Genomic DNA, 144,179 nt, shown 5'->3' on the forward strand with positions numbered 1-144,179 from the left:
ACAGTATTATTCCCCTCAAGAAGGGAATGCCTTGTTGCCGGTGAAAGATTCTTGATTCAAGGAAATTGAGCTACTCTTCTCATCTCTGGCTCAGATCTCATTTATGTACCTCCCAGTTATGAGACTGTATGACTTTTATAGGTTTAAAGCTTCCTGATGAACATAATAATCTTAATACAATAGTATTAACTATAGTAATCATATCAGAAATTTAGTTCTCTTCTCTCAGCCAGTAAGCCTGAACATTTTATTTTTTTTTTTTTTATTATCACACCGGCCGATTCCCACCAAGGCAGGGTGGCCCGAAAAAGAAAAACTTTCACCATCATTCACTCCATCACTGTCTTGCCAGAAGGGTGCTTTACACTACAGTTTTTAAACTGCAACATTAACACCCCTCCTTCAGAGTGCAGGCACTGTACTTCCCATCTCCAGGACTCAAGTCCGGCCTGCCGGTTTCCCTGAATCCCTTCATAAATGTTACTTTGCTCACACTCCAACAGCACGTCAAGTATTAAAAACCATTTGTCTCCATTTACTCCTATCAAACACGCTCAAGCATGCCTGCTGGAAGTCCAAGCCCCTCGCACACAAAACCTCCTTTACCCCCTCCCTCCAACCCTTCCTAGGCCGACCCCTACCCCGCCTTCCTTCCACTACAGACTGATACACTCTTGAAGTCATTCTGTTTCGCTCCATTCTCTCTACATGTCCGAACATTTTATAAAATTTAATTTTTTTTTTTTTTAACAAGTCGGCCATCTCCCACCGAGGCAGGGTGACCCAAAAAGAAAGAAAATCCCCAAAAAGAAAATACTTTCATCATCATTCAACACTTTCACCTCACTCACACATAATCACTGTTTTTGCAGAGGTGCTCAGAACACAACAGTTTAGAAGCATATACGTATAAATATACACAACATATCCCTCCAAACTGTCAATATCCTGAACCCCTCCTTTAGAGTGCAGGCATTGTACTTCCCATTTCCAGGACTCAAGTCCGGTTATATAAAAATAACCGGTTTCCCTGAATCCCTTCACTAAATATTACCCTGCTCACACTCCAACAGATCGTCAGGTCCCAAATACCATTCGTCTCCATTCACTCCTATTGAACACGCTCACGCATGCCTGCTGGAAGTCCAAGCCCCTTGCCCACAAAACCTCCCTTACCCCTTCCTTCCAACCTTTTTTAGGACGACCCCTACTCCGCCTTCCTTCCCCTACAGATTTAAATGCTCCTCATGTCATTCTACTTTGATCCATTCTCTCTAAATGACAATACGTATAAATATAAAAATATAATATAATATAATACACAATATAAAAATAGTTTTTATTTTCTTTACAGGAAGTATTCATCGATGTGACTCTAGCATGTGGTGGCAAACAATACCCAGCTCACAAATTTGTGCTATCAACATGTAGTGACTACTTTAAAGAAATGTTCACAAAAAACCCTTGCAAGCATCCCATAGTGTTTATGAAAGATGTTTCTGCCAGAGACCTTGAGGCATTATTAGATTTTATGTACAGAGGAGAAGTTAATGTGCCCCATCACAATCTAGCGTCACTAATTAAGACTGCAGAGGGTCTGCAAGTCAAGGGTTTAGCCGTCCCAGATGATCCCATCCAGCTTAGGAAAGCCGACCGATCATCTAGAGAGGTCCCAACTCCTAGACCACCCCCAGAGCCATCAGCCAGCCCTCCACCAAAGAGAAAACGAGCACGAGACTCTGAATATGGGGCTTCTGGGATTGGCCTTATGTATAGTAATTCATCACCTCAAGAACCCAACAGTCCTTACGACCTGTCACAAAAATCCTCATCATCATCCGTGTCACAATCAGATAATGCACAGAATGAGTGTGCTCTTCACTCTGCTTCTCCGGATCAACCTCACTACGGGAACAAGGAAAATTCACCAGAAGATAGTAAGCACCTAATAAGTACACCTCAGCCCCCACATACACCACAACCCCCACGTTCTCCAGTGCCTATGGCCCCTTTAGAAGTTAATTGCCAAGACAGGAACCGTGATGACTCTGATCCTGTGCCGGGACCGTCATGGAGACCACCAAGTTCCGCAAAACCTGATGATGAAGTGGTGAGTCTTGTCAATATATTTCATTTCCATGTCCTTCTTATATTCAATATAAAGTTGTATGACCCTTATGGGTTTAGTGCTAAATTTGAGTATGATGATAACAAAAGTGTAGTGTTAATTTTGCATAGAAATACATTAAAAAAAGTCCCCTTGTCTTTATACAAATACCATACATGAAAATGGTCATGATATATTGCACAAGAAATGTCATATGGTGTGAGAAAATTGCAACACAGTTTAATAATCAAGATTTGTGTATTAATTAAAGGTGTGCACACAGGTTGTGAAAGAAGATATCTCCATAGAAGAGGAGGAGGAGGACTGGGGGTTAGAGAGTGGTCCAGGGAGTGACATGGGGGATGCCAGTAGTGGTGGAGAACACCCACACATGGATATTCTTCCCCCACACTCTTGTTCTAACTCTAGTCTTGCCTCCTCCTTGGACCCAGCACTGGTGAGTAATATCATTCCCATTTAAGGGTTTCAAAGACCCTACTTATTTTTTACAGTCTTGTAGCCATTCTGAAAATCAAATCTGTCTTTACAAGTTAATTATTGCATCATAACATAGTATATGTACTGGTAAATGAGCTTAACTGCAAATAATTTTTGTTTTTACTTGGATTATATTCAACATGCCAGGTTTATTTTTATAAATACATGTTTTGATTACCACAGTTTGGCTGCATTACATGTTCTCTTCATTACATGAATATGAGGGTATGCATGGGATACATTGGGTTTCTGGGTTTCTTCACAAAATATTCTTTAGAAGTGAGGGACTTTTTGTTATTTTACAATTTTTTTTTCTATTTTAACATCCTATAGGCATTTATGATTTCAGAGGAAATTGATTTTGGTTCTTGTTTTGAAGATGTTATTTGATAATTCTACTGATAATACTGTAATTAACTGATTTTTTTAGTAATTAATTAGACACCAAATTGGATAATTCAAGTAAAAGTGCACTGTTACAATTTCATTTATTGCATTGTATGCAACTGTGTGTGCTCCTCTTGTACTGTGTTATGTGTATAACAAGAACATAAGCAGATTGACATTCATTTACATGACTTGAAACTGGACTGTATTACTCAGCAGGTAATATGAGGCATTGCAAAACACAGCGTGACCAGCATGGAACTTTTTTAAAATAGAATGTTTCAAAGAGTGAAAAACTATTTTTCATGTAAAGTTTTACAAACTATAGTTGGAAAATACACTGCTCAGAGTTACCATTCTATTACAAAAGTCTGAGAATGTCCCTACCACTTGAGCAGAGTATGCCTCCTTTCCATTTTCTCTATTCAGTTTGTTTTCTAATTCTGTGCTTTGGGTGCATTTAACCAGCAGACACCGTTCATAACAACCTCAGGCAGAACAACTAGCATAGGAGGTGGGGGGAAGTATCAGTGGTTCATCAGACCCTACACAAAAAGTAGATTTTTTAAATACAGTTTGTCCTGTATTTCAAAACTTCATATTCTATGTTGGGGAATCTGATACATGACTACCAGCCCTACCACCAATACTCGTGATCATGGTGGAGGCAGCTGTCATCAGAAGGCAAGCACTTATACTGCGTTCTGTAGTAGTTTCTATGCATAGACCTGTATCTTCATTGGGATAGTGGTCTCTTGAATAACTAACTACCTCGCCTACTGAGGTAGTCAGTTACCTGTAGTGTGATATTTTACACTGCTACAAAATTGGTCAAATGCCACTAGTCAATAATTCCTCTTAATCCCTGGAAAACTGGGAGAGACATAAGAACATAAAAATGGAGGAACACTGCAGAAGGTCTACTGGCCCATACAAGGCAGGTCCTTATCAAAACCACCCCTACCCAAAACTACCCAAGAATTATTTCCCATACCCATGACACCAATAAAACCCAGCCCCTCCCACTCATATATCTGTCCAATCTCTTTTTAAAGCTACCCAAGGTCCTAGCCTCAATCACCCTTCTCGGAAGACCATTCCATGCATCCACCACTCTGTTCGAAAATCAGTACTTACCCATGTCATTTCTAAATCTAAATTTATCCAACCTAAATCCATTATTTCTGGTTCTTTCCTGGTTTGACACCCTCAGTACTTTATTAATATCACCTTTGTTTATGCCCATCATCCACTTATACACCTCGATGATATCTCCCCTCATCCTGTGTTTCTCCAGAGAGTGGAGATTCAAGGCTCTAAGTCTATCTTCATACAGGAGATTCCTTATACAGTAAATCATTTTAGTCATTCTTCTTTGTATGATCTCTAATGAGTCTATATCCATCCTGTAGAAAGGAGACCAAAACTGAGTGGCATAATCCAAATGAGGCCTCACTAGTGATGTATAGAGCTGTAAAATAACTGTATAGAGCTGTAAAATAACAATAGGAGATTAGGAAATGCTCAGGATATATACAGAAGCTATACTAGTAAATGTTTATCACTCAACTTGCTGCCTGTCATTAACCTCTTGACTGTCGCAACCCCAAATCCTGAGGTGTCTCCTGGTGTCGCATAATCCCCCCCCCCCCCAAAATTCTTGCGAAATGATAGAGAATCTTTTTCCGATTGTAAACACACCAAAAGAACGAAATTTGATGGAAAACTGATGAAATTACGCTCTCGCGAAGTTAGCAACCTCGGCGATATTTACGAATCGGCGATTTCGCTCACTTTGATTCCTATTTTCGGCTAATTCCATTGTTCCAGTCGACCAAACTCATAGATTTTTCATTAGAACTCCATTTTTTCTATCGATCGAATACAGGAAACTGCCCATTTACCGATTTCAACTACCCAATAACATGGTCAGAAATTTGCAATTTGGCCAATTTCACGAAAATAAAAAAATATGACAATTTCAAAATAGGGTCCAGAATGAACAAAGCAGACATTCCTGGCTCTAAAATAACATTTTTCTTTGTTCATCAGTCACATCTCTGGGCCCCTCTGATATTACTCTTGCTTTCTATTTAGAATTTTTATTCAAACAAAAAATAGAAGATTTACTGTTATGCAGACTACTGCAATATTGTAATAATTGTATAAATAATGTCAACCCATTCATGACTGCATATTAGAATGGCTACTTGGACATTTATTGGAAAATGGCATCATTTGTTTACTTTTGAACATCGGCAAAAATCAAACATTTCCCCTATGTTGAGCTCCATTTCAAGGTTCTTTTCATAGTAAAACCAATCAAAACCACCTTTATTTCTATAATATGTTTTCCTTTCTATCAAATGAGACCAAGAAAACGAGAATACAATCATAAATACTAAACAAAAATAGACCACAAAGTCTGCATTTTAACCTTTTCAGGGTTTCGGCCGTACTAGTATGGCTTACGCCCTAGGGTTTTTGATGTACTAGTACGCCTAAATTCTAGCGCCCTCAAATCTATTGAGAGAAAGCTGGTAGGCCTACATATGAAAGAATGGGTCTGTGTGGTCAGTGTGCGCAGTATAAAAAGAAATCCTGCAGCACACAGTGCGTAATGTGAAAAAAAAAAACTTTGTGTTTTTGGATTAAAACAGCGACTTTTTGTATTCTAGTTTTCCTGGTCTCATTTTATAGAATGGAAGACATATTACAGAAATTGAGATGATTTTGACTGGTTTTACAATGAAAAGTACCTTGAAATTGAGCTCAAATAGCAGAAATGTTCGATTTTTACCAAAGTTCAAAAGTAAACAAATCATGCCAAGCGTCCAATACACGTCAACTGGTGAGTCTAATATTCTTTCACAAGTGCGCTGATATTATTCATACCATTTCTACACTAATGCAGTAGTCTGCATAACAGTAAATCTTCTATTTTTTGTGAGAATAAAAATTCAAAGTGGAAAGCCAAAGAAATATAAGAGGGGCCTGGGGATGTGACTAACGAACAGAGAACTTGTTATTTTAGTGCCAGGAATGTCTTTCTTGTTTATTCTAGACTCTATTCGGAAATTGACATCTTTTGAAATTTGTGTGAAATTGGCAAAATTGCTAAATTCTGACCACTTTATTGGATAGTTGAAATCGGTAAATGGGTGGTTTCTTGTACTCATTCGATAGAAAAAATGGAGTTCTAGCGAAATAGTTATGATTTTTGTTGACTAGTACATCGGAATTGGCCGAAAATAGGGCTCAAAGTGGGCTCAAAGACTGCTAACTTCGCAAGAGCATAATTCTGTATGTTTTCCATAAAATTTCATACTTTTGGTGTCATTATGATCGGGAAAAGATTCTCTATTTTTTTCATAAAAAAATATTTTTTTTTTTTTAAATTTGGGGGACCCTGAGAACAAGTCTCCGAGAGGGCCTGTGGACCCTGAAAGGGTTAATTAAAAAAAAAACAGTCAGAATTTTTTTTTTTCTCATTATGCACTGCGTGCTGCAGGATTTTTTTTATATGGCGCACACTGACCACAAAGACCCATTTTCTCACATGTGGACCTACCAGCTTTCTCCTGCTTGATTTGAAGCTGCTAGAATTTATGAGTATATGTATACGCAAAAACGGTGGCTCGTAACACGTATATACATGACCAAAACAGTCAAAGGATTAATTTTAAACAAGTCTAGATACCAAACATGTAGCATGTGCCCAAGGTGCCTAATGAGAAATTTAGGCCTAGCTGAAGTGAATTATTTTTTTTTTTTTTTCAACAAACAGGTCATATCCCACCAAGGCAGGGTGGCCCAAAAAGAAAAACGAAAGTTTTTCTTTTTAAATTTAGTAATTTGTACAGGAGAAGGGGTTACTAGCCCCTTGCTCCTGGCATTTTAGTCGCCTCTTACAACATGCATGGCTTACAGAGGAAGAATTCTGTTCCACTTCCCCATGGAGGTAAGAGGAAATAAACAAGAACAAGAACTAGAAAGAAAACAGAAGAAAACCCAGAGGAGTGTGTATATATATGCTTGTACATGTATGTGTAGTGTGACCTAAGTGTAAGTAGAAGTAGCAAGACGTACCTGAAATATTGCATGTTTATCATACAGAAAAAAGACACCAGCAATCCTACCATCATGTAAAACAATTTCAGGCTTTTGTTTTACACTCACTTGGCAGGATGGTAGTACCTCCCTGGGTGGTTGCTGTCTACCAACCTAGTACCTAGGTCATTCAACAGCTTCTTCTTCTTTCAATAAACCGGCTGTATCCCACCAAGGAAGGGTGGCCCAAAAAGAAAACCAAAAGTTTCTCTTTTTAAATTTAGTAATTTATACAGGAGAAGGGGCTACTAGCCCTTTGCTCTCAGCATTTTAGTTGCCTCTTACGACATGCATGGCTTACTGAGGAAGAATTCTGTTCCACCTGAAGTGAATTATATGCTAGAATATTACAGTTCAGGCTTAGTGTTGTCACAGTAAGCCCTATCCTTCTGGACATGAATGACTATAGGTGGGAAGGACTATCTAGCACACATAGGAGAGGTCAGAAGTAGTTAAGTAGTTAATAACTGAAATTTACCTTCCTCTAAGCTGGGCTTAATACGATAACATTCCTACTGTCTTCCTCGATTAGGAACTTTCACTAAGCAAAGATGAAATATTACAGTTGTTAATTAAGTAACCTTAGACATGAGTGACCATGACTCAGTAAGGACTGTACATGTTTATAATGTTAATTGCCTTCTATAGTCTCTAGGCATTTGTAGATCTATTTACCCACCTGAAAATGATAAAGCGGCCAATAACTTATTTAAAAAATTCTCTTAACAGTTTTAAGTTTATCTTTATGAGCAAGTGGAAGAAAAAGATGTCTTTAATAATAATAATAATTATAATAGTAATCTTTATTTCTGCAAGTACATGTACAAGGTATACAGGCATAGCTGACGTCAATGACATACTACTACAGTATATAGAAAGCCCCTTGTTATGCAGAGCATTTTGGGCAAATTAGGTGAGTTTTGTCTCCAGGATGCGACCCACACAGGTCGGCTAACACCCATATAGGTACCTGTCTACTGCTGGGTGAAAAGGGGCAGCAGGTGTCTTAAGGAAACACGTCCTAATGTTTCCACCTGTACTGGGGATCGAATCATGGACCTCAGTGTGTGAAACTGAGTGTGCTAACAATCAAGCTCATGTGTTGATGAATGACATCTGCCAGCTGTATACACCTGAAACTGTATGTCTGTAAAAATGTAAGAACTCAGTAGAGAAAATGGAAGGTGAGAGGAGGAATATGAGCTAAAAGTAATAGAGAAGCCTTCAGCCTGGTGTAGTGGAGAGATATAATTCCGAGAAGCATTCTTCCTCATAGATCATCAAACCCCAAATGCAAAAAAAAAAAAAAAAAAAGTTTTATAAAACTATATGTCCTGTATACATTTTTTCCATAAATAGTGTCAGTGAGGTTTCTACAGAATTTCTACTCATGACATCACTTGTGTTTTGTAAAGCATCATATGTACCCAGTGGTTTTGTGATAATGTAAAAATATAATGAAGGTACTGTACTATGTAAATTTTACAAATACATGTATAAACAGTTATGTATATGTTCCCAGCACACTACTTTCCTTTATTCATTTGTAGATGTTCTAAACAAAATTTCATGTAGTCTTCACCACAATTAGTTGCTTAAAGATGTGTATCCTAATTTGACCTTTGGTGCACTCATTCCCAAACTGTTCTCTTGTCCTCATGTTATTTTCCAGCTGACTCTAGTCGAATCATTATTGTTACCCATGGCTATACTGTACTGTACACCCTAGAGACTTTTCTTTTAATTTGTCAGTGCAGTTTCTAATTGTTAATTCTTGCCAACTTCATCAAGCATCACCTCTTAGTGTACCAGTAATTCACCTTCTTCTTATACTCCTTTATGAATTTTTTTCCTCATAACATTTATACACTGGTTTAAAGTTGTGTAGTATTGTAGGTTGGGGAGGTAGTACTGTCATGTCATGTGAGTGAGAAACAGAAGCCTCTTCAATGTTTTGCACTCTAGTAAGATTGATGTTTCTTCTTGATTGCTTGAACATGTAGGATAGTAGACAAATATTTCAAACTGCTTCTTACATTAGGTACACATTTATCATCACTTTCATGTGTTTCTTAATACATACAGTGGCTGTTTTTCTTTTCTAATTCAGGAACCTTGGTTTGAAATCAGGCCATATGGATGGGGTCTCTGTTGACAGAGCCATAGGAGTTGTTATTTTTGGATGTATTGAGACAGAAAATTAAAATGGACAAGAGCAGAGAAAATTAAGTCAAAATGGTAATAAAATGTATGATAGCTAAAGAATGAAAAACAGAAAAAAAAGGCACATTTGAATGATAAATATACTACTTAAAGTAACATTCACATCAGGAAAATGGGAATAAAAATTTGAAAGAGGTAAAGACAAGAAAATATGATGGCTTGTTAAAGCTATGACCATACACAGGACATATCAAAGAAGATGGACTCAAAATATTGTAAATCTTAAAAACCAAAACACTAAATGAAGAAAGAAATGAGAGAGAAAGAAAAAAAACAGATTACTACAATTTTACAAAAAATAGATCCAAAAAGGGGATAGATATTGACCAAAATCAGATGAAAATAACTAGAAAACCAAGAGACCAACTGATAAACACTTTATTCGTATACTGTACGAACAAATATAATCTCAGGAGTAGAGCTAAATATATTATACAGTAGGGCTCCACTTATATGGCATGTTAGGTTCCAGGCTACCACTGGAAAACAGAACGCCATTTTTCACTTATAAATGCATATAAATGCCAGATAACAAGTTTACACTAACATATATTAAGTTAGGCATATACGTATTAACATATATTAAGTTAGACATTAAAAACAATAAAAAGTAAAATACACATGGAGTACACTCATTACTTACCTTAAAATATTTGTAGTCTTAATGTAGGGTGAGAGGTGAGTAGTATTTATTGTAAGAAATCAGGTGTGGGAGGTATGGTAGCCAGCCAGGCCACCCCACCCACACATAATATACTACGACACTTAAAGTGCCCCAGAGTGATAAAATGCATATACAGTACATTCATTACTTACTTTAAAATATTTGTAGTCTTATGTAGGGTAAGAGGTGAGTAGTATTTATTTGTAGGAAATCAGGTGTGGTAGGTATGGTAGCCAGCCAGGCCACCTCACCCACTCGTACAGTACGTGAAAGACAACTCAATGTTGTAAGTCTAACTGAAATTAAATTGGAGGTACATAGAGTACTTATATTTACATAAATGAAATTGGAAAGGGCATGTGACGGTGGATAGGAGAGTAATGTGGCAGGTGTTGCAAATGTATGGAATAGGAGGTAGGTTACTGAAAGTAGTGAAGAGCTTTTACGAGGATAGTGAGGTTCAGGTTAGAGTATGTAGGAGAGAGGAAGATTATTTCCCAGTAAAAGTAGGCCTTAGACAAGGATGTGTGATGTCACCATGGTTGTTCAATATATTTATAGATGGGGGTGTAAGAGGGGTGGGGTTAAAAGATAAAGAATCAAACACAAAGTGGGAGTTGTCACAGTTGCTCTTTGCTGATGACACTGTGCTTTTGGGAGATTCTGAAGAGAAGTTGCAGAGGTTGGTTGATGAGTTTGGTAGGGTATGTAAAAGAAGAAAATTAAAAGTGAATATAGGAAAGAGTAAGGTGATGAAGATAACAAAAAAATTAGGTGACAAAAGATTGGATATCAGATTGGAGGGAGAGAGTATGGAGGAGGTGAATGCATTCAGATATTTAGGAATGGACGTGCCAGCAGATGGGTCTATGAAAGATGAGGTGAATCATAGAATTGATGAGGGGAAAAAGGTGAGTGGTGCACTTAGGAGTCTGTGGAGACAAAAAAAATTGTCCATGGAAGCATAGAGGGGAATGTATGAGAGTATAGTTATACCGATGCTCTTATATGGGTGAGAAACATGGGTTGTGAATGTTGCAACAAGGAGAAGGCTGGAGGCAGTGGAGATGTCACGTCTGAGAGCAGTGTGTGGTGTGAATATAATGCAGAGAATTTGTAGTTTGGAAATTATGAGGAGGTGCGGGATTACCAAAACTATTATCCAGAGCGCTGAGGAAGAGTTTTCGAGGTGGTTTGGAGATGTTGAGAGATGGAAGGAAATAGAATGACTTTAAGAGTGTAGAAATCTGTAGTGGAGGGAAGGTGGGATAGGGGTTGGTCTAGGAATGGTTGGAGGGAGGGGGTAAAGGAGGTTTTGTGTGCAAGGGGCTTGGACTTTTAGCAAGCATGCTTGAGCATGTTAGATAGGTGTGAATGGAGACAAATGGTTTTTAGGGCTTGAAGTGCTGTTGGAATGTGAGCAAAGTAACATCTATGTAGGGATTCAGGGAAACCTGCAGGCTGGACTTAAGTACTGGAGATGGGAGGGGTGTTAATGTTGCAGTTTTATAACTGTAGTGTAAGTGCACCTCTGGCAAGACAGTGATGGAGTGAATGATTAAAGTTTTTCTTTTTCAGGCCATCCTGCCTTAGTGGGAGACGGCTGATGTGTTAATAATAAAAAAAAATGAAATATCACAAAGAAAACTACTCCACTTGGAGAAGGGATATTATTAACAACATTGTATTTATAAAAATTACAAACTACAAAAATTAAAATCCAAAACTCAAGTATTGTCAAAATGTTGGTGATAGAAATCTATATATATCCATGAAATATACTACTGATTGATTTTGGGACTTTTACTGCTGCTTTAGCCTGGCCTGTGACTAGGTTTCTCTGTTGACCTAATGATCAGTTAGGCTATTGCTTCTGCAGCTACCGGGTTCACATAGCAATATGACCCTAATTTCGTGGTGCTGAGACATCCCAATAAATGCCACAAACTGTATATTGTCTTAAGTCGTATACTGTACGTCCATCTTTGTTCTGACAATATTTGAAATAACTGCTCAGGAATAAAAGGTTGAGGAGTCATAGGCCTTGAATGTTGACAGTATTTTTTAATTGTGCTTATGACATAACTGCTTACAATGGGTTTATTCTACAGTTTCTCTTGAATTTCTCTTTTTTTTATATTGTTATCTTGGTGTATAGATAAAGTTCCTAGCCTTTGAGCATTTCCATGTACAGTACTGTACATTCCACTTGCTTTGGAGCAGTTTCAACAATTTAAGTATTTTACTGAATATGCTAATAGTGAATAAGTCTTGTTTATTGCCTACCTTGGATATTTCATCTGTTTAGCTAAATTTACTTTATTATACTGGTACTCCTTACTTAATGACTGAGTTCTGTTCCTAAGAGTAGGTCAGTAAGCAAATTGGTTTTAAGTGAGTAGCTGCTGCTTACTGATATTTCAAGCATACTGTACTGGTAGTGGGTTTGTGTCATCCATCTTTAGATAGTGTTTTAATGTCACCTTTGCACCATTTATAACATTTTTAGTATACACATACAGTACACTGGTTGGAGAGCTGGTCGTAAGTCCGAGTGGTCATTAAACAGGTAGGTTGTTAAGTGAGGAGTACCTGTATTGGCTAAAAGTTACGTTCTCTGACATTAATATTCACGGAACTGTTACTTGTTACGTCTGTTTATTGACAAAAATTAAGTACATTTTTTTTTATGTACTACTTGTTTCAAATTCTTTGTTTTTACCGTAATCAAGGAGTTGGAGTTTGTCACTATCAAACATCACATTCTTTTTATTGCCCAGTGTAAATTGTAAATGCATACAGCCCTTTGGGAAAGAGAATAATTTCACATGATCAATGAGGTATACCTGGATGGTGTTCTGGGGGGGGAGTCAGTGCCCCTGGTGATTGGTCCATGACCAGGCCTTGCAGTGGATCAGGGCCTGATCAACTAGGCTGTGACTGCCAGCCTTATGCAATCCTACATATATCATATTAAAATATATTACCAAAAACTGAGCTTGTGAAAACAAAACACTTGTAATAGGAGTTTTATCTGTAAAGAGGTAGACTGAAATTCTTTTAAAGACAAAATGGAAAATAAGTGGTCAACAAAATTCCTCACTAGGATGATGGATTTTTTGTGCATTAATCATAATCCAACTTGTAATCCTTACAACAATTAAACTCAATAAATGTTATATAGACTGTATTAACACACTAATTAGTTCTCTTGTGTTTCTTGTAATTCCTAAATTTGTTATGACCACTTAGAGACTGTATGAATAAGCAGTCAGCTATTGCCTTATTAGGCTTAAGTTTACCCAAAGTGTTCTGCATACTAAGGAGCTTTCTGCATTGTATTGTACATCATTATGGAAACAAAGCAACAATAAGTAAATACTGTAAGAGAATGTTGTGCAGCAACTAATTTCCATCATAAAATAAAAATAAAAAGGATTAACCTGGCACATGTCAGCCATTTATTGTATACATGGCAAGATGGTAGATGTAAAATATGTAGTGTTTAATTTATGTACTAACATAGAAAACTCAGATCTTACCACAATTTTAATCTTTTTAATACATGAGTAATCATCACTCAGCCTTCTTTTCTCGTTCTTAAAGAAACAAACATTGTTATAATTTCTGAAAGAAGCTTATAATTAAAATTTTACCATGATCTATAATCACAGACATTGATGATACTGGGTAATATGTTCCATTTATATAGCATTATTTATTAAGAAGAACGTCAATAAATTAATTATCACTGCTGAAATAGAGGAATGAATATCATCTAGACAAGAACAACCAAATATTTTGAAATGGTGTTAAATAGTAGAATAAAAAATAAGTGTATGTAATTAAACACCAAAATTCGTGGAGGCTTCATGAATCTTGAGACTGTGAATAATAACAAATTTCACATGTCCAAAATATTTTTTTCTTCTTATTTGTTAAATGTGCATTAATAATTTTTAGAAAAATCCCACGTTTCTTGGTAATATCTCTATAAATATTGCTTTAATTTCTCTAATACAGTTGACTATCAGTTAACACGGTGTCTGCGTTCCTGAAAATGGCGAGTGTTTTTTATTCATTTCAGTATTGTCATCATTTGATTATATAGAAGTGTGTGGAAGAGGGTTGGTGTGACCCTGTACCATATCCTGTACATAATAAATAATAATAAATAATAAAATAATAAAAATTTATTTCTTTGCTAAGGTTACAATGTGTGTTTACACATCATAATTTGATTGGAACAAAGGAAGCCTCTATCATGCCGAGGCATTTTGGGCAGACTTAACCTAATACTTATAGACTACTTAAGTCCAGACAGGTGAAGAGTGGTAGAATACCAGTAGTTAATATTTCACTCTATTATTAATATGAGGTAGTACAATTTATGATACAATCAGGAAAATACAAGTATGAGAGAGTCATAGAAAAAATGAATATTAAACTTCGTCGAACATCTAATTGGGAAAAGAAATAGAGAATTACGACTAATCCTAACAAGGTCCTTGTTAGCACGATAGGATGTTTTGCATCAACAATTGAAGATAAAGGGGGTATCTCCATCAGAGGTACACCTGTAGCCATTAGAAACCCTAACAAGATTTTGGGATATGAAATAGACAGGCTGCTCCACGCAACATCTCGTGTAACTAAAAAGATCAACATAGCCAAAGCCGGTCTTAGCAGTCTCTTTCGATTCAATCAAGCCCCTCAACATGTCAAAAAACATCTGTATAAAATGTTAATACGACCTATACTCGAATACCCTTGTGTCCCAATGTCATTAACAACAAAGACCAATATGCTACGGTTACAAAGGGTCCAGAATAGAGCTCTTCGCTTCATTACCGATACCAGGAGGAGAGACAGAGTTAAAATGGCAGATTTACACATACAACAAGATATTACTGCCATAAATGTACGCCTTGACACCCTAAAAAAGAAACAACTCTATACAATGCAAGAACTATACATGCCAGATAGAGAACATCCTATACAAGTGGTAAATACCACGGATTATATCATCAATACTCCTCCTCACAGGACTCAAAGAATGGCTCTCCCACAGAGGGTCCGTCATTTTATACATAAAGATGATTACCATCGACCCATGATATTGAGCAACCTCCCTGATGAAGAAGATTGCGTAACACCAGAACCCCTCTATGTATACTGAGAACATCATCACCCCCAATTAGGGAGAAATCTTATATAACAATCTAATGTAAAAATTATGCTATTTACTAGGAGAAACTTTTAGAGAGGGTGTGGTAGGTAAGTTTGGGGTGCCAGGTGTAAATGATAATGGGAGCCCTTTGATTGAACTTTGTATAGAAAGGGGTTTAGTTATAGGTAATACATATTTTAAGAAAAAGAGGATAAATAAGTATACAAGATATGATGTAGGGCGAAATGACAGTAGTTTGTTGGATTATGTATTGGTAGATAAAAGACTGTTGAGTAGACTTCAGGATGTACATGTTTATAGAGGGGCCACAGATATATCAGATCACTTTCTAGTTGTAGCTACACTGAGAGTAAAAGGTAGATGGGATACAAGGAGAATAGAAGCATCAGGGAAGAGAGAGGTGAAGGTTTATAAACTAAAAGAGGAGGCAGTTATGGTAAGATATAAACAGCTATTGGAGGATAGATGGGCTAATGAGAGCATAGGCAATGGGGTCGAAGAGGTATGGGGTAGGTTTAAAAATGTAGTGTTAGAGTGTTCAGCAGAAGTTTGTGGTTACAGGAAAGTGGGTGCGGGAGGGAAGAGGAGCGATTGGTGGAATGATGAAGTGAAGAGAGTAGTAAGGGAGAAAACGTTAGCATATGAGAAGTTTTTACAAAGTAGAAGTGATGCAAGGAGGGAAGAGTATATGGAGAAAAAGAGAGAGGTTAAGAGAGTGGTGAAGCAATGTAAAAAGAGCAAATGAGAGAGTGGGTGAGATGTTATCAACAAATTTTGTTGAAAATAAGAAAAAGTTTTGGAGTGAGATTAACAAGTTAAGAAAGCCTAGAGAACAAATGGATTTCTCAGTTAAAAATAGGAGAGGAGAGTTATTAAATGGAGAGTTAGAGGTATTGGGAAGATGGAGGGAATATTTTGAGGAATTGTTAAATGTTGATGAAGATAGGGAAGCTGTAATTTCGTATATAGGGCAAGGAGGAACAACATCTTGTAGGAGTGAGGAAGAGCCAGTTGTGAGTGTGGGGGAAGTTCGTGAGGCAGTAGGTAAAATGAAAGGGGGTAAGGCAGCCGGGATTGATGGGATAAAGATAGAAATGTTAAAAGCAGGTGGGGATATAGTTTTGGAGTGGTTGGTGCAATTATTTAATAAATGTATGGAAGAGGGTAAGATACCTAGGGATTGGCAGAGAGCATGCATAGTTCCTTTGTATAAAGGCAAAGGGGATAAAAGAGAGTGCAAAAATTATAGGGGGATAAGTCTGTTGAGTATACCTGGCAAAGTGTATGGTAGAGTTATTATTGAAAGAATTAAGAGTAAGACGGAGAATAGGATAGCAGATGAACAAGGAGGCTTTAGGAAAGGTAGGGGGTGTGTGGACCAGGTGTTTACAGTGAAACATATAAGTGAACAGTATTTAGATAAGGCTAAAGAGGTCTTTGTGGCATTTATGGATTTGGAAAAGGCGTATGACAGGGTGGATAGGGGGGCAATGTGGCAGATGTTGCAGGTGTATGGTGTAGGAGGTAGGTTACTGAAAGCAGTGAAGAGTTTTTACGAGGATAGTGAGGCTCAAGTTAGAGTATGTAGGAAAGAGGGAAATTATTTCCCAGTAAAAGTAGGCCTTAGACAAGGATGTGTGATGTCACCGTGGTTGTTTAATATATTTATAGATGGGGTTGTAAGAGAAGTAAATGCGAGGGTCTTGGCATGAGGCGTGGAGTTAAAAGATAAAGAATCACACATAAAGTGGGAGTTGTCACAGTTGCTCTTTGCTGATGACACTGTGCTCTTGGGAGATTCTGAAGAGAAGTTGCAGAGATTGGTGGATGAATTTGGTAGGGTGTGCAAAAGAAGAAAATTGAAAGTGAATACAGGAAAGAGTAAGGTTATGAGGATAACAAAAAGATTAGGTGATGAAAGATTGGATATCAGATTGGAGGGAGAGAGTATGGAGGAGGTGAATGTATTCAGATATTTGGGAGTGGACATGTCAGCGGATGGGTCTATGAAAGATGAGGTGAATCATAGAATTGATGAGGGGAAAAGGGTGAGTGGTGCACTTAGGAGTCTGTGGAGACAAAGAACTTTGTCCTTGGAGGCAAAGAGGGGAATGTATGAGAGTATAGTTTTACCAACGCTCTTATATGGGTGTGAAGCATGGGTGATGAATGTTGCAGCGAGGAGAAGGCTGGAGGCAGTGGAGATGTCATGTCTGAGAGCAATGTGTGGTGTGAATATAATGCAGAGAATTCGTAGTTTGGAAGTTAGGAGGAGGTGCGGGATTACCAAAACTGTTGTCCAGAGGGCTGAGGAAGGGTTGTTGAGGTGGTTCGGACATGTGGAGAGAATGGAGCGAAACAGAATAACTTCAAGAGTGTATCAGTCTGTAGTGGAAGGAAGGCGGGGTAGGGGTCGGCCTAGGAAAGGTTGGAGGGAGGGGGTAAAGGAGGTTTTGTGTGCGAGGGGCTTGGACTTCCAGCTGGTATGCGTGAGCGTGTTTGATAGGAGTGAATGGAGACAAATGATTTTTAATACTTGACGTGCTGTTGGAGTGTGAGCAAAGTAACATTTATGAAGGGATTCAGGGAAACCGGCAGGCCGGACTTGAGTCCTGGAGATGGGAAGTACAGTGCCTGCACTCTGAAGGAGGGGTGTTAATGTTGCAGTTTAAAAACTGTAGTGTAAAGCACCCTTCTGGCAAGACAGTGATGGAGTGAATGATGGTGAAAGTTTTTCTTTTTCGGGCCACCCTGCCTTGGTGGGAATCGGCCAGTGTGATAATAAAAAATAAATTTACTGTGGCTGGACACCACCTGTAAGAAGCCATTGTCACGTAATTCTATAAACTGGCCAGAAAATTATTGCCTTCATTGTCGCATAAATATCCGTTGTGCAATCGCAAAAAAAAAAAAAGCAATTGCAACTTGTATAATTACTACCAATTCAGAGTCATGTACTTATATATCTGTTATATCTATGTGACACTGATGGGTTAGTCTTATACCCCTTAAAGAATATCTTATCATTTCACGTACACTTTTTAAATTACACCAAAGTGGTTGGGCCACTTACCTTTTATATCCTACCTCTCTCCCCCCTCCCACCCTTTTCCAAAATTTCTATCCTTACCCATCCTTCTTCCTTACCCATCTCACCAAAGCTCTGGTCTGGACAAGAACAAGAACTCTATTATTAATACGAGGTAGTACAGTTAGTGATACAAACATACATTTATAAGTGTGTAATAATGGCTTAATAGTTAAGGGATAATAAAATATTTGTGGGAGTTGCTTTGAATTTGGTTGGGATTAAGCATGGTGTGGGTATGTTTGTTATTGAGTGATGAGATGATTTTTGAGTATGGTCCTAAACTGATTTGTGGACAGGGGATCTCTTGCTGTTTCAGGCAAAGAGTTCCAGATCTTCGGGCCCTTTATGTGCATTGCATTTTTTGCAAAGTGTGAGACGGACACGAGGGATGTCAAAAAGTGTTTTGAGCCTCGTGTTATGCCTGTGTGTTCTGTTGAAGCTGTCTAGGAGAAGTTTGAGCGGAGGGTTGATATTGGAGTTTAATGTTCTGTATATGTAGTAAGCACAGTAATAAGTAAATGGAGACGAATGGTTTTTGGGACCTGATGAGCTGTTGGAGTGTGAGCAGGGTAATATTTTGTGAAGGGATTCAGGGAAACCAGTTATTTTTATACAGCCAGACTTGAATACTGAAAATGGGAAGTACAGTGCCTACACTTTAAAGGAAGGGTTTGGGATATTGGCAGTTTGGAGGGGTATGTTATATATCTTTATATATACTTCGGTGCCTCTGCAAAGACAGTGATTATGTGTGAGAGGTGAAAGTGTTGAATGATGATGAAAGTATTTTCTTTTTGGGTATTTTCTTTTTGAGTCACCCTGCCTCGGTGGGAGACAGCCGACTTGTTGAAAAAAAAAAAAGAAACTTATGTATAATAAGTAAGTTCATGTTTTTGAAGAGAGGTGGGGTGTGTTGTCTGGCACAGGAGTTTGTGATCATCCACACTGCCGCTTTTTGTTGGGTTATTAAAAGTTTGAGGTGATTGGCCGTGGTAGATTCCCAAGCACAAATACCTTAAGAGAGGTAAGGGTATATTAGAGAATGATGTATGGTAAGGAGGGTCTTTTGGGGTACATAATATCATATCTTGGAAAGGATACCTATTGTTTTGGAAAGTTTCTTAGTTATATGCTGGATTTTTTTTTTTTTCAACAAGTCGGCCGTCTCCCACCGAGGCAGGGTGACCCAAAAAGAAAGAAAATCCCCAAAAAGAAAATACTTTCAACATCATTCAACACTTTCACCTCACTAACACATAATCACTGTTTTTGCAGAGGTGCCCAGAATACAACAGTTTAGAAGTATATACGTATAAAAAATACACAGTATATCCCTCCAAACTGCCAATATCCCAAACCCCTCATGGATGTGGGTTTGAAATTTAAGATTACAGTCTAGGACTAGGTGGAGACTTAGAAATTTGCTCTCAGTGTCTTGTAATGGGTGAACCATTTATCAATATTTGATGCTCTGTTTCCAAAAAGCATGAAGTAGGTCTTGTTTATATTGAGAGTAAGTTTGTTCTTCATCATCCAGTTTGATACAGTGGACCCCCGGTTTGCGATACTCATCCGTTCCTGAGAGCTCATCGTAAACCAAAAATATCAGAAAGCGAATCAATTTTCCCCATAAGAAATAATGGAAATCAAATTAATCCGTGCAAAACACCCAAAAGTATGAAAAAAAAAACTTTTACCACATGAAATATTAAGTTTAATGCAATAGAATAGTAATTACAGTAACAACAATAACACTAAATAACGAAAGAATAATTGACACTTAGCTTTAATGAAGATCTGGTGATGATTGATAAACCCCAATCAACCATCGCTACTATTGTGGGCAAGAAAACGGCAATCAAGGAAGCTGTTCTTGCCAAAGGTGCAACTATGTTTTCGAAACTGAGATCGCAAGTGATAGAAGATGTTGAGAGACTGTTATTGGTGTGGATAAACGAGAAACAGATAGCAGGAGACAGCATCTCTCAAGCGATCATATGTGAAAAGGCTAGGAAGTTGCATGACGATTTAATTACAAAAATGCCAGCAACTAGTGATGTGAGTGAATTTAAGGCCAGCAAAGGTTGGTTTGAGAGATTTAAGAAGCGTAGTGGCATTCATAGTGTGATAAGGCATGGTGACGCTGCCAGTTCGGACCACAAATCGGCTGAAAAATATGTGCAGGACTTCAAGGAGTACATAGACAGTGAAGGACTGAAACCTGAACAAGTGTGTAATTGTGGCGAAACAGGCCTGTTTTGGAAGAAAATGCCAAGCAGGACGTTCATTACTCAGGAGGAAAAGGCACTCCCAGGACATAAGCCTATGAAAGACAAGCTTACTCTGTTGATGTGTGCCAATGCTAGTGGTGATTGCAAAGTGAAGCCTTTATTGATGTATCACTCTGAAACTCCCAGAGTGTTCAGGAAAAACAATGTCCTCAAGGCTAATTTGTGTGTGCTGTGGAGGGCAAACAGTAAGGCATGGGTCACTAGGGACTTTTTGTATGATGGGTTACACCATGCATTTGCCCCCAATGTGAAAAATTACCTAATTGAAAAGAAATTAGACCTTAAGTGCCTCCTGGTATTAGACAGTGCTCCTGGTCATCCTTCAGACTTGGCAGAGCGACTTTCTAGGGACATGAGCTTCATTAAGGTGAAGTTTTTGCCTCCTAATACCACTCCTCTCCTGCAGCCCATGGACCAGCAGGTTATTTCCAACTTCAAGAAACTGTACACAAAAGCTATGTTTGAAAGGTGCTTTGTAGTGACCTCAGAAACTCAACTGACTCTAAGAGAGTTTTGGAAAGATCATTTTGCCATCCTCAGTTGTGTAAACATTATAGGTAAGGCTTGGGAGGAAGTGACTAAGAGGACATTGAACTCTGCTTGGAAAAAACTGTGGCCAGAATGTGTAGACAAAAGGGATTTTGAAGGGTTTGAGGCTAACCCTGAGAATCCTATGCCAGTTGAGGAATCCAGTGTGGCATTGGGGAAGACGTTGGGGTTGGAGGTTAGTGGGGAGGATGTGGAAGAGTTGGTGGTGGAGGACAGTGAAGAACTAACCACTGATGAGCTGCTAGATCATCTTGAACAGCAAGAGGGCAGACCTGAGGAAACTGCTTCGGAGGAGGGGAGAGAGAAATTGAAGAAGTTGCCTACTTCTAAGATAAAGGAAATGTGTGCAAAGTGGCTTGAAGTGCAAACCTTTTTTGATGAAAATCACCCTGACACAGCTACTGCAAGCTGTGTTGGCAACCTGTACACTGACAATGTTGTGAACCACTTTAGGAAAGTCATAAAGGAACAAGAGGTACAGATATCGAGACAGAAGTCCAGTGACTCTGAAGCTGGTCCTAGTGGCATTAAAAAAACAAGGGAAGTAACCCCAGAAAAAGACTTGCTGCCTCAAGTGCTAATGGAAGGGGATTCCCCTTCTAAACACTAAGAAGATCAACGCTCTCCCCTCCTCCCATTCCATCAATCATCACCAGATCTTCAATAAAGGTAAGTGTCATGTAACTGTGCATGTAATCTTCAGTTTGTGTGTATTAAAATTAATATTTCATGTGGTAAAAAATTTTTTTTTTCAATACTTTTGGGTGTCTTGCACGGATTAATTTGATTTCCATTATTTCTTATGGGGAAAATTAACTTGACTAACGATAATTTTGACAAACGATGAGCTCTCAGGAACGGATTAATATTGCTGGTTGAGGGTCCACTGTATTGGCATCATGAGTAGAGAGAGACTCAGCGATTTTAATGTGTACCTGCACACCAGCACAGTGTGTAAGTATATTTAGGTACAGGTACACAAGTATAATTATCAGAGTACATATAAAATACACAGTAACTTTAAAACACTTGAAATTTTGGAAAGTTTCTCGACATAATAGATGTGGTCACGGAGAATGTAAACAAACTGGGTGGGGCGTGCCGTATTTGAAAGACCGCTTGCTGTATAGCAAATTTTGGTCAAAATTTGACATCGCCGTATTAACGGAACGCCATAAGGCGAAACGCCATAAATCGGGGCCCTACTGTAGTTAGTTTTCAGTTTAGAGATTTTGTGCCAAGCTAAAAGGAAGAACTTGAGAACAGTCAAGGCTACTCGCAAAATGGCTTTTAGTAAAAACATATAATCAGATCATGAATATCATGAAGCATGCGAATTAGAGGGTGCATCTACAGCTGAACTTAACTAAACATTAGAAGTTAAATAGTATTGATGACTCTTGTGTAGAAAAAGGAAGAATGCAAACAGCTTCAGGCCCACAGTCTGCAGCATTTCAGCATTCATAAATCAAAAGCAGCATATGCACAAGAACCAAGATAGTGGAAGATCACATAGATGAAATAGTGTGAAACTCCTGTATGATACTGACCAAATTTAACTTTCCTTTAAATATGTGGATAGGCAAGTGGTGCAGAAGTTCTTCATTACATACATTCGACTCAAATTGAAATTTGCAGCAGCGGTATGGTGTCTGCACTTTAAAAACTGTGAACAAAATAAAAAAGTTCAAAGACATGGTATAATGTGGCTACTGTAACTACAAGATAAGAGTTAACCCTTTCAGGGTTTCGGCCGTACTAGTACGGCTTACGCCCTAGGGTTTTTGACGTACTAGTATGCCTAAATTCTAGCGCCCTCAAATCTAGTGAGAGAAAGCTGGTAGGCCTACATATGAAAGAACGGGTCTATGTGGTCAGTGTGCGCAGTATAAAAAAAATCCTGCAGCACACAGTGCATAATGAGAAAAAACCTTTGACCGTGTTTTTGGATTAAAACATCGACTTTGCACTGTATTTTCGTATGGTATTTATTGTTATATTCTAGTTTTCCTGGTCTCATTTTATAGAATGGAAGACATATTACAGAAATTGAGATGATTTTGACTGGTTTTACAATGAAAAGTACCTTGAAATTGAACTCAGAGTAGCAGAAATGTTTGATTTTTACCAAAGTTCAAAAGTAAGCAAATCATGCCAAGCGTCCAATACAGGTCAACTGGTGAGTCTAATATTCTTTCACAAGTGCACTGATATTATTTATACCATTTCTACACTAATGCAGTAGTCTGCATAACAGTAAATCTTCTATTTTTTTGAAAGACTAAAAATTCAAAGTGGAAAGCCAAAGAAATATAAGAGGGGCCTGGGGATGTGACTAACGAACAGAGAACTTGTTATTTTAGTGCCAGGAATGTCTTGTTTATTCTGGACCCTATTTGGAAATTGGCATCTTTTGAAATTTGTGTGAAATTGGCAAAATTGCTAAATTCTGACCACTTTATTGGATAGTTGAAATAGGTAAATGGGTGGTTTCTTGTACTCTTTCGATAGAAAAAATGGAGTTCTAGCGAAATATTTATGATTTTGTCGACTAGTACACTGGAATTGGCCAAAAATAGGGCTCAAAGTGGGCAAAATCGCCGATACGTAAACATTGTCGAGACCGCTAACTTCGCGAGAGCATAATTTCGTAAGTTTTTCATAAAATTTCATACTTTTGGTGTCATTATGATCGGGAAAAGATTCTCTATCTTTTCATAAGAAAAAATAATTTTTTAAATTTGGGGACCTTGAGAACAAGTCTTGGAGAGGGCCTTGGGACCCTGAAAGGGTCTGAGCTTTGCTCAGACCTCTGCAACACAATTGTCCTCAAAGATCTGTTAAGTTATACCATGAATTAAGGAAAGATCCTAGACTTCACCTTAGGAAACAGACAAAGCAAATACAATAGTAATTATGGACAAGGTAGATTATAGCGGAAAAATGAACATGTTATTAGAAAAAATGGTGCCTACACCTAGATGATCACAAATAAACTCACCCTTAATATAGAAAAACCTTCTGTTTAACTTTTGAGAATAAACTACAGTGGTACTTGACTTACGAGTTTAATTTGTTCCGTGACCCAGCTCGTAACTCAATTTGCTCCTATATCAAATAAATTTTCCTCATTGAAATTACAGTGGATCCTTGGTTTTTGTCGTTAATCCATTCCAGAGAGATCGGCGAAGACTGAAATCGGCAAAAACTGAAATCATTTTTCCCATAAGAAATAATGTAAACCCAATTAATCCGTTCCAGACACCCAAAAGTATTAACCAAAAAAATTTTTTTTTAGGTTAAGTATAGATTTACATGCAGAAAAGAATGAACATTCAACATGACACTTACCTTTATTGAAGATTCTTGGTGTATGGAAGACAGGGAGGAGGGGAGAGGGAAGAAAGGTTATTCTTTGGAAGGGGAATCTCCCTCCATAAGGACTCTAGGTACCGTGGAAATATAAACACATATGCAGTACAGTGGACCCTCGACCAGCGATGGCATCGATTAACGATAAATCTGACTATCGATACATTTTATCGCAAAAATTTTGCCTCGATTAGCGCTAAAAAACTCGACCAACACTATTCGTTCCGTCTGAGACGCGTCCACTTCTGGCCAGTGTTTACAAGCCAGCCAGCCACAGCGGTCGCTTCCAAGCATACAATCGGAACATTTCATATTATCACAGCCTTTTTAGTGATTGCACCTGCAAAATAAGTCACCATGGGCCCCAAGAAAGCTTCTAGTGCCAACCCTACAGCAAAAAGGGTGAGAATTGCTATGGATATGAAGAAAGAGATCATTGCTAAGTATGAAAGTGGAGTGCGTGTCTCCAAGCTGGCCAGGCTGTACACAAAACCGCAATCAACCATCGCTACTATTGTGGCCAAGAAAATGGCAATCAAGGAAGCTGTTCTTGCCAAAGGTGCAACTATGTTTTCGAAACTGAGATCGCAAGTGATAGAAGATGTTGAGAGACTGTTATTGGTATGGATAAACGAAAAACAGATAGCAGGAGATAGCATCTCTCAAGCGATCATATGTGAAAAGGCTAGGAAGTTGCATGACGATTTAATTAGAAAAATGCCAGCAACTAGTGGTGATGTGAGTGAATTTAAGGCCAGCAAAGGTTGGTTTGAGAGATTTAAGAATCGTAGTGGCATACATAGTGTGATAAGGCATGGTGAGGCTGCCAGTTTGGACCAAAAAGCAGCTGAAAAATATGTGCAGGAATTCAAGGAGTACATAGACAGTGAAGGACTGAAACCTGAACAAGTGTTTAATGGTGACACTGACAATGTTGTGAAACACTTTAGGAATGTCATAAAGGAACGGGAGGTACAGGCCTCTATGGGCAGATATGTTGTGCGACAGAGGTCCAGTGACTCTCAAGCTGGTCCTAGTGGCATTGAAAGAAGAAGGGAAGTAACCCCGAAAAAGGACTTGCCACCTCAAGTCCTAATGGAAGGGGATTCCCCTTCTAAACACTAAGACCATCAACACACTCCCCTCTTCCCATCCCATCAGTCATCACCAGATCTTCAATAAAGGTAAGTGTAATGTAACTGTGCATGTCTTCTTCAGTTTGTGTGTATTAAAGTTAATATTTCATGTGTTAATTTTTTTTTTCAATACTTTTGGGTGTCTTGCATGGATTAATTTGATTTCCATTATTTCTTATGGGGAAAATTAACTTGACTAACGATTATTTTGACTAACGATGAGCGCTCAGGAACGGATTAATAGCGTTAGTCGAGGGTCCACTGTATAATGTGATCCTTTATTGACTACGTTTCGCCGACACAGTGGGCTTTTTCAAGTCACAAACCGATCTACCTGGGGTGGAAGGGACGCGAGTATTTATAGTCATGTTCAGAATGCTGAGGTCAGGTGAAGAATGCTGCATCTGATGATGTACCGAGTGGGGTTATAGAGTCTAGGTACCATGTCCTTATCCTGGGTCGCTTCCCTTCTTTGTTTTTTAGTGCCACTAGGACCAGCTTGAGAGTCACTGCACACCTGTGGCACTAAATATCTGTCCAGAGAGCTCTGATTCTGGCATCTCTTTAAAATTTCCTTAAAATGGGACAAGACATTGTCATTGTACATGTTGCCGACACGACTTGCAACAGCTTTGTTAGGGTGATGTTCCTCCACAGATCTTTCCATCCTACTCCACATTGCACAAATCTCCATTACTATGACCCTCTACCACCATCACTACCACCCTCTACCACCATCATAACCACTACCACCCTTTACCACCATCAAAACCACTACCACCCTCTATCACTATCACAACCACTACCACCATCACTACCACCCTCTTCCACCATCACAACCACTACCACCTTCTACCACCACCACTTTCGTATTTTTCTTCAAACATTTTTTTTTTTTTTTTTTGAGTTCTATTGTGTTTTTCACATTCTTTGTCAAAGGGCTGGCACTAGAAGCTTTCTTTGGGCTCATGGTGGCTTATTTAGCAGCCACACACAAGTACCAATAAACAAGTACCATAAACAAGTACCAAAAACAAGTACCAAAAACAATGGATTATTTCAAAATGTTTTGTATGACCTCGCAGGATATGTTCACTCACCGAGAAACAACATGACACTGCCTGAGAATGTGTGTGTGGGAGGCGGCTTTGTGTGCGCGCTGGTCACTGGACAGGTTCCGTACCATTGACAAAAACGGAGGAAATCGACGAAAATGGAGGCAATATTTTGGCGAAAACTGAAATCGGCAATAACAGAGATTGACGAAAAGGGAGGGTCCACTGTAATTGAAATGCCATTAATCCGTTCCAGCGGAATTCCTGGCTCTCGGGAGGCAGGAGAAAATACTTCAATATAACGCTAATATCAAATCTACGGCTTACTTATCTATCACAATTGATCTAATATGACATAATAAACAATATAAATAACATAGAAGCATGATATGTACTTTGGAATGAATAAAATACGTATGTCATGTGACGAGTGGTAATGGCCTCTCCCGAGGTAACAATAATTATTGCTCTAACCATATCTTCCCATTCTTGCCTTCTGAGGTCTTATTATAAGAGAAAACTGAGTGTTTGTGAGGCTAACTGCACTAGATTGCTAGTTTCATAAGGAAAACACTGAAACAAAAGTGATTTTCTTGGAATTTTTCTTTCCTTGAGTCAGGAGACTGGTCTACATTTTGGGTCAATATCTTGGAAGTAAATCAGCATAAATGCCTTGTGCCTTCTCACAGAGAAGGCACAAAGTATGTGCTACCCTTGTACTGCCTCGCCAAGTCAACTACAGCACACTTCACTCATGTTTTTCTATGATTTCATGCTTTAATTCAGTGGACATCATCTTCTTCTTCTCAGCACTGTCCTTTGCACTTACTCTCTTAGGACCCATGGTTAGAAAAAGAAATTTGGTAAAATAACTGCACAAAATGCAAGCACACAACACAAGAGAGATGCTTCCACGGTGAGGTAACCATGTGCACTGTTGTGGCATTTGCTGCGCCAACTAGTGGCAGGGTATCTGAAGCTTGCTCATAACTAGAATTTTGGCTCTCAATTCAAAGCAAAAAAATCAGAAAACTTGTAAGTTGGGGCACTCGTAAGTCAAAGTACCACTGTATAACTATAGATATTAAAATTAATCAATGTAAAGTATAGAGAAAGGAGAAGGATAGGTTCTTAACCCTTTTACTATCGAGACCCCTGATCACAAACTTGCTCTCAGTTTTGAAAAAATATTCGAAAAAAAAAAAATTCTTACCAAAATCTTAAGAATATTTTTCTGATTGTTTTAAAAGAACAAATTTTTTTGCGATCAGTACTTACCGAGTTATAGAGGCGTGAAGTTGGCAGAAAGTGAACCGCTTACGTCAACATCGGTGACTGCCACTCGGTAATATTATTTATTTTATTTTTTCTTTTCTTTTCTAATATTTTATTTTTTCAAGTAACTTTTATGGCCTGTGAGACCACTATAATGCATATTGTATATATATCCACGCATTGTATGCAACACAATAATCGCACAAATGTTATCATTATATTGTTCACAAAACTTGTTTACACAAACCAACAATTAAAAAAGTTGTTTATTACTATTGTTTTGTAAAATATGTACACATATAGAGCCACTGGACACATTCCTAGAACTGCTGCAGCTTGTGGGACTCTTTGAAACCTGGTGTTATGCTCAGTGCTGTTTTACACTGCTGTTTTACACTCCTCATACATAAAACGAGTGTCTCTGTATTTTTGTGGGTGGGTTGTTGTGGTTGTGGTTATGCTGGTTGTTGTGTGTTGGTGGGTGAAGGTGGCTTTGTTGTGGATGTGCTGAGTCAGTGGCATGGCTACCAACTCGGGGTGCTGCTGGTGCTGCATGACGCATTACACCACCACCTGCTGCCACATGTATATTATCCCTCCCAATTGTAACATTACCCATTACCCATACTGTCTTCCCCACCAACCATGCCATCTTCCCCACAACCCAGATGGAAATAAGTCACTTTGTCTGACTTTTGGGTTATGCTAGGTTCACACATAAGCTGCTAAGTATGATAATCTATGTAACTGTATATGTGTTTACCTGAGTAAACTTACTTACTTATTCTTTGAGACATGGGAAAATATGAGTTTGCTCTTTCGCTGTGGTACAGCTGAACATGAATGAGACTGCCCAGCACCAGAGGTGGAAGGTTGATAGTTGTCTGGGTTTTCAGCACTATTTCTGATATCCTGGGCATTGCTTTCAGTCACAAACTCCTCAATACCATGAAATTCATCTTCACAGACACTTCCATCTGTGTTAGAACTATCACTTGGGAAGGGAAGAGTCCCATTTTGCCGGGGTGTGAGGTATTCCTTACTGCTAGGCATGGTGAACAAGGCGTACTGAATTGGCACTCCCACAATGAACTGCTGCCTCCCTGATTTTTTTATACTGTGCACACTGACCACACAGACCCATTCTCTCACATGTAGGTCTACCAGCTTTCTCCTGCTAGATTTGAAGCCGATAGAATTTTGGCGTAGTACTATGGCACCAACACTGGCTTGCAAGCTGTAATATTATGGCACCGACAGTGAAAGGGTTAAGTCTGTTTATAGTTAATAAATTAAAGTTAATCTCATATCTAGTTCATATGAAAGTATATAAAAAACTGCAGGAATATTCTCCAAGGTTAATTATGTTCCCTAATCTATTCTACCATTACTCTAATTCTTTCTCATTTATCCATATATCATCTATGAAATTTGTGCTTGGGGTTCTGTTTAACTATCCACCTCAAATTAATTATCACTTGACAGAAGGCAGCAGTCAGAATTATCACAATCTCAGATATTATGCTACACACTACAGTATGCCCTTATTCCAGTCCCTGTACCTACTAAATGTATATATTAATGCCATGTAGACATAGTAAACTTGATATAACAGATTAATGGGGAGATTAAAATTAAAATTAAAAAGCACTTAATCCATTCCAGGAGGCTGTTCAAATAGTGAGTTGTACGAATATTGAATAAATTTTTCCCATAAGAAATACAGCCTCTCCTCACTTTGATATTGTTTTAATGTCACTTTTGCACCATTTATAACATTTTTAGTATACAATGGACCCTCAGTTATCGGCTGTAATCCGTTCCAGAAGGTCATCCTAAATCCAAAAAGGCTGAAAACTGAAATAATATTTCCCATGAGAATTCATGTAAATCCAATTAATCTGTTTCAGACACCCAAAAATATTAACAAAAATACATTTTTTTAAAGATTAACTGTAGTTTTACATACAGAAAACAATGAGAAATAAATTTAAAGCACAAATTTTAATGATAAATGAACATTATATACCTTTATTGAAGACTCTTGTTGGCATATTGAAGAAGGCAGAAGGGAAGAGGGAGTTGGGAATCTCCAACTCCCTCTTCCCTCTGTGTAGTGTAGCCCCCCTTAACTGTGTTAAAGAAGCAGTTAGAGAGTACACCTAAGATAACTGCTAGAGAATTGAAAGAAAAGAACCCACATCTTCTCTCAGAGGTATCTGTAAGAACTGTTAACAGGCGTGTGTCAGAACTGGGCTACAGTAGTCACAGCCAGGTTAAGAAACCGATGCTCTCCAAGCCACAGAAGAAACGTAGGCTGGATTATGCAAAGAAATATCTTCACTGGAATCCTCAACAGTGGTCTGAAGTACTTTGGAGTGATGAAGCAACCTTCACTGTCACCTGTAACTGTGGGGGACATGTGTACCGGCCCAGAGGTAGTGACCCTCTAGACCCACGTTACACCTGTGAGCCCACCAAACACCCAGACTCACTCATGGTTTGGGGGTGTTTCAGTTCTCAGAGTGTTGGTGAACTCATTGTGCTTCCCAGAAACCAGTATATGAACCGTTATAATTACCTGGAGTTATTGTGTGACAGTTTACCTGGGTGTTTGCCAAGTGTGGGGCTACGGTTTTTATGCAGGACGGTGCACCATGTCAAATCTGTAGTTCAGTGGCTTAAGGACTGTGAAGTGAGATTCTTTAATGACTGGCCAGGCAATTCCCCAGACCTAAACCCTATTGAGAATCTCTGGTCAATAGTGAAACAAAGTTTACTAGGCAAGGATATCAGTTCCATCCTGCAACTGGAGGCTGCTCTACAGGAGACGTGGAATAATATACCTCCCCAAACCCTCAAGAATTTGTGTGAGAGTCTTCCTACACAGCTGAGGGATGTGATTAAGAGTAAAGGACTCAACACCAGGTATGAAAACCTCAGCAAGTGTGCAAATATATATATATTATAATCTTTCATGGTATGTGTTTGTGTTTTGGTAAATGTGTGGGGGAGGAGTGGCATAATGCCATGACTAGCACTGTAAGTCATTCCAATTTCTTTTTCTCTATTTATTATTATAACTTGCTCACTTTTTGCCCTAGCCATGGTTAAAATGAATAAAAGAAATGCTTTGTGTTGTGTAAAGCACATACACTGTACGTTATCCATAAAAGATAAGGTGACTTTGAAGCCACTGTCGGTAGCCATGAGCTCAGCTCACTCAGATAAGCTGTGACCGGTAAATTTGGGCCTACATATGAGAGAATAGGTCTGTGTGGTAAGTGTGCACTACATAAAAAAAATCCTGCAGCACGCAGGGCATAATGAGAAAAACAGCAACTGTGCTTTTGGTGTAAAACAGCAACTTTGTGGTATATTTTTGTATGGTTGTATTCTCATTATTTTAGTCTCAATTGATAGAATGGAAGATATATTACAGAAATATATACAATTTTGATTGGTTTAATGCCAGAAAGTATCTTAAAATTGAGCTCAAAGGAGTGGAAATGTTAAATTTTTGCTGATGTTCAAGAGTAAACGAATGACGTCACCGTCCAATACATATCCAAATGGCCAGTCTAATATGCAGTTATGAATGGGTTCACATTATTTATACAATTATTATAATAATGCATTAGTCTGCATAACAGTAAATCTTCTATTTTTTGTGTGAAAAAAAATTCAAAATGGAAAGCAAGTGTATTATAAGAGGGGCCTGGAGATGTGACTAATGAATAGAGAAAATGTTATTTTAGTGCTAGGAATGTCTGCATTGTTTATTCTGGACTTTATTTTGAAATTGTCATGTCTTGAAATTTGTGTGAAATTGGTCAAATTACCGATTTCTGACCACTTTATTGGGTAGTTGAAATAGGTAAATAGGTGGTTTCTTGTACTCAGTTGACAGACTAGAAGGAATACTAGTGAAATAGCTATGAGTTTGGTAGCCTGGAACAATGGAATGGGCCAAAAACAAGGTATAAAGTGGGTGGAATTGCTATTGCATGAATATCGCCGTTGGGTTAAGTGTATTCTAACCTAACCACTCTGTAATCCAACAAAATCATTAATCTGGCACCCTACAGGTCCCGATAATGCCGTATTAGTGATGGTCAGCCTGTATTAGTCCTAGCTTATGAGTGCCTGAAATGCTATACATAACATGGGCTTTTACTGGTAAAAAATATATACAGTGTTCTTACTGTAACTTCGACGCATCTTACAAAATAAAGTACTTATTATCAGCGCTAGGGATGGGATAATACATTTTTTTTGCCAATACCAATATTCAGTTTTAGGCTGATTCCATTACCATCAAAATTAGCTGATACCCACTGATACTGGTACTGACACCAATACCACCAGAATTGTCTTATACAAACACCGATTCTCAGTTTTAGGCTGATACTGATACAGTGGACCCCCGGTTAACGATATTTTTTCACTCCAGAAGTATGTTCAGGTGCCAGTACTGACCGAATTTGTTCCCATAAGAAATATTGTGAAGTAGATTAGTCCATTTCAGACCCCCAAACATACACGTACAAACGCACTTACATAAATACACTTACATAATTGGTCGCATTCGGAGGTAATCGTTATGCGGGGGTCCACTGTACTATCAAAATTGGCTGATACCCACCAATTCCTTAGAACACCCTCAATTAGCCTAAATAAAAAGGAAGAGGTGCCAAAAGACTATTAGAAAATTCTTCACAAGAGAAGGTAGTAAATGATACAGCCATTAAAATTTTTAACCCTTTTATTGACCAGATTTTCGAAATTAATATTGCTCCTAGTATTCCTTAATTATTTTTTCATCTGAAATGGTAGAGAATCTTTTTCTAACAGTAATGGCACCAAAAGTAACTTATGGAATTATGTGGGTGAAAAGTTAGCAATCTTGAGCAATTTCAGCCATTTCATTGCTCCTTTCGACCAAATTCTTTGCTATTTTGCTAGTATGCCTTCCATTCTATTGAGCATAAGAAACCACAGAAATCAGTAATTTGGTCAATTTTATACATAATTAAAAAATTACCAATTTTAAAATAGAGTACAAAATAAACAGTGTAGACATTCTGGCACTAAAACAACATATCCTGTGTTCATTAATCACATTTCCAGGTTTCTCCTTTATTGCACTTGCCTTCCATTTTGAATTCATAATCACACAAAAATAGAAGATTTACTCTCTATTTCCTAGGTAATAAAATATAACTAGGAATGATTGATTACAGTTTATGGTATCCCAATACATGTAATTGAATCAGACCTATTAAAAACCCATGAAACAGACTAGGGGTGTGGGGGAGTGTCTTACTCATCCTCAAGATTATTAAAAAAAAAATAAAACATTTCCACTACTTTGAGCCCAATTTCAAGATATTTCCTGTCCTGAAACCAACCAAAATCATCTCTATTTCAGTAGTATAAAATAATTATTTTTTTGGTTTTAAACTGTAATACTATCAGCACTCTTAACCCTTTCAGGGTCCACAGGCCCTCTCAGAGACTTGTTCTCAGGGTCCCCCCAATTTCAAAAAAAAAAATATTTTTTCTTTCAAAAAGAAAGAGAATCTTTTCCCGATCATAATGACACCAAAAGTATGAAATTTGATGGAAAACTTAGGAAATTATGCTCTCGCGAAGTAAGCGGTCTCGATGATGTTTACGCATCGGCGATTTTGCCCACTTTGAACCCTATTTTCAGCCAATTCCAATGTACTACTCGACAGAAATCATAACTATTTCGCTAGAACTCCATTTTTTCTATCGAATGAGTACAAGAAACCACCCATTACCAATTTCAACTATCCAATACAGTGGTCAGAATTTAGCAATTTTGCCAATTTCACATAAATTTCAAAAGATGCCAATTTCCAAATAGTGTCCAGAATAAACAAGAAAGACATTCCTGGCACTAAAATAACATTTCCTCTGTTCATTAGTCACGTCCCCACGCCCCTCTTACATTCTTTTGCTTTCCACTTTGAATTTTTATTCTCACAAAAAATAGAAGATTTACTGTTATGCAGACTACTGCGTTAGTGTAGAAATGGTATAAATAATATTGGCGCACTTGTGAAAGAATATTAGACTCGCCAGTTGACGTGTATTGGATGCTTAGCATGATTTGTTTACTTTTGAACTTTGGTAAAAATCGAACATTTCTGCTACTTTGAGCTCAATTTCAAGGTACTTTTCATTGTAAAACCAGTCAAAACCATCTCAATTTCTGTAATATGTCTTCCATTCTATAAAATGAGACCAGGAAAACTAGAATACAACAGTAAATACCATACGAAAATACAGTGCAAAGTCGCTGTTTTAATCCAAAAGCACGGTCAAAGTTGTTTTTTTTTCTCATTACGCACTGTGTGCTGCAGGATTTTTTTTATACTGCGCACACTGACCACATACTCATTCTTTCATATGTAGGCCTACCAACTTTCTCTCACTAGATTTGAGGGCGCTAGAATTTAAGCGTACTAGTACGTCAGAAACCCTGGTGCGTAAGCCATACTAGTACATCCGAAACCCTGAAAGGGTTAATTATAGGGGTTGCAACAGTGAGAGGGTTAATCCTTTCAGGGTCCGTGCCATAGTTCTGCGGCTTTGATTTGAGGGGCCCAAACTGTAGATCTATGCCATGAGCTCAGCTCACTCTGATAAGCTGTGAGCAGTAAATTTGGGCCTAGATATGAGAGAATACATCTATGTGGTATGTGTTTGCACCACGTAAAACAAATCCTGCAGCACACAGTGCATAATGAGAGAAAAAAACTGAGACTGTAATTTTCGATTAAAACAGCGATTTTGCAGTGTTTTTTCGTATTTGCGATTTCTTGGTCTCATTTGATAGAATGGAAGATATGTTACAGAAATAGAGATGATTGTGATTGGTTTTATTACTGGAAATGGCTTGAAACTGAGCTCAATGTAGCAGAAATGTTAAATTTTTGCCAATGTTCAAGAGTAAACAAATGACCTCACACGTCTAATACACGCCAGCTGGTGGGTCTAATATATGTTCACAAATGTGGTGATATTATTACAATATTGCATAACAGTAAATCTTCTATTTTTTGGTTTGAATAAAAATTCATTATGTGAATAAAAAATAAAAATGGAATTCATTTGTAAAGCCTGAAAACTTATCTGATGAACAGAGGAAATGTTAGTTTAGTGCCAGGAATGCCTGCATTGTTTATTCTGGACCCTATTTTGAAATTGGAATACACCTACCATCCGACTTACGACCAAGTTCGGTTCCGAGAAACCGGTCGTAAGTCGAAATGGTCGTAAGTCGAACTTTACTACTGAATATCAACAAAACATTTTTGTAATGACTTTATTTTATTGTTTTATTTTGGTATTTCATGTTTTACTTTACTTTTTATGTTGTTAGTACTGTATTTTATACTGTAAGGTTTAGGATAAACACTGTGTACAACACAAATAGTTGTTTATTTCCCAGAAATTTGGCATAAAAAACACGGTCGTAAGTCGAGTGGTCGTAAGTCGAGCAGGTCGTAAGTCAGATGGTAGGTGTATTTTGAACTTTTCGTTAAACTGGCCAGATTACCAATTTCCGATCACTTTATTTTGTAGCTGAAACAGTTGACTTGGCAATTTCTTGTGCTCAATCAATAGAAGTAATACTAGTGAAATAGCTAAGAATTTGGTCGACTGGAATAATGTAATTGGCCTAAAATGGGAGTCAAAGTCAGCAATATTGCCGATGCGTAAATATCGCTGACACATCAAAATTCGCGAGAGCGTAATTTCATCAATTTTCCATAAAATTTTGTACTTTTTGTTTTATTACCTTCAGAAAAAGATTCTCTACTATTTCATAAGAAAAAATAACAAGATTGGACCCTGGTGCACACTTTGAAATTTGGCCTCTGGACCCTGAATGGGTTAAGCAAACTTCTTAATATACACTATACATGGCTGTATGCAGGTTAGGTTAGTTCTAATTATGTTTGATTGTTGTCTAAAAGCAACCATTAACAAATCAAAGAGTACCATAATGCATAAAAGTGTGATAATACATAAATGCAATATAATACAGAACATGGAGGCCCACTGAGTGCACATTACAGTAGACAGCCACATTCCAGTGTTACAGTGACACATCCAGCTGTCTTTGCCACAGTGAAATATTGACTTTGATTTGGAGGATGGGCTGATGATCCAGTCATTTTCAGTCAACATCCAGTTTGCTGCCACCTGTATAGCTGGATCTTTATGCATTAGGAAGTGGGTATGTTATGTATATTGTGCTTGAGTGGCTGTTGACTCCCAAGCACAGCCCATGGAGAGAAGATCCCCAGTAATTTCTTTGGTTTACATAGCAAGGATAATCTCTCAGGATATAGTGTCTAGTAGAATTTCTATAACACTGTATAAATTCAACCTACAGTGCCTGCATAGGAAATCATTAATGCTATAGACATCATTAATGTTTTACCATTTTACATACAAAATATTAATAAACGAGGAATGCAAGAAAGAGCTGAACACTTGCTTTATTCTTCTAACCTAATGTTGGTTCATTCCATCTTTATTTTTAATTACTTGTTAAATTTTTGAAGGCAAACTATCAAATATTCTTGAAATCACTGTTCAGTGTGATCTATTGTCTTTCTCTTGTCAGTGTCAAAACAGAAGCTTTCTATTCCATATTAAGCTTACAGGGCCCCATTATGAACACTGGTAACCAAAATATGTCGAAATAATCCAACAGGAAAGTCCAAAATGGGTGATGAGAGCACTCGAAAATGCATCCTTATACAGTAATGTGAGCTGCCTGACATACAATCAGTCTCGGTACTATTGCTCACCAGCTGTCTAGTGCACTAGAAAACAATGAAACATTGAAATTCGTAGATGACTTTTTCGGTGTCAGCTTGACTATTTCTTTTGCAGGCCTTATGGTCGTTCTTGTGCTATAGTTTCTTATTGTCTGGGTAAAATTTTATTGTGCTGTTAGCGTCTTGTCCAGTAGTCTTGTCCTCTCTCCACTTTTTTTTTTTATGTTTACTCTAACAAAGTCTGTCTGATATGGAAACATATCTCCAGATAAATAAACTGTTCCTTCCATTTTTAATGTGGCAAGAATAAACATCTTCACTGAGTTTTAGAATGGCAACATGAAAAAACAGTAGCATATCCTGGCATCAGTTAGCTTGACTTTGCACAAGGAAAATAAATATTTATGATAGCTCAGTCCCAGCACCAATTCAGTGCTGTAGATTTTTTAAGCATGGTCAGTTTCATGGTTGGCTCAGTGCAAAACATCTGGGTTAGTTTTAAAAATTGTGGATTGATAGTGAGAGTATGATGTGGTGCTACAGGTGCCCAGAACTCTTAAGTTGTGTGCTGTAAAAAAAAAAAAAAAAAAGCCACATAAAAATTTGTAGATAGACTGGGAATGAGAAACTATACTAATGACTTAGGCTTTCTGGAGCTAAACCTAGCACCATAAATGAGAACATTGCTTTTTCATATTTTAATCTCTTACCTATGACATATGCATAATGATGAACTACATCTCCTTGTCATACATGATTTCATTAATATAATTTCATTTCATGCCAACCTCTGTTTAAATTTTAGCTTTTTTACATTTAGTTACACAAAAGAAATAATTATTTATATGACATAGTTTGATGGAATAGATATTAAGGGAAATACATACTGCTTGGTAGAGCCATAGCGTTCTAAAATTCCAGGACCCGGGTGCCTGGGTGGAACTGTTCCTACTACAATGTGCGCAGAGCTCATCACTCTACCTCCTAAATCAGGTCCCGGACTAGCAAACATTTCTTCTCTCCTAGATGATACTGAAATACTCGACATTGGAGAGAAGCACGTAATTTAAGAAGAGCAGTTACTGCTAAACCTACTGCTTAATAAATGTCCTATGATGTGTGGTATGCTGGCTTTGATTCCTCTTTGTTGCCATGATGTGCTTAGCTAAATATAGATACTGAGGCATTAAGATAGTAGTGTCAGTGTAAATCATTCTTTGAAAATGAGCAAAGACTAATTTATATGAGGATGTAATATATATTATTTGTTGTACAGTAAACTTTCATGATAACTTTCTACCATGATTTATAAGCTATCACTCTTGTACTGCATCTTAGGGGGCTGCATAGTTGTGAAGGCACATCTTAGGAGAAAAAAAAGGGAAATAAAGTAGCATGAAAATCTTGTATACAGTATTCCTTAGGCAACACACAAATTTATAGGAAAACAAAAGATCCAAAGTTTTTTTAAGTATAATCATAACACATAGTGGCCATTTGGCAGTTAGTAGTGGCATTGCATGAGATTTTGTAATAAAGTGCAATGTATGCTATGTATACTGTATGCTGCAGTTTCATTGTGCTGTATTTCCATATTTAAATTAGTTCTCTACTACTATGTGATGTTGACTCAGAAAAGTCAGTAAGTGCATTCTACCTTTAGTGGTGTCTTGGGTCTGGCAAGAGACTCAGTTTTGCTGCCTATCTCTCAGGTGCCACAGAATTTTGCTGCCATTACATTTATGCCTTCAGTATTTAAACTTTTTGCCTTTAGCATATGTTGAATACAAAAATATACTGTACTTTACACTACAATTGAGCAATACAGTAAAAATAAGAGATTGATTTATAAAAAATAAGACCTCCAATCTCTCCCCGCTTGCGTGACTATGTTCTATAATGTCTTCACACTTTGAGGAACATCCATATACAGTGAATCCTCGATTTAACAGGTTAAAAAGGGGGGGGGAGGTCTATAAAAGCAGCTTGCCTGTTAAATTAAAAGTATAAAATTGTTATTTCATGATTGTGACAATAATGGACAATTCTGATTTAACAAGACTGTCTGTTAAATTAAAAAAGAATTACCCAGTGGACCACAACAATACTGGACAACTTTAGCTTTAATGGACTTTGTCCAGGGAACTGTAACAGTAATAAACAGTTCTGGATTTAATGGACTTTGTTGTTTTTGTGTTAGATGTGTAGGATTATGGATTATAGAACACTCACTGTGAGCTCTGTAGGCATTTATTGAGGGTGAAATGATGAATGCTGCTAGCTTAGTCTAGTTGTGGCCGAGTCTGTATTGCAACTGAGCCTATAAGCCAGTGTGACTTCAGGGGCTGGCAGGAGTCAGCTTGCACATGCTCAGAATATACTTGAATACATAGGGCTGTGTGAGCAGTTAGCAACGGATGATACGAACAGTTCTAGCCATTGCTGATATTTAAATGTTGTCTGGCCACAGATTTTTGTTCAATAAATCTGATATCCATTAAATCAGGACCCTTTAAATCGAGGTTTTATTGTATACAGTATTTATATAATTCCTAAAAATTATTACAATATTCGGTAAACCCCTTGATATAACGGACTAATGGGGAGTACTTATTCTGTCCATTAAATCAGAATAATGTTATAGAGTTGCAGAAGAGTCACTAAAATATGCTACTGCTTACTTAACCCTTTGACTGTTTTGGTCGTATATATACGTCTTATGAGCCAATGTGTTTTACGTATATTACTCAAAAATTTTAGAGGCTTCAAATCACGGGGAAGAAAGCTGGTAGGCCCACATGTGAGAGACTGAGTCTGTGTGGTCAGTGTGCATAGTGTAAAAAAAAATCCTGCAGCAAGCAGTGCATAACAAGAAAAAAAAATCTCGCCCTGTTTTTGGAATAAAACGCCGACTTTGAAGTGTATTTTCGTATAGTTTTTATGGTTATATTCTCGTTGTCATAGTCACATTTGATAGAATGGAAAACATATTGTAGAAACAGAGGTGATTTTGATTGGTTTTACCATGAAAGGGACCTTGAAATGGAGCTCAGAGTAGGGAAAATGTTTTGATTTTTGCCGATGTTCAAGAGTAAACAAATGATGTCATTGTCCAATAAATGTCCAACTAGCCATTCTAATATGCAGTCATGAATGGGTTGACATTATTTATACAATTATTACAATATTGCAGTAGTCTGCATAACAGTAAATCTCCTATTTTTTGTTTGAATAAAAATTCAAAATAGAAAGCAAGAGTAATATCAGAGGCCTGGAGATGTGACTGATAACCAAAGAAAATGTTATTTTAGAGCCAGGAATGTCTGCATTGTTCATTCTGGACCCTATTTTGAAATTGGCATATGTTTTAATTTGCTTGAAATTGGCCAAATTGCCAATTTCTGACCATTTTATTGGGTAGTTGAAATCAGTAAATGGGCAGTTTCTTGTACTCAATTGATAGAACAAATGGAGTTCTAAAGAAATAGCTACGAGTTTTTTCAACTGGAACAGTGGAATTAGACAAAAACAGAGCTCAAAATGGGTGAAATCACCGATTCATAAATATCGCCACGGTCGCTAACTTTGCGAGAGCGTAATTCCATAAGTTTTCCATCAAATTTCGTACTTTTGGTGTCATTACCATTAGGAAAAGATTCTCTATCATTTCATAAGAATTTTTTTTTTTTTCTTTTTTTTTTTTCCAAACAATTTGCGACACCAGGAGACACCTCAGGATTTGGGGTTGCAACAGTCAAAAGTTTAACCTTTTCAGGGTCCAGAGGCCAAATTTCAAAGTGTGCACCAGGGTCCAAGAATCTTTCAAAAAATAATCTTGTTATTTTCTCTTATGAAATGGTAGAGAATCTTTTTCTGAAGGTAATAAAACAAAAAGTATGAAATTTGATGGAAAATTGACAAAATTATGGTCTCGCAAATTTTGATGTGTTAGCGATATTTACTCATCGGCGATTTTGCCGACTTTGACTCCCTTTTAGGCCAATTACATTATTCCAGTCGACCAAATTCTTAGCTATTTCACTAGTATTACTTCTTTTCTATCAATTGAGCACAAGAAATCGCCAAGTCAACTGTTTCATCTACAAAATAAAGTGATCGGAAATTGGTAATTTGGCCAATTTAATGCAAAGTTCAAAATATTCCAATTTCAAAATAGGGTCCAGAATAAACAATGCAGGCATTTCTGGCACTAAACTAACATTTCCTCTGTTCATTAGATATGTTTTCAGGCTTTACAAATTAATTCCATTTTGATTTTTTATTCACATAATGAATTTTTATTCAAACCAAAAAAATAGAATATTTACTGTTATGCAATATTGTAATAATTGTATAAATAATGTCACCACATTTATGAACATATATTAGACCCACCAGCTGGTGTGTATTAGATGTGTGAGGTCATTTGTTTACCCTTGAACATCGACAAAAATTTAACATCTCTGCTACTTTGAGCTCAGTTTCAAGCCATTTTCAGTACTAAAGCCAATCAAAATTGTCTCTGTTTCTGTAATATATTTTCCATTCTATCAAATGAGACCAAGAAATCGCAAATACAACCATAAAAAAACATACGAACAAACACTGCAAATTCGCTGTTTTAATAAAAAATTACACTTTCTGTTTTTTTTTCTCATTGTGCACTGTGTGCTGCAGGATTTGTTTTATGTGGTGCACACATACCACATAGATGTATTCTCTCATATCTAGGCCCAAATTTACCACTCATAGCTTATGAGAGTGAGCTGAATTCGTGGTGTAGATCTACGGTTTGGACCCTCAATGTAAAGCCATAGATCTATGGCACAGACCCTGAAAGGGTTAATATAGTACTGCACAAATAATTTAGAGATATATGTACTGCAATAAACATTGCAAATAAATGAGTGTAAAGTACAGTTTACCCTCTGACTTTTGTCTACTATTTCAGAAGGTCATTGTATTGAGGTTTGTTATATCTAGGGTTTACTGTATGCAGTTGTTTTAGTCTTATATTATATTAATCAGCACCATCAATGTGTATTTATTATCTTTAAACAAACAGAGATAAAAAGAGAATTACATTGGTAGATACTGACGTGTGCCTAAAAGATGCCGACATGGGTACACCTTCACAAAACTGTGTAGCTTGGAACACAGAAAGTTTACTTTTGAATTGTTTGTTTATTTATCATACACTTTGCATGCATTTACATACAAATTGTATTACATATCACCCTCTTCATTAAGAGTAATATTGATAAGCAAGTCATTCTTGCTTGATTGAGCTTTTATATAGGTTCATAAAAAGCTTGCATACAAATTTTGTCTTGAAACTCATTATATTAGTTGTTAACTATCTCTCAAACAAGAGATTACAATCCATTGCAGGCATTATTTAATTAGAAATTAAAAAAGTTGTCATATGTGAAAAATATACATAATTTTTTTTTTTTTTTTTTTTTTTTGATGATTTTGCTACAACTTTTGTGGAAGTGTATAACACCAAGACTGTATTTTAATATTTTCTTCAGACAAATCAGTAATGTAATTTCTAAGCTGCCTCCACAGCTTTGCAGCCTTCAGGACTAACATGTATATCATTATTGTACATCTATAAGGTTTTCATTAAATATGCTTAGAAATATTAAGTTTTTAATATCATCTGATGGTTGTGGTATAACATCAGAAATCAGGGAATAGAGTAGTATAAAGTTAACTCTGTGGAATATAAGGTAAATTGTTTACTATTTAATTTGTGAAATACTTGTTGGAAATGTGTCAGTCAAAGAATTGTGAAGCATTAGGAAAAATACTGTATGTATTATGGATACCATATTGTTAACCATCAAATATATTAAAAACTGAAGTTTTCAATATCTAAACCAAATTAGGATAATGAATGTCCAAGACATTATGTTGTCTCTTTTTCAGGGTTGTAGTTTTAAATCTGAAGATCCTGGGGTTCCCATTACATTCTCAGTAAATTTCTCTTTGACAAATATATATGATCTTTAATGTGAAGGATTCAGATATTTTCTTTGTTAATGCCCAATTATGTATTTACATTATTCTTTGTGTTATATTATAATGGGTTGGAGAGGGAAAACTTTGACATTAAAATAATTAATTCTTGTACAGAACCATTATAGTTAGTCCTAGTAGCCATCACAGTCTCCATTAGTACTGTTATGTGTCATTGTTTAGTGTGCTTGTGCTTGCATGTTGTTGAATGGTCAGGATTTTAGGTAGAATTTTTTTTTTTTTCAAATTTGAGTTCAGGAGGTGGGAAGTACAGTGTCTGCACTTTGAAGGAGGGATGGGAATTTTGCAGTTCGAAAGGTCGTTTGAATTATGATGTCAGTGCGTTTCTGGCAAGACGGGTATTGAATGAATGATGGTGAATGTTTTTCCCACCTTGGTGGGAGATGGCCGGTATGTTTTAAAAATGTTTAACATTTTTTTAATAAGTCATACAAATCTAAGGAGAATTTTTAATAAACTTAGGTTCATGTTAATTATTTTTAACATAGTTTTATGCAGATATAAAATGAAGTATTTTTAACTATTTTTGAAATTCAAGGACCAAACATCAATTACCTCTGCTTGTGTCTAAACCTGTTTAGTTAATCTCTGGAGATATTTATTGCATTCCATCTTACTAATAATGGTTTCAGGTACCGACTAATATTAATTACAGTGGACCCCCGGTTAACGATATTTTTTCACTCCATAAGTATGTTCAGGTGCCAGTACTGACCGAATTTATTCCCATAAGGAATATTGTGAAGTAGATTAGTCCATTTCAGACCCCCAAACATACACGTACAAACGCACTTACATAAATACACTTACATAATTGGTCGCATTCGGAGGTAATCGTTATGCGGGGATCCACTGTATAAGTAAACATTAATAATAATTATTTTAACAGTATTTTTATGGAATTGATTCTCTATTTATATGTATAACTAACACTGAATAACCCAGTCTTATTTTGCAGAAGAATACACATGATCTTGCAACACAAAACAAATTGTTAAAGTTTGACTATAGTCAAAATTTGATTGAGTTAAAGACATAGTGTGACTTTAGGTTTTTGACATGACACTGACTACTGACAAGTGCTGAACTTGAGCTTATGATACATCATGTTTCTTAATAAACATTATTATGTGTGATGGAAAAGCCCAATATAATATTGAAGTGAATGAGATACTGAGCAAGGGATAATCGGTGTCCAGCTGTTTTCAGAATATGTTTAGAAACATTGTTAATGGGTTAACATGCAATTTTCTGCTATTAAATTATATTATCTGATGTATGTATTTTTTAAATTCGTGACACACCATATGTGCTAGGCTTTTTTGTACCTTAAGTGTTTTATTAATAATATGCCTTAATTTTGAAACTTGCTTTGTCCAGGCTGGCAGCATCTCAGGTGGCTAATTCTGCCTCAGCTTGCTGCTCTAAAACTTTATAGTTAAATGTCCATGGATATGAAACTCAAGATTAAACAGACATGAACAGGAGGGCCCCACTTATACAGCACCTTGTTTTCAGTGTTCCATGGTTTTGTTGACTTCAAATTGATCCATTGTTCATTATGTTCCACCTGCCAGCGATTGTCACCAGCGGGTAGGACAATGGCCCAGTTGACAGCCAATGAAAATGTGAAACACAGAAAATAGGTGCTGTATTTGCAGAGCCCTCATATTTATTGTAATGAAATGTTGTCAAGTAATAAATAGGAACATGTGCAAATGCAAATTACTTATAAATGTTTTATAAATATTGTCTTGAACAAGTTTACCAATTTTACACCACATGATCCATCTTGTTTTGTCAAAAATACCAGTAATGCTTCAAGAATGTCTAAAATATTTGCCATAATTATTTACTTATATTTTTTTATTATGATAAATCAGTTATCAGTCATGGCTATCTTTTCAAAAAAAAAAAAAGATAAAAGTTTATTTCTTTGTAAAGGTTACAATGTGTAATTACAGTTTTGGTTTGCTAAGTACAAAGAAAGCCACTATCATGCCTGGGCATTTCAAGTAACATAGTAACTACTTAAAACTAGACAAATAATAGTAAATAGTAACTACTTAAAACTAGACAAGATAGTAGTGGTTAACTGTGTTACAATTTTATTTAATATTAATACGAGGTAGTCAAGGTGAAGGTTTTTAAGAATAATAATCCAGAAGTTGCACATAATAAAAACAATATTACAAATAATGGTTTAGGCAGTAATATTTCATGGACTGGCAGAAGTTTAAAAGTCTAGAGGTCACATAATATAACTAATTAGCATTTGTTTTGGTTGAATTGGTTAGTATTGAGAGATAAGATGATTTTTTAGCAAAGTCCTAAATTTATAAGTAGACAGAGGATCTTTTACTGGTTCCGGCAGTGAGTTCCAGATCTTTATGTGCATAGCATTTTTGCATAGTGTGAGACTGCCACGAGGGATGTTGAAGAGTGCCTTATGCCTTTTATTGTGACTGTGCATTCTGTTGTAACTGTCAAGGAGTAGTTTAAGTGGAGGGTTTATAATGGAATTTAATGTTCTGTATATTCAGTAGGCACAATAATGTGAGTGTATGTCTCGTATATTTAGCAAATTCAGGCTTTTGAAAAGCAGTGTGGTGTGCTGTCTAGCACAGGAGCTGGTTATCATCCGCACAGCAGCTTTTTGTTGGGTTATTAAAGGTTTAAGGTGGTTGGCTGTGGTTGAACCCCAGGCACAAATACCATAGGTGAGGTAAGGATATACAGTGGACCCTCGGTAACACCTTTAATCCGTTCCAGAGAGCTAGCCTTTAGCCTTTAGCCAAATTAATTTTCCTCTAAGAAATAATAGAAATCCAATTAATCCGTTCCAGACACCCAAAAGTATTAAACAAAAGAGTTTTTTTACATGAAATATACATTTCCCTACACAGAAAACAATGATACATGTACAGTAAACAATACTGAAATGACACTTACCTTTATTGTGGACTTGTTGATGAGTGATGAGATGGGAGGAGGAGAGAGGATGAAAGTGTACTAGTGTTTGGCTTATTTAGCTACTGGAGGGTCAGTTGCTTGGATGAGGTTTATGTTGAAGTCTCCTGTTAGTATCAGGTGGTGTTTATTCGACTCAGACTCAGTTATCATGTTCTAAGGTTACTACTAGACTTGTAAGTATTTGTGTGTGGTAGTTTGTAGACTGCTCCAACTGTTATAGGTTTCTTAAGGCTTTTTGATGTGAATTTAGCTATTATATATTTGCTGTTTTTGTCCCTTTTGCAAGTTGATTTCACACATTTCAATTCATCAGAGTAATAGATGGCAGTGCCGCCTCCTGGTTGGTCAGGCCTGCAGTTATGTATGGCTTTGTAACCAGGTATGGTAAATATGTCTGTCAAATCTTGTTTGAGCCAGGTTTCATTAACCCTTAAACAGTCCAAACATATATATACGTTCACCTGCTCAACGCCCCGAATATTTTGAGAAAAAAAATAGTTTTTTTTTTTATAGGAAAAAAGAGCGTGTGGTACCCAGGCATCTCCAATTTTTTTCATATGGTGTACACTGAGTGCGCACACCCATTCTCTCATGTCTAGGCAACTCAGGCCTGTTGTGCCAACATTGAATGATTGACAAATGAAACGTATATATACGTTTGGGGCGCTACACGAGAGAACGTATATATACCTTTGGACCGTTTAAGGGTTAAGAACAATGAAAGTTGTAGTAGCATTTAGAGACTTCAGTAATGCAAGGAGGTCATCATAGTGTTTACTCAATGTTCTAACATTGTAGTTGAAAACTGTAATGTTCTTGTTGGCACTGAGTAGAGTTTTAGCCTGACTAGCAGTGTAGTAATGGCAGTTACTGTTAGGATTATTTGTGCAGTTCAGTAAGAGGTTGATATCAGGATCAGTAATTGCATTCATAAGGGGCATGTAGAGAAATAAGCTGTTCCAATTATCAAAAAACAAAAAACTTGCTGTTAACCACTAACAGATATGAATATATGAACTAAGATCATTATTTTAATGCTAAAAATAAAGGAGCTACTGAATATAAAAGTAAAACAATGAAAATAAAACTCTTTAGCACCTTAATTATTTTAAAGCTAAAAGTATAAGAGCGCATTTTTCCCAGCATTCCCGAATTTTGTCATACTGTGCACACTGAGTGCACAGACCCATTCTCTCATGTCTAGGCAACTCAGAACTATCATGCCAAGGTTGAAAGCATGTAAAATAAAACGTAGATCTACATTTGGAATGCTATGCACATGAACATAGATCTCCGTTTGGACAGTTTAAGGGTTAATTAGCACCTTATGTGTCTAAGTAACTTAGAATCAATTACTGTTATTCACTAACAAATATGAAAATATGGGTTAAAATTAACATTAAAGCTAAAAATGTATGAGGCACTGGGTATAAGATTCATTGAGCAGTTTACTCTTCAGCACTTGAGTTTAAAAAGATGCATTCTTAATATTAATACTTTCATCCATTAGTTCAGTAGCACCAGTGAAAACAAAATAATAAAGCGTCTCTAATATCCATCATACACAGAATGTCATCTCTGTTATCTCAAAGAATTTATCTGCCTTAAACTTGTGGACAAAGTTGAAGGCAGATAAAATAAATCTGCATATTTATTACATCACTGTTTCCATGCCTTATGAGCAGTACTTTCAGTGTGTTGCGAGGGATACTAAAGTTTTTGGATACCATCTTTTTTGTATTTGAAAAACCCTCTGGATTACTTTTGTTTTACAGATGCACAAAGCACTAGACACCTGACCTATACTACCTGAATAAAGTACAGGTTGACCATCACTAATCTGGTATCATAGGGATCTGTAGGGTGCTGGATTAGTGATTTTGCCGGATTACAGAGTGGCTAGGTTAAAATACACTTAACCCTTTCAGGGTCCCCAGGCCCTCTCCCAGACTTGTTCTCAAGGTCGCCGAAATTTCAAAAAAAAAAAAAAATGACTTTTATTATGAAAAGATGGAGAATCTTTTCCCGATCATAATGACACCAAAAGAATGAAATTTGATGGAAAACTTACGGAATTATTCTCTTGCGAAGTTAGCAGTCTCAACGATGTTTGCGCATCGGCGATTTTGCCCACTTTGAGCCCTATTTTCTGCCAATTCCAGTGTACTAGTCAACAAAAATCATAACTATTTCGCTAGAACTCCATTTTTTCTATCGAATGAGTACAAGAAACCACCCATTTACCGATTTCAACTATCCAATACAGTGGTCAGAATTTAGCAATTTTGCCAATTTCACACAAATTTCAAAAGATGCCTACCAGCTTTCTCTCACTAGATTTGAGGTCGTACTAGTATGGCCGAAACCCTGAAAGGGTTAACCAAACAGTGATATTTATGCATCTGTGATTTTGCCAAGTTTATGCCCTATTTTTGGCCCATTCTATTGTTCCAGTCTACCAAACTCATAGTTATTTCACTAGTATTCCTTCTGTTCTGTCGATTGAGTACAAGAAACTGCCCATTTACTAATTTCAACTACCCAATAAGTGATCAGAAACTGGTAGTTTGGCCAATTTCACAAAAATTTCAAGAGATGCCAGTTTCAAAATAGGGTCCAGAATAAACAATGCAGACATTCTTGGCTCTGAAATAACATTTTCTCTGTTCATTAGTCACATCTCCAGGCCCCTCTTATATTATGCTTGCGTTCCATTTCGAAGTTTTATTCACACAAATACCAGATTTACTGGTATGCAGACTACTGCATTATTGTAATAATTGTGCAAATAATGTCAACCCATTCATGACCATGTATTAAACCAGCCAGTTACACATATTGGAAGGTGACGTTATTTGTTTAGTCTTGAACATCGGCAAAAATCGAACATTTCTGCTGCTTTGACCTCAATTTCGAGGTACTTTCCATTGTGAAACCAATCAAAATCATATCTATTTCTGTAATATATCTTTCATTCTATCAAATGAGACCAAAAAAATGAGAATACAACCATAAAAACCATACGAAAATACACCGCAAAGTAGCAGTTTTACACCAAAAACACGGTCGCAGTATTTTCTCACGCACTGCTTACTGCAGGATTTTTTTTATATAGTGCACACTTACCATACAGACTTATTCTCTCACATATTGGCCCAAATTACCAGTCACAGCTTATCTGAGTGAGCCTGATCTCATGGCGACTGACAGTTGCTTCAAAGCCACCTTATCTTTTATGGACAATGTACAATGTACAGTGGTCCCCCGCTTTTCGTAGTTCCCGGCAATCGTAAAATTCGCCAATCATAGGGGTATTTTCGTATAAACATGGACTCGCTTTTCATAGGTTGACTCGCGAGTCGTAGTTCGTCCGGGACTCGTACGCACGGCGTGAGCCAGGGCGGCAGCCAGTCTGGCATTGTTTACCAGTGAGCGAAGGTCCCATCACGTGCTCCAGCGAAATATTTCATAGTATTCCATTTATTTTAGTGCTTGCAAGTACTAAATAAGCTACCATGGCTCCAAAGAAAGCTCCTAGTGCCAAGCCTGTGGTAAAGAAGGTGAGAAATACGATTGAATTTAAGAAAACCATCATTGAACAATATGAAAGTGGTACAAGTGTGGCCGAACTGTCCAGGATGTATAAGAAACCCTACACAACCTTACGTTCCATAGTGGCCAAGAAAAATGAAATAAAGGATGCTGTTGTTGCAAAGGGAGTAACTATGCTGACAAAAATGAGATCACCAGTACTGGAAGAGGTTGAGAAGTTATTATTGGTGTGGATAAATGAGAAACAATTAGCAGGAGATACTCTTATGACTTCGTTTATTTGTGAAAAGGCTAGGCAGTTGCATGAAGATTTGGTAAAGAAATTGCCTGCAAATAGTGGTGAAGTGAGTGAATTTAAGGCCAGCAAAGGCTGGTTTGAGAGATTTAAGAACCGTACTGGCATACACAGTGTGGTAAGGCATGGTGAGGCTGCCAGTTCGGACCACAAGGCGGCTGAAAAATATGTGCATGAATTCCAGGAGTACATAAACAGTGAAGGACTGAAACCTGAACAAGTGTTCAATTGTGATGAAACAGGCCTCTTTTAGAAGAAAATGCCAAAGAGGACCTTCATTACACAAGAGGAAAAGGCAATGCCAGGACATAAGCCTATGAAAGACAGGCTGACACTAATGTTCTGTGCTAATGCTAGTGGGGATTTCAAAGTGAAGCCATTACTAGTGTACCATTCTGAAAATCCCAGAGTGTTCAGGAAAAACAATGTTATGAAGAGTAAATTGTGTGTGTTTTGGAAATCTAATAGTAAGGCATGGGTCACGAGGGAAATTTTCGTTGAGTGGTTCAATGAAGTGTTTGGCCCTAGTGTGAAGGAGTATCTCCTGGAAAAGAAATTGGATCTCAAGTGCGTGCTAGTACGGACAATGCACCTGCTCATCCTCCAAACTTGGATGACCTAATTTTCGAGGAGTTTGGGTTCATCACAGTAAAGTTCTTGCCCCCGAATACCACTCCTCTCCTCCAACCCATGGACCAGCAGGTTATTGCAAACTTTAAAAAACTCTACACAAAAGCAATGTTTCACAGGTGCTTGACTGTGACCACAGACACTCACTTGACCCTAAGGGAATTTTGGAGAGAACACTTCAGCATCCTCCACTGCATAACCCTTATAGGTATGACTTGGGAGGGAGTGACTACCAGGACTTTGAACTCTGCCTGGAGAAAATTGTGGCCAGATTGTGTCGACAAGAGGGATTTTGAAGGATTTGGGACTGACCCTAATGAGCCTATGTCTGTTGTAAAATCAGTTGTGGCACTGGGAAGTTCCATGGGGTTGGATGTGAGTTTGGAGGATGTGGAAGAATTGGTGGAAGACCACAATGAAGAGCTCACCACTGAGGAGCTGCAAGAGCTTCAGCAGGAAGAGCAACACATCGCAGCTCAGAATCTTGCTGCAGAGGAGGAGGAGGAAAAGAGATGGAAGAAGGTGCCTTCTTCAGAAATTAGAGATTTTTACTATGTGGGGTAAGATGGAAAGCTTTATGGAGAAACATCACCCTAACAAGGTTGTTGCAAGCCAGGTTGGCAACATGTACAGTGACAAAGTCTTGGGCCATTTTAGGGAAGTGTTAAAGAGACGCCAGAAACAGAGCTCTCTCCACAGTTATTTTGTGAGACAGGACTCCAGTGACTCTCAAGGTGGTCCTAGTGGCATTAAGAAACAGAGAAGAGAAGCAACCCCAGAAAAGCAAATGGTACCTGAGGTGTTGATGGAAGGGGATTCCCCTTCCAAACTATAAACAATCCACTCTTTCTCCTCCTCCAGTCTCCCATACACTAAGAAGAATCTCCAATAAAGGTAAGTGTTATGTTGTTAATGTTTCATTCATCATTTCCCATTGTATTGTTTATGTACTACATGTATATTTTATGTTAAAAAAATTTTTTTTTTAATACTTCTGAGTGTCAGGAACGGATTAATTGTATTTACATTATTTCTTATGGGGAAAATTGATTCGTAAATCGTAAATTTCGTTTATAGTAACAGCTCCAGGAACGGATTAATTACGAACAACGAGGGACCACTGTATGTGCTTTTTCACAATTCGTTGGAACCATGGCTAGGGCTAAAAGTGAGCAGGTTATAACAATAAATGGAGAAAAAAAATGAAATGACTTATGCAGCAAGTAGCACCACCAAACATTAGCAGCAGGTTGGTGTGGCGGCCCCAGAAATTTGAAATTACATATTCTAGCTGAAATTAGTTCCTGATTACTGATGGAACCGGATTACTGACTGCCAGATTAGTGATGGCTGACCTGTATTATTATCATCTGTTGAAGGCAGATCTCTGATTTCTTCCCAATCTATGATCGATAAAACTGATGATAATGAAAACAAGGAATGGAGTGTACCCCAGTTGTCTCCATAGGAGACAACTGAAAAATAGGTTTTTAGGTTCTTAGTCTGGCACTGTTTTTTTTTTTTTTTTTTTTTTTTTTTTTTTTTTTTTTTTTTTTTTTTTTTTTTTTTTTTTTTTTTTTTTTGCAGGGGTCGAGTCACAGCTCCTGGCCCCGCCTCTTCGCTGATTGCTACTAGGTCCTCACTCTCCCTGCCCCATGAGCTCTATCATACCTCGCCTGTGTGTTTGTGTGTGTGTGTGTGTGTGTGTGTGTGTGTGTGTGTGTGTGTGTCGTCAGGCCGATTTCCCTCAACCTTTCTTCATAGGACAATCCCCGTAGCTCTGGGACTAGTCTTGTTGCAAACCTTTGCACTTTCTCTAATTTCTTGACGTGCTTGACTAGGTGTGGATTCCAAACTGGTGCTGCATACTCCAGTATGGGCCTGACGTAGATGGTGTACAGAGTCTTAAACGAATCCTTACTGAGGTATCGGAACGCTATCCGTAGGTTTGCCAGGCGCCCGTATGCTGCAGCAGTTATCTGATTGATGTGCGCCTCAGGAGATATGCTCGGTGTTATACTCACCCCCAGATCTTTTTCCTTTAGTGAGGTTTGCAGTCTTTGGCCATCTAAACTATATTGTGTCTGCGGTCTTCTTTGCCCTTCCCCAATCTTCATGACTTTGCATTTGGCAGGGTTAAATTCTAGGAGCCAGTTGCTGGACCAGGCTTGTAGCCTGTCCAGATCTCTTTGTAGTCCTGCCTGATCCTCGTCCGATTCGATTCTTCTCATTAACTTCACATCGTCTGCAAACAAGGACACTTCTGAGTCTATCCCTTCCGTTATGTCGTTCACGTATACCAAGAACAGCACAGGTCCTAGGACTGACCCCTGTGGAACCCCGCTTGTCACAGGCGCCCACTCTGACACCTCGTCGCGTACCATGACTCGTTGTTTCCTCCCTGTCAGATATTCTCTGATCCATTGCAGTGCCTTTCCTGTTATGTGTGCCTGGTCCTCTAGCTTTTGCAGTAACCTCTTGTGAGGAACTGTGTCGAAAGCCTTCTTGCAGTCCAAAAATACGCAGTCGATCCACCCCTCTGTGTGTGTGTGTGTGTGTGTGTGTGTGTGTGTGTGTGTGTGTGTGTGTGTGTGCAGTCAAATCAGTTATTTTTTTGGTGTACATGTATGTTTTTATCACCTCTAACTCAATTATATATACAGCCTCTCCTCACTCAGCGAATTACTCGTTTACCTACGACTCAGAGGGCTTATGATGGGTTCTCTGACCAGTATACATATCTAAATAATGTATATTAGAGCTGATTTCTTCTATTCTCTTTATTACAATATACAGTATACTACTGTATAAACATTTAAAAATATACTAAAAATGTTATAAATGGTGCAAAGGTGACATTAAAGCAGTATCAAAGATGGTTGACATAAACCCACCACCATTATAGTATGCTCCTCGTTTAGCAACGAATTAGTTTATTGACACGGTATTAGGAACAGAACTCCATCTTTAAGTGAGGAGAGGCTGTACTTATTTCTTTGTTTGTGCTAATGGTTTGCTGATAAAAGTGTTTAGAGATTTCAATTACAACAATATAACATTTTTATGATATATTAGTGTGCTCTGGAGAAAACATTTGTAAATTTGAATGTTCATTCATCTTTATGTATACATATGGCCTCAAAATGTATGATGTATTGTACTTCATATTCAGTAAGAAATTTATCAAAAGGAATAAAGTCATCGATACTTTATTCATAGGCTAAAAACATAAAATGTCGACCACTGGGAAGATTTAACCCTTAAACTGTCCAAACAGATCTACATTCACATGCATAGTGCTCCCAAAGTAGATCTATGTTTTTTTACATATTTTCAAATATAACAAAAAAAGTGTGGATCAGAGATTTTACACATTTTCAAATGTAAAAAAAAAAAAGGTTATGTTTTTTACGTACTTTCAAATGTTGAAAAAACGTAGATCTACGTTTGGACAGTTTAAGGGTTAAAGGAAGAAATACTAAACAAAATAACAATTAGAAGTTTTAAAAAAAAATTATTTGATGAAAAATTATTAAAGATGGGACACCACAAGCATAGTTCTAACTCTCTAGCTGCAAATAGGTAATTACTGACAAGTACTAATTGTATATCTAAACTATCTAGTACAAATATCAATAGCAAGATCTGTCATACCAGTCTCTAGTAAGGCATGGCCTTCATCATCCTCATGTTTATTTATTTATTTATTTATTATTATTATTATTATTATTATTATTATTATTATTATTATTATCAAAATCAAGCACTAAACCCACTAGGGTCCTACATCACTGCAGGGCAGGTAGTGTTGCTGGAGCAGAGAGAAGCTAGGTGTGGAGAGGATGAAGGGTAGAGTTAGAAAGGGCTGTGAGGAGTGCTGAAGGACATATTATCAAAGTTTGTGTAATAATTCAGTTCTTGTCAAAGGTGGGGCCATCAGCCAGAAGGGAAGATAGAGTAAGGGCATTAGAGCATTGACAATGTCAAAGGTAAATTCTGTATGCTCTTTGAAAGACAGGACGGTCCAATTGTTTGTGTGATGATGCTGGCACTTGCTTTGTTTTTAGACCCTATATGAGTCTTAAACTACTATTATTGGACTAAATGTCCAATATTTTTTGACAGTCTTGTACCATATTCTTGAACAATAAGATGGACCACTTGGTGTATAATTGATAGCCATGTTTCACACAATATTTATAAGAATTTTCAAAGTAATTTCCTTTTAAACATGTTCCTATTAATTACATGGCATTGTGTTAAATATTACTTTAGTTTCAGTTTGTGCTTCATACTAACGGGTATCTAAATATAAACTTAGTTTTCACAACACTTTAGTTTTCATACTAGTAACTAGTATATACTGCTTTTATACTAGTAACTTAAATTAACATATTTGTTTATATGTGATGATACACAAGGCATATGATAGTAAGGCCATACACAGTGCTATGGTTTTCTTGCTATAGTTCTCGGCATCTCTGGCTGGTTTTTTCTATTTGAATGCTGTAGCTTTTTTTTTTGTCACTTTTCAAGCCATTCTTCCACCATGCATGACACGTGTAAATTTGAATGTTTCCTAGTTGCTCTCAGCCATCTTGTTGCAATACCATGGCCATTTATTTAATGTGCTCATATGTAGTTAAATGTGGTTTTATGTAACTTACCAGACTTAACATAGTGACAGTCATGTTTCTAATGTTAACGAAACATTAAAAAGTTGAAGCTGGAATCTCGCAAGAAAATAAGCATGGTGAAATATATATAGTTTGTTCTTTTAGATGATGTTTTGATGAGTAGCTCCCACCTGCTTTCCTGTTAAATAAGCTTCTGAAGTTCATGTTCAAGAATTCCAAATCTTCAGGCTCTTGTTTCCTCCTCTGCAGTTGTTGCATACTGTGTTGGTGTTACAGAATCTTTAAATCAGCCTCCCTTATAATTATCTCTATAAGTTGCCTTTTATGTAAACCCATTATTTTAAGTTTTTAAGTTGTTGTTGTTTTATACCTGAAATAGGTTTGACATATAACAGTTGTTCTATATATAGTATAAAGTAAGGCCCCACTTAAATGGCAGGTTAGGTTCCAGGCTACCGCAGGAAAGCAGAACTCCATTTTTGTCCACTTATAAATGCATATAAATGCCAGATGACAAGTTTACGCTAACATATATTAACCCATAAACTGTCCAAACGTAAATCTACGTTCACGTGTGTAGCGCTCCGACCTTGATTTTCCCCATTTGAAAGCATGTAAAAAAAAATGTAGATCTACATTCGGAGCCTCCCGCACATGGACGTAGGTCTACATTTGGACAGTTTAAGGGTTAAGTTGGCAACAGAACTAGGCATTAAAAGCAATAAAAAGTAAAGTACACACTCAGTACACTAATTACCTCAAAATATTTGTAGTCTTAATGTAGGGTGAGAGGTGAGTAGTATTTATTGCAAGAAGTCAGGTGTGGTAGGTATGGTAGCCCTCTGGCCAACCCACCCAAACGTAATATACTACGACATTTAAAATGCCCTATAGTGATAAAATGCATATACGTACTACAGTACACTCATTACTTACCTTAAAATATTTGTAGTCTTAATGGTCTTAATGTAGGGTGAGAGGTGAATAGTATTTATTTGTAGAAAGTCAGGTGTGGAAGGTATGGTAGTCTGCCTGGCCATTCCATCTACTACAGTGGGACCCCGGCTTACGAATGCCCCACCATGCAAATTTTTCAAGATACGAACAGTTGCTCAGTCGATTTTTTGCTTTTGGATATGAACAAAATTTCAGGATGCGAACTTCCCTCTCAAGGGAGGTTCCTTGGTGAGGGGCTCTTGATCTAGGGAATTGGATCTGTGCTCCAGTTCCCTAAATTAGTAATAATAATAATAATTATTATTATTATTATTTTTTTTTTCAACAAGTCGGCCGTCTCCCACCGAGGCAGGGTGACCCAAAAAAGAAAGAAAATCCCCAAAAAGAAAATACTTTCATCATCATTCAACACTTTCACCACACTCACACATTATCACTGTTTTTGCAGAGGTGCTCAGAATACAACAGTTTAGAAGCATACACATATAAAGATACACAACACATTATTATTATTATTATTATTATTATTATTATAATACGTGCGTACTAATAATAATACACTGCAGCAGGCCTGTTGGCCCATACTAGACAGGTCCTTCACAATCCATCCCACTAACAGAATATTTGTCCAACTCAGTTTTCAGTGCTACCCAAGCAATAAGCTTTGATAATTCTGTTTACTCATGTGCAAGTCCCACTCACATCCAGCCCCTCTCACTCGTATATTTATCCAACACAAATGTGAAACTGCCCAAGGTTTTAGCCTCAATAACCATACTAGGCAGATTGTTCCACTCATCAACATAGAACATAAGAAAGGAGGAACACTGCAGCAGGCCTGTTGGCCCATACTTGGCAGGTCCTTCACAAATCCAACCCACTAACAGAATAAACACTACCCAAGCAATAAGCTTTAATAATTCTATTTACTAATGTGCAAGTCTCACTCAAATCCAACCCCTCTCACTCATGTATTTATCCAACCTAAATTTGAAACTACCCAAGGTTTTAGCTTCAATAGGACCTTGGTTAGCTTTAAAAAGAGATTGGACAAATATATGAGTGGGAGGGGCTGGGTATGATTGGTGTTGTGGGTACATAATAACATAAAGGAGGAACACTGCAGTAGGCCTGTTGGCCCATACTAGGTAGGTCCTTCACAAATCCAACCCACTAACAGAATAAATGTCCCAAGCAATAAGCATTGACAATTCTATTTACTTATCTTGACTGTGTGCAAATGGAGTTAAGGAACCTGACGTCGAAGAAATGCTGAACATTGACAAGATGCACCTGTTGTGCATTCTTTGAGTAATGGTGAAATTAGATGAATTGTGATAGATAAATAAGCGGTAGGGTTGATATTAGCGTCAAGTTGAAGTATTTTGTCATGCCTCCTGAGAGCAGGAATTCCGCTGAAACAGATTAATGCAATTTTAATTCATTTAAATGAGGAAAACTGACTCGGAATACAAACAAATCGGGATACAAACAAGGTCATGGAACGGGTTAAATTCGTAAGCCAAGGTTCCACTGTATGACATTTAAAGTGCCCTAGAGTGATAAAATGCATATACAGTACACTCATTACTTACCTTGTAATATTTGTAGTCTTAATGTAGGGTGAGAGGTGAGTAAATAAGATAAAAACGAATAAACGAGAGAGAGAACGAGTAAATGAGAGAGGACAGAGCTGCAGAGTATGCAAACAAGCAGATGAACGCATCTGGGTATAGTTCATACACATTCATTTCCATGTCTGTGAAGCTTATATCATAATACAAACACTTTACATTGTGTACAAGTTGTCTTCATGTAAAGTAAAAGGACACAAGTGCAACTAATGTGACATTTATTGTGGCAACGTTTCGCTCTCCAGGAGCTTTATCAAGCCATTACAAACAATACATGGACACAGAGGGTATATAAAGGCTCAGAGTGAGGTGAATACTAGTGAGGTACCATTTCGATGTTCACTAGTGGTAGTAGTAGTAGTAGTAGTAGTAGTAGTAGTGGTAGTGACAAAAGTAATACAATATGGTAGAGCAATTAATTCGTACATGAGTAAAAGGATATAAAAGCTATTACTCATGTACGAATTAATTGCTCTACCATATTGTATTACTTTTGTCACTACCACTACTACTACTACTACTACTACCACTAGTGAACATCGAAATGGTACCTCACTAGTATTCACCTCACTCTGAGCCTTTATATACCCTCTGTGTCCATGTATTGTTTGTAATGGCTTGATAAAGCTCCTGGAGAGCGAAACGTTGCCACAATAAATGTCACATTAGTTGCACTTGTGTCCTTTTACTTTACATATTGTCGGTAATTCTACCAACTTTATTACAAGTTGTCTTCACATTGGTAAAGTAGAATAAATAAAGTGCAACACTCCCATTCTCATGTGACACACCATTTTTAGAAGGAATGATGCTCTGAGTGAAGGCATATGAAAGGAATAATTTCCTACAGTTACCCCCAGTAATATTGTTCAACACTATTTTCTTTGGTGTTGAACTAGAGAAAACTTCATTCTTTCTGACACTCCAACAAGACGACTGGAAAAAATATCATATTTATGTTAATTTATTCTACTATGGGGTGTATTTAACGTGTTTATATGTTACATAGTGTACTTATTATAATTTTGAAAAAAATATCATAGATGGATTAATCAAAATGTCTATACAGCCTCTCCTCACCTAACGACGGAGTTCCGTTCCTAAGACCACATCAGTAAATGAATTCACCGCTAACTGAGGAGCATACTATAATGGTAGTGGGTTTGTGTCAACCATCTTTGATATTACCTGTGCACCATTTATAACATTTCTGGTATATTTTTAAATGTTTATACAACAGTGTACTGTATGTTGTAATAAACAGAATAGAGGAAATCAGCTCTAATATACTTCTTCTGTTGGGGTTTCAGGGCCACTGACAGCATACTCCGTATCGAGCCCATATACATTATTTAGGTATGCATACTGGTCAGAGAGCCTGTCTGAGTCGTCGGTAAACGAGTATGTCGCTAAGTGAGGAGATACTATATTAACGTAATATACGACATTTAATGTTCCTCAGAGTGATTATTATTGTGTGTTATTATTATTATCATTATTAATATGGCATCTTCAAAGTTTATTCTCTATAAAGATTACAATGTTGAATTTACAGAATTTGGTTGTTGTGTGGTTTACATGTAGTTAAATAATGATTACAGAGTGTACCACTAGAACGCCTAGCATGGCTAGGCATTTCGGGCAGACTTAGTTTAATTTTTTATTTTAAAATATTACAAATTATGAGGTAAGTTGGTATTATGGCTAAGTGACTAAATACTAGTTTGTGAGTTTAGCAATGTGAATGCTTTTGTTTTGGCACAGTACATAGTTTTAGTATTGAAGTATCATAGGATTCATTATTTTAAGATTGAGATTAATATTTCTGTTTATGGTCAAATGGGTGAGTGAGTGTAAGTGTGAACCACCAGGTGGTATTCGTGTAGTTAGTTGATGAGGTTTATCTTCAAGACTAATAAGACATTTTTAGTGATTTTAACATGTACATCCATGCCAGCACAGTGTGTAAGTTTATTTAGGTATAGGTACACATAAGTATAATTATTAGAGTAGTACAGTATATATAAACTATGAAATAACTTTAAGACACTTGAAATTCTGCAAAGTTTCCAGACATAATGGAGTCATGCTCACAGAGAATGTAAACAAACCAGGTGGCATATGGTGACCATATTAGAAAGTCAGGTGGGGGAAGCCATATAGAATGTATTGGTCATAACTTGAAATGTCCATATTAGCAGAACGCCGTAAGGCGAAACACCGTAAAGCGGAGCCTTACTGTATTAGGTGTCTGAATGTGCTGGGATTAGTATTATTACTATTGTTAATTTTACTAACAGCATCAAACTTGTATGAGTTACTCAGGATTACAGGAGTTATTGCTATATACTTTAAATAGCACTATGTAATTCACTTGTGTATGTTGCTGTAATGTTATCATTGCTATTAATTACCTATAATAATAATATGACAAAACACATGCATTGTTGCTGTTCCTCAAATAGTTTATACTATACAATGCTTACTGTGTTAGTACAGTATTGCACCTTCTCCATATTTGCTTTTCACAAAAATCACTTTTATGTGTTGATGTTCTGCTAAGTGTATTTGAAAAAGTTTTTACATACAACACCTTTGTTGTTTTCTGTACGCGATATAAATGGAGGAGACTTGTATATACAGTATCTCTGTGTACAAGAGTGAATCTCACATATGCCAAAAATAAAGCACAATATGTATAGGATCTGTATATGGTAAACCCCTAAGTTAATGGACCTCGATTTAGCAGGATAAATCTGCTGTGTCAGTTAATTTGGAACTGCAGACAAAGTGTGTTGGTTAGAGAATTGTCTATTATTGCTGTGATCATGGTAAAACAATCATATCTCTGTCCAGCACAATTACTTTTACTGGTTCCCCAGTCCAGTAAACAAGGGTTTATTGTCTTTTAATCTCAAATTTAGATTCTTGCCAGTAGATGGGTTTCTGAATAAGGTTAAAATGTAGAGATCCCTTATATTCATTGTTTTATTTTTCTTCTAGGTATAATTTACCATTTCACTGATCAGTGTTTATGACCAATACAGTACAGTATATTGTTGTTTAACACTGTAGTTAAGTTCCTGAAAACTGCGTGTAATTAAAAATTTATGTAAAATGAGCTGAAGAAAAAGAGGGTTGCATTCATGGGACCTCAAAAATGTCAAACCTTTTTTATTTTTTTTAAGCTTTGTAATTTGTCAAGACATGAAAATAAAGAAGTTGTTTACTTCTTACACTATAGCTGTCATTGCTTGATGATCTAGAAATGTGATGCAACCCCCTGTACAGTATAAACATATTACAAGCAGTTCCACAGCTATCATCTGGCCACAAGTATCACCTAGCACCACCACAACCACAGTCACCTGCCAACATCAGAAAAAAAATACCACATATTACCACCCACATGTGCCCAGAGTAATACCCACATCATAACTAGCTATCCAAAAAATATGAAAAAATTATCAAAATAATTTAAAAACCTCAAATTATCACTATGTCCTGTTGCTATTGCTGGGTATAGGGGATGCTATGGCCCAAGGGGCTCTTTGTCTATCTCACTGCTGTAAAATTGACTACCATAATGCTTTTGTAAATATGAACTATTTAATTCATGTTAATTTTAATTGAAAAATTAAATAAAATTAAAGAGCAGTTGGTGGGAGGGATTGAAGAAGGATGGATGCCCAGATGTAAATATTGCGACACCCCTCACACATCTTTCTTTATTTACCACTAAATGTGAGTTTATCACCTAAACTGATGTACATTATATAGGTTGTAGACACTATACACATTATATCCAGGCTCCTCTCATTGTTTAACCTTGATTATGCAAATAAAGAGAAGCAGAGAACATATAAATGATGGTGTATTCTCAGACAGGGGCAGAACCTGTGAACTCAGAATATACAAGTCATTTATTTATTACAAAATAAAAATTTAACAACCAAATGGAAATACAATGCATATACAGTGGAACCTCGGCACTCAAACTTAATTCGTTTCGGAAAGCTGTTAGCTGTTCAACTGCTGATCTGTCCGAGTACCGAACAGATTTTTCCCAACCAATTTTCTTTTTGGTTGGCTGTTATCACTAACCCTCTTAGGCCCCATGGTGACTTATTTAAACAAGTAATATAAAAAAAATATGCGAAGAAACATGAAATAGTTTACAGCGAAGTTCTGGCAGGTCGTGTTTGTTTGGTCGAGTGCCGAGCAAACAGTTGACAACTGAGTGATTTGTTTACCAAACAAAGTGTTCGAATACCAAATTGTTCAGGTACAGAGCTGTTCGAGTACTGAGGTTCCACTATACACTAGGTATTGTGTTTACAGTATACATATGTAGTCTCTTCTCATTATACCCTGGTTATGCAAATAGAAGAAAGCAAAGGATATGTGAATCTTGGGGTCCCTCTCAATTTATTATAAACATTACCCCAGTATCCTTGCATTGTAGCCCTGATGATTCAAAGGCTATGAAAACACTATGTATTAAATGGTATGCAGAGAAGAGCTAATTTAGTCACATCTCTTAATTGGACCTAAGACTCATGATGATAAGCAATTTGTATATAAATGGCATATACTGTGATGGCCCTATGATCTCTGTACATAAACATTTATCATGACAGTACCACAAGCTCATCCCTTCACTTTCTTGATTAATTACAGTACTTTTCACATTTTATTATCAATTACTAACATATTCAATATTTGTATAAATACACCTAGGATAAATAAGTGATTGTTGAAGATGCAGAAATAAGTAGGTAGACAATGGCAAAATCCAGAGGATCCTGTTACCAGTGTCCCTATTCCCACAAGAATGAATAGTTGCAGGAAAATATCAGTTATTAGCCTTAATGTAGTACCTTTTAGTTATTTTCATCTAAATTTACTTCATACTTGATGATAAATATGGCCTGCTCATCAAAAATATGCAGTTAATTTTCAGCTATGTTGCCATGAAAGTGTTACATTGCATGTTACTTGATGATCTAGTGTATATCAGAACATATTCCTATTTTTTCTTTTAGAGGTTTGACAGGGGTTCCCACTGTAGGAAGCAAAATGTGAGCCAACTGCTCTCAAAAGAGTTTAGCTGTTTATTATCCTTAATTACTATTTCAGATTCACATCCCTGCTTGTATAGTATGGCATAGCTGACAAGTGCATAAAAAAGATATACAGCAAAAGGAGGCCTTTTGCTATATCTCTCTTTTCAATCAGTCATATACTTGTAGATGAGTAAGATACCTATGCAACAGTTGGATATCTTTATTGTTGAGGTGTTTTGTCTGCTCTGCAGATTTCTTCAGGAGAATATAGAGGTAACTAAATATTAGAGACAGCAGAAGCAATATTCAACTGAAGAAACCTGTGGAAAAGAAAAAGAAAAAGGTTTCAGCCATAAAGATAGCAAACTGTTGCACATGTGTCTTATTCATCTACCTGTTGGCATTGTATATCATTTATGACATGCCTGTATGTTGGTTTAGCTGCTGTATATCTAAAATAGCTTCTTACAAAGCACCTACATTTATTGCTGTAATATCTTAAAAGGTCTGTGACTATGCTTGTTCTGTGTCTGGTGAAAATCTCTAAATTGGCATTTGAAGTAAAATACTTTTATCAGTTGGTGTTTTTATCTCATATACTTGATATAGTGTTTCATATTCATTTGAAGCAGTCCTTTAGCAGTGGCCAGGATAAAAGCTTGTGGAATATTCTTTTATAGCATGCTTAGTTTCTAGCATGTATGGAAACATCTAGTAAACCAAGGGCAGTGAAATTTAAAAAAAAAATGGAATTTAGGGAATTAAAGTACTGGAAACACCTACAGACAAAGAATCATAAATGTCAAGAGTCACCTGTGCATGCAGTAGGAGGATAGAAGTCACCAGGATGATTCATAACAGTGCCTTCCACAGAGTTGAATGTACGTTATTGTGTAAACAAAACCCAGTTTTGTGTGTCCATGGTTAATCCTTGCTCAGTTGTAAAATCTTGTAAAAAGCACAAATAATCCCCATTTAGAAAACTGAAGCTTATAACAATGTTTTGATCTGACTTGCATCATTAACAAGTCATTCCAGTCACAGTATTGTGACTTTTTTTATTCTTTTACAAAGCTTTAATTGAACATATAGGGGCTATTGCTGAGCAGACCTTGGAATATTAGCACTTGATAATGACAACCTTGGAATGTGAAGGAGGAACCTTGATGCCATTGAAGGGGCTCTTTATCCAAAGAATTGGAGGTGCCCTCCTTTTCCTTGGATCAAACCTAATTACCTCATTAGCCAGGTGCTGTATGACCCTTATGGGTTTAGCACTTCTTCAAAGATATAATAATATGGGTCAGTCAGTATTTTGAATGTAACTACAAGATATTAGATCTCATGATTATATTGATCTATCAAGAGCATTCTGTTGACCGTCTTGCCAATAATTAAAACACATGTAATTTCTAGATTATGCAGAGGGACAAGAATTCTTAATAAACCCTTGCACTAAATTATCCACTCAGACCAGAAAGTTCAACACTAGTACAATGACCTGCCATAGGGCCAGCAGCTATCTCACTTTCACAATGTCAATAGATAATGATATCTTTCCTTGCTCCTGCCATAGGGCTGGTACCAGTAACCCTTTCAGGGTCTAAGGCCAAAATCTGAAGGGGGTGCCCCAGTGTCCAAGAAATTTTGAAAAAAAAAAAAAAATATTTTTTCTTACAGAATTAAAGATAATATTTTTGTGAAGGTAATAAAACAAAACAAAAAATTTTCTGATCAGTACTTACCGACATACAGCGGCGGGAAGTTGACCCAAAATGACTGGGTGATGGCAACATCAGCGACTTCCACAAAATCGCATTTTTTTATTTTACGTTTTTTATACTTTTTTCTTTTCTTTTCTAATTTTTTTCTTTTTCTAGTAACATTTGTGGCCTGTGAGACCAATATAATGTATATTGTATAAGTGTACACTCATTGTATTCAACACGATAACTGCACTAATTTGTTTATCATTATATTGCTTACAAAACTTGTTTATAAGTTTATTGTAAACAAAATGATGAAAATATTAGTGTGGTTATTGTGTTGAATACAATGGTACCATGTAGTACCATATGGTACAATGGTGTCATAGGGTGCAATGGTACCATATGGTACAATGGTACCATATGGTACAATATGGTACAATGGTACCATATGGTACAATGGCACCATATGATACAATGGTACCATATAGTAGAATATGGTACAATGGTACCATTTGGTACAATGGTACCATATGATACAATGGTACCATATGGTGAAGGCCATATGGTACCATAGGAATTTGCCCTCATTATATTTGGCAATAAGAGTGTTGTTGATCTTAATGTTAAGTTGTGCAACACCTGCTCTGTTACCAGACATAATATAGAAGGTTTTGTCAATGTTAAGTGTAAGTTTATTGGCTGTCATCCAAGTAGATATTTTTAGTAGCTCCTCGTTAACAATGGTGTTGAGTGTGACAAGATTTGGGTGGGAGATGACATAAGTCATGTTGTCAGCAAAGAGAATGGGTTTCAGGTGTTGTGATATGTTGGGAAGATCATTGATGTATAAGAGGAAGAGAAGGGGACCAAGGACACTTCCCTGTGGCACTCCAGTATCAAGTGGCTGTATTGATGAGGTTGTGTCTTTAATGGTGACATACTGATGCCTATTAGTAAGGTAGGATTTGAAATATGCAAGTGCATGGCCTCTTATATTATAATGGTCAAGTTTGTGGAGTAGGATGCCATGGTCTACTGTGTCAAAAGCTTTTCTTAGGTCAATAAAAAGTCCTAATGGATATTCCTTATTTTTCAGTGCTGTATAAAGCAGATCTAGCATTTTTATAATTGCATCATTTGTGCTTTTATTTTTTCTGAAGCCAAATTGGCAGGGGTTGAGTATGCTTTGTGCTGTTATAAGCAAATATACGTAATCTCTTGTGCACGAGTTTCTCAAAGATTTTGGATAGCAATGGTAAGTTTGATATTGGCCTATAGTTGTTTACATCTGTGGGGTCACCACCTATGTGTATTGGTGTAACCCTTGCTGTCTTGAGTAGTGTTGGAAAAGTGCTAGTTTCTAGTGATTTGTTAAAAAGGAATGAAATAGCATGCGAAAGGACATGGGCCGCTTGCTTGTACAATAATTGTGGGACATGAGACAGAGTCCCTGAATTATTTTTGAGTGACTTAATAACTGTGGTGACATCAATGGGCTTAGTAGGTGCAAGATAGAAGGAATTTGGAAAATTCCCATCTAAGTAATCACTTGCACAGGCATTGGTACCTGGGATTTTACTGGCAAGATTAGATCCTATGGTTGAGTAGAAGTCATTTACAGTATCTTGTTAACTGTATCAATGGGATGCAGTGGTGTTTCGTTCAGTTTAGTTAGGACAATGTCCTTAGTTTTTTCAGTTTATGGGTTCCCAGAATCTGAGAGTGTGTTTTCCAGGTCTTTTTTTTTTTTTATATCTCCTCTTGTTTCAGTGAATCTGCTGGAATAGTACAATTGTTTGGCTTTTTGTATTAGTTTGGTGAGAACTGATGAATAGTGTTTAAGAATATCTTTGTGTATTAAGCCCTGTCTATATAGCTCTTCATATCGGTATTTCTTATCAGTGGATTTCAGTATGCTGCTAGTTAGCCATGGGCAACCGAGCCAGTTATTTGTGATCTGTTTCATTTTTATAGGACAATGTTTGTTGTATACTCTGAGTAATTTATTCAGAAATATGTCTGTCCAGTTGTCAATACCATTGGCCTTGTAGAATTCTGTAGGCCAGTCATCCGTCTCTAGCTCGGCGTTTTAATCCAAAAACAAGGTCAGAGTTTTTTTTCTCATTGTGCACTGCGTGCTGCAGGATTTTTTTTTATACAGTGCACACTGACCACACTGACCCATTCTCTCACATGTGGGCCTACTAGCTTTCTCCTGCTTGATTTGAAGCCGCTAGAATTACACGTATTGAGTATATCTACATCTGAAACACTGGCTCGTAAGATGTATGTATACGGCCGAAACAGTCAAAAGGTTAAGAGGAAGGTGGGGTAGTGGTCAGCAGTGCTCTGTGATTATCCTTGATTTAAGGGGGGGCTAGTATATTGGTCCATATATGGTCAATTATGGTATCACTTGTCTTGGTCAGCCTGGTTGGTTTAGCTATTGTTGATATGAAAAGTGTGTTGTTCATATTGTTGATGAAATCATTTACAGGCTGATCATCTGGAAGGCCAAGGTTGATACTGAAGTCTCCAGCTAAGAGAAGGTGGTGCTTGTTCATTTGCCTGAATCGCAAAACATAGTACGTACAAGTCGGCCATCACTAACCTGGTTCCATCGCTAATCTGGCACTAATTTTGGCTGGCGTAATTCGAAATTTCCCAGTCACCTCACCAGTGTGCAGCTATGTGCTGCATAAATGCTATTGGTGTCACTTGCAAACACAAGCAAGCCATTCCAATTTGTTTTTCTCCATTTACTTTTATAACCTGATCACTTTAACCCCAATCATGGTTCTAATGAATAAAGAAAACGCTTCTCATTGTGTAAAGCATAAACACCATACATCCTGCAGTGCATACTGAGAAAAAAAATTGTGACCGTGTTTTTGGTGTAAAACAATGACTTTGCGGTGTGTTTTTGTATGGTTTTTTATGGTTGTATTTTCAGTTTTTTGGTCTCATTTGATAGGATGAAAGATATATTACAGAAATAGAGATGATTCTGATTGGTTTCAGGGCTGAAAGTACCTTGAAATTGAGCTCAAAGTAGTGGAAATGTTCAGCTTTTGCCAATGTTCAAGAGTAAACATATCACTTCACACATCCAATACATGTCCAACTGGCCAGTGTAATACATGGACATGGATGGGTTGACATTATTTATACATTTATGACAATGATGCAGTAGTCAGCATAACAATAAGTCTTCTGTTTTTTGTGTGAATAAAAATTCAGAATGGAGAGCAAGTGTAATATAAGATGGGCCTGGAGATGTGACTGATGAATGGAGAAAATGTATTTTAGTGCCAGGAATGTCTGCCTTGTTTATTCTGGACCCTATTTTGAAATTGGCACCTCTTGAAATTTGTGTGAAATTGGCCAAATTAGTAATTTCTGATCACTTTTTTTGTGTAGTTGAAATAGGTAAATGGGCAGTTTCTTGTACTCACTGATAGAATAAAAGAAGTTTTACCAAAATAGCTATGAGTTTGGTCAAGTGGAACAAAAGAATTGACCAAAAATAGGGCTAAAAGTGGGCGAAATCACCGATACGTAAATATCGCTGAGACCACTAACTTTGCGAGAGCATAATTCCATAAGTTTCCATCAAATTTCGAACTTTTGGTTACATTACCTGTGGAAAAAGATTCTCTATAATTTCATAAGATTTTGGGGGTGGGGGGGAATTCTTCGACATTATGAGCAAGTTTGTGAGCATGGGTCTCAACACTCAAAGGGTTAATGGCTTGATTTAGCTTGGCACAGCTGCCATGGGCTGGGATCACATATACTGTATAAAGTCAGAGACATTTGTATTTATAACTCAACCTAAACATTCCAATTATTTATCATCTTGAGACTGAAAAAATATCTCCTTAAGTCCCTGTGTCTCATCTTTGTCTTGAACCTCCATCTATGACCCCTCACCCCTGTGCCTCTCATTTCAAAGTCTTTTCCTATCTGCTCTATCTTGTATATCATAATCCTGTCTCTCTGATCCTTTTTTTATTATAAAATTGTCAGGTTTATTTCTTTTAGTCTTTCTTCTTAACTCAGTCCTCTCAGCCCTGGGACTAGTCTTGTTGCAAAGCTCTGGACCATTTTTTAGTTTTCATACAAGTTATTAAGGATCGACAACACTCTAATTACCAGACATAATGAGGGCAAATTCCTAGACCTATACCTTGACAACAACCTGAATTTCAGCACCCATATCCAACACATAACCAAAAAAGTATCCAAAACAGTTGGGATCCTCTCCAAGATACAATACTACGTGCCGCAAAATGCCCTTCTCACACTATACCACTCACTTATTTATCCATACCTCACCTATGCTATTTGTGCTTGGGGATCAACTGCAGCAACACACCTAAAGCCAATAATAACCCAACAAAAAGCTGCAGTAAGAATAATCACTAAATCCCATCCCTGGCAACACCCCCCCCCCCCACTCTTCATAGATCTAAACTTACTCCCTGTTCAGTACATCCACACTTACTACTGTGCAATCTACATCTACAGGACCTTAAACTCCAATATCAACCTTGACCTAAAACGCTTTCTTGATAGTTGTGACAGAACCCACAGGCATAACACCAGACACAAACATCTCTACGACATTCCCCATGTCCGACTAAACCTTTACAAAAATTCAATGTATGTCAAAGGCCCTAAAATCTGGAACACCCTACCTGAGAACTCTAGAACTGCAGACACATTCATCACCTTCAAAACTACCATTAGAAAACATCTTATCTCCCTGATAAACCCCATCAACTAACTACACGAATACCACCTGGTGGTTCACACTTACACTCACTCACCCATTTGACCATAAACAGAAATATTAATCTCAATCTTAAAATAATGAATCCTATGATACTCCAATACTGAAACTATGTACTGTGCCAAAACAAAAGCATTCACATTGCTAAACTCACAAACTAGTATTTAGTCACTTAGCCATAATACCAACTTACCTCATAATCTGTAATATTTTAAAATAAAGAATTAAACTAAGTCTGCCCGAAATGCCTAGCCATGCTAGGCGTTCTAGTGGTACACTCTGTAATCATTATTTAACTACATGTAAACCACACAACAACCAAATTCTGTAAATTCAACATTGTAATCTTTATAGAGAATAAACTTTGAATTTGAATTTGAATTTGAAAGTTGGTGTTGCATATTTAACCCCTTCAGGGTCGAGAGGCCCTCTCCTAAACTTGTTCTCAGGGTTGAACATTTTTCAGAAAAAAAAAAATGATTTTTTCTTATGAAAAGATAGAGAATCTTTTCCCGATCATAATGACACCAAAAGTATGAAATTTGATGGAAAACTTACAGAATTATGCTCTTGCGAAGTTAGCGAGCTTGACGATGTTTACACATCGGCGAAATCGCCCACTTTGAGCCCTATTTTCGGCCAATTCCAGTGTACTAGTCGACACAAATCATAACTATTTCGCTAGAACTCCATTTTTTCTATCGAATGAGTACAAAAAACCACCCATTTACCGATTTCAACTATCCAATAAAGTGGTCAGAAATTAGCAATTTTGCCAATTTTACACACATTTCAAACGATGCCAATTTCCAAATAGGGTCCAGAATAAACAAGACAGACATTCCTGGCACTAAAATAACATTTCCTCTGTTCATTAGTCATGTCCCCAGGCCCCTCTTACATTTCTTTTGCTTTCCACTTTGAATTTTTATTCTTACAAAAAAAATAGAAGATTTACTGTTGCGCAGACTACTGCATTAGTGTAGAAATGGTATAACTAATATCAGCGCACTTGTGAAAGAATATTAGACTCACCAGTTGATGAGTATTGGACGCCTGGCATGATTTGTTTACTTTTGAACTTTAGCAAAAATCGAACATTTCTGCTGCTTTGAGCTCAATTTCAAGGTACTTTTCATTATGAAGCCAATCAAAATCATCTCAATTTCTGTAATAAGTCTTCCATTCTATAAAATGAGACCAGGAAACCTAGAATACAACCATAAATACCATACGAAAATACAGTGCAAAGTTGCTGTTTTAAGCCAAAAATATGGTCAAAGTTTTTTTTTCTCATTACGCACTGTGTGCTGCAGGATTTTTTTTTATACTATGCACACTGACCACATAGACCCATTCTTTCATATGTAGGCCTATCAGCTTTCTCTTGCTAGATTTGAAGGCGCTAGACTTTAGGCATACTAGTACGTCAATAACCCTGGTGCGTAAGCCGTATTAGAATGTCAGAAACCCTGAAAGGGTTAATGACAGGTCTAACTTATACCCTGTAGAGAGTCCTGAAAGATTCTTGAATGAATGTTCTGATATTAGGTGCTCTTGCATACAGGAGGGCCCCGCTTTACAGCGTTTCACTTTACGGCGTTCCGCTAATACGGTCATTTCAAATTATGACCAAAACTCGCTATACGGCTCCCCCACCTGACTTTCTAATACGGTCACCGCGCCACACCCTGTTTGTTTACATTCTCCGTGAGCTCAGTAAGCACTAAGTCTCTCCATTTTGTCTGGAAACTCCAAAATTTCAAATGTTTTTAAAAGTTATTTCATATTTATATATACTCTGATAATTATACTTATGTATACCTGTACCTAAATAAACTTACATACTGTGCTGGCATGCAGGTACACATTAAAATCGGTAAGTGTCTTATGTCTCCAGACGTCATATTAGTAATGATAATAATAATCGAGTCATTTAAATGTCGTATATTACGTTAATATACACATTTTCATTAATCCATCTATGATATTTTTTCAAAATTATATAATAAACACGATGCATAACATATAAATAAGATAAATACACCCCACAGTAGAATAAATAAACATAAATGTGAGATGTGGTAGCAGACGACTTGCACAAGTGACGCCATATTAGAAATAATAATAATAATAACAATACTCACCGAGTCTCATTAAATGTCGTATATTACGTTAATATACACATTTTCATTAATCCATCCATGATATTTTTTTCAAAATTATATAATAAACACGATACATAACATAAAAAGATGATAAATACACCCCACAATAGAATAAATAAACATAAATATAAGATGTGGGAGCCAGATAACTTGTACAAGTGACGGCAAGAATAACATTTTCTCTAATCTAACATAAGAGAAAATGTGTTACTGGAGTTAACTGTAGAAAATTATTCCTTTCGTATGTATGTAAGTAAGTTTATTCAGTTATACACAAATACAGTTACATAGATTATCATGGTATAAACCTTGGTAATAAATACCGACAAGTTGGTTTAGAAAGACACGTAAGCAAACGCTATAACATATTTATTAGAAAACGTTTCGGTCCTGGGACCTTGATCACTTCTAACATGTTAGAAGTGATCAGGGTCCCAGGACTGAAACGTTTTTTAATAAATATGTTATAGTGTTTGCTTACGTGTCTTTCTAAACCATAGATTATCATACATAACAACATATGTGTAGAGAACCTAGGATAACCCAAAAAAGTCAGTGTGACTTATTTCCATTGCCTTCACTCAGTGCTTCATTTCTTCTCAAAATGATGTTACATGAGAATGGGAGTGTTCTTCTTTATTAATTCTACCGTATCAATGTAGAGACAACCTGTACACAATGTAACTTGTACACAAACCAGACGTGTGCACTTCGTTTGTTTACAAAACTTACCTTCGCCTGGTTTCTTTACATAACTCTGTGCCTGTCCCCTCTCATGTACTCATTCTTTCTCTCTCTCATTTATTCGTTTTATCTCATTTACTTACTCCTGACGCTACATTAAGACTACAAATATTTTAAGGTAAGTAATGAGTGAACTGTATATACATTTTATCGCTCTGGGATGCTTAAATATCATAGAATATATGTGTGGGTGGGTTGGCCTGGTATGGTAGCCCGGCTGACTACCATACATACCACACTTGATTTTTTACAATAAATACTACTCATCTCACCCTATATTTTAAGGTAAGTAATGAGTGAACTGTATATACATTTTATCGCTCTGGGATGCTTAAATATCATAGAATAGTATGTGTGGGTGGGGTGGCCTGGTAAGGTAGCCTGGCTGATTACCATACATACCACACTTGATTTCTTACAATAAATACTACTTGTCTCACCCTAGATTAAGACTATAAATATTTTAAGGTAAGTAATGAGTGCACTATGTGTGTATTGTACTTTTTTATTGTTTTTTGATGCCTGGTTCTATTGCTAACTTAATATATGTTAGTGTAAACTTGTTATCTAGTGTTTGTATGCATTTATAAGTGGAAAAAAAGGGTGTTCCACTTTACGGCGGTTTCCGCTTTACGGCGGTAGCCTGGAACCTAACCTGCCGTATAAGTGGGGCCCTGCTGTATACTGCAGATGTTATACAATTTATGAACACCTCTGATGATGGTTGTGATGTTCACTCCAAGATCCTTTTCCTTCAGTGATATTTTCAGTTTTTCACCTCTAGCTGCATTCTGTTTGGTCCACTTATGTGTATGCACATGTGTGTGTGTGTGTGTGTGTGTGTGTGTGTGTGTGCAAGCCTTGTCTTGCCCTGTCTGAACTTCTTGTAAATAACTATTTTGTCTCTGGCTCCATATTTTCCATTTGGACACAAGAGACTTATCTCTTCCACCAAAGTGAAAATGGATGATGCCTAAATTGTAGAAACTTGCTATTAAGCAGAGTTGGTCCATTTTATTGAGCTTATGATATGACTAATGAGGCAGAAGGGAGCAGGACTACTCATCACAGAGACAGATTTACCTAGATATCGATGCCTGGAAGTCAATGATTACAATTGTATAAACTATCACGTGAAACTCGGAGAGCTTTAGCATCTGCAGAATTCTTGTCAAAATTCTCCTACACAACTAGACACTGCCATCAAGTGGCATATGAACATAAGAATTTTAGAGCACTGCAGCAGGCCTACAGACCCTACACTAGACAGTTCTTTGATAAGTAAGACAAGTGCAACACTAGCAATCTTTATTGATGAAACATTTTGCCTGCACTGTATTCTTCATCAGTCGAATGCAGAGATGACTCAAAACCCTGGAAACATCAGTGTTGGTGGAAGATGAAATGTAGAGGTAGTTTGATGTATTCAGTTCATCACCCTAGGAGCAAGATGACAAGCCTTTTAACTGATAGCAGAAACATTAGGACAGAGGCTTATATACAGGAAAGTGAGGTGTAACAGCTTGGAGGTGAGATTTCTAGGATTCTGATTCCGTGTTGCAAGTGTGTCTTGCTTATCAACTTGTTGATACTGTGTACCATATGTATTAAGATACTTGTATGGCACTGCAACACAATGGTATCTTAAAAATACAGAGAGAAAATTTTTATTTCTGTGTGAAGGTTACAGTGTGTAATTACAATTTTGATTTGCTAAGTACAAAGTAAGTCACTATCATGCCGGGGCATTTCAGGTAGACTAATCCTAGTACATAATAACTACTTAAATCTAGACAAGATAATGGTGGTTAAGTTTATTAAAATCATATTTAATCTTAATACAGTGGACCCCCGGTTAACAATATTTTTTCATTCCAGAAGTATGTTCAGGTGCCAGTACTGACCGAATTTGTTCCCATAAGGAATATTGTGAAGTAGATTAGTCCATTTCAGACCCCCAAACATACACGTACAAACGCACTTACATAAATACACATACATAATTGGTCGCATTGGGAGGTGATCGTTAAGCGGGGGTCCACTGTACTAATGTGAGGTAGTCATGGTGGAAGTTTATAAGAATAATAATCTTGAAGTTGCACACAATAAAAACAGTATGCAAGGAATGTCTTCAGCAACTCTTGCTAACATCTGTTGGGCCCAGCTCAACTGTGACCTCACCTCCAAGCTGCTACACCTCACCTTTCTATATATAAGCTTCTGATGTAGGCTAAGAGACTTGCCATCTTGCATCTAGGGTGATGAGTTGATTACATCAAACTACCTCTGTGCTTCATCTGTTCTTCTTCCACCAGCACTGATAAGTCCAGGATTCTGATTTGTGTGTCTGTTCAGCTAATGAAGTTTGCAACACAGGCAAAACATTTTGTCAATAAAAATTCCTAGTGTTGCAAATGTGTCTTACTTATAATGTTGGCACTGTGTACCATTTATGTTATGACAGGCAGATCCTTCTCAATTACAACTACCCTTCTCACTGATGCAGTTTTTAGTCCCTCCCAGTCATCTCCAACACGTGACCTCACCATTTTACCTATCTTTCAGGGTCACACCTGACCTTTTTGCCTTTTTTCTGTCTGTACAGGCATAAGGATTGAAAAAAAGGCACCAATTGTAAAACATTTTCAATAAATATCTTTCTGGTTTAAATGTGTCTTGATTCCTATGCAACCATGATTTGCATTTCATACCAGTAAATTGAAGAGAGAAATAAAATACTGTATTGGGTACTCTTGAGGAAGGGAACAATAGCCAATCTAGCAGCTCTGCAGTGACCTGCTGCTGTTTTGTAATTAAACTGAGGGAAAGAGCTAATGCAAAAACAAATGCTGAATATTATCAAATTCATTTGTACAATTAACCCTTTCAGGGTTTCTGACGTACTAGTACGGCTTATGCACCAGGGTTTTTGGCGTACTAGTACGCCTAAATTCTAACACCCTCAAATCTAGTGAGAGAAAGCTGGTAGGCCTACATATGAAAGAATGGGTCTATGTGGTCAGTGTGCGCAGTATAAAAAAGAATCCTGCAGCACAGAGTGCGTAATGAGAAAAAAAAAACTTTGACAGTGTTTTTGGTTTAAAACAGTGACTTTTCACTATTTTTGTATGGTATTTATGATGGTATTCTAGTTTTTCTGGTTTCATTTTATAGAATGAAAGACATATTACAGAAATTGAGACGATTTTGATTGGTTTTACAATTAAAAGTACCTTGAAATTGAGCTCAGAATAGCAGAAATCTTCGATTTTTGCCAAAGTTCAAAAGTAAACAAATCATGCTATGCGTCCAATACACATCAACTGGTGAGTCTAATATTTTTTCACAAGTGTGCTGATATTATTTATACCATTTATACACTAATGCAGTAGTCTGCATTCCCTGGAATGCAGGTGGGAGAGATACATGATTATATACACCTGAAAAATCCTAGAGGGACTAGTACCGAACTTGCACACGAAAATCACTCACTACGAAAGCAAAAGACTTGGCAGACGATGCAACATCCCCCCAATGAAAAGCAGGGGTGTCACTAGCACGTTAAGAGACCATACAATAAGTGTCAGGGGCCCGAGACTGTTCATCTGCCTCCCAGCATACATAAGGGGGATTACCAACAGACCCCTGGCAGTCTTCAAGCTGGCACTGGACAAGCACCTAAAGTCAGTTCCTGACCAGCCGGGCTGTGGCTCGTACGTTGGTTTGTGTGCAGCCAGCAGTAACAGCCTGGTTGATCAGGCTCTGATCCACCAGGAGGCCTGGTCACAGACCGGGCTGCGGGGGCGTTGACCCCCGGAACTCTCTCCAGGTAAACAGTAAATCTTCTATTTTTTGTGAGAATAAAAATTCAAAGTGGAAAGCAAAAGAATGTAAGAGGGGCATGGGGACGTGACTAATGAACAAAGGAAATGTTATTTTAGTGCCAGGAATGTCTTTTTTGTTTATTCTGGACCCTATTTGGAAATTGGCATTCTGGTAAATTCTGACCACTTTATTGGATAGTTGAAATCGGTAAATGGGTGGTTTCTTGTACTCATTCGATAGAAAAAAATGGAGTTCTAGCGAAATAGTTATGATTTTTGTCGACTAGTGCACTGGAATTGGCCGAAAATAGGGCTCAAAGTGGGCAAAATCGCCGATGTGTAAAAATCGTCGAGACCGCTAACTTTGCGAGAGCATAATTCTGTAAGTTTTCCATCAAATTTCATACTTTTAGTGTCATTATGATTGGGAAAAGATTCTCTAAGTCAACCCCATATGCTTTCCTTAAAATTTCCTCTCAAAAGCTCAACCTATACTTGAGTATCTTCTTGCAAGATGTTAAAAAGCCTGAGACCATGTATATTCACACAAGGAAACACTGTATCAACATACATGTTTCAAGATTGTCTATTTGCCAGAAGATATCAGAAACATTGCCGGAACAAGTGAAGAAGTCTGAGGTTGTGATGAATATGTGGGCCAGCAGGCTGCCACCCACAACAGCCTAGTTGACCAGGCAAACATCAAACAACCCTAGCCCAGATCTGGGCTGCAAAAGTAGGAAAACTCAAAACCCATCAAAGGTAATCTGGGTTCTTGGAGCAAACCCAGTGATGCAGAGAAAGCATCTGGCAGGGTACCACAGTAAGTTTCAGTAGTTTAAGATACCTCGATGCCAAATGTGGTACGAGTCAACCAAGTCTTGGAATGAGTATGGAAATACATGTACATATCTTAGAGGGTAGCAAGTGATGTCTAGAGTGATTAAGGAAAACTTATAAAGCTGTAATGTATATATGTATTAGGGTTTCTTATGGTTGCTTCTGCAGTGTTGGGCACCAGGCCATGGTGAAAGGCAGAGAGACTGGGGAAAAGGGGTTGACTGTACAGCAGATGGTGAGAGAATGAGAATGGTGTCTCGGACCAATGCATGATTCTAATTTAGGCCACAGGTTATCACCAAGGGGCAGGCCAATCACCAAGAGGCAAGGTTTGGGAAAATAAAAGACTTAGTAGAAGCAGCAGCCCTTGATGGGACTTGTATACACTCAGCCACATTCCATCTGGGTTATCCTGACCAAAGGAGACAACAAAGAAATAAAACGATTTCTTGAGATCAATCACAGTGTAGTGCTTTAGATAAGGGCAAACACAAGGTAAATGGGGAATGTGCACATTAATGTGGAGAAAAGACTGATTGCAGCTTGAGTGGGACATCTGCTGCAGTTGGTGCATGGCAGGGCAGCACTGCAAGGACATCAGCTGCAAGTGGAATGGCAGCAATCATCAGTACAGCATGCCAGGACAAGCTGCTTAAAGGTTGGCATGGCAGGAATACTACAAGCTGCAACAGTACAATGGACGGTCATCTGGAGGAGACCTAGGTGGCACACCATGGTGCCAGGAAACACAGCAAGGAATTGAGAGAATGACCTAGCAAGGGAGCCACCCATACAGTTGACTCTGGCAAAGGGTCAACAGCAAACCATACCATGGACGGGGATAGAACCTGTGATCAGAAAGTCATAAAACTCCAGACCATGTCAACAGGGGTTAACAGCAATGCTGGTACTATTTGCTGTCTTCAACACTGACAGTGAAGGTGTATGTAGAGCTAGCAGGCACATCGACTCATATTTACAAAGGTGTCCAACTGTTTTTCATATGTGACAATAGGGTGATGGACACTTCACACACATCTTTAACATTGAGGGAGTGGTATCTTCTAGTGTGTGCCATGTTACACTAGTGGGCAGCATTGTCCTGGCCTTGAAGAGCAGACCATGTTAATACCCACCCATGACAAGGATATCACATCCCTCAACAAAGACTGCATCATAAGGATACCAAGTACAGTGGCATCTCAAGTTTCAAACAGCTCTCAACTTGAACAGTTATGTAAGTGTATTTTTGTAAGTGCTCTTGTAAGTGCATTTTTGGGAGTCTGAAACGGACTAATCTAATTTACATTATTCCTTATGCGAACAAATTCGTTTGATATCGACACTCGAATGGCCTTTTGGAACGAATTAAGTTTGTAACTCGAGGTACCACTGTATTTGCAGAGATAAATACTTTCAGGTTTACAAGTGATTATTCCCTTAGTGATCTACTAAAATGGTTGTAACTATGACTATAGTTTTTAAAGGGGTGGACCGGTAAGCCTCAGACTCAGTCAGATGACCAAAAGCTCCAACAGCGGGTCAACATCTGACTAAGACCCACGTCGGAAAACACTTGTCCTGTTTCCTGATGAACCTTACCTAACCTTCCCTCAGTGTCTCTGATTTATGGGAGATGACTAGTTGTATAGCCAGTGTACACTGACACCAAGTTTAGCTAAAAGATAGCATACTTCAAGTGAGAGTCAGAGACAGCAGGGGTAAGGGCTATGTCACAGCAGTGTATGAATGGCCTGGGCAGGAGGTCATATGAATGCTGGACTGAGAAATGAGAATTTGTAGCATCAGAGATGGAAGGGAAAGCAGAGGCAGAAGTAAGGTTGTTAGAAGCAGAGGCATCCAATTAGTCATGAGGCTTCAGTGCTGCTTCCTTATGTGTGGCTTCAGCCTGGCCATTGTCCACAAACTTCATGTGGTTGATGTGAGCTGGGCTTCCCTGGTCTTCCCAGTAGCAATCTCCCTCGCCTCATATTTGCTGCCACAGAGGCACTTTAACACAATAGGAACCCACAAACTTGGTGTGAAGCTTGAGCATATCTAACTTGTGGCTCAGCTTAGGCAAGCCTCCTGTGCTAAAAATGGGGTTATGTCCTCACAGATGTAAAAAAAAAAAAAAAAAAAAAAAAAATTATTGACTTCTCACAAATACACTAAATGTGATGAACTATCTCTTACTAGGTGAAAGGAAAACTATTTTACTAATACAGTAATAGATACAACCTGTACATGCTGAACACATGGTCAGTGTGACTGACATCACGAGCTGGTCAGTTTGAACACTGGTGATTTTCCAAGTAAATCACCAGTGCAGTAATTAAACATGGTGAAGTATACAAAAACCTCACTGCAAAATGGAACTTTCAACCAAAATTCTGAACACTTGCTGGGATGCTCCCTGGCCTGGAGGAAGGAAGACTCCTGATGTCCAGGTGACAGCAGCACATGGGTTAGCTTAAGCTAACTAACTTGGCTTGGTTTGGTTGTCCATGAGACTTTATTTGTGCCTTTGAGTAGCTTGGGCACTTGAAACAACCGTGTCACAAGTGACGATCACTGCTCAAAGATGAATGCAGAATCTAGGCCAGAAATGCATGGAGACAGCATAGAGGGAGTGAGAGTGATGTGGGAGACTGGGCGAGCAGGTATGACTAGGCAACACATTGCCCCTACACCCCATGCACATGTGACTAAGGCTGACTTGGCCACAGGGGATACTGTCAATGAAAAACCACTAAACTCACCTCTGGTATACTGTAACTAACTGTGATAAAGCAATAGCAACAGGTAGTGACGGATGCTGAGCAGGTGCCAGGTGGCACATAATATGTGAGTAGGACATGTTGTGGAACGACCCAATATGATGCCATGAAGATTTCTCAGAGGGGTGTTTGGGTAGAAATCTTGGGTATACCTGTATCTCAGTGTTGTGGCTTGCAGATATGATGTCTGCATAATCCGCTAGTGACCAGATGATGCCTGGAAGATACCTGGAGAGGGTTTCGTTGTGACTTCTGTCTCCCCCCCCCTCTTTCCCTCTCTCTCTGGCCCATCTCCTAAGCTGCCACCAATGCAGGTGTCACCAGTTTCACTCTGGGTTCTCTGGGCAAACCCAGTGATGTAGAGAAGGCATCTGGCAAGGGACCACTGTAAGTTTCAGTAGTTCGAGATATCTTGATGTCGTGTGTGGTACAAGCTGACCAAGTCATGGAGTGGACAAGGAAATATCTTAAAGGGTAGCATATGGCACTTAGTGGTTAAACAAAAACTTATATGGTTATACTGCATATATATGGGTTCCTTAGAATAGCTTCTGTTATGTCAGACACCAGGCCATGGTGCAGGGCAGAGAGAGACCATAGGGGTGTTGACTCTACAGGGAATGAGAACAGTGTCTCAGACCAATGCCTGATCTTAGCTTGGACCACAGGCCATCATTAGGGGACAGGCCAATCACCAAGAGGTGGGGTTTGGGCAGACAAAAGACTTCAGAGAAGCACCAGCCCAAGATGGAACTTAAATGGCAGTATATAAATAGAAATGGTAGTACGAAGAGATAGTAATGCAAAATTGTAGTGACAATTTTAGTTATAAATACAGTTATGACAATAAGTGCATAAATATAAATGATGATTGGATTCTGGGTAAGGAGACTGTATTATGTATATCTGACATGTCTCTTTCATGTGCTGAACATAAATTTACATCAGTTCAGAAGGGATTTTTTAAACTATATTTTTGAAACAGTTGACAGATTGGGAAATTTTTTATAATCTTCTGATAGTTTAATTTTTGGGGGGAATTTTAGTTGCATGGAGTTTCTACCTGGGTTGAATTGAAAACATAGAATAACAAAAAGAGATGTTTTTTCTAGTACAGTACAGGTGTGCCCACTTTACACAGCAGGTTAGGTTCCAGGCTACTGCTCTAAAACGAAAAATCACTGTAAAGTAAAACATAGACTTTCTTCACTTACAAATGCATATAAAAGCTTGATAACATGTTTACACTATCGTATATTAAATGAGCAATAGAGCTAGGCTAAAAAATGCATATACAGTACACACACGTTACTTACTTTAAAATATTTTCATCCTTAGTTTATAGTGAGTGGTGAAGTCTGAATAAATGAAGAATGGGTATAATTAAAAACCACTGTATTAGTGAAATGCTGTAAAGTGAAGTGCTGTAAAGTGGGGCCCTCCTTTATTGTATTTGTGCATTTCATTGCAGATCTTCAAGAAGAGTTTTAGCAGTTGGTTAGTGTTAGAATTTGAATTTGAGGTGTCCTTTTTATGAAGTTATCGTTCAAAACAATGAAATCAAAGAAACACGTTTGGTAGGAAAACAAGGTAGAAAACACAGTACAGTGGACCCTTGCTTAATGAACGCATCGCATAACGTTAAATCCGCGTAGTGATACATTTTAACGCAAAAATTTTACCTCGGGTAGCACTAAAAAACTCGCTCAACGCAATTCATTCGAGACGTGTCTACGTGCGGCCTGAGCCTGCCTCACTTGTTCTGTGGGTGCCAGTGTTTACAAGCCAGCCACCGCGGTCGTTTCCAAGCATACAATCGGAATATTTCATATTATCACAGTCTTTTTAGTGATTGCACCTGCAAAATAAGTCACCATGGGCCCCAAGAAAGCTTCTAGTGCCAACCCTACAGCAAAAAGAGTGAGAATTACTATGGCTATGAAGAGAGAGATCATTGCTAAGTATGAAAGTGGAGTGAGTGTCTCCGAGCTGGCCAGGTTGTACACAAAACCCCAATCAACCATCGCTACTATTGTGGCCAAGAAAACGGCAATCAAGGAAGCTGTTCTTGCCAAAGGTGCAACTTTGTTTTCGAAACAGAGATTGCAAATGATAGAAGATGTTGAGAGACTGTTATTGGTGTGGATAAACGAAAAACAGATAGGAGATAGCATCTCTCAAGCGATCATATGTGAAAAGGCTAGGAAGTTGCATGATGATTTAATTAGAAAAATGCGTGCAACTAGTGATGATGTGAGTGAATTTAAGGCCAGCATAGGTTGGTTTGAGAGATTTAAGAATCATAGTGGCATACATAGTGTGATGAGGCATGGTGAGGGTGCCAGTTCGGACCACAAAGCGGCTGAAAAATATGTGCAGGAATTCAAGGAGTACATAGACAGTGAAGGACTGAAACCTGAACAAGTGTTTAATTGTGACGAAACAGACCTGTTTTGGAAGAAAATGCCAAGCAGGACCTACATTACTCAGGAGGAAAAGGCACTCCCAGGACATAAGCCTATGAAAGACAGGCTTACTCTGTTGATGTGTGCCAATGCTAGTGGTGATTGCAAAGTGAAGCCTTTATTGGTGTATCACTCTGAAACTCCCAGAGCGTTCAGGAAAAACAATGTCCTCAAGGCTAATTTGTGCGTGCTGTGGAGGGCAAACAGTAAGGCATGGGTCACTAGGGACTTTTTCTATGACTGGTTACACCATGCATTTGCCCCCACTGTGAAAAATTACCTAATTGAAAAGAAATTAGACCTTAAGTGCCTCCTGGTATTAGACAATGCTCCTGGTCATCCTTCAGATGTGGCAGAGCAACTTTCTGTGGAAATGAGCTTCATTAAGGTCAAGTTTTTGCCTCCTAATACCATTCCTCTCCTGCAGCCCATGGACCAGCAGGTCATTTCCAACTTCAAGAAACTGTACACAAAAGCTTATGTTTGAAAGGTGCTTTGTAGTGACCACAGAAACTCAATTGACTCTAAGAGAGTTTTGGAGAGATCACTTTAGCATCCTCAATTGTGTAAACATTATAGGCAAGGCTTGGGAGGAAGTGACTAAGAGGACTTTGAACTCTGCTTGGAAGAAATTGTGGCCAGAATGTGTAGACAAAAGGGATTTTGAAGGGTTTGAGGCTAACCCTGGGAATCCTATTCCAGCTGAGGAATCCATTGTGGCATTGGGGAAGTCCTTGGGGTTGGAGGTTAGTGGGGAGGATGTGGAAGAGTTGGTGGAGGAGGACAATGAAGAACTAACCACTGATGAGCTGCTAGATCAACTTCAACAGCAAGAGGCCACACCTGAGGAAACTGCTTCGGAGGAGGGGATAGAGAAATTGAGGAAGTTGCCTACTTCAAAGATTAAGGAAATGTGTGCAATGTGGCTTAAAGTGCAAACCTTTTTTGATGAAAAATCACCCTCACACAGCTATTGCAAGCCGTGTTGGTGACTATTACACTGACAATGTTGTGAAACACTTTAGGAATGTCATAAAGGAATGGGAGGTACAGGCCTCTATGGACAGATATGTTGTGCGGCAGAGGTCCATTGACTCTCAAGCTGTTTCTAGTGGCATTAAAAGAAGGGAAGTAACCCCGGAAAAGGACTTGCCACCGCGGCCTCTAATGGACCAGGCCGCGGGGGCGTTGATCCCCGGAATAACCTTCAGGTAACCTCAAGTCCTAATGGAAGGGGATTCCCCTTCTAAACATTAACACCATCCACAGTCTCCCCTCCTCCCATCCCATCAATCCTCACCAGATCTTCAATAAAGGTAAGTGTCATGTAACTGTGCATGTCTTCTTCAGTTTGTGTGTATTAAAATTAATATTTCATGTGGTAAAAAATTTTTTTTTGTTCATACTGTGGGGTGTCAGGAACGGATTAATTTGATTTCCATTATTTCTTATGGGGAAAATTAATTCGCCTAACGTTGAGCTCTCAGGAACGGATTAATAGTGTTAGGCGAGGGTCCACTGTATTATCATCAGACTTCATTCATACGATAAAAGAAAGGACTTAATTAAATCAGCAATTACAATGAAAAATGGAGTGTACATCAACGAGTGTGTAACGAGAAAACGTCAAAACCTTCTGTTCAGGTTGAGAAAACTTAAACAGGAAAACAAAATACATCAGTGTTTCACTCGAGATGGGAAAATACTAGTTAGGAAAACATCAACAGGTCAACAATATACCATCTCAAATGAACATGATTTCTCTACCTTCCTTAGAAAAGCTGAAATTTCTGTAACAGATTACATAAGTGTCCTTAACACATATATACGTGTGATGCATATAGTGTACGTTACTATTACATTATTGTGCATTATTATTTTTTTTCTTTTACTAGCTAATATCAGCTACCTCAAATACTTTTTACTTCTTTTTAATTGCTATTAATTGCTCAAATTTTGTGTTGCAAGTCAAATCTTACTCCAAATTAATGTTATTCATGGTTGCTACCTGTCCATTTAATTTTGTTTACCACTACTTTTTTTAGTCCCTTTTATATTGTGTGTGCAATTAGTGTATATTCCAATTACATTATTGTGTGAGTCCCAAAACTATCTTTTGCTAGTTAGTACCAACTACCTCATATTTTTTTTACTTTTTATATTGCAATTAATTGCTCAACTTATTATATATTACAAATTAGATTTTACTCCCAAATCAATATTATACCATAGTGACTATCTGTCCACTGAACTTTGTTTACCATTACTTAATTTAGTCCCTTATATATTTTTTTCCTTTATTTTAGCTTTATATAACTACCTTAGTTCATATATTCACAATTGTTAAAATAATCAAGGTGTTATTCTCAGGTGCTAAAGTGTAATAAGTTCACTATTTTGCCATTATATTCCCTAGCTCATTTATTTGTTCACCACAACTTATATTAGTCCTTTTTATATTGTCTCCTTTATTTTAGCTTTAAAGAACTACCTTAGCTCATATTTTTATACAGGTCTCCCTCAACATTCGTGAGGGTTAGGGGATCAAGAGCCTCGCGAATGTTGAAAAACCGTGAATGTTTGGTGCCCCAATATATTGTAGGGAAATATAATGCAATACTGCTTCCTTAACTTGTTGAACCATGAACAATCATAAAATACATGAAAACGTCGTAAATTGTACTAAATATATACATATTATGCTTTAATAACATGTATGTTATTAAATACCACAGACTCCACCACTTCCCCAACCACTGCGAGTCCCTACTACCCTCCCTCCGACCCCCGCAACTGGCAGCCAGCCCTCCCACCACTCAGTGTGGTGAGTGTTTTGTTTGTTCATTATTTGCTATTAAACTACGGTATAAATAATGTAAACCCATTCATGACTGCATATTGGAATGGCTATTCGGACAGGTATTGGACGGTGACATCATGTGTTTACTCTTGAACACAGCAAAGAATCAAACATTTCTGCTACTGCTAATAATAACAATAGTAATAATAATAATAATAATAATATAATAATAATACGATATAATTGAAGAAGGAAATTGTACAAAAATACGAGGGAGTGGTTGACACATCGTCAGTGTGGCTTTGTTTATGCTGGAGTGAACATTAGTCTCCCTGCTCTTCCAAACATTTCACAATAATTCAGCGGTTGAGGCAGTGGTATTTAATAACATATATGTTATAAATAATAATAGTACATATTAATAACATGTATTATTATTATTAATAACATGTATGTTATTAAATACCACTGCCTCAATCGCTTCCTCACCAGCTGCCTCACCCACTGCCTCAGTCGCTGCTTCAACAGTTGCCTCAATCGCTGCCTCAACAGCTGCCTCACCCGCTGCCTCAATCACTGCCTCAACAGCTGCCTCAGTGACCACTGCCTCAATTGCTGCCTCAACAGCTGCCTCAATTGCTGCCTCAACAGCTGCCTCAATCGCTGCCTCAACAGCTGCCTCAATCGCTTCCTCAACAGCTGCCTCACCCGCTGCCTCAATCGCTGCCTCAACAGCTGCCTCAGTGACCACTGCCTCAATCGCTGCCTCAACAGCTGCCTCAACAGCTGCCTCAATTGCTGCCTCAACAGCTGCCTCAATCGCTGCCTCAACAGCTGCCTCAATCGCTGCCTCAATCGCTGCCTCAACAGCTGCCTCAACAGCTGCCTCAATCGCTGCCTCAACAGCTGCCTCAATCGCTGCCTCAACAGCTGCCTCATGCACTGCCTCAACAGCTGCCTCAAAAGCTGCCTCAACCACTGCCTCAATCGCTGCCTCAACAGCTGCCTCACCCTCTGCCTCAATCGCTGCCTCACCCACTGCCACAATCGCTGCCTCAACAGCTGCCTCACCCACTGCCACAATCGCTGCCTCAACAGCTGCCTCTACCACTCCAGTCGCACTCAATCTACAAGTACCAAACACAATGAATTATTGTGAAATGTTTATTAGAGCAGGGAGACTAATGCTCACTCCAGCATAAACAAAGCCACACTGACGATGTGTCAACCACTCCCTCATATTTTTGTACAACTTCCTTCTTCAATTATATCGTATTTATTATTATTATTATTATTATTATTATTATTATTATTACTATTGTTATTATTAGCAGTAGCAGAAATGTTTGATTCTTTGCTGTGTTCAAGAGTAAACACATGTCACCGTCTAATACCTGTCCAAATAACCATTCCAATATGCAGTCATGAATGGGTTTACATTATTTATACTGCAGTTTAATAGCAAATAATGAACAAACAAAACACTCACCACACTGAGTGGTGGGAGGGCTGGCTGCCAGTTGCGGGGGTCGGTGGGAGGGTAGTAGGGACTCGCAGGTGGCGGGAAACTTGAATATGATTTGGCGGCTGGGAATTTGGCGGTTGGGAATTCGCGAATGTGTGAAGCCCGCGAAAGCTGAAAACGTGAATGTTGAGGGAGACCTGTATTTGTTAAAATAATTCAGGTGCTATTTTTTAGCTTTAGAATATTTACTTTGTCTTATACTTAATTCTAACTATAGATTCACTATAAATCTTATGATTACAAGCATTGATCCTGATACCAACCTCTTATTGAATGACTTAAATGAATCAAACAGTAACTGTAATTACTACACAGCAGAACAATCAAAGGCACTTCTCAGAGCCAACAACAACATAACTAACTACAATATCAGATCTTTAAGCAAACATTACGATGACCTCATAGCATTACTAAATTCCCTGCATGCCAGTATGTCCATCATTACTCTCACCGAAACCTGGCTAAAGCCTGATATTACAGATGTCTATGCCATTCCTGGTTATACAGCCATACACACCTGTAGGCCAGATCAACAAGGGGGTGGCACAGCTGTATACTACTCAGACCAACTAGAATATATCACTAATACTTGCACAAGGGATGAACATGGGGAATGTATAATAGCTAAATTCTGATCCAAATACCTACAAAAGCCTCTCACAGTGATAAACATCTACAGAGTACCACAGTCAAACAGCTGTTTTAGTGAAAATCTAGGAAGTATGATAACTGATGCACGCATGAATAAAGATCACTTACTACTCTCAGGTGACTTCAGTATAAATCTCCTGCAAGACAAGGACCCACACGTTGCTGAATTCACAAACACTATGAGTAACTGCTTGTTGCTACCAACAGTAACAAAACCTACAAGAATTACAGAGACTAGTGTTTCCCTACTAGACCACATCTGGACCAACACCATACCCCCTTTAAAATCAGGCATAATCATAGATAATACCACAGACCACTACCCTACCTTCCTCATAACTAATCTAGGCAAATTACCCCAAGACTCTACTAAAGCCACTTTCAGACTTCACAATGAGGCAGCCATTAATAACTTCACAACAGCAGTGACAAACACTGACTGGCACACTGAGCTAGAAATCTATACAGCTATTGATGAATGTATTAATAATTTTCTAAAAAAGACCCAATACCTCTGTAACAAGCACTGCCCTAAAAAAATTAAACAGATGACAGCTAAGAGACTGAACAGTCCCTGGCTAACACCCATCATCCTCAAATCCATAAATACAAAGCACCTATGCAAAAATCAGTACAGAATGGGTCACATAACCAGAGACCAAACAAAACATTATTCGTCAGTCCTAACCAGCCTTATAAGAAGGGCTAAAAAATTGTATTATGAGAACAGATTATCCAACTTAAAAGGTGATATAAAAGAGACCTGGAAAACCCTATCAGAAATTCTAGGAACAAAAAAGATATCATGAAACAGAGCAATTGAACTAACAAAACCAGATGAACCCCAACTCCCACCAACTGAAACAGCAAACAGACTCAATGATTTCTTCTCCACCATAGGAAAAAACCTTGCCAATAAAATCCCAAGCTCAAATACCCCACCCAATGATTATCTCAGTGGCAATTACCGAAACACACTGTTCCTAGCTCCGACTAACCCAACAGAAGTCTCCCTTATTATCAACACACTAAAAAACAAGACAGGAGATTTAAATACCTTACCACCCTTTATATACAAAAAAGCATCACAAGTGCTGTCACCAATCACTGCAACACTCTTTAATAAATCCATCGAATCCTCTACCTTCCCTACAGTTCTCAAAATAGCGAGGGTCACTCCGATCCATAAAGGAGGAGATCAAACAGAGTTGAATAACTATAGGCCACTATCCAACTTACACCCTCTCTCTAAAATCTTCAAAAAATTAATTCATAAGTGAATCTATTCCTACCTCATATCCCACAACATACTCAACCCCTGTCAATTTGGGTTCAGGCCTAATAAAAATATGAATGATGCTATTATACACATGCTAGAACAAATATACACTGCACTAGAAAAAAAAAAGAAGTCCCACTGGGGATCTTCATTGATTTACGTAAAGCTTTTGATACAGTTGACCATGACTTGCTCCACATAAAATTGTCGCACTATGGTATAAGAGGGCACTCCCTCAACTACCTAAAGTCATACTTCAGCAACAGAAGCCAATATGTGTACACAAATGGAGCAAACTCTTCCGCACAGCCAATTACAGTTGGTGTCCCACAGGGAAGTGTCCTTGGCCCTCTTCTCTTTCTCGTTTACATAAATGACCTACCAAATGCATCGCAACTGCTCAAACCCCCACTATTTGCAGATGACACTACATACGTCTTCTCTCACCCGAGCCCAGACATGCTAGCCAATACTGTGAATACTGAATTACAGAAAATATCTACCTGGATGAGGACTAACAAACTTACTCTCAACATTGACAAAACCTACCTCATTTAGTTTGGTAACAGAGCTACAGATGTCCCTCTTAACATAATGATAAACGGATCACCTATCACAAAGCTCACAGAGGGAAAATTCTTAGGAATCCACCTTGATAATAGACTCAGATTTCAAACACATATACGTACAACAAATTTCCAAGAAAATTTCCAAGACCGTAGGCATACTATCGAAGATATGGTACTATGTTCCACAGTCAGCCCTCCTGGCCCTATATCACTCTCTTATTTACCCCTATCTCACCTATGGAATTTGTGCATGGGGCTCAACAACAACAAACCATCTCAGACCATTAATTACCCAACAAAAGGCTGCAGTCAGAATGATAACAAATTCCCACTACAGGCAGCACACTCCACCAATATTCAAAACTCTAAACCTACTCACCATACATATTATTGTACCTACTACATACATAGAACACTTAACTCGGATATAAACCCTGCCCTCAAACGTCTCCTTACCAGCCTCAACAGAACACATGACCATAACACAAGGCACAGATCACTCTTTGATGTTCCTCGTGTCCATCTCACACTATGCAAAAATTCAATGCACATAAAAGGCCCAAAAATCTGGAATTCATTACCTATGAATATAAAAGAAACACTGTTTATAAATTCAAGTCTCTTCTTAAAAAATCACTCGCCCACAACTAAATAAATACTGAATAATTGTATCTCAAAATTGTGACCCAATCAAACTTTGTTATTTTTAATTACATTACCTAACAGAATACTCCATTCTACTGAATGCACAGCAACACAGTAAATGACCATATGACCTGTCTTTGAAATACTTATTTGTGCTTAATTGTTATCTGTTTACAATAATGTTTACCACTGAATATATCATTGCTTAGTTAATCTTAAGTTAACTTTAAGCCTGCCCATAATGCTCTTCATACAAGGGGCTTTGGCATGTTACACTTAACCACTGAATTTCTTTGTACTTCTATGTATCATGTTCAAATTAATAAATAAATAAATAAATAGTAAGTATGGAAGTTTTTGTATGTTCAGTAAATTGAAACTTTTAAATATTGGGATGTGTGATGTCTGGAATCTGAGTAAGTGATCATAGTTATGAATGAGTACATTTGTTAGGTATTTTTTATTTTAAATTTGGATAACAATAGCAAGTTACAAATTGTCCTGTTGTCACTTAAGGAATAAAGTGATGTTTAAACCAGTTAATAAATAATTCCTCTGTTATCCATGCTGACTGGTTTGACCTTCAAAGAACTGGTAAGGTGGTTTTTATCTATACCATTGAAAGCATGAAGAGTCTTAGAGATGTAAGTAGCCATGGGATTACACTTAAAATCTGACACATTACCACAAGGGAGCAAGCTGAAGCAGTCCTTTGCTTCCTTGAATCCTGGTGCACTTTTCTCTTGCTGACTGATGTAAGTTCTTGATGACATTAAACACTTGCTGTGGCTCGTAACCACTCTCCAAAATAATTTCCTGTGGTTCAGCAGCAAAATTTCCTGCAGCTGTGTGGTCAGTGAAGCACTTGCACTAGAAAACTTAACAAATAAATAAACTTTATTTCTATAAAGTTGAGTACAGTATATTATACAATAAGAGTGATTGACATTACTACTTTACAGAAAGCCCCTTATTATAGAAAGCATTTTGGCAGCCTTAACAATAAATCATGATTTCAAGTACGGTGGTCCCCCGCTTTTCGTAGTTCCCGGCAATCGTAAAATTCGCCAATCATAGGGGTATTTTCATATAAACATGGACTTGCTTTTCATAGGTTGACTCGTGAGTCGTAGTTCGTCCGGGACGCGTACGCACGGCGTGAGCCAGGGCGGCAGCCAGTCTGCAATTGTTTACCAGTGAGCGAAGGTCCCCTCGCGTGCTCCAGCGAAATATTTCATAATATTCCATTTATTTTAGTGCTTGCAAGTACTAAATAAGCTACCATGGCTCCAAAGAAAGCTCCTAGTGCCAAGCCTGTGGTAAAGAAGGTGAGAAATACGATTGAATTTAAGAAAACCATCATTGAACAATATGAAAGTGGTACAAGTGTGGCCGAACTGTCCAGGATGTATAAGAAACCCTACACAACCTTATGTTCCATAGTGGCCAAGAAAAATGAAATAAAGGATGCTGTTGTTGCAAAGGGAGTAACTATGCTGACAAAAATGAGATCACCAGTACTGGAAGAGGTTGAGAAATTATTATTGGTGTGGATAAATGAGAAACAATTAGCAGGAGATACTCTTATGACTTCGTTTATTTGTGAAAAGGCTAGGCAGTTGCATGAAGATTTGGTAAAGAAATTGCCTGCAAATAGTGGTGAAGTGAGTGAATTTAAGGCCAGCAAAGGCTGGTTTGAGAGATTTAAGAACCGTACTGGGATACACAGTGTGATAAGGCATGGTGAGACTGCCAGTTCGGACCACAAGGCGGCTGAAAAATATGTGCATGAATTCCAGGAGTACATAAACAGTGAAGGACTGAAACCTGAACAAGTGTTCAATTGTGACGAAACAGGCCTCTTTTGGAAGAAAATGCCAAAGAGGACCTTCATTACACAAGAGGAAAAGGCAGTGCCAGGACATAAGCCTATGAAAGACAGGCTGACGCTAATGTTCTGCGCTAATGCTAGTGGGGATTTCAAAGTGAAGCCATTACTAGTGTACCATTCTGAAAATCCCAGAGTGTTCAGGAAAAACAATGTTATGAAGAGTAAATTGTGTGTGTTTTGGAAATCTAATAGTAAGGCATGGGTCACGAGGGAAATTTTCGTCGAGTGGTTCAATGAAGTGTTTGGCCCTAGTGTGAAGGAGTATCTCCTGGAAAAGAAATTGGATCTCAAGTGCATGCTAGTATGGACAATGCACCTGCTCATCCTCCAAACTTGGATAACCTAATTTTCGAGGAGTTTGGGTTCATCACAGTAAAGTAAATTTCGTTTATAGTAACGACTCAAGGAACGGATTAATTACGAACAACGAGGGACCACTGTAAATGAGAATAAGAATACATATTTTTTAAAATATTAGAGGTATTTAGTAATTCAATAAAAAAAGTATAAATAGTGATATTGTGGATGAAGCTAGGTTCATGAGTTGAAGGAATGATAAACAAGGACAAGGACAATACAGGTTGAAAGAATTGTTCAGCATAATTGCCAAATTTTATGGCGAACAAGACACTCCAGAGTCGAGGATGTCAGAGTTGGTGTCCTTGCCAACTCTGACGTGAAACAGCACTAAAAAATGCACTTGCATTATTAGTTACAAAAATAATATACAGTGGACCCCCGCTTAACGATCACCTCCCAATGCGACCAATTATGCAAGTGTATTTATGTAAGTGCATTTGTATGTGTATGTTTGGGGGTCTGAAATGGACTAATCTACTTCACAATATTCCTTATGGGAACAAATTCGGTCAGTACTGGCACCTGAACATACTTCTGGAATGAAAAAATATCGTTAACCGGGGGTCCACTGTATTATGCATCTCTTCCTCAGTATGTGCTGCCGTTTCTTGTTGTGACTGGCCATGTCCTCTTTCAACTCACTGTCTTGATGCGTCCAAGTAGATATGTCTGCGGCTAGGACTAAATAATGATGTGTGATGTTTTTCCATGTGTTTTAAAAATATTTCATGTTTATGTTTTAAAGTTTATCGATTTTACTACTTAATAAGAGTTGTGCTGCAACACAGCCAAAACAAACATACAGTGTGCAAATGGTGGCTTTTATGTATCACTACCATATACCTGTATGTATCGTTATTTGAACCCCTTTTAACATACCGTGATTTTACTTTTGCTTTTTATATCTGATGATAATCCCTTAATATCAGAATCATTTGAGGTAAGTAAAAATATTGTTACTGGATGGTTTGATGGTAACAGGTGAATTAGCCTAATGATACTACCCATAGTCCATCCGATTCCATTGTAGTCCATCGAACTTCATTGACTGGTTTATCTTAACCGTGTAGTGTTAAGCACCAACGTATTTTTATGATTAATTTTATTATTTATTCATTATTTTATATAAAATAGTTTAAACAATTCATTATTTGGTCATATATAGGAGCTTAGATTACTGTCTGATATTGAAACACTTCTTTAGACTTAGGTTGAGGCCTGTGAGCAACTTACCTTTGGCCTCCAAGACGTTGGGTAAATTTTTGACATTTTTTGGAAAAAAATAGCGTCTTTGACTCCGTAAAATATGGTAATTGTTAAGATCACATTAGGGAAAGGTGTTTTTTAATATCTTTGAAGCAGTGAGCAGAGAGAGAGAGACAGTGGAGTTTTCAGGTAGAAAGGTCCAGATTTTGGGTTGTTTTATGCACATTTGAATTTTTACAAAGATTATGACGGACAGGGGGAATATCATAGAGATTTTTGTGTCTAGTATTATACCTATGAGTTCTGTTGCAACTATCAAAAGAGTTTCAGGGTGGGATTAATATTAGAATTTATTGTCCTGTATATGTAGTATGAATGAATTTTTTTTATTTTAAGTAGGTTTAGGTCTTTGAAGAGTGAGGTAGTGTGTTGTCTGGCAATAGTCTGGGTGATAATTTGTACTTCTGCATTTTCTTATGTTATTGGCTTAAGGTGATTTGCTGTGGTGGATCCCCAGGCACAAATAACATAGGTGAGGTAGGGATAGATTAGAGAGTAGTATAATGTATGAGATGAATAGTAACATGAAAAGGATGCCAACTGATTTGGATACCTTTTGTTTTTTGTAATGTGTAGAATGTGGGTGGTTGTGCATCTTGAACTTGTTGAACCAGACTTTAATAAATATGCACTCTTGTTCAGGTCTTTACTCACTGTTTTATAGTATTCTAAGGCTTTTTCCTCTTATTAAGAGTGAAAACCCAATTTTTTTTTTTTCACTCAACTTTTCTGTCTTATTTAGTTTTTATGTATGTGTCATTCTTTTCAGGCAGTCACAACCTGGGTTACTTATTGCACAAGCTTGTATATTTGCCTCATTTCTTTTAATTGAATGAACTGATGCTTCATTGAGACCATACACTCGTGTCATTTCCACCACACATGCACCACTTTATCTAATATGTTAATTTTCTTCATAACATCCCTTTTACTGTCCAGGTCCCCAAAATTAACCCTTTGACTTTCGCGGTCGTATATATACGTCATGGGAGATACCGTGTTTGACGTATCTATACGCATAAATTCTAGCGCCTTCAAATCAAGCGGGAGAGGGCTGGTAGGCCTACACGAGAGAGAATGGGTCTCAGTGGTCGGTGTGCACCCTGTGAAAAAAATCTGGGACTCAGCGGTGCATTGTGGGAACACCATCTTGGTAGTCCATTTTCACCATGCCTCGCGGTAAGAAGTTCCTCACTCCTCGGCGGATTGGAGGTCTTTTGTTCCCAAGTGATAGCTCAAACAGTGATGATAGTGTCAGTGAAAGTGAATTCCCTGGTTTTGAAGCGGGTGTGACCGAAAAAATTACCCAGGATATCACATAATTAGTGATGAAAACCCAGATGACCCACAACCTTCCACCTCTGGTGCTGGGCTGGCTCGTTCATGTTCACCTGTACCAGGACGAAAGAGGAAACTATTTGCCCGTGCACAAGACTCACATGTGAGCAGTGCAATTGATAGTGATAGTGATTTCAAGGTTATTGAAAGCAGTTCTAGTTGTGACAGTGAGGGTGAATATTCCCCAGTGAAGCGGCAGCATATACGACGTCGCATGCGGTCTGGTAGTGTGCCATATGCTCTTCCAAGAGGAAGGGTTACATCTCGGAGCACATCCCATGGCTCTACACCACGTCCTGATAGTGAAGATGACGATATTGTTACGATGGGTATCAATGATGCAAGTGAGGCAGCAGGCGGTGGTGGTGATAGTGATGGTGGCATGAGTCATGTGACACCAGCAGCTTGCCACGCTACTACCCACGCTGCTGACTCTGCACAACTACAATCAGCCTCACCCGACCCCACACTCCCACAACCACATTACAATATCCAGAACGCACCAGCTGACCGCATCTGGGATTGGCAGCAAGATGACGAGTTTGTTCCCAATCCCCATGACTTTGATGGAGGACAAAGTGGAATACGGCCATCATGTACACTTGGGAACAATCCCACTGAACTGGAATGCTTTCAGTTGTTCTTCGATGAACCCCTGATGGACATTATTGTCAGGGAAAGCAATACATACTATGAGTACACCATGGCAAACACTATTGTCACCAAGATCACGCCTACACCAGTGGAAGGACACAACTGTGGCAGAGATGTATCTGTTCTTTGCCACAATAATGCTTATGCCACATGTGTATAAGCATAGTGTCAACACATACTGGGCGACAGACCGCCTGATTTCAACCCCTGCTTTCAGTGACATTATACCAGTGAATAGATTTGTGTTACTGTTATGTATGTTACACTTTTCAGACAAAACCAGGCCTGACAGAAGCGACAGGTTATATAAGATCAGACGTGTGTTTATGTACCCGAAACAAAAGTGCTGTATGTATTTTTATCCCTTCAGGAAGCTTGTTATTGATGAGTCTTTGATTTTGTTCAAAGGAAGACTCTCATTCAAGCAGTATATACCAAGCAAGAGGAAACGCTTTGGTATAAAGTTATTTGTTCTGTGTGATTGCAAAAGTGGTCTGGTTTTGGATATAATTGTGTACACTGGCAGTAAAACAATGGAAGATACCAGAAAGTTACTGGGTATCTCTGGTGATGTGGTTAGAACAATGATGGTAAGGGGCATATTTTATATACTGACAACTGGCACACAAGCCCTATACTCAGTGATTTCTTGCGAGTGAACATGGCAGATGTGTGTGGCACAGTGCGTAGAAATCATAAACAGTGCAGGTGTTTGTTGCCAATGACATCATGGCATTTCGGTGGCATGACAAACGTGATGTCACACTGCTGACATCAGTTCACCGACACGAAATGGTAGACACTTGCAAGCAGAATAGAGAGACCAATGAACCCATTGTAAAACCTGCAGCTGTGATGGATTACAACTTCAATATGCGCTTAGTGGACAAATGTGACATGCAGATTGGGTTTGCTGACTGTGTTTGCAAGAGTTATAAGTGGTACATAAAACTGTTTTTCCATCTTCTTGACATTTCCATGCTGAATGCTTATAATATATATAAGTTGAAGACCAAGAACAAACCCAAATATGGTGAATTTTGTTTGTCAGTCATCAGACAAATAATATTCAAGTACCAAGAAACAACACCTGCAATAGACCAGCGCCCACAAAATTATCAACACATGTCCTCTCGTCTGAGGCCTGGTGATCACTACCCCATACCACTGCCTGCTACTACTGCCAAGAAAAATGCTCAGAAGAGGTGTTTTGTCTGTGGACATACCACAAAACGCCCACAAAAACGCAGAGACACTCGTTTTATGTGTGAGGAGTGTAAGACACCATTGTGCTTATACCCATGTTTCAAAGAATTCCACAAGCTGCAGCAGTTCTAGAAAAGTGTCCAGTGATTGTACATATGCATATATATTATAAAACAATCGTAATAAACATTTGTTTACATTGTTTGTGTAAACAAGTTTTAGCAACATTATAATGGTACGAGTGTTTTTGTTATAATTGTGTTACATTCAACGAGTGTATATTTGACCATTGCACAATAATTTGGTCTCACAGGCCACAAATGTTATGTGAAAAAATAAAATAGTGAAAAAAACAAGAAACCATCGAATACAAGTAAATCAAAGTTTACCGGGTGAGCAGCAGTCGCCGCTGTTGCCGCTCGCAGATCAATTTCAGCAAACTTCAGGGCTCTATATCTCGGTAAGTACTGATGGGAAAATTTTTTTTTGGGACTAAAACAATCAGAAAAGTAATCTTAACATTTTCATAAGAAAAAATATTTTTTTTATTCGAATATTTTGCGACACCAGGAGACACTTCAGGATTGGGCCTTTCGACAGTCAAAGGGTTAATATTGCTCTCGGTGTCTACTTTTTTTATTATTATTATTTTCTTCTGAAATAGTAAAGAATCATTTTCTGAGGGTAATGTGACCAAAAGAATGAAATTTGATAGATAACTTAAAAGAATTACACAGATGTAAAGTTAGCAGTCTTGGCATAATTTATGCATTGGCGATTTTGCTCACTTTGACTCTTTCACTGTCGAGAGCCCTGCTCACAAACTTGTTCTCAGTGTTGAAAAAAAAAATTTTGCTATCAGTAGTTACTGAGATATAGAGGCGTGAAGTTGACAAAGTGAACCGCTTACGGCAACATCGGCGACTGCTGCTCACTCAGTAATATTATTTTTACTTTTATTCTATTTTTTCTTTTCTTTTGTAACATTTTATTTTTTCCAGTAACTTTTGTGGCCTGTGAGACCAATATAATGCATAATGTATGTATATATATCCACTCGTATATAACACAATAACCGCACACATATTATCATTATTGTTTATAAAACTTGTTTACACAAATCCACGCTGCCTTCCCCACACCCACACAGTCTTCCCCACTACCCATGCTAGTGGGGTTAGTTTGGGTTATCTTAGGTTCTCTACACATGCTGCTATGTATAATAATCTATGTAACTGTATTCATGTATACCTAAATAAACTTACACGCCATCTTCCCAACCACCCATGCTGTCTTCCCTACCCACACCATCTTCCCCACCATCCATGCTGCCTTCCCCACCATTCACGCTGTCTTCCCTTTTCACTATCAGTATCTGGTATCCTGGGCATTGCTTTCAGTCACAAACTCCTCAAAACCATGAAATTCATCTTCACTGACACTTCTATATGCGTTAGAACTATCACTTGGGAAGAAAAGAGTCCCAAATTTGCCGAGGAGTGAGGTACGTGTATTCCTTACCACTAGGCATGGTGAACAAGGCATACTGAATTGGCACTCCCACAATGCACTGCGGCCTCCCAGATTTTTTTTCATACTGCGTACACTGAGCACACAGACCCATTCTCTCACATGTGTGCCTACCAGCTTTTTCCCACCAGAATTTTGGCATAATATTACTGGGCCGACACTGGCTTACAAGCCATAATATTATGGGACAAAGTGAAAGGGTTAAACCAATTCTGTTGCTCCAGTCGAACAAATTCTTGGCTATTTTGCTAGTAGGCTTTCGGTTCTATTACTCTAGTACAAGAAACAACCCATTCAGCTATTTCAGCTATCCTATACAATTCATAGAAGTTGGTAATTTGGCCAATTTTCCTCAGAATTAAAAAATCAGTTAAAGAGTCCAGAATAAACAGTGTAGACATTCCTGACACTAAAGAAATATTTCCTCTGTTAATCAGTCATTTCCCCAGGCATCTTCCGTATTACACTAACCTTCCAGTTTGATTTATTAATCACACAAAAATAATAATTAAAAGCCCATAAAGCAGACTGGGAGTGTATGGAGGGGGGGCTTACCTGTCCTCAGGAAAATCAGCAAAAATTGAATATTTCTGCTACTTTGAGCTTATTTTCTAGCTACTTTCATTCCTGAAACTAATGAAAATTATTTCTGTTTCAGTGGTATGTATTCCATTCTATTAAATGTTACTAAGACACAGCCAATGAAACCACAAAAACCATCTGAGAAAACATCTCAGTTGCTATTTTAACCCTTTCAGGGTCTGTCCTGTAGATCTATGGCTTCACGTTCAGTGTCCAAACCGTAGATCTATGCCAGAATTCTAGTGCCGTCAAATTTAGCGCAAAAACGCTCATAATCCTACATGTGAGAGAACGGGTCTGCGTGGTGGATGTGCACCATAAACAAAAAATTAGGCGCCCGCATAGCATTGTGGGAACGCCAGCTCAGTTACCCTTGTTCACCATGCCTCGTCGCAAGGCAGCTCTCACTCCAAGGAAAACTGGGACTCTCCTCTTCCTGTCTGATAGTTCTGACACTGATGGAAGTGGAAATGAAGACGAATTCTTTGGCTTTGATCAGTTAGTGACCGAAAGGAATGACCAGGATATCGATAATAGCGCAGAAAATCCTGACAATCCTCAACCTTCTACCTCTGGTGTGGGCACTCCTCAGTCACGGTCAGTTGTACCTCAACGCAAGAGAAAACTATTATTTTCGCGTGGCCAGGCCTCTGACTTCAGTAATGATGATGATAGTGATGTGGATTGTGATTTTATTGCTCTTGACGATCATTCGAGTAGCGATAGTGAGGAAACATATTCACCAGTGAAGCATCGGTATGTACGCCGCCGCATGCGCTTGGGTAGTGTACCCTATGCAGTGCCCAGGGGACGGAGTACATCCTGGAGTACATCCCGTGGCCCTACACCAGGAATAGACAGTGAAAGTGAGGATGATGTGGCTACACTTGGCATGGATAGACCACAGGCATCAGTAGATGGTGGTAGTGGTGATAGTAGTGCCACGGCCATGTGTGACTCACCAGCCCAGGCTGGGACCCACGCTGCTGACTCCGCAGTTCAAGGACAAAGCGGAGCGTCAGCCACCAGCCCACCACAACTACCCGCACAACCAACCTATGATGCCCAGTATCCACCAGCAAACTGTATCTGGGATTGGCAGCAAAATCCCAATTTTGTTCCCAAGCCCCACCACTTTGATGACTCTCAAAGTGGAATTCTACCTACTTGTTCCCTTGGAAACACGGCCAATGAACTGGAATTTTTTGAAATATTCTTTGACCAGCCCTTGATGGAAACTATTGTCAGGGAAAGTAACAAGTATTTTGAGTACACCATGGCAAATACGATGATATCACCACAGTCAAGACTACACCGGTGGAAAGAGACGACTGTTGCAGAAATGTATTTGCTTTTTGCAACAATAATGCTTATGTCTCATGTCTATAAGCATAATATAAAAGCATACTGGTCCACAGATCGGCTAATTTCTACCCCGGTCTTCAGTGAAATCATCCCAGTGAACAGGTTTATCTTACTGTTACGTATGTTGCACTTCTCTGACAAAACCGGGCCTAACAGAAGTGACAGGTTATACAAGATTAGAAATGTTTTTATGTATCTCAAACAAAAGTTCAGCATGTACTTTTATCCATTCAAGAATCTTGTAATTGATGAGTCTTTGATTTTGTTCAAAGGTAGGCTGTCATTCAAGCAGTATATACCGAGCAACAGGAAACGCTTTGGTATAAAACTGTTTGTACTCTGTGACTGTGACAGTGGCCTGGTATTGGATATTGTTGTATACACGGGAAGTAAAACATTGAAAGATACCAAGATGTTATTGGGTATCTCAGGTGACGTAGTGAGAAGCATGATGGCACCTTATCTTGGTAAGGGGCATACATTGTATACCGATAACTGGTACACAAGCCCTTTACTCAGTGATTTCTTGCTAGTGAACAAGACAGATGTGTGTGACACAGTGCATTCTAATCGTAAACGTATGCCCAGGCTCAACGCAGGTGCTCATGGTGATGACGTCCAGGTGTTTACTGCCAATGACATCATGGCATTACGGTGGCATGACAAACGAGATGTCACATTGTTGACAACCATTCACCGTAACGAAATGCAAGACAGTGGCAAAGTTGATCGAGTGACTAATGAACGTATTCGAAAACCAGTGTCAGTGATTGATTATACACAAAACATGCGCTTGGTTGACAAATGACATGCAGATTGGCTTTGTTGATTGTGTTCGTAAAAGTTACAAGTGGTACATGAAACTTTTCTTCCATCTCATGGACATTTCAATGCTCAATGCATATAATATGTACCAGATGAAGACTGGCAACAGACCTCTGTATGGTGAATTTTGTTTGTCTGTTGTCAGACAACTCGTAATGAAGTACCAGGTAACAGCACCTGCTATACAACAAGGTCCTCGAATTCCTGAGAATATACCCAAGCGTTTGAGGAGGGAAGGTGATCATTTCATAATACAGCTTCCTTCAACTCAAAAGAAATTTGCTCAGAAGAGATGTGTTGTCTGTGCACAAACAAAATGACGGCAACAAAGACGCAAAGACACTCGGTTTATGTGTGAGGAATGTAAGGTGCCTCTGTGCATGGTGCCTTGTTTCAAGGAGTTCCACAAGCTCCAGCAGTTCTAAAACCATGTCCAGTGATTGTAAATATGTAAATATATGATAGAACATTAGAATTATACAAGATTTGTGCATGTTTATTGTAATAAACAAAAGTGGTAAACAATAATATGATAACTTTAGTGCAGTTATTGTGTTCAATACAGTGAGTTTATATATATACAGTATTGGTCTCTGAGGCCCCAAATGTTAGTAGGAAAAGAAAAAAAAAATAGAAAAAAAACTACAAAAAACGTTAAATAAAGTAATGAGCGTATGTGGAAATCGTCGATGTTGCCGCCACCAGGTCATTTTGGGTCAACTTCTCGGCACTGTATCTCAGTAAGTACTGATCAGAATTTTTTTTTTTTGTCATATTACCTTCACAAAAATGTACTCTTTAATTCTGTAAGAAAAAAAATCTTTTTTTTTTTTTCAAAATTTCTTGGACACTGGAGCACCACTTCAGATTTTGGCCTTGGACCCTGAAGGGGTTAAACCATATACAAACTTTGCTTTTCCCATCATGCACCGCATGTGGCGCAATTTTTTTTATATACTGTGCGCACTCACCACACAGACCTATTCTCTCATATCTAGGCCAAAATTTACCACTCACAGCTTACCTGAGTGAGCTGAGCTCATGGTGCAGAACTAGACAAGGACCCTTGGCATCAATGATGTAGTTCTATGTGATGGCCACTAAAAGGGTTAAACTTCTTACCACTTCCAGCATCATGCACATTCCTCTTGGGTACCATGCTTACTTTTGAGACATAAGCTATGATGATAAGATAAAAAATCAGTTCACTAACATGTAGCTGAGTATGATATGGGATGCTTATGCATGGAGCACTAAGATGTGAGAAGTTGTATACATTATGTGCAAGTAGGCCTTCCCTGCAAAGGCAGTGGCCTGACTTATAGGCTGGCTGCTGGCTGTTTGTGAAATGGAGGGGAAAGTTCCTGTGCTGCTTTTTATTTCCCCCCTACAGTTGAACCACCATAAATGAACTTCATGGAATTTGATCAAGAAAATGTCACAATTATTCAACCATCATATAGCAAAAACATCATAACAGATCATGTCTTAATCAGCAGTTTACTGTTAATCACTATTTGTCAATAGAAAAATGCCTGTTTTGTGTTAGTTATTTGTGTGTGTGTGTGCACATGCACATCTCATGTGGCTTCACATATACAGTAGGGCTCCACTTTACGGCGTTTTGCCTTATGGCATTCCGCTAATACGGCAATTTCAAATTATGACCAAAACTCGCTACATGGCAACCTGTCTTTCTTATATGGTGCACCTCACCTGGTTTGTTTACATTTTCTGTAAGCACCTCTCTCTATTATGTCTGGAAACTTTCCAAAATTTCAAGTGTTTTAAAGTTATTACATATTTTATATGTACTCTGATAATTATGCTTATGTGTACCTGTACCTAAATATACTTACACACTGCTGTCGTGCAGGTACACATTAAAATCATTAAGAGTCTCTCTACTCTGGTCACCATATTAATAATAATAATAATCTCTTGGGCGCATTAAGTGTTGTATATTATGTTAATATAGATATTTCCATTAATCCATCTATATTTTTTTTTTTCAAAATTATATAATAAACACTCTACGTAACATATAAACATGATAAATACACCCCACAGTAGAATAAATTAACATAAATATGAGATATGGTAGCCAGGCGACTTGTAGGAGGGACGGCAAGAATAAAGTTTTCTCTAGTCCAACACCAGAGAAAATGTGTTCACTATATAATATTACTGGGGGGTAGCTAGAAAATTACAGTGGACCCCCGGTTAACGATATTTTTTCACTCCAGAAGTATGTTCAGGTGCCAGTACTGACCGAATTTGTTCCCATAAGGAATATTGTGAAGTAGATTAGTCCATTTCAGACCCCCAAACATACACGTACAAACGCACTTACATAAATACACTTACATAATTGGTCGCATTCGGAGGTGATCGTTATGCGGGGGTCCACTGTATTACTTTCGTATTCCTTCACTCAGAGCATCATTTCTTCTAAAAATGGTATTACATGAGAATGGGAGTGTCCCACTTTATTTATTCTACTGTATCAACATGGAGACATCTTGTACATCATGTAAAGTGTTTGTATTATGGTATAAGATTCACAGACATGGGAATGAATGTGTATTAACCAAAAGCAGAGATGTCTATTTGTTTACATGTAGGTAGGGTGGACTGCCTTGGCTGGCTACCATACTCCCCACACCTTACTTCCTACAAATAAATATGACTCACTTCTCACCCTACATTAAGACTACAAATACATATTTTAAGGTAATTAATGAATGTACTGTGTATGTATTTTATTGATCTAAGACTCATTAACCCTTAAACTGTCCAAACGTAGATCTGCGTTTACATGTACGTGTAGCACTCCGACCTTGATTTTTCCCTATTTGAAAGCGTGTAAAAAAAAAAAGATCTACATTCGGAGTGCTATGCGAGCAAACATAAATCAACGCTTGGACAGGTTAGGGGTTAAATGTTGTATATTACGTGTGGGTGGGGTGGGGTGGGCTGCCCTGGCTGGTTACCATACTTCCCACACCTGACTTCCTACAAATAAATACGACTCACCTATCACCCTACATTAAGACTTCAAATATTTTAAGGTAAGTAATGGGTGTACTGTGTGTGTATTTTACTTTTTATTGTGTTTTTTAATGCCTTAGTTCTATTAATAACTTTATATAATTTGTGTAAACTTGTTGTCTGGCATTTATAAGTGGAAAGGAAATGGCGTTGCGCTTTAAGGCGGTAGCCTGGAACCTAACCTGCCATATAAGTGGGGCCCTACTGTATGCAGCAACCCTATTTCTATAAAAAAAAAATTGCAATTGAAGAGTGTGGCTGCTCAGCTTTTTCTTTCATATGTGATTGGTCAAATACAGCACCACTTGATATTTAAGCAATATCACATTAAATATCTAAACTAATGTAGTGTGTTGAAGGCAGTGGTGAGTAAGAGATGCTGTTGTGTCATGTCATGCACCTCGCCCACTAAACACATCCAAGACTCTTGAGCCCCTGTTCTCTCCCACCTTTACTAACACTGAAGAAGTGAAGGAAGCAGTGGGTGATGCAAGCACCAGTCCAGGACCCCTCTGGGGTCCCAGCCAACTCACCTTCCTGTCTTTTTTCCTCAGCCAGGGCTGGGGCCTCTTTCCATGGCTCCCAAACTACCCACCCACCACCATGCCTCACCAGCGGCATTCCTCTTCTTTCCTAGTGAGCCAGCACCTCACACTCTAACATGATATAAATAATAAATCTACAGCTCTTGACCAATCTGAGATTGTCATACATGGCATAAAAATACACAAAATATGAATGCATGCTGTAAAAAACTAAGTAACAAAAAATAATACTATATGGAAGTGGCAGAATCTGAGAACATGTCTTTATCAGTTACATGTTATAATGCGTTCACTTTATGCAATTTTGCTCTGTGCACCATTGGCCAGGAACATATGTATTGCATGAAGCAAGGGATGGGTGTGTGTGTGTGGGAGATGGTCAGTATGTTAAAAATTATAATTTTTATATATTTATATTTTTCTTCTTTCTTTATACTTTTATATTTATTTATTAGACATGCTTTTGACTATTGCAAACAAATCCCACATTATTGTTAAAAACAAGAGTGCAGGGTATTTTAATTATTATAAAGCAACAAACTTATTTGTGAGTGGGTGTTCAGTTGAAGAATGCTTATGGTCTATTCATATCTTTAACTCTGGGCAGCAGATGGCAGTGTTCATCAAACTGAAAATTCACTTTTTGGTTTGTGAGACATTGTCACACAGCAGGATATGTGCAAAATGATTTTTGGCAGCCAGAATGAAATCTTGGTTTCCATTGTCAAAGATACACATTCATTGGTTTGAAAATGAGATTTTGGTAATTTTTTTCTAAGGATTAAAAATGCTGTTTTTTATGTGAGACAGCCAAACATATGAAATTTAGAAATGCACTCAATACAGAAATAACAGGATTTCAGGAAACAGTGAGTCAGTCTAAATGGAGACGAAAGTGCCAGAGTCTGGGGCAAGCAGGTGAGACGCTCACTCAAATGATTGGATGGTGCATAAGGAAGTTTGTGATTGGCTGTTGCTGTATACTAATTTTCTGTCAGCTCTGACTGTTTAAAATATTATTCAGTATTTTTTCCTTTAATTGCATTTTTGTTGTGCAATATTTAGGCAACTAGTAAAACAATAGAGAGGTCCCTTGCACATACCTAGAAACATGGTATTCTTTGATTGTGAAAATGCTAATAAACTTACGGTGACCTAGTGAACATACGAAGATTTGCTGATTATTGTGCTTGTGTGTGTATGCTTAAACACTACTTGTATATAAATACCTATTCTATTAATAATTTGTCATTTTTTTTTTTAAATTTCCAGTAGATGTAAGCATACAACCTCCTCTTGGAAGCCATTTATGTGTGAGTTTTTCTTTTATATTAAACCATATCAAGCTGCTTTCAGGGTTTGACATTTCTCATGTAAACACAGCTTTTAAACAAATCAGTTAACAGTTTAAAATAGTCAGTGGCATAACCAGGATTTCTGTCTGGAGGCTTAAGCCAGAATTTCAATTTGGGAGGGGGTTAAAAAATGTTGAAAAAAATCTTAAATTGTTTTTAAACACATGTTTTTCATTATGTATATGATATTTCATAAACTGTCATGCTTTCATGGTCACTGGACAGTATAACAGAGCAAAAATTATTATAACAAAAAATCTGGTAGGTACTGTGGTAATGATTAAAGTACAGTATCATGATTATTGTAACATCACAATTAAAATACTGTATTGTATAAAAGATACAAATATAAATACAGTATTGTACATTATTCATTCAGGATTAAGTTAATATAAAGTTTGATGATCATGGACTTTTATACTTTCTCTGGCTAATAGGACTGTTTAACCATATTGCTGGCTTGGGTAATTTTTTCTTTACTCTTATGATAATTATTAGTACAGTACTGTATTTAACAATTTTGTTGTTATTGTTTTCAGTGAATTATGACATGACTAGCCTTGCTCATGAGAATATTAACAGAATCAATGGAATAAATAATTTATGTATGACATTAAGACTTATTGTGTTTTACTAATAAAATTAATCAAGTACTGTACAGTAATTACCAACAGTGCCCATTTTTGCTATGTATTTGGCTAAGTATTTGCATTTTCCAATATAAGTATAACCTGGCAATGCAAGAGTACCTGAAAAGTCAGAATAAACACTGGGATATTCCTAAATTTCACTACTTAAAATTAATACACTACATTATCACATAATATAATACTGGTTCTCATTAAAAATATTAAGTTTTCTATCATAATATACACCTCCTTGACTCTTGCTTTTACTAATGTGCTTCCAGCAACTATTTTATGACCTTTATCTCCTGCAGTACATGTGTATTTCTTATTGCCATTCTTTTACATTTAATTACTTCCTTGCAAGGCTTTTTTTTTTTAGTATTTAAAACCCCCATTATACTATTATTAATAAGTTAACACACTGCCAGAGTTGAGGGTACATATTTATTCTGTACCAGTTAAACAAGGCAAAAACATGTAGTGTACTGTATTCATTTTATAGTTTGTGTATTGCAAATTTCATTGTTAGAATGTTCATTAATACCAGTTTATTAGCATTCAAAACGCAGTATCAGTAGGCCTACATATATTTTACTCTGAATGCAGGTTCTTAGCAAAATATTAGTAGGCCTACATATGCTTCACTATGCAACAAGTTCAGCCACTTTGTAACTTAAAGCCACAAGACTCTGTTAATCATTAATTAATACATAAAAAGCTCACATACAAAATACAGTTTTCTGACTTTAATAAAAGCATTAATATGAGTTATAAAAGTTTTTGGTATCAAAATAAAAGCAAGCAATATTTATTTATATAGAAAAAACTGGAGCTTAAATTTGGTGTGCAGATCATGGAAAAGTATTCCATGCAGAATATGAGGCATTACCAGATCTTTTGGGTGTATGGAAGTTAAAAATATGCCCTCTCTGCCTACCCCATACAATGCTGCTGCTGCAGTTTAGTGTTCCCTCTGTTGTCACTCATTGTTTTGAATAGGTGTTGTGGATATGGATGACACCAGCATGAAGTTGGCTAGGTCAGATTGCTGCCCTACCAGCTATGGTGAAATATTGTGGCACTTCATGTTGTAGAATTGGCTATAAAAGAAAAAATGTACCTAATAGGCTAGTAGTCAGGTGCCAGTGGTTAGCCAGGGTGTGCCAGAGCCCAGCTTGGCTGAGGAGCCCACTGTCTGCTGGCCCAGACAAGCTACTAAAGTGCCACTCTCTCTTGTTGCAGGGTCACCCACCTCCTCTTGTCCTTAGCGAGCAGCTGCTGGGCCATGGGCTGAAATGTCCTATCTGCCAGAAGGAATTCAAAGTACTGGGCTCTCTCAGGCGGCACTACCGCAGCCACATAAACTTTAAACCTTACATATGTGATCTTTGCGGAAAAAGATTCACTTTGAATCAGTACTTAATAGAGCACAGACGGACACACACCGGTGAGCGACCATATAAATGTCATGTGTGTGGCAAGAGCTTTGCTCAAACAGGCACACTCTACCACCATGTGCGCAATGTTCACCAAGTGAGCTGGACTGAAAAACAACAGGACAAGAGCTAGGGGGTGCAGTGTTTGAAGTGGTAGACTGTGTATTTTATAAGCATGGAACATATGACTTATACTCCTTACAAGCAAATCAAATCAGGGACATTGTTATTCTAAACACACCGTATGCCTTAAATGCATAATGACTTAAATTTTAATGTTGTGATGTCAAAACTCTTTGTGTCACTTATAGTTTCAACTGTTTACACTGCTTGTAAGGTTGATGTGTGAAGGAGTTTTTTGAGGAACTTCTTGTATACAGTGTAAATTTTATAAGTGCTGTATTATTTTACATATTCTATAATATTGCTTTAATAAACTTTAGTCTCAAATTTTATTCTCAAAATATGTATATGTTGGATTTGTGGCTTAATCTACTTAATCACCAAAGTCATTATTTTAGAGTACAGTACAGGTTTATTTGAATAAATCGTACTAAATACTTAATTTGCAGTGCATCACAACTTGGTCACAAACACTTACAAGTTTGTATGTATAATCATAATTTATTTGATAATGACGTAACTGTAAGAAGTGCACAATAAATGAATGAAAACCTGAGTGTTTTTTTAGTAGAGAATCCTTGTAAAAAGAAAAAAAAGACATTTTTACTCATGCTTTTTAGAAAACTGTTAAATACATTGCTTATTTTGTACAGTCAGATTAATTGACCAAAAGACAATACTTAATATGGATTTTCTTAGGAAAGACATGGGAAAACTTAGAGCTGAAATAAATAATTTATTTTTTGATTATATGCAGTGGATTTCATTCAGTTTTATTACTGGTTAGTTGCATATATTCCTTTCTTTTACTGATGTCAGCCATTATTAAAGACATACGAATTCCAAATTGCCAAGCCTTGACTCTAGACTTGAAAGACTGACAATACTGTGCTCAGTTATAACCACATGTATTTACTTATACACACACAGTGCACAAACTATATAGGCACTGCATACTATACAGAACAAAGGATACAAACATGCAAGCATACATATGTGTATATGTATATTAAAATAACTCGCAAAGAAAATAGTTAATTATAGTTTTGGAATTTGCTTGTAATATTATGGACCTTATCAAAGTCTATTTTCACAGTGTAAAAAACAGTTCTGTATTTTCTTTGTGAGATAATGTAAATAAATACATAGTACTGTATACAATATCTCTAAAAAAGGCCCTTGGAAAAAGTTGAATACTATATAGTCTGTATACATGTGTACATGCCATTATAGGTATATATTTGTATGTATACAGTTAAATGTTACCTTTGGCAGGGATATTTTCTTCTAACATTATTAATTTTTAATTTCTTGATATTTGTTTACGTTTCCCCATGTGATGAACATTATCTTGCTTTTATATATAGTCCTAGTATATTTATAGATTATTAAATGGCTGCTTTATAAAAATATACATATGTTGAGCCATGTCTTATATCCAAGCCATATATTTTCCAATTTGACTCCATTTTAAGTGAAAAATTTGTAGATCATTGTAAAATCTAACATAATCTTAGTGGTTATGGTATTAAGTCTTGGCTTAAAGGCATGGGACAAGTGGTGAAGGTCATACGAAATTATATTCCTTGCTGTTGGGATGCATGAGGAATTTTTTATCATACTGTGGGAAAGTGTCTGATCCAAATCTCCCCTTGTTTCAGAAGGACTTGTCATCAAAGTCATCCAAGTTGAAAAGGGAGGACTCATCTATGCTGAGCCCTCAAAGTCATGGCAGCATGCCCCCTCACCATCCAACTCCTCCAATCTCTGGCTCCATGCTGCTACCACCAGGACCACTTTGGCCACAAGATAGCAATGTTAATATTGAGGAGATTCTACCCTGCCCCATCTGTGGTAAGAAATTCCCTAAGAAAAGAAAGTCAAATTTACAAGTGCATCTAAGAACTCATACTGGAGAGAGACCATTTAAGTGTCAACAGTGTGGCCGAGGTTTCAAACAGAAAGCACACCTTGAGAAACATCTTGAAAAGTCCTGCCATGTAATGTCAGAGTACGTGCCTTATCCATTTTTTCCCAAGATCTGAGTGCTGGGCAGTGTCTGCACACTCAATACCATGACCCAAAAGGCTCATGCTCACTTTGGCTTAGTGACTCTACCTCAGTCCTGCGTCAACAAATTTTAGGCCTGTGCCAGAAAGGCAGTGAATCCACCCAGTCGTGCCTCACCAGACCTTGGCCCTATGCCAGAGGGCAATGACTGCATCCCGGCTGAGCATATGCATTACTCCTTAACTATTAACAATGTGATGTTGTCTGTGACAGTGACAAAGTTGCCTGCATTAAAACAGTTGAAAAATTGTCATAGACTGAAAAAAAAATATGGCTTTAAACTGCTCATTTGTAGAGCATCCTGTGAATCTCATGTTTGAGATATGAATGCATAATTATAAGTAATAAATATGACTATTTGAACTTTTTATTGCTACATTATCAACACGGGTACAACCGTCCGATATTAGTTTTGTATTCACATATATGTACAATTATAAATGAACTTGGCCGTTTTTGAGTTCTACAGTACTGTACTGTAGCTGAGTGCAGCTTTCACACATGTACAGTATCTGATGTATATACAGCATCATCCTTGTATAGAGAGCATTAAAACATAAACTCTTGATCTTGTCTCCTAGTTTCAAATTAGTGCCCTGCAATGGTTCATCACATCCCTCCACATTTTATATTCCAGATTACTATATTTACTGTACCATATGTAAATAATTATACACAGGTATATATGTATGTATGTATGTATGTATGTATATATATATATATATATATATATATATATATATATATATATATATATATATATATATATATATATATATAAATATATGCATGCATGCATGCATGCATACATACATACATACATACATACATACACACACATATATATGTATATCAAATTTTATATGCAGTATATTATTAAGAATTAAAAATGTAACTATAAAAAAAATATTTTTAGTTAAAAATATATTAGATATATGTATAGCTTCAGCCTGTCTGAAGAACAGTTTAAATATTTAATGATTTATTAAATGTTATAACTGGGCATTCACTGATTACTCAAAGCCATTGGGCTTCATTCTTATGCTTCCATTAAGATAATCTTTTTTAAATGCTCTCTTTTATCTTATCAGGTAGTTATGAAGAATTGATTCCGGTTATTAATATCACTTCTGCTCATAACTCAATCTTGTGTTACTGTCCATCTCAGTTATGTAATTAATTTAGATTATTGTTCTGAAACTATGAAATTATTATTAAAAAGCAAGTAGAGTTCAATCCATGTGGATAATTGAGCACTGCTTCAAATAATGAAAGAAACTGTACTTTTATTCTGAGATTATTAATCCATGTATCTTTCTGATTACCTTAAACTTTTTCATTTCATAACAATCTTCAATCCTTAGTTATCTTAAAGTCATATCCCACATTGTTCAATAAATTTATTCACTGTTTATTAAATTTATTCACTGTTTATTAAATTTATCAACACAAAAATTCCTTGAATGATTGGACCCATGAGAGAGACTGCAGATAGTGAGGGATGACATAACACCTTAACTATGGTAAAAATTGATTTAAAACATTTTAACAGTATTTATGTAAAAAAAAGCATTCTTCAATATATTTTTTATTATTTTTACATTGTATTACTAGCATTAAACCCTCGATTTAAGAAACTTAAGAATTTTAAAATAATATCTACTGGACGAGTTGGTTTGGGAACAACAGACAAAGTCCGTTGTTTACAAAATTGTTCATTATTGTCATGATCATGGTAAAACTATCTTATCTAACCACTACAATCGCCACTACCAGCTACCTGCTTTCCCCATTAATCCGTTAAATCAAGGGTTCACATATATGTACTCACGTAGGTGGTGCTAAACCCATTGGGGTTATACAGTGCTTGGGGAATGAGAGATAAGAAGGTTTGGTTTAAAAAAAAAAAAGAAAGGGTAAAGCAGCTCTGGCTTTTTGGACCGAGTCGTTCAGCAGCATCAAGGCCCTTCACCCCCCCCTCCTCTCCTGATAGTGTTCTAACTTACTGTTTACCAAAGTTCAAATGATGAGTACACCCTTGCCATTGGCAACACCTCATATCCAACCTGCCATAATGCATCATTGCTTCCTTCATAAATGTTTCCTAACTTTTAACTTGATACATGTTTTATAAAAATTTTCCCATTTTATTAGGGATTATTTACCGGGATGAAACCTTTCATTCAGCAGTCAAAATACAATTTTCCTTTGCACCTTCAGCACTTCTTTCAAAATAAAAATTTTCTCAACTAGTCTTTTTATTTAATGTTATGATGTAACTTTTAGCTCTAATCAGATTTCATAAAATATATTTTACCATGTTAGTATCACTAAATTATTTCTTCAATTTGTGGAAAAAAAAATCTGTTTCCCAACAGCAAGCTCCCAGAGTTTTCCATTTATTTTTTTTTTAGGGTCTTGTTTATATTTCCCATCCAATAAAATAAATTATATACTGTACTAATATTAATTGTAGAACAGGTTTAATTTGATAAAATTATTGAATAGGACAGTGACATAATTTAATTATATATTTTTATATACTTGCAGGAGAACAGTTTGGTTATAACCAGTCTGGTGTTTTTGTATAAACAGACCAGTGTGTAATGTGCATATTACAGTACATGCATATCTGTTACATAGATCTGAAAGACCAACTTCAACCCATCATATTATAATCATCCCATTATTGTTTAATTAGATATTTACATTAATACTTAGAATACACGACAACCAACTAACCAATCTATGTTAAAGAATAAAAAAAATTAAAGGATTGTTCATATTGTACTTACCTCATGGTTCACTTAGGTATGAAACTTAATCTTTATCGAACAATATAAGTATCATTATAGGATGATCTGCATTTAAAACTTTGCTTAACTTTGTGTAAATTTATATCATAATTCTGTATGGATTTTAGTTCTTACGGCTAAACCATACTTACCAAAGTACATGTGATATTGATTTAAAGTTGATCATGTACAGAATTAGCAGTAGAATTATTGTTAGAGTCTTCATTTACTACATCAAATTCTTTCCTTATATATGAATGTATGGTATTGTATATCTGTATAATCAACTCTGTAAAAACTAAATTTTTAAAAGATCAATGCAAACATGGCTCGAGAAGTGAGCATGTATGTTTTTTACAGAGTTTGTTTTCACGTACACACACCCACATGCATGCACACACACATGCACACACAAACATTCACACACACGCACTCACACATGCATACATACACACACACACACACACACATACGTGCGCACGCACACACACACATGCACACACACGCACACATGCACACGCACACACGTGCACACGTGCACACACACACACACACACACACACACACACACACACACACACACACACACACACACACACACACACACACACACACAAACCTCTTTCACCAAGGCAGGGTGACCCAGAGAAGAAAACACAACCACTCAGTCACCATTGTATTACACACTAATCATATGGGAAATATTGTACATTTGAGTTATTCCCCCCCATTCAACAGTTCAGAAGTAACATATACATTTTCAGTCTACTAGAGAGCATTCTCATGTACTGGTAAACTGACTGAGAGGATACACTTATATATGCAAACATGTGAGGTGCACATGAATGATGGAGTACTGAAGCCAGCTTACTGACCCACCAAACAGAGCCTACTGACCCAACAAGCAAAGCCTACTGAACCAACAAGCAAAGCCTACTGACCCACTGAGCAGAGCCTACTGACCCACCAAGCAGATCATACTGACCCACCAAGCAGAGCCTACTGACCCACACCAAGCAGATCATACTGACCCACACCAAGCAGATCATACTGACCCACCAAGCAGATCATAGTGACCCATACCAAGCAGATTATACTGACCCACCAAGCAGAGCCTACTGACCCACACCAAGCAGATCATAGTGACCCACCAAGCAGATCATACTGACCCACCAAGCAGATCATAATGACCCACCAAGTAGATCATACTGACCCACCAAGCAGAGCCTACTGACCCACATCAAGCAGAGCATACTGACCCACACCAAGCAGAGCATACTGACTCACACCAAGCAGAGCATGCTAACTCACACCAAGCAGATCATACTGACCCACCACGCAGAGCATACTGATCCACACAAAGCAGAGCATACTGACCCACAACAAGCAGATCATACCCATCAAGCAGAGCCTACTGACCCACCAAGCAGATCATACTGACCCACCAAGCAGAGCATACTGACCTACACCAAGCAGAGCATACTGATACACACCAAGTAGAGCATATTGACCCACACCAAGCAGAGCATACTGACCCACCAAGCAGAGCGTACTGGCCCACACCAAGCAGAGCATACTGACCCACACCAAGCAGAACCTATTGACCTACACCAAGCAGAGCATACTGACCCACACCAAGCAGAGCATACTGACCTACACCAAGCAGAGCATACTGACCCACACCAAGCAGAGCATACTGACCCACACCAAGCAGAGCATACTGACCTACACCAAGCAGAGCATACTGACCTACACCAAGCAGAGCATACTGACCTACACCAAGCAGAGCATACTGACCTACACCAAGCAAAGCATATTGACCCACACCAAGCAGAGCATACTGACTTACACCAAGCAAAGCATACTGATCCACACCAAGCAGAGCATACTGACCCACACCAAGCAGAGCATATTGACCCACACCAAGCAGAGCATATTGACCCACATTAAGCAGAGCATACTGACCCACACCAAGCAGAGCATATTGACCCACACCAAGCAGAGCATAATGACCCACATTAAGCAGAGCATACTGACCCACACCAAGCAGAGCATACTGACCCACACCAAGCAGAGCATACTGACCCACACCAAGCAAATCATACTGACCCACCAAGCAGAGCATACTGACCCACACCAAGCAAATCATACTGACCCACACCAAGCAGAGCATACCGACCCACACCAAGCAAAGCATACTGACCCACACCAAGCAGAGCATACTGACCCACACCAAGCAAAGCATACTGACCCACGCCAAGCAAATCATATTGACTCACCAAGCAGATGATACTGACCCACACCAAGCAGATGATACTGACCCACACCAAGCAGATGATACTGACCCACCAAGCAGAGCAATCTGACTTACACCAAGCAGAGCATACTGACCCACCAAGTAGAGCATACTGACCCCCACCAAGCATAGCATAGTGACCCACACCAAGCAGATCATACTGACCCACCAAGCAGATCATACTAACCCATACCAAGCAGATCATACTGACCCACCAAGCAAAGCATAATGACCCACACCAAGCAGAGCATACTGACCCACACCAAGTAGATCTTACTGACTCGCACCAAGTAAAGCATACTGACCTACACCAAGCAGGTTTCTTGAGAACACAACCAATGTTTAGTATTTTTCCAACCAATATTAAGGTTACCCAAACTGTTAATTTTGCTAACTATAGTAAATGAGTACTTTTCCCCCATTTCCTTTAGTACTACAATTAAAATCAGCTGCACAAGGGATGGATGGTCAAACATAATATTTATGGAGGCCTCTGACTTAACATTTTCGTTGGCCATTTATCTTCCTTAACAGCTTGTCAAATTTGAGAAGAATAGTATTCAATAAAGATTCAACATTCTCATTCATAGTGTTGAAATTAGCACAATAGTTAATAATAATAACAATAATAATAACAATAGTTAATAATAATAATGACTTATTCCTTAAGCTTCCTCTTCTGTGTGTTGTTACATCCAATCAGAACTTTAGCATCATTAAAATTAACTTTATGATTTTCTGTACTTAGTATCAAAATACATGGTTGGTGTGGGCCAGAAGGCTGGCTTAGCTGCTGCTGTTTCACTGTGCACCTAACATCTCTGCATATATAAGGGCATCCTCTCAACTAGTTTAGCAGTGACAGAGGAGGAAGGGTCTCTAGTAGACCAAAAATATGTTTGTGTATTATTGAATGCGGGTTGCTCTAAAATAAATGAATCTATATTATATGTGTGCATGTGTGTGTATGTATGTATGTATATACAAGAGTGTGTGTACATATATGTCGTGCCGAATAGGTAAAACTGGTCAATTAGCAAGAACTCCTTTAAAATTAAGTCCTTTCTAAAATTTTCTCTTATATGTTTAAATATATATTTTTTCATTTCTGTTAATGTAAAAATTAATAATTTTGTACCAAAAGAACCTTAGAAAACTTACATAACCTTATTATAATGAGTGCAATTTAATTTAGCCTAATCCAACTAAATATATTTTAGATAAGTTTACAGTAATTTAATAAACACAATGAAATATATTTTTTTGTTAGGTTTAGAATGATTTTTGCAAAATTATTGTATACACAAATTTTCGCTTGCCTTATTCGGCAAGAAGAACGTTGCTATTTAAGCCAAAATTGCAAGTTTTACCTATTCAGCACAACATATGTATGTGTATTATATATATATATATATATATATATATATATATATATATATATATATATATATATATATATATATATATATATATATATATATATATATATATTTAATTTTTTTTTTTTTTTTTTTAACACGCTGGCCATCTCCCACCAAGGCAGGGTGACCCTAAAAAGAAATAGACTCTTTCACCATCATTCACACATAATCACTGTCATTGCAGAGGCACACAAATATGACAGTTCAGATGTCACTCCAAACAGCAAACATCCCAAACCCCTCCTTTAAAGTGTAGGCATTGTACTTCCCATCTCCAGGATGCATTCTGACTAACCGGTCTCCCTGAATCCCTTCACAAAATATTACCCTGCTGACACTCCAATAGCTCATCAAGTTCCAAAACCCATTTGTGTCTATTCACTCCTATCTAGCATGCTTACACATGCCTGCTGTGTATCCAAGCCCCTTGTACACAAAACCTCTTTTACCCTCTCCCTCCATCTTTTCCCGGGATGATCCCTCCCCCTCCTCTCCTCCACTACAGATTTATGCACCCTCAAAGTCATCCTATTTTTCTCCATCCTCTCAGACCATCTGAACAACCACTCAGCCCTCTGAATAATACTTTTAGTAACTCTGCACCTCCTCCTTATTTCCACACTACGAATTCTCTGCACAATATTTACACCACACATTGCCCTTAAACTTGACATCTCCACTGCCTCCAACCTCCTCCTTGCTGCAGGATTCACAACCCACGCTTCACACCCATATAAGTGTTGGTACCACTATACTCTCATAACATTCCCTTCTTTGCTTCCATGGATAATGTTCTTTGTTTCCACAGATACTCCAATGCACCACCCACCTATTTTCCTTCACCAATTCTATGGTTTACCTCATCCTTCATAAACCCATCTGCTGACAAGTCTACTCTCAAAATCTCCAAACATATTCACTTCTTCCATACTCTCTCCCTCCAATGTGATATGCAATTATTCTTTACCTTACTCATTTGATACCCTCATCACATTACTCTTACCTATGTTCACTTTCAACTTTCTTCTTTGATACACCCTCCCAAACTCATCCACTAACCTTTGCAACTTCTTTTCAGAATCTCCCAAAAGCACAGTATCATCAGCAAAAAGTAACTGTGTCAACTCCCAATTTGTATTTGATTTCCAATAATTTAATCCCACCTCATTCCCCAACACCCTAGCATTTACTTCTTTTACAACCCCATCTATAAATATGTTAAATAACCATGGTGACATTACACATACCTGTCTAATGCTTACTCTTACTGGAAAGTATTCTACCTCTATCCTACACATCCTAATCTGAGCCTCATTATCCTCATAAAAACTCTTTACAGCATTTAGTAACTTACTACCTATTATATAAACTTGCAACATCCCCTATCCACCCTATCATCCTGAAGTCTACTCATCAACCATTGCTTCCCTATACATCCTGAAGTCTACCGTTCAACCTTTTATCCACCAATACATAATCAAACTACTTTCATTACATGCTCTATCTTATCTTGTATACTTACTTATCCTCTTTTTCTTAAAATATGTATTACCACTTATTACTAAACCTCTTTCTATACATAGTTCAACTAAAGGCCCCCCATTTTCATTTACCCCTGGCACCCCAATTGTACCTACTACTCCCTCCACTATAGCATTTAGGTCCTAACAAGTATTGTCTCAGTTGGTTCATAACTCCCAAATCACACACTCAATGTCTCCCAAAATCATTCTTTCTCTCTCCTCTACACTTCTCGCTTCTCCAGGTGCAAAAATACTTACTATAAACAACTTTTCACATCCAACCCTTATTTTACTCCGCATAGTCCTTGAATCTGAAAATGAAAATGTTTATTTCCTTGCAAAGCTTACAGTGTGTGGTTTACATATTATAAAATATTAATTACAAAGAAGGCCACTAGCATGCCTAGGCATTTCAGGCAGACTACTCCTAATTCTTACTCTATACTGACACAGGTTATGGAGCAGTACATTTTAATATACATTATTGCTTACTGATATAATAGTTAGGTAGCTAGTGATTAACATTAATTAGATTTATAATAGTGAGGCAGTACAAAACATATAACAATATTATATATTTATATTCCCTCTTTTCTGGCCAAAACTGATCCTTCATCATTATTGCTACTCCTTCCTTAGCTCTAATTCTATTAGAAACCCCTGACCTAATCCCATTCATTTCTCCCAATTAACTCAACGACCACCTTCAGCTTTGTTTCACTTTAGAGCCAGGACATCCAGCTCCTTTTCATTCATAACATCTACAATCATCTCTTATCATCTGCACTACTTCTATGCACATTCAAACATCCAAACTTAAAGGTTTTCTTCTTTTTATTTTCAGTAAGCTGTACGGGAAAAGGGGTTCCTAGCCCATTGCTTCCGGTATTTTAATTGATTTTTACTCCATGTATGGCTTACAGAGGAAAGATTATTTCATTTCTGCATCAATATGAAAGGAAAATAATAAGAACAAGAACTATTAAGAAAAAATCAAAGAAAATTCAGATGAGTGTGGATACATGTGTAGTGTGACCTAACTGTAAGTAAAAGTAGCAAGATATACCTGTTATCTTGTGTGTTTATGAGACAGAAAAGACATCAGCACTCCTACCATCATGTAAAACAATTACAGGTTTGTCTTACACTCATTTTGGCTGGACAGTAGTTCTTCCCTGGGTGGTTTCTGTCTACCAACGTACTACTACTACTACTATTACCACTAGGTGGGATATGGCCAGTTCATCGAAAAAAAAAAATATATATATATATGTATAATGCAGAATGACTGTCATATTCCAGTGTGGGGCACTAGCAACTGCACCATAATGTAGCTTTCAGATCTAATTATTAATCATTACTTGAGTATTAAGACTTAATCACTTGGTTGTGAAAATGATTAGTTTTACTTGATTGTGATATTCTGAACTGACGACTTGGTGGCTAAGAGGCAAATTCTTTACACAATTGTCATTTTATGTTAATTTGGGAATTGATTAGTAATTTTAATTAATTCTCAAGCACTGATTTAGAATTTTGCCTTCTTTTCATCTGTGGTTGAGGTCTTGTAAATTCTGTACATAGAACTACTGTATAGTCATTATTTTAGTATTCTGTATCTCCATGCACCCTTTATTACAAGTACTGTCGTCTGTGAAATAAACACTTATTTTCTGTCATTGACACATTATTATTTGGAATCCCCAAACTACCCTTTGATCAGAGAGATATTGTTATCACAGTTAAATATGTTAATGGTGATTTGGTAATGTCATGAAAATCAGAAATGCATTGGTAGCTAGTACTGTATGTTTCTGAAAACCTCAAGGCTCTTAAGATATATCATGTCTATGGTATTTGACAATAAGATGTAACTTCAGCTGGTAAACAAATACAAAAAGTTAGTACAAGAAAGTACAATTTATTTTTGTATAAGTACTGTATATTCATAAATTACATTAATGTAAACCATGAAGAAGTTCTTGAAAAAATCTCCATGTAAGTCTGATTATCAAAAAGCAAGTACAAGTAATACTGTAGTTATCATCTGAAGAACAGGATTGTGCAGGAACATCAGGGATCACTTTGGTGTGTAAATATACATGAATAATCATGATGAAAACAAGACACAAGGAAAAACAAAAGATAATGAACAACAGCATTATTATTAGTTTTTTCAAAAAACAGCACTAAACTAGATTTGGCCATACACTATGGATATCTGTAATTACTGTGTTAAACACAAAATTTATAGATCATAAAGCTGTATAGTCCTTGTGGCTTAGCGCTTCTTTTTGATTATAATAATAATAATATAGATCATAAAATTTTAGCATATCACTATGTGATTTTGCCAAGCAGTTATGGGTAAAGAGACTTTTGGTAGGATATAAAGCATCCTTATGATACAAGGATGTGCCAGCTATTAACCCTTTGAGGGTCGACAGGCCCTCTCCAAGACTTGTTCTCAGGGTCGGCCAAATTTAAAAAAAAAAAAAAAAAAATTCTTATGAAAAGATAATCTTTTCCCGATCATAATGACACCAAAAGTATGAAATTTGATGGAAAACTTACGGAATTATGCTCTCGCGAAGTTAGTGGTCTTGACGATGTTTACGCATCGGCGATTTTGCCCACTTTGAGGTGTATTTTTGGCCAATTCCAATGTACTAATTGACAAAAATCATAACTATTTTGCTAGAACTCTAATTTTTGTATCGAATGAGTACAAGAAACCACCCATTTACCGATTTCAACTATCCAATAAAGTGGTCAGAGTTTAGCAATTTTGCCAATTTCACACAAATTTCAAAAGATGCCAATTTCTGAATAGGGTCCAGAATAAACAAGAAAGACATTCCTGGCACTAAAATAACAAGTTATATGTTCGTTAGTCACATCCCCAGGCCCCTTTTATATTTCTTTGGCTTTCCACTTTCAATTTTTATTCTTACAAAAAATAGAAGATTTACTGTTATGCAGACTACTGCATTAGTGTAGAAATGGTATAAATAATATCAGCGCACTTGTGAAAGAATATTAGACTCATCAGTTGACGTGTATTGGATGCTTGGCATGATTTGTTTACTTTTGAACTTTGGTAAAAATCGAACATTTCTGCTAGTTTGAGCTCAATTTCAAGGTACTTTTCATTGTAAAACCAGTCAAAATCATCTCAATTTCTGTAATATGTCTTCCATTCTATAAAATGAGACCAAGAAAACTAGAATACAACAATAAATACCATACGAAAATACAGTGCAAACTCGCTGTTTTATTCAAAAAATACGGTCAAAGTTTTTTTTTTCTCATTATGCACTGTGTGCTGCAGGATTTTTTTTATACTGTGCACACTGACCACATAGACCCATTCTTTCATATGTAGGGCCTACCAGCTTTCTCCCACTAGATTTGAGGGCGCTAGAATTTAGGCGTACTAGTATGTCAAAAACCCTGGGTTGTAAGCCGTACTAGTACGGCCAAAACCCTCAAAGGGTTAAATTAAAATACAGTAGGACCCCAGCTTAAAATGGTAATATGCTCAAGAAAATTCATTGTAAGTTGATTGTTTGGTACTCAGAACTTATTTTCCCACAAGGCAACATAAAATTAAATAATGCATTACCAAGATACGATATTCCTTAACTAACTTCACTTAATTTTTTCTAAAGAATTTTTATCTAATATTTTACAATCAGTACTGTTCTTGTCACAAAGAAAGGGGTGAGAGTGGGTGTGAGAGGAATAGTGTTGTGTGGCCTTCAACTGTACAGGTATACAGTGGACCCTTGCATACCGCACGCATCGCATACCGTACAATCCACATACCGCTCGCTTTTTTTGCAAAAATTTTGCCTTGCATACCGCCCAAAAACCCGCTCACCGCCCTTCATCCGAGACGCGTCCAATGTGCGGCCTGAGCCATGCTCACATGTTCCGCCGGTGGCATTGTTTACCAGCCAGCCTCCGCGGTAACATCCAAGCATACAATCGGAACATTTCGTATTATTACAGTGTTTTTGGTGATTTTTTCTGGAAAATAAGTAACCATGAGCCCCAAGAAAGCTTCTAGTGCCAACCCTACAGCAATAAGGGTGAGAATTACTATAGAGATGAAGAAAAAGATCATTGATAAGTATGAAAGTGGAGTGCGTGTCTCTGAGCTGGCCAGGTTGTATAATAAACCCCAATCAACCATCGCTACTATTGGTGGTACAGCTGCTGCTGCTGTTGTACCACCGTCAGCTGCTGCTGCTGCTGTAGTACCGTCTGCTGCTGCTGTAGCATCATCTGCTGCTGCTGTAGCATCGTCTGCTGCTGCTGTAGCATCGTCTGCTGCTGCTGTAGCATCGTCTGCTGCTGCTGTAGCATCGTCTGCTGCTGCTGTAGCATCGTCTGTTGCTGCTGTAGCATCGTCTGTTGCTGCTGTACCACCGTCAGCTGCTGCTGCTGCTGTAGCACCGTTGTTGGTGTGGCTTATTGAGAATACCAAGAGACAATTAACCCCAGAGGATTTGCCACCCAAGATAACCCAAAAAAGTCAGTGTCATCGAAGACTGTCTAACTTATTTCCATTGGGGTCCTTAATCTTGTCTCCCAGGATGCAACCCACACCAGTCGACTAACACCCAGGTGAACAGGGAAAAATGCCTGGAACTAGTGCTCATATTGGTGAATTTAAAGCCAGCAAAGGTTGGTTTGAGAGATTTAAGAATCATAGTGGCATACACAGTGTGATAAGGCCTGTTCTGGAAGAAAATGCCAAACAGGACCTACAGTACTCAGGAGGAAAAGGCACTCCCAGGACACACTGTCTCATCAGTCATTGCTGCATCTTCAATAAAGGTAAGTGTCATTCTTCATTTAGTAGAGACGTACATGCACAATATATATTGTGCATGTACTACTCTACTATTGTGCATGTATCCTTCTCTTTGTGTGTAGGAAAATGTATGTTTCATGTGGTAAAAATTTTTTTTCATACTTTTGGGTGTCTTGCATGGATTAATTTGATTTCCATTATTTCTTATGGGGAAAATTCATTCGCATACCGAACATTTCGCATAACAATCAGCCCTCTTGCACGGATTAAAGTCGCTATGCGGGGGTCCACTGTATATAAAAGCCTGGTTGATCAGACCCTTGATTCACCGTGAGGCCTGGTCACAGACCAGGCCATGGGGGCATTGACCCCTGAACCCCTCTCCAGGTATACAGGCAACAGTGCTGAGATTGTGCCTCCCTCCTGGGAGGGAGGCATCACACACAACATATTTCAAATTTGTGTTCTGGAATGTACAAACTTAATACTAGTTTTATAGTTCAGAATATTGTTCATAATCTTAAAAGGAAAAAATATTTTTCACACAAAAAAAAAACAGCGTTTTTTTGTCAGGCAAATAATTTAACTTGATGTTGCACAAATGTATGTGCTGGATCTGTTTGTATGAGATGTTACCTTCTCTGAGTGAGGTGTCACTTCAGGGTTTAACATATAAAATGGGCTTCTCTTGCTTCTTCTTCCGATTCCTTTGAAAATATGTGAGTAAGCACATGAGAGCACTCAGGATTTAATTTCTATTTTCAGTGCGGTACAGTATACTGTTATTTAGCACGGTAATTACGTTCCTGAAAATGCCGTGTTAGGTAAAATCGTGCTAAATGAACTGAAGAACTTATGGGAAAAATAGGGTTACGTTCCCGGGAGCCCCCAAAAAGCCAAACAACTATTTTTTAGACCAACAGATCTTACAAAGATAAAAGTGAACATGTAACTGTAGTTTATTGTTGTGATATATTACTGCTTAAGACTACAAATGCAATAGAAATAATAGTATTTCTTACCTTAAATTGTGGGTAATGGTGTGTGTGGATGATTGTGGAGAGTGGATATGGTTGATGTGGCCCTACTGGGCTGAGGTGGATGGTTACTGGTTGTCGACAGAAGTGGATGGTAGAGGTTCTGGTACTGAAGTCGATGGTTGTATTGTAATGGTTCTCTGGGCTGTTTTACCCTGCAATACATTATACAGTTGACAGTAAGGCATCATCAGCCAGTCTAGACCCTGTTTCAAAGCACTGCTTCTAGATTTGTCAGGATCCTCTTCAGTGACAAAGTCTGCAACTTTACCAATAATATGGAACTGCTCACATAAATGCTGCAATGTTAATTGTTTTTCTTCAGGTTCTTCATCTTCTTTTGTTATGTCCCTCCCTCATATCTGTGCATCAAGCTCTGCTAACATTTCCTCTGGACTCCTGTCCAGAGGAAAATTACTTGCTGCTGTATGATCAGCTGAAGCACTTTCACCAGAAAACTTAATATTATGTAACTTATTATGCAACTTAGAGGTGTGGAGCCAGCCTGTGCTAAACACACACTCTTTTTCAGGCTTTCCTTCCTTATCACACACTGCTTTAAACAACTGTAAGGTCTTTTCCCTAATTAAGAGGAAATTAAGTGGGACACCTTTCTTTGTCTTTTGTTTAACCCCTTGACTGTTTCGGTCGTATATATACGTCTTACGAGCCACCGTGTTTGACGTATCTATAAGCATAAATTCTAGCGGCTTCAAATCAAGCGGGAGAGAGCTGGTAGGCCTACATGAAAGAGAAAGGGTCTGAGTGGTGGGTGTGCACCCTGTGAAAAAAATCTGGGACTCAGTGGTGCATTGTGGGAACGCCATCGTGGTAGTCCATTTTCACCATGCCTCGCGGCAGATTGGAGGTCTTTTGTTCCCAAGTGATAGCTCTAACAGCGATGGACGTGTCAGTGAAAGTGAATTCCATGGTTTTCAAGCGGGTGTGACCAAAAACAGGGCCCAGGATAACGTAATTAGTGATGAAAACCCAGATGACCCACGACTTTCCACCTCTGGTGGTGGGCCGGCTCGTTCACATTCACCTGTACCAGGACGAAAGAGGAAACTATTTGCCCATGTACAAGACTCAGATGTGAGCAGTGAAAGTGATAGTGATTTCAAAGCTACTGAAAGCAGTTCTAGTTGCGACAGTGAGGGTGAATATTCCCCAGTGAAGCGGCAGTATATATAAGAACGTAAGAACGAAGGAACACTGCAGAAGGCCTACTGGCCCATGTGAGGCAGGTCCAAGTCTCCTACCAGCTTAAGCCAATGCACCCAACCTAGTCAGGTCAGGTCACATTGACTTAAGGGAGGAACACGGCAACCGACCTGGTAGCACAAGCTATCAGGTCCAACTCACACCCACCCACATCCACTCATGTATTTATCCAACCTATTTTTAAAACTACACAACGTTCTGGCCTCTATAACTGTAGGGAGTTTGTTCCACTCATCCACAACTCTATTACCAAACCAGTACTTTCCTATATCCTTCATGAATCTGAATTTTTCCAACTTGAAACCATTGCTGCGAGTCCTGTTTAGGCTAGATATTTTCAGCACACTATTTACATCCCCTTTATTTATTCCTGTCTTCCATTTATACACCTCAATCATATCCCCCCTAATTCTACGTCTTTCTAGAGAGTGCAGATTCAGGGCCCTTAGTCTATCCTCATAGGGAAGGTTTCTGATACATGGGATCAACTTTGTCATCCTCTATAGTTCGAAGCTAAGGACCTGTCACCTGCTTTGAAAATAGGTATCACATTTGCCATTTTCCACTTATCTGGCACCATGCCAGTTTGTAGTGATATGTTGAAAAGATTAGCCAAAGGTTTGCTAAGCTCCTCTTTACATTCCTTTAGAACCCTTGCATACAGTTCATCAGGGCCTGGGGATTTGTTAGGTTTTAATTTATCTATTTGCCTAAGGACCATGTCACTTGTGACCCTAATCGTGCGCAGTTTATTATCGTCCTGTTCTACATAATTTATCATTTCCAGAATATCGCTGGTATCCTCCTGTGTAAAAACTGAGAGGAAGTATGTGTTAAAAATTCTACACATTTCCTTATCACTATCAGTGAGCTGACCCGAGGAACTTTTGAGTGGGCCTATCTTGTCCCTGATCTTACTTCTGTATACCTGAAAGAATCCTTTTGGGTTAGTCTTCGATTCTCTTGCAACTTTAACCTCATAATCTCTTTTTGCTTTTCTAATTCCCTTTTTTATTTCTCTCTTTAACTGAATATATCGATTTCTTAACTGCCCCTCTCCTCTTTTGATTTGCCTATATATGCCTCTCTTTTGACCAATCAGATATTTTAATCTATTGTTCATCCATTTAGCACGTAGCATGCAGTCTGGTAGTGTGTCATATGCTGTTCCAAGGGGAAGGAGTAAATCTTGGAGCACAGCCCATGGCCCTACACCACGACCTGATAGTGAAGATGATGATATTGTTACGATGGGTATGAATGATGTGAGTGAGGCAGCAGGTGGTGATAGTGATGGTGGCATGAGTCATGTGGCACCAGCAGCGGGCCTGGCTACTACCGACGCTGCTGACTCTGCACAACCATAACCAACCTCACCCAACCCCACACTCCCACAACATCCACAACCACAACCTGCACAACCACAACCACATTTCAATATCCAGAACCCACCAGCTGACCGCATCTGGGATTGGCAGCAAGGTGACGAGTTTGTTCCCAGTCCCCATGACTTTGATGAAACACAAAGTGGAATACAGCCATCATGTACACTGGGAACAATGCCACTGAACTGGAATGCTTTCAGTTATTCTTTGATGAACCCCTGATGGACATTGTAAGGGAAAGCAACACATACTATGAGCACACCATGGCAAACACAATTCTTTCACCAAGATCATGCCAATACCAATGGAAATACACAACTGTGGCAGAGATGTATCTGTTCTTTGCCACAATAATGCTTATGCCACGTGTATAAGCACAGTGTCAACACATACTGGTCGACAGACTGCCTGTTTTCAACCCCAGCTTTCAGTGACATTATACCAGTGAATAGATCTATGCTACTGTTACGTATGCAACACTTTTCAGACAAAATAAGGCCTGACAGAAGCATCTGGTTTGGGATATAATTGTATACACTGGCAGTAAAACATTGCAAGATACCAGGAAGTTACTGGGTATCTCTGGTGATGTGGTTAGAACAATGATGGAACCATATCTTGGTAAGGGGCATATTTTATATACTGACAACTGGTACACAAGCCCTATACTCAGTGACTTCTTGCGAGTGAACATGACAGATGTGTGTGGCACAGTGCGTGGAAATCGTAAGCATATGCCTAGGTTCGACACTGGCACTTGTAAAGGTGATGTTCAGGTGTTGCTGCCAATGACATCATGGCATTTCGGTGGCATGACAAACGTGATGTCACACTGTTGACATCAGTTCACCGACACAAAATGGAAGGCACTGGCAAGCAGAATAGAGAGACAAATGAACCCATTGTAAAACCTGCAGCTGTGATGGATTACAACCTCAATATGCGCTTGGTGGACAAATGTGACATGCAGATTGGGTTTGCTGATTGTGTTTGCAAGAGTTATAAGTGGTACATAAAACTCTTTTTCCATCTTCTTGACATTTCCATGCTGAATGCTTATAATACGTATAAGTTGAAGACCAACAACAAACCCAAATATGGTGAATTTTGTTTGTTAGTCATCAGACAAATAATATTCAAGTACCAAGGAATAGCACTTGCAATAGACCAGCGCCCACGAAATTATCAACACATGCCCTCTCGTCTGAGGCCTGGTGATCACTACCCCATACCTCTGCCTGCTACTGCTCTCAAGAAAAATGCTCAGAAGAGGTGTTTTGTCTGTAGACATATCACAAAACGCCCACAAAAATGCAAAGACACTCGTTTTATGTGTTAAAAAAATTCCACAAGCTGCAGCAGTTCTAGAAAAGTGTCCAGTGATTGTACATATGTATATAAATTATAGAACAATCGTAATAAACAATTTTTTATATTGTTTGCTTGTGTAAACAAGTTTTATAAATATTATGATGATATTAGTGTTTTTGCTATAATTGTGTTACATTCAACCAGTGTATATATGAACATTGCACCATACTTTAATCTCACAGGCCATAAAAGTTATGTGAAGAAATAAAAGTGGAAAAAACAAGAAACCTTCAAATAAAAGTACAGTAAACCAAAGTAAACCATCGTGGCCAAGGAAAAGGAAATCAAGGAAGCTGTTGTTGCAAAGGGGGTAAATATGCTGACAAAAATGAGATCGGCAGTACTCGAAGATGTTGAGAAGTTATTGTTGGTGTGGATCAACGAGAAACGATTAGCAGGAGATAGTCTTATGCAGTTGCTTATTTGTGAAAAGGCTAGGCAGTTGCATGACGATCTCGTAAACAAATTGCCTGCAACAAGTACTGATATTTGTGAATTTGAGGCCAGCAAAGGCTGGTTTGAGAGATTTAAGAACCGTAGTGGCATACACAGTGTGATAAGGCTAGTGGGGATTTCAAAGTGAAGCCGTTACTAGTGTACCTTTCTGAAAATCGCAGTGTTCAAGAAAAACTGTCATGAAGAGTAAACTGTGTGTCTTTTGGAGAGCTAATAATAAGGCATGGGTCACGAGGGAAATTTTCCTCAAGTGGTTCAATGAAGTGTTTGGCCCCAGTGTGAAGAATTACCTCCTGGAAAACAAATTGGATTTCAAGTGCCTCCTGCTAATGGACAATGCACCTGCTCATCCTCCAAACTTGGATGACCTAATTCTGGAGGAGTTTGGTTTCATCACAGTGAATTTCTTGCCCCCTAACACCACTCCTCTCCTCCAACCCATGGACCAGCAGATCATTTCAAACTTTAAAAAACTCTACACCAAAGCAGTGTTTCAAAGGTGCTCTAATGTGACCTCAGACACTCACTTGACCCTAAGAGAGTTCTGGAAAGATCACTTCAGTATCCTCCATTGCATAAGCTTTATAGGTAAGGCTTGGGAGGGAGTGACTACCAGGACTTTGAACTCTGCTTGAAGAAAATTGTGGCCAGATTGTGTCCACAAGAGGGATTTTGAAGGGTTTGGAGCTGACCCTGACGAGCCTATGGCAGTTGTGGAATCTATTGTGGCATTGGGGAGTTCCATGGGGTTGGATGCGAGTTTGGAGGATGTGGAAGAGTTGGTGAAGGACCACAACAAAGAGCTGCAAGACCTTCAACTTGAATAGCAGCAGACTGCAGTCAGAATATTGCGTCAGAGGAGGAGGAAGACAGATGGAAGAAGTTGCCTTCTTCAGAAATTAATGAGATTTTTGAAATGTGGAGTAGGATGGAAAGATCTTTGGAGAAACATCATCATGATATGGCTTGCTGTTGCAAGCCATATCAGCAACATGTACAGTGACAACGTCTTGGCCCATTTTAGGGAAGTTTTAAAGAGATGCCAGAAACAGAGCTCTCTGGACAGTTTTTTTTGAGTGACAGGGCTCCAGTGACTCTCAAGCTGGTCCTAGTGGCATTAAAAAACAAAAGAGAAGTAACCCCAGAAAAGCACTTGGTACCTGAAGTCTTTATGGAAGGGGATTCCCCTTCCAAACAGTAAATAATCCAATCTCTTCCCTCCTCCAGTCTTCCACACACTAAGAAGAATTGCCAATAAAGGTAAGTGTTATGCTGTTAATGTTTCATTCATCATGTCTCATTGTTTTGTGTATGTACATGTATATTTCATGTAAAAAAAATTTTTGTTTTAATACTTCAGGATGTTTGGAACAAATTAATTGTATTTACATTATTTCTTATGGGGAAAATGGTTTCGCAAATCATCAATTTCGATAATAGTCACATTTTCTGGAACGGATCAATTACGAAAAACGAGGGTCCACTGCAATTGTATAAATAATATCAACTCATTCATGATTTCATATCAGAATGGTTAGTTTGATATTTATTGGACAATGATGTCATTTGTTTACTCTTGAACATTGGCAAAAATCAAACATTTCCCCTACTTTGATCTCCATTTCAAGGTTCTTTTCATAGTAAAACCAATCAAAATCACCTCCATTTCAATAATATGTTTTTCATTCTATCAAATGTGACTACAAAAACGAGAATATAACCAAAAAACTATACAAAAATATACCTCAAAGTCGGCGTTTTAATCCAAAAACATGGTTGGATTTTTTTTTTCTTATTATGCACTGCTTGCTGCAGAATTTTTTGTATACTGCACACACTGACCACACAGACCCATTATCTCGCATGTGGGCCTACCAGCTTTCTCCCGCTTGATTTGAAGCCGCTAGAATTTTTGAGTATACAGGTCCTCCATCACAAATCCGGCATCATTGGGACCTGTAGTGTGCCAAATTACTGAGTTTGCCGAATTACAGAGTGGTTAGGTTAGAATACACTTAATAAAATTAACCAACTTGACTTACACAGTTCATTGAACATTGGCAAAAATTGAACATTTCCGCTACTTTGAGCTCAATTTCAAGGTACTTTTCGTCATGAAAACAATCAAAATCATGTCTATTTCTGTAATATATCTTCCATTCTATCAAATGAGTCCAAAAAATGAGAATACAACAATAAAAACCATACGAAAATATACTGCAAAGAGGCGGCTAATGGCTGAGAAGTTAACTCCCTTATTTATCGTCCGTCTTTTTTATTTTTGTCGTACGTTAGGAAGCATCTTTCCATCATACATTGTCCAAGTTTCAATGAGATAGCCCAACAAACAACCGAGAAAAAAAAATATTTACCAAAAATCATATATGGCAAGCCCAAGCCAGGTACTGGAAATAAGTCACTTTGTCTGACATTTCTGGGTTATCCTAGGTTCTCTATACATACACTGCTATGTATGATAATCTGTGTAACTGTATTTGTGTATACCTGAATAAACTTATTTACTTCTAGTCTGTCAACTGAGTACAAGAAACAGCCCATTCACTTATTTCAACTACCCAATAAAGTGGTCAGAAATTGGCAATTTGGCCGATTTCACACAAATTTCAACAGATACCAATTTCAAAATAGGGTCCAGAATAAACAATGCAGACATTCCTGGCACTAAAATAACATTTTCTCTGTTCATTAGTCACAGCTCCAGGCCCCACTTATATTACTCTTGCTTACCATTTGGAATTTTTATTCACAAAAAATAGAAGATTTACTGTTATGCAGACTACTGCATTATTGTAATAATTGTATAAATAATATCAAGCCATTCTTGACTCCGTATTGGAATTTAGACTGTCAGGCAGACAGGTATTGGACGGTGACGTCATTTGTTTACTCTTGAGCTTCGCTAAAGAATAGAACATTTTCGCTACTGTGAACGCAATTTCAAGGTACTTTTCATCATGAAAGCAATCAAAATCATATCTATTTCTGTAATATATCTTTCATTCTATCAAATGAGACTGAAAAAATGAGAATATAACCATAACAACCATACAAAAATATACCGCTAAGCGGCCGCTAATGGCTGAGACTTGAACTCTGCTATTTATGGTCTGATTTCTTTCATTTTTGGTGTACGTGAAGAAGTATCTTTCCATCATACATTGCCCAAGTTTGAATAAGATAACCCAACAAACAACTGAGAAAATAATAATCCATACCCCCGGCCGGGATTGAACCCGCGGTCATAGAGTCTCAAAACTCCAGCCCGTCGCGTTAGCCACTAGACCAGCTAGCCACAATAAGATTCATCCAACTAGGTATATTTCTACACCATAGGAAAGTTAGCACAGGCACCTCTGTGACCACAAATGCAAGTTTTTACAGACGAATCTCCAGCTAGCGTGGCCGTGACGAACTCTAGCTCAAGTCCCTTCACTGCCGTCAACATGACTTAAGAAATCGTAATGACACGATTGCAAATAAACCATACCCCCGGCCGGGATTGAACCCGCGGTCATAGAGTCTCAAAACTCCAGCCCGTCGCGTTAGCCACTAGACCAGCTAGCCACAATAAGATTCATCCAACTAGGTATATTTCTACACCATAGGAAAGTTAGCACAGGCACCTCTGTGACCACAAATGCAAGTTTTTACAGACGAATCTCCAGCTAGCGTGGCCGTGACGAACTCTAGCTCAAGTCCCTTCACTGCCGTCAACATGACTTAAGAAATCGTAATGACACGATTGCAAATAAACCATACCCCCGGCCGGGATTGAACCCGCGGTCATAGAGTCTCAAAACTCCAGCCCGTCGCGTTAGCCACTAGACCAGCTAGCCACAATAAGATTCATCCAACTAGGTATATTTCTACACCATAGGAAAGTTAGCACAGGCACCTCTGTGACCACAAATGCAAGTTTTTACAGACGAATCTCCAGCTAGCGTGGCCGTGACGAACTCTAGCTCAAGTCCCTTCACTGCTGTCAACATGACTTAAGAAATCGTAATGACACGATTGCAAATAAACCATACCCCCGGCCGGGATTGAACCCGCGGTCATAGAGTCTCAAAACTCCAGCCCGTCGCGTTAGCCAATAGACCAGCTAGCCACAATAAGATTCATCCAACTAGGTATATTTCTACACCATAGGAAAGTTAGCACAGGCACCTCTGTGACCACAAATGCACGTCTGTAAAAACTTGCATTTGTGGTCACAGAGGTGCCTGTGCTAACTTTCCTATGGTGTAGAAATATACCTAGTTGGATGAATCTTATTGTGGCTAGCTGGTCTAGTGGCTAACGCGACGGGCTGGAGTTTTGAGACTCTATGACCGCGGGTTCAATCCCGGCCGGGGGTATGGTTTATTTGCAATCGTGTCATTACGATTTCTTAAGTCATGTTGACGGCAGTGAAGGGACTTGAGCTAGAGTTCGTCACGGCCACGCTAGCTGGAGATTCGTCTGTAAAAACTTGCATTTGTGATCACAGAGGTGCCTGTGCTAACTTTCCTATGGTGTAGAAATATACCTAGTTGGATGAATCTTATTGTGGCTAGCTGGTCTAGTGGCTAACGCGACGGGCTGGAGTTTTGAGACTCTATGACCGCGGGTTCAATCCCGGCCGGGGGTATGGTTTATTTGCAATCGTGTCATTACGATTTCTTAAGTCAAAATAATAATAATATAATAATATTAATACAGTAGGGCCCCACTTATACGGCAGGTTTGGTTCCAGGCTACCGCCATAAAGCGGAAACCACCGGTAAGTGGAACACCCTTTTTTTCCACTTATAAATGCATACAAACACTAGGTAACAAGTTTACACTAACATATATTAAGTTAGCAATAGAACTAGGCATCAAAAAACGATAAAAAAGTACAATACACACATAGTGCACTCATTACTTACCTTAAAATATAGTCTTAATCTAGGGTGAGACAAGTAGTATTTATTGTAAGAAATCAAGTGTGGTATGTATGGTAGTCAGCCAGGCTACTCAGGAGTAAGTAAATGAGATAAAACGAATAAATGAGAGAGAGAAAGAATGAGTGCATGAGAGGGGACAGGCGCAGAGTTATGTAAACAAACGAGGCGAAGGTAAGTTTTGTAAACAAAGTGTACACATCTGGTTTGTGTACAAGTTACATTGTGTGCAGGTTGTCTCTACATTGATACGGTAGAATAAATAAAGAAGAACACTCCCATTCTCATGTAACATCATTTTGAGAAGAAATGATGCTCAGAGTGAAGGCAATGGAAATAAGTCACTCTGACTTTTTTGGGTTATCCTAGGTTCTCTACACATATGTTGTTATGTATGATAATCTATGTAACTGTATTTGTGTATACCTGAATAAACTTACTTACATACATACGAAAGGAATAATTTTCTACAGTTACCCCCAGTAACACATTTTCTCTTATGTTAGATTAGAGAAAATGTTATTCTTGCCGTCACTTGTACAAGTTATCTAGCTACCATATCTCATATTTATGTTTATTTATTCTATTGTGGGGTGTATTTACCATCTTTTTATGTTATGTATCGTGTTTATTATATAATTTTGAAAAAAATATCATGGATGGATTAATGAAAATGTGTATATTAACGTAATATACGACATTTAATGAGACTCGGTGATTATTATTATTATTATTATTATCATTTCTAATATGGCGTCACTTGTGCAAGTCGTCTGCTACCACATCTCACATTTATGTTTATTTATTCTACTGTGGGGTGTATTTATCTTATTTATATGTTATGCATCGTGTTTATTATATAATTTTGAAAAAATATCATAGATGGATTAATGAAAATGTGTATGCCAGCACAATGTGTAAGTTTATTTAGGTACAGGTATACATAAGTATAATTATCAGAGTATATATAAAATATGAAATAACTTTAAAAACATTTGAAATTTTGGAGTTTCCAGACAAAATGGAGAGACTTAGTGCTTACTGAGCTCATGGAAAATGTAAACAAACAGGGTGGGGCGCAGTGACCGTATTAGAAAGTCAGGTGAGGGAGCCGTATAGCGAGTTTTGGTCATAATTTGAAATGACCATATTAGCGGAACGCCGTAAAGTGAAATGCCATAAAGTGGGGCCCTACTGTAATAATAATAATAATAATATCTTTATTTACTCCACGTACATGTACAAGGTATACAGGCATAGCTGACATCAGTAACATACTACTGTATAAAAAGGCACTTGTTATGCTGAGTATTTCAAGAAAATTAGGTCATTGTCTCAGGATAACACCCACACCAGTCCACTAACACCCAGGTATCCATTTACTGATGGATAAACATAGACAACAGGTGTAAAGAAACACGCCTAATGTTTCTACCCTGGCTGGGAATCGAATATTTACCAAAAATCATATATGGCTAACCCAAGTCAGGTACTAAAAATAAGCCATGTTGACCTTTTTTTGGGTTATCCTAGGTTCTCTACACATATGCTGCTATGTGTGATAATCTATCGAGAGAAAATAACTTTTTTGTTTCATGTTTATGGTGGAGTACGAGTGTATATCATAGTTAGCCCTGTGCTATACTCCGTTTTCTCTAATATAAGTCCCCAAGACAAGGATAGGAGAATGGTATTTGTTTACCATATCCTCTTCATAACTCTGTCGAACTGCTCGGTGTTATGCCAAATATTATTCATTCTGGAGTATTTAACATGTTTTATGTTATTTATATTGTTTCTTATGTCATATTAGATCAATTGTGATAGGCAAATAAGCTGTAGTGTTGATATTAGCGTAATAATAAAGCATATTCTCCTGCTTCGTGAGACTGAGCTCATGGCAACCGATAGTGGCTTCAAAGCCACCTTATCTTTAATGGATAATGTACTGTGTAGGTGCTTTACATAATGAGAAGCATTTCTTTTATTCATTGGAACCATGGCTAGGGCTAAAAGTAAGCAGGCTAAAACAATAAATGGAGAAAAAGAAATTGGAATGACTTATGCAGCAAGTAGCGCCACCAAACAGTACCAGCAAGTTGGTGTGGCTATCCTGGAAATTTGAAATTATGCTAGCCAAAATTAGTGCCGAATAACTGAAGGAACCGAATAACCGATTGCCGGATTTGTGATGGCGGACCTGTATATACGTCAAACACATTGGCTTGTAAGATGTATATATATAACTGAAACAGTCAAAGGGTTAAGGTTGGCATTGTTACTGCAATATGTAGGTGGCAATTTTATTTTTAAAATGGTGTAGCAATATTTCCATGAAATAATTTTAATATGCCTCTTCTGAAATGTTCCAGTCTTTAGCAATATGTTATACTGTTTTTGATTATTTTTTTTTATTAGTTCTTGCCAATTTGTAGAGAATTTAAAATAAAATATGACTGAGAAACAAAAATTGAGAAATACTGAAAACTTCTATTTGTATGGCACATTTTTCATTTGCCCAAGTTTAGTTTAGTTGGCCCTTATTGTAGAGCTGGTTATACTCTCCTGTACAGTGTTTTCTTCCTCCATGTTTTGCTTTACAACTTGACAACACTTCTCATCTGATCGTCTTCTGGTTTTTAATGCCAGTGAACTATTAGGAAAAGGCTCATAGAACTCTTGGGATGGACAGGTGCTCCTTTTATCATTTTCATAAAGATAGGGCTGGACATCCAACAGGCATGTGTGAGCATATTAGATAGGGGTGAGTGGAGGCAAGTGACTTGTATGATTTGACATGCAGTTGGATTGTGAGCAAGATAAAATTTATGAACGTATTCAGGGAAACTGATTAACTGAATTTTGGTCCTGGAGGTACAGTGCCTGCACTGTTCGTAATGCTGCAATTTACAGGCTCATCTGAATCATAATATCAGCACTCTTCTGGTAAGACAGCGAATGAGTGGGGGACAATGAAAGTGCTTTCTTTGTTGGGTCAACATACCTCAGTGGGAGAGGGTAATAACTTGAGGAAGCCTCTTGAGATGAGTTTCAATCTGCTCAGAAGAGGCTTTAGCAAGTGTATCCTGCTTTACAGTGCCCCGTGGCCTAGTGGCTAAAGCTCTCACTTCATGCGGCGAGGCCTGGGTTTGATTCCCCTGTGAGGGTAGAAACATTGGGCATGTTTCTTTACACCAGTTGTCTATATTACCCATCAGTAAAATGGGTACCTGGGAGTTAAATGATTGGTGTGAGTCACATCCTGGAACAAAGTTCTGCATAACAAGTGGCTTTCTATGTCACTGATGTCAGCTAGGCCTGTATACCTTGTATGTACATGTACTTGTAGAAATAAAGATACTATATTTTTTTTTTATTTTTCTTTTTATTATCACACTGGCCGATTCCCACCAAGGCAGGGTGGCCTGAAAAAGAAAAACTTTCACCATCATTCACTCCATCACTGTCTTGCCAGAAGGGTGCTTTACACTACAGTTTTTAAACTGCAACATTAACACCCCTCCTTCAGAGTGCAGGCACTGTATTATTATTACTATTATTATTATTATAACTATTATTATTATTTTTATTATATTAGAAAAAGGTTGGGATTGTTATTACAGTGGACCCCCAAATATTGGCCGGTGCAGAAATTGGCCAATTCGGAAATCGAGCACTTTTTTCTGTGAAATTCCTTCCCCCCCTCCCAGATTTCGGCCATCCGCTTGGAAATTGTTGGTATGAGACACATCCACCAGCCAGCGATGCGCTTCCTCACGCATAACACACTCAGTCTAGGTGTCACTCTCATTAGGTTAGGAATGCTCTGCACATTCTTCCATTGTTTTTGGTGCTTGTTTATTGATTGCAACTGTGAAATAAGCCACCATGGGGCCAAAGAAAGTTTGGTAAAGAAGGTGAGAAACACGATAGAATTCAAGAAAGAAGTTATCGCAAAATATGAAAGTGGTGTATGTGTGGCAGAGCTGGCCAGGATGTATGGGAAATCTACATCAACAATCAGTTCCATCCTGTTGAAGAAAGCAGAAATCAAGGAAGCTGATGTTGTGAGGGGTGTAAGTATGCTAGTGAAACAGAGGTTTCAAACAATCAAGGATATGGAGAAGCTGTTGTTGGTGTGGGTCAATGAGAAACAATTAGTGGGAGATAGTGTTTCAGAGGGGATAATTTGTGAGAAAGCAAGGCAGTTGCATGCAGATCTCATAAAGAAAATGCCAGGAACAAGTGCTGCTGTTAGTGAATTTAAGGCCAGCAAAGGCTGGTTTGACAGATTCAAGAAGCGTAGTGGCATACACAGTGTTGTAAGGCATGGCGAGACTGCAACTTCTGACAAACATGTAGCCAAAGCATTTGTTGATGAATTCAAGGGGTATGAAGAGGCTGAAGGATTCCTCCCCCAACAAGTGCTCATTTGTGATGAAACAGGCCTCTTTTGGAAGAAAATGCCAGAGGACCTACATCATGCAGGAGGAAAAGGTACTGCCAGGAGACAAGCCTATGAAGGATAGGCTAACTCTTTTGTTCTGTGGTAATGCTAGTGGGGATTTCCAAGTGAGGCCTTTACTCATGTATCACTGAAAATCCGAGAGTGTTCAAGAAAAACAATGTCATGAAGAGTAAACTGAGTGTGATGTTGAGGGCTAACAATAAGACATGGGTCACGAGGCTAATTTTCATTGAGTGGGTCAGTGAAGTGTTCGGCTTGAGTGTGAAAATAAATTGCCACTTAAGTGCCTCCTGGTAATGGAAAATGCTCCTGCTCATCTTCCAGACTTGGAAGACCTATTGTTTGAGGAGTGTAAGTTCATCACAGTGAAGTTCTTGCCCCCTAATACCACTCCTCTCATCCAGCCCATGGACCAGCAGGTCATTTCAAACTTCAAAAAACTGTACACCAAGCAGTGTTTCAAAGGTGCTTTGAAGTGACCTCAGGCACTGAATTGACCCTAAGAGAGTTCTGGAGGAATCACTTCAGTATCCTCCATTGCATAAGCCTTATAAATGTGGCTTGGCAGGGAGTGACTTCCAGGACTTTGAACTCTGCTTGGAGAAAATTGTGTTCAGAATGTGTCCTCGATAAGGATTTTGAAGGGTGTGAGGCTGACCCTGACGACCCTACACCTGTTATGGAATCTATTGTGCCTTTGGGGAAGTCCATGGTTGGATGTGAGTGGCCAAGATGTGGAAGAGTTGGTGGAGGACCACAAGGAAGAGCTAACCACTGAAGAGCTGCAACACCTTCAACAGGAACAGCAGCAGACTGCAGCTGAGGATATTGCTTCAGAGGAGGAAGAGAGGGGAGAGAATGTGCCTTTTTCAGTGATTAAGGCCATTTGTGCAAAGTAGAGTGAGGTGCAAAGTTTTGCAGAGAATTATCACCCTGACAAAACTGTTTCATGCTGTGTCTGCAACATGTTCAATGACAATGTCTTGTCTTGTTTTAGGCAAATTTTACAGAGATGCCAGAAACAGGCCTCTCTGGACAGATTTTTTGTGTGACAGGGGTGCAGTGACTCTCAAGCTGGTCCTAGTGCCAGTAAAAAACAAAGAAGGGAAGTAGCCCCAGAGATGGACTTGATACCTGAAGTTCTTATGGAGGGGGATTTCCCTTCCAAACAATAAGCTCTCCTTCCTCTCCCCTCCTCGCCTTCTTCCATATGCCAAAAGTGTCTTCAATAAAGGTATGTAATGTTCATTTATTATTAAAATTACTGCTTTATATTTCTTTTTCATTGTTTTCTGTATGTAAAACTATAGGCATTCTTTAAAAAATGTATTTTTTGTTAATATTTTTGGGTGTCTGGAACGGATTAATTTTGGATTTAGGCAAACCTTCTGGAACGGATTATGACCGATAACCGGGGGTTCACTGTAGTGTGTATAGGAGCCAATATTTTTAAAACAGTATAGTGTTAATTATGTGAGGTGACTTCTAAATCTTTTGGGTTCGGGCTGTGTAGGAGCAAATTTGCCAGTTTACTAACATTATTAATAAACTTTGAATTGCTGGAGAATGTGTCTTCTTGTTGGCTTCAAACTTTTAGCACTGATATATTTTATTTTTCCAAAGGAAACTTTACATGGATTTTGTATTAAGTTGCAATTTTCCAATTTTATTAATTGGAAAATTGGTTTGTGCAATGACTAGAGAGTGCCTCTTCTGATTGGCTTCAAACCTTTAACATTGGTGTATCTAAGAGAAAGAATGTGATTGATTTTAGACTGTGTAGATGACAATTTATTGATGAAATTATGAAAATTTAAATAACCAGTTTTCATTTGATAATTTGTAAATGCCTCATCTGATCAGCTTCCAACCTTCAGTGCTGATGACTTGAGAATGTTACTTACATTCTAAGTGGCTTTGAACCTAAACTTCTGGTATATTTTGAGATATTGGTATCTGTGCAGTAACTAGAGAATGCTTATTCTGTTTGGTTTTAAACTTTCAAATTTGGTGCATCTTCATAGAAAATTTGAATTGGTTATGGATTGTGTAGGTACTGATCTGCCATTTTTGTTGAATTGGGATATTAATCAACATGTTATAACTTGTGAATGTCTCTTCTAATTGGCTTCAAATCTTCAGTTCTGATATATAACTGCATTGGAAAGTTGTGCTGCATTCTCTACCATTCCTGTATTCCTTATGGAATACAGGGATACTTTTTTCAGACTGCAAAACCAATAAAACAGGTAATTAACCCAGTGTCTACATAACTGAAAATTCTGTACAGGTTCACCATCACAAATCCGGCATCATTGGGACCTGTAGTGTGCCGGTTTTATTGAGTTTACCGGATTACAGAGTGGTTAGGTTAGAATACACTTAATAAAGTTAACTAACTTTACTTACAAGAAAGTTCATTGAACATCAGCAAAAATCGAAGATTTCTGCTACTTTGAGCTCAATTTCAAGGTATTTTTTGTTGTGAAACCAATCAAAATCATATCTATTTCTGTAATATATCTCCATTCTATCAAATGAGACAAAAAAACAAGAATACAACCATAAAATCCATACAAAAATATACCACTAAGAGGCGGCTAATGGCTGAGAAGTGAACTCCGTTATTTATCGTCTGATTTTTTAATTTTTGGTGTACATTAAGAAGCATCTTTCCATCATACATTGCTCAAGTTTCAATAGGATATCCAAACAAACAACTGAGAAAAAAATATTTACCAAAAATCATATATGACAAGCCCAAGCCAGGTACTGGAAATAAGTCACTTTGACTTTTTTGTGTAATCCTCGGTTCTCTATACAGTGGGCCCTCAACATTCGATACTAATCCATTCTTGAGAGCTATCGAATGTCGAAAATATCGAAAGTCGAATTAATTTTCCCCATAAGAAATAATGGAAATCAAATTAATCTGTGCAAGACACCCAAAAGTATGAAAAAAAAATTTTACCACAAGAAATATTAAGTGTAATGCAATAGAATAATTACAATAACAACAATAACAATAGAATAATTGACACTTACCTTTAATGAAGATCTGGTGATGATTGATGGGATGGGAGGAGGGGAGACTGTCGAAGTTGTTACTGTTTAGAAGAGGAATCCCCTTCCATTAGGACTTGAGGTAGCAAGTCCTTTTCTGGGGTTACTTCCCTTTTCCTTTTAATGCCACTAGGACCAGCTTGAGAGTCACTGGACCTCTGTCATCGTTCCTTTAAGATTTGTCTAAAATGGGCCATAACATTGTCATTGTAATAGTCACCAGCACAGCTTGCAATAGCTGTGTTAGGGTGATTTTCATCCATAAAGGTTTGCAGTTCAACCCACTTTGCACACATTTCCTTAATTTTTGAAGTAGGCACAATGGAGTCCACAGCTGGCATAGGCTTCTCAGGGTTAGCCCCAATCCCTTCAAAATCTTTCTTAATTTCCATACTAATTCTCACCCTTTTTACCACAGGGTTGGCACTAGAAGCTTTTTTGGGGCCCATGGTAACTTATTTTGCAGAAACAAGCACCAAGTGATAATATGGATAATATGGAATGTACCGAATGTAGCCTTAGATGTGCGCACACTGGCTGGCTTGTAAACACTGGCACACACGGGGCAGTTCAGGCCACACGTGGACACATCTCGTATGAATCTTATCGAATGTCGGGTTTTCCATCGAATGTTGAGGCGAAATTTTTGCGTTAAAATGCATCGAATGTCGGATTTATCGAATGTCGATGCCATCGAATGTCGGGGGTCCACTGTACATACACTGCTATGTATGATAATCTTTGTAACTATATTTGTGTATACCTGACTAAACTTATAGTATTTCTATTCTCTTGACTGAGTACAAGAAACTGCCCATTCGCCTATTTCAGCTACCGAATAAAGTGGTCAGAAATTGGCAATTTAGCCAATTTCACACAAATTTCAAAGGATGCTACTTTCAAAATAGGGTCCAGAATAAGCAATGCAGACATTTCTGGCACATTTTCTCTGTTCATTAGCCATGGCTCCAGGCCCCTCTTACATTACTCTTGCTTACCATTTGGAATTTTTATTCACACAAAAAAATGGAAGATTTTCTGTTATGCAGACTACTGCATTATTGTAATAATTGTATAAATAATGTCAATCCATTCGTGACTCCATATTAGAATTTGGACTGGAGTTTACCTGGAGAGAGTTCCGGGGGTCAACGCCCCCGCGGCCCAGTCTGTGACCAGGCCTCCTGGTGGATCAGAGCCTGATCAACCAGGCTGTTACTGCTGGCTGCACGCAAACCAACGTACGAGCCACAGCCCGGCTGGTCAGGTACCGACTTTAGGTGCTTGTCCAGTGCCAGCTTGAAGACTGCCAGGGGTCTATTGGTAATCCCCCTTATGTATGCTGGGAGGCAGTTGAACAGTCTCGGGCCCCTGACACTTATTGTATGGTCTCTTAACGTGCTAGTGACACCCCTGCTTTTCATTGGGGGGATGTTGCATCGTCTGCCAAGTCTTTTGCTTTCGTTGTGAGTGATTTTCGTGTGCAAGTTCGGTACTAGTCCCTCTAGGATTTTCCAGGTGTATATAATCATGTATCTCTCCCGCCTGCGTTCCAGGGAATACAGGTTCAGGAACTTCAAGCGCTCCCAGTAATTGAAGTGTTTTATCTCCGTTATGCGCGCCGTGAAGGTTCTCTGTACATTTTCTAGGTCAGCAATTTCACCTGCCTTGAAAGGTGCTGTTAGTGTGCAGCAATATTCCAGCCTAGATAGAACAAGTGACCTGAAGAGTGTCATCATGGGCTTGGCATCCCTAGTTTTGAAGGTTCTCATTATCCATCCTGTCATTTTTCTAGCAGCTGCGATTGATACAATGTTATGGTCCTTGAAGGTGAGATCCTCCGACATGATCACTCCCAGGTCTTTGACGTTGGTGTTTCGCTCTATTTTGTGGCCAGAATTAGTTTTGTACTCTGATGAAGTTTTAATTTCCTCGTGTTTACCATATCTGAGTAATTGAAATTTCTCATCGTTGAACTTCATATTGTTTTCTGCAGCCCACTGAAAGATTTGGTTGATGTCCGCCTGGAGCCTTGCAGTGTCTGCAATGGAAGACACTGTCATGCAGATTCGGGTGTCATCTGCAAAGGAAGACACGGTGCTGTGGCTGACATCCTTGTCTATGTCAGATATGAGGATGAGAAACAAGATGGGAGCGAGTACTGTGCCTTGTGGAACAGAGCTTTTCACCGTAGCTGCCTCGGACTTTACTCTGTTGACTACTACTCTTTGTGTTCTGTTTGTGAGGAAATTATAGATCCATCTACCAACTTTTCCTGTTATTCCTTTAGCACGCATTTTGTGCGCTATTACGCCATGGTCACACTTGTCAAAGGCTTTTGCAAAGTCTGTATATATTACATCTGCATTCTTTTTGTCTTCTAGTGCATCTAGGACCTTGTCGTAGTGATCCAATAGTTGAGACAGACAGGAGCGACCTGTTCTAAACCCATGTTGCCCTGGGTTGTGTAATTGATGGGTTTCTAGATGGGTGGCGATCTTGCTTCTTAGGACCCTTTCAAAGATTTTTATGATATGGGATGTTAGTGCTATCGGTCTGTAGTTCTTTGCTATTGCTTTACTGCCCCCTTTGTGGAGTGGGGCTATGTCTGTTGTTTTTAGTAACTGTGGGACGACCCCCGTGTCCATGCTCCCTCTCCATAGGATGGTAAAAGCTCGTGATAGGGGCTTCTTGCAGTTCTTGATGAACACGGAGTTCCATGAGTCTGGCCCTGGGGCAGAGTGCATGGGCATGTCATTTATCGCCTGTTCGAAGTCATTTGGTGTCAGGATAACATCAGATAGGCTTGTGTTAACCAAATTCTGTGGCTCTCTCATAAAAAATTAATTTTGATCTTCGACTCTCAGTCTGGTTAGCGGCTTGCTAAAAACTGAGTCATATTGGGACTTGAGTAGCTCACTCATTTCCTTGCTGTCATCTGTGTAGGACCCATCTTGTTTAAGTAGGGGCCCAATACTGGACGTTGTTCTCGACTTTGATTTGGCATAGGAAAAGAAATACTTTGGGTTTCTTTCGATTTCATTTATGGCTTTTAGTTCTTCCCGCGATTCCTGACTCCTATAAGATTCCTTTAGCTTAAGTTCGATGTTTGCTATTTCTCTGACCAGTGACTCCCTACGCATTTCAGATATATTGGCCTCTTTTAGCCGCTCTGTTATTCTTTTCCGTCGCCTGTAAAGGGAGCGCCTGTCTCTTTCTATTTTACATCTACTCCTCCTTTTTCTTAGAGGAATAAGCCTTGTGCATACATCGAGTGCCACCGAGTTAATCTGTTCTAGGCATAAGTTGGGGTCTGTGTTGCTTAGTCTATCTTCCCAGCTTATATCGGTTAGGACTTGGTTTACTTGGTCCCACTTTATGTTTTTGTTATTGAAGTTGAATTTGGTGAATGCTCCCTCGTGACTAATCTCATTATGTCGGTCTGGGGCTCCGCGCATACATGTCTGAACCTCGATTATGTTGTGATCTGAGTATATTGTTTTTGATATGGTGACATTTCGTATCAGATCATCATTGTTAGTGAAGATGAGGTCTAGTGTATTCTCCAGTCTAGTAGGCTCTATTATTTGCTGGTTTAAATTGAATTTTGTGCAGAGATTTAAAAGCTCGTGTGTGTGTGAGTTCTCGTCAGAGCTGCCTCCTGGTGTTATCACTGCAACAACATTATTTGCTATATTCCTCCATTTTAGGTGCCTTAAGTTGAAATCCCCCAGGAGCAAGATGTTGGGGGCAGGAGCTGGCAGATTTTCCAGACAGTGGTCAATTTTT

General features: G+C 38.0%; 1 protein-coding gene across 1 annotated transcript; it reads left to right on the forward strand.

The window, feature by feature from the left end:
* Nucleotides 1-1,354: 1,354 nt before the first annotated feature.
* On the forward strand, nt 1,355-110,279 carry LOC128695679 (protein bric-a-brac 1; the record flags this gene model as incomplete). Its single annotated transcript, XM_053786488.2, is given in 3 exon segments — nt 1,355-2,110; nt 2,391-2,564; nt 109,175-110,279. Coding segments are annotated over 3 exon segments (1,314 nt in total), but the record flags the coding sequence as incomplete, so codon positions are not given.
* Nucleotides 110,280-144,179: the final 33,900 nt, after the last annotated feature.

The sequence above is a fragment of the Cherax quadricarinatus genome, chromosome 42, assembly GCF_038502225.1.
Source record: "Cherax quadricarinatus isolate ZL_2023a chromosome 42, ASM3850222v1, whole genome shotgun sequence".
NCBI classification, from domain to species: domain Eukaryota; kingdom Metazoa; phylum Arthropoda; class Malacostraca; order Decapoda; family Parastacidae; genus Cherax; species Cherax quadricarinatus.